The sequence below is a fragment of the Chaetodon trifascialis genome, chromosome 18 (assembly GCF_039877785.1).
Source record: "Chaetodon trifascialis isolate fChaTrf1 chromosome 18, fChaTrf1.hap1, whole genome shotgun sequence".
In the NCBI taxonomy this organism is placed as follows: Eukaryota; Metazoa; Chordata; class Actinopteri; order Chaetodontiformes; family Chaetodontidae; genus Chaetodon; species Chaetodon trifascialis.
Window position 1 is genome coordinate 4,802,825 of NC_092073.1, and position 144,179 is coordinate 4,947,003.

The 144,179-nt window shown below is 40.5% G+C and overlaps 2 protein-coding genes across 5 annotated transcripts in view; both read right to left on the minus strand.

Annotated features, from left to right (window-relative positions):
- stk17a (serine/threonine kinase 17a) overlaps nucleotides 1-14,285 on the minus strand; it is a 40,216-nt gene extending 25,931 nt beyond the window's left edge. The window contains exon 1 of the mRNA XM_070985684.1: nucleotides 13,839-14,285. Within this exon, the coding sequence (XP_070841785.1) occupies nucleotides 13,839-14,020 (182 nt within the window). The 5' untranslated portion in view covers nucleotides 14,021-14,285. The remainder of the gene's footprint in view (nucleotides 1-13,838) is intronic.
- Nucleotides 14,286-18,820: 4,535 nt separating this feature from the next.
- Nucleotides 18,821-109,304, minus strand: LOC139346558 (E3 ubiquitin-protein ligase HECW1). 4 transcript variants are annotated; one of them, XM_070985687.1, is made up of 30 exons: nucleotides 109,099-109,304; nucleotides 95,658-95,715; nucleotides 89,321-89,642; nucleotides 87,482-87,589; nucleotides 81,195-81,289; nucleotides 74,042-74,117; nucleotides 70,839-71,008; nucleotides 55,191-55,333; nucleotides 54,679-54,779; nucleotides 53,148-54,151; nucleotides 52,217-52,790; nucleotides 46,269-46,367; nucleotides 41,359-41,512; nucleotides 39,883-39,986; nucleotides 39,456-39,562; nucleotides 38,059-38,244; nucleotides 37,121-37,255; nucleotides 36,237-36,351; nucleotides 36,003-36,099; nucleotides 35,623-35,706; nucleotides 35,358-35,464; nucleotides 32,224-32,338; nucleotides 31,634-31,747; nucleotides 30,919-31,071; nucleotides 29,878-29,976; nucleotides 29,009-29,138; nucleotides 28,635-28,781; nucleotides 28,210-28,324; nucleotides 27,630-27,828; nucleotides 18,821-25,588 (listed from the first exon to the last, which is right to left on the minus strand). In XM_070985687.1, exons 2-30 carry the CDS (start codon nucleotides 95,682-95,684, stop codon nucleotides 25,477-25,479), a joined length of 4,992 nt encoding a protein of 1,663 aa, XP_070841788.1. In that variant the 5' UTR covers nucleotides 95,685-95,715; nucleotides 109,099-109,304; the 3' UTR covers nucleotides 18,821-25,476. The 4 variants fall into 4 exon arrangements, with proteins under 4 accessions (XP_070841788.1, XP_070841790.1, XP_070841787.1 ...); XM_070985689.1 differs by lacking the exon at nucleotides 46,269-46,367; XM_070985686.1 differs by lacking the exon at nucleotides 95,658-95,715 and having other exon boundaries at nucleotides 109,099-109,249.
- Nucleotides 109,305-144,179: the final 34,875 nt, after the last annotated feature.

The following is a 144,179-nucleotide window of genomic DNA, read 5'->3' on the forward strand; positions in this document are numbered from 1 at the left end:
TGGTTGGTGTCTGCTCCCGCTGGCTGCTGCATACTGGCTCAACAGAGGAAAATGAATCATGCTATTCCAAAGGATGCACAATATAACACTGGTTCAACGCTTAGCTAAGCTATTGCACACAGACATATTTGAGCATCGAGTATAGTTCAATATCCCTTCTCTCCTGAACATTAGAGTTCTTGTGATGATGAGAACAAGAAACATCATCAGGACAGAATAAGGTAATTTATAACTGAAAAACACACTTCCTCTGTCCTTAACATATCGACTTCAGTCTGACCTTGGTACAGTACAGTTACACAGTACAGTGAGACAATATCCAGGTTTTGATTTCAGTGCCAAGGTGGTCAAAAATAGGAACTGGTGACATCATTAAAATAAACTGAACTACACAAAGTGATCTTAAGATTTGCAGCCTGTGGTTCTCAGTCCTGCTCTGGAACCTCAAGCACTGCATCCTGATATGTGCCTGATCTACCTACATCTGATTTCCACCAGCTCTGAAGCTGAACATAACTGATTATGTCAGTCAGAGTATTATAGCCAAGTGAATGTACTGTTAAAGAAATTTTGTTTTAACTTAACCTACTTAAGTCAGCTAAAACATATTAAGTGAACGTTACTTTGTTTGTGTCTGGTAATATATGATGCTACTGATAAATTACAGAACACCTTTAGACTACAGTTACATTAAGTGTCAATCTAACAACACTAGTGCAACAGCATCACCCCACGTGCCCTGATTTCCTCTGGAACCTCCTCTTACAGTCACACGTCATCTCTCTGCCCGCACTCTGCTAACATGGCCAGGCTAAGGCCTATGAGTGATACGGCCTTTGGTGTTTCCCCTGTAATGTGTTGAATCGCTCAGTTGTTTTTCTGTCCTGAGATGGGAACTCAACTACTACCACTGCTACTACTATTTATATCAATAAACAAAGTTGAAGTTTTACAACTACAAGTACTACTGGTAGTCTAAATACTCCTATTGTGACAAATTATATGACTGCTAACTCTAGTACTGCTACATGTACTACTGCTGAAATGAGTACTGTTACAACTACTTTGAAAAATGTTACATAATGCTCAGTGTATTTAGAATTATTGAACTTCTGGGCGATAATTGAAATGCTTTTGCGCCGAGTAATCAAAATCTAACATTTATACTTTTTTTAATGAATAAAATGTTGCTTCTTTCAGAAAATTCCTTTTAAATTTTCTGTCTGAAGTAAGAACACAGAAGTTCTTCAGAAAATGAAACCCTTTGTATTTTTGAGTAATGTTTGTGCTGCTTATATTGTGATATTTTTATGCTATGCTGTTAACTTGATGAATGACATAAAATGAGTATGCCTTATTCTCTTATTTTTACTCTTTGACATGTTTAATTCCTGTTATATTTCCTGCTGTTATATATTAAAAATACTCTTAACCATTGAGTGACATGTTTATGTCCTCAAACAGTCTGCAGCACACAGGGGTTGAGTTTTTTTTTTTTTTTCTATACACGTGAGCTAATATCACAATGTCTAATCTCTATGCATTCATAGACTTGGCAGTACTGTTAAATCACAATATCAAGTGCTGATAAAGCTTTTTTAGGGATCTTGGTGTGTTGTCCCCTGTGCCACCTCCTTGCAGGAGACAGAATTGCTCAGTGCTGGGGCCACAAGAGCACCTGTTGCAAATAGAAAAGAAATTTAAGAGACATGCCATGAAATATGACTACGGTGAAGGGCAAAAATGATCCACGTCCTCGGCAATGGCTTTCAGCATAGGCTGCCTGTGTCGTTGTTCATAGTTAGATAACCTAGATAACTATACTACTATGTTTAGAATACTAATCAGTATGTTGGAGTGTGTGTGTGTCTGAATTTCCAGGGTAGAGGCACTTCAGCCTCAGATTTAGCTACTCTTTAAGATATAAACTTAAATCTAGAGTTGCTGCCTTGTTGTACAAATTTGCCAAACATTCAAACTGGATTTACCTGTTGTCTGTCCAGACTCATACATGTAGTGCAGACTTTGAAGGGATTTAATCAAAGGTATTAAGTGTATTTTCTGGTGAAATGGAAGTAATAACTATTGACATGTTTGATTCCAGTGAATAACTTCCAGTGACAAACATGCTGTCTTCAACTGGAAACGATTTGTGCAGAGAAATACAGACGACTGATGGAGAGCTTCATCACATGGAGCAGCGGTTCAGTCCAGAATTGAAGAAGCCTTTTGGGTGAGAGACAAAAAAACAAAATGTCTTCTGGAACCTCGAGCAAGTCCAGTTGCCTTTGTAAAGCACTTAGAGGTACTATGACCTGAGGTCAGTATCTCAGAATCTGCTCTCCACTGAGATCCTTTGCAGTATCTTGGAGGGGAGAAGTGTCTAAATCCCACTGCTTGTCCACAAGGACACAAGAACTGTCCTCAAGGGTCAGTGCTTGGACCCCTTCTCAATATACACCACCGCACTTGGTGTAGTCATCTGCTCACATGGCTTCTCAAACCATTCATATGCTGATGATACCCAGCTCCTCCTTTCGTTCCTGCCAGATGACCCCACTGTCTAGGCACGGATATCGGCATGCCTCGTCGATATCTTGGCTTTGATGAAGGAGCGACACCTTCAGCTTAACCTGTCAAAGACTGAGCTCCTTGTCATCCCGACCAGTCCCTCTATGCAACAACAGGTCAGTATCCAGCTTGACTCAGCTCTGATCACTCCCGCACAATCTGCTGGAAACTTGGGTGTCATGATCGATGACCAGGTAACTTTCAAAGAGCATGTGACCTCTGTTGCTCGGTCATGCCGATTTGTCCCGTACAACATCAGGAAGATCAGACCCTACCTGTCTGAGCATGCAAACCAACTCCTAGTACAAGCGCTGGTACTATCACACCTCCACGACTGAAATTCCTTATTAGCAGGGCTCCCAGCATAATCGTTAAAACCCTTGCAGATGATCCAGAATGCGGCGATTGATCTTTAGAAAATGACTAAAGACCAAGCTCTTTACTGAAAACCTTCTTTCCTTAACAAAAAAAAACAAACAAAAAAAACCCCACCTCTGTTGACTCTATGCACTCAATGCATTATTTTGTAGCGCTGTCTCATCGCACCTATGTCCAGTTGGACCAGAAAGTTGGGTTAGGGCACTTACTGTCTTCCACCATGCCTTCAGTGCATGCTGCTTATCTCGAGGAAAGGGGCCTTGCTGTGTGGAGTTTGCATGTTCTCCCTGTGTTCACCTGGGGTATCCTCCATAAAAATACCACCCATCCATCCATTTTCTATAGCGCCCATCCCTTTCGGGGTCGCGGGGGGGCTGGAGCCTATCCCAGCTGTCAACGGTACACCCTGAACCGGTCACCAGTCGATCACAGGGCAACACATACAGACAGACAACCATTCACACTCACACTCACACCTAAGGGCAATTTTAGAGTCACCAATGAATGTAATGAGCATGTTTTTGGTCTGTGGGAGGAAGCCGGAGTGCCCGGAGAGAACCCACGCATGCACGGGAAGAACATGCAAACTTCACACAGAAAGGCCCGACCCAGGAATCGAACCTGCGACCTTCTTGCTGTGAGGCACGCGCACTACCTGCTGCGCCACTGTGCAGCCTAAGTTGATCTATAGTTTCTTAACCCAAACTTCACACAGAAAGGCCCCATCTGGGGATCGAACCGGCAACCTACTTGCTGTGAGGCACACGCACTACCTGCCGTGCCACCGTGCAGCCTCCATAAAAATACCCCCACTAAAAACATGCAAGAAGATCACCACCTGACCAATGGTGACGAAAAGAACTGGGTCCCTGGGCGCTGCTGGCAGCCACTGCTCCTGGTCTGCCGCGGAGGAAGGACATTCCAGGATGGGTCAAATAATAATAATTTTTGAAATAAATAATTTCACAAAGAAGCAAGGCGTGTGCATGTAGTGTGTGCATTGTTGTGTTGTTGTTGTGTATGTCACTTTAGATAAAAGCATCTGCCAAATGACAAATTGTAAGTGTAATTGAATGAGAATCTGACCATAGCTACTCTCCAACAATGCAACTCAAACAACTAAACCAACTGAAATTAAACAGCACTTTTTTGTCTGCAAAGCACACATATATATAGTAATAGTAGAGTAATAGTTTATTCAGTCATGACAACACCAAATATTGTACACAGTATTGACATATCACACAAAATCACAAAATCAAGAATCATGTGTTGAATCTGTTCTATACATCACCAATCAAATGAAAGATTTAAAATAAACCAACAAAAACTTGAAGGTTCTCAGGACACAAAGAAGAGTACTATGATCAGTAGCAGTCAAAACATGAATTATAGTTAGACCTCCCTGGCATGCACGAGATGAAAGCAAAGAATAAGACTGTGACCTGCATCAGGCCCGGAGCATGACAAGCAGCTCCGGGCCTGAAGCGGAGGACCGGGCTACTTCATCCTCAGCTGCTCTCATGTGAGAGTCATGTGGCTGACGCTGCCGGGAGCTACAGATATGAAAATGAATACATGTTTTCTGACCATGAGAAAAGACTTCACAGCAGAGACTTGCTGTTCATCAATTTACTGGTGCAACTGAGGTATCCATCTTCTCAATTCATTTGGAAACTTCATTACAAATAGAAAGATTTCATCTACAACAATCACTAATTCAGGATTGATGCTCCAATTTGTTCAACAGCATCATAATTACTGAAAGGACAACCAGTTTCCAGTTTGGCACTGTGGCAACTTATTCCACAGACCTATTTTCATTTTAGAGCTGAGGTGATTGGTCAATCAATGGATCAGTGGTTCAACAGAAAACCCACTTTAATAATATGCTAAAATTCTAAAAGTTTTTTTGTTTTTTTTTAAGAAAAATGCCAAAAATTCTCTGGTTGTCACTTCAAAATGTAAATATTGTTTTGTATATGTTATTAAACTGAATATAAACTGTTCATTGGACAAATGTAATTGATGATGTCCACTCTGGGACATTGTGATTTTAATTAGATTTTTTTAATGGACCAAACGGTTGATCAATTAATTATGAGAATAATCACAGATAAATCACAAATGAAATAAACTCTTAGTCAGTTAGCATTATCCCTAATTAATATGATTCTCTCATCATCTCACCATCACCAAGCAGAATTTAGATGTGGATGAAACAAATGAAAGCTCTACTCTGTTAACTCAGTTCACAGATCACTGCCTTCAGAATGTGGCTGATTCTACAGGTAGAGAGTGATCATGAACTGAAGCTTTCACAAAGGAAACCAACATGATTGTGAGGCTTTAAACAAAGAAACGTGAGATTGGGTAAAATAATGGAGCAGCGCTCAACACTGCTTCATCGCTGTAGGATTGTGGGCGGTATTTCCGTCTCACATGCGGGAAGCCGGGGTTCGCCTCCCTGTAGCCCATAAAGTCCCCAAGGACTGGCAACTAAAATAAAAACTTGTTTGGTGGCACTGTGGTAACACTGTCGCCTCACAGCTAGAAGGTCCCGGTTCAATTCCCGTTGTGGGCCGGGGGCATATCCTCCACAATGCCTTCGGTGCCTGCTGCTTGAGGAAAAAGGGGCCTTTCTGTGTGGAGTTTGCATGTTCTCCCCATGTTTACTTGGGGTATCCTCCAAAAAAAAAAACCCACTAAAAACATGCAAGATCACCACCTGACAAATGGTGACGAAAGAAACTGGGTCCCCGGGTGCCGCTGTCGGCTGGCAGCCCACCGCTCCTGGTCTGCCACAGAGGAAGGACATTCCAGGATGGGTCAAATGCGGAGAAATAATTTCACAAAGCATGGTGTGTGCATGTAAAGTGTGGTATGTGATGTAGTGATAATAAAAAGTAAGTTTCTTCTTTCTTCTTCTTCATCCCATCATGTGACGACGACACTCCTAACAGCAACGACACAGGCAAGCCCCAGCCATTCCCTTCAATCTCATTAGCTCTGTAATTACCTCTGAGGTCACCTTTTACACACATGGACACTGTCAAAAACCAGCACATGTACTGCTCAGTGTGTGTACGTGTGCATGATACAACATGTACAACATGAACAGCCAAGTGTGTCCACAGAATTATGTCGAGTAAATATTGCTGCATTAGTTATTATGATATCGTTCAATGGTCAGTTCCTGTGGAAAGTTTAGTGGCTTATTTACACAGCCTCTAGTTCACACTTAGTGTGTGATACTGTGTAAACTGAGGCTGATAACAAGAAGGCTGAGGGTGGAAATGCTAATAATTATTCAGAACCATTATCTTGAGAAAACATCACATATCTTGACATTGAGATATCAAACAGGTACCTTCATTTTTTTCATGAAACTGGAAAAGCTGGACAATCCATAATGGCAAAGTGTATGTTGACGGCCCACTGCAGCTACACATCTCCTTTCATTCCTCACTTTGAAGGAGGCTATTTATGTTTCAATGACTCCTTCCTCAGGTCCAGCTCTCAAAGAGGCCTTTCTGTCCACTCAGCTGAGACCTGTGGCACTTCCTTTTCGTTTAGTCAATCATACATTTATTCAAACAAACTCTCATCATGCGCAGATGTTGTAGCAGAGGTGCCTGCTGAAGGACTTCTTATGGACACAATGAATGCTAACTGTGGAGTACTTTAGTAATAGGGTTATATTCCATCTATATTTTTTATTACATATACAAGAAAGATCCTTATCTGGGAGATGGTACCACTGTGAGTTGCTGCTTCTCTAAAGTCCAGGACTGGGACACACCAGTTATTCATTAATACAGTACAAGTTTTTGTGTAGTTCTTCTGAACTTCATAGGTACTTCTAGCTAATTTCAAACAAGACTTAGAAAATATGGTTGCATCAAATTTGAGGAATGTCTTAGCATGTAAAGACCAAAGGAAAGGGTAAACGCATGAAATGTTATATCATACAAGCATGCATGGGGAAATACATCTGTTCCAGAGGATATAGTGTGCAGTTTATAATGAGTGGATAATGTCAGATTATGCTCACCTAACAGACGCTATTTGGTCATTTGGTCTACCACTAACCTCATTAAATTTTGTCATTTCAGGTGTGTTGTTTTGGCAAAGGGGATTTAAAAATTCCAATATACATGATTATTAAACAGAATTTCATCTAGTGTGAGACGTGGTAAAGAGCATGTCTTTCTAGTTAATTTCCATACCACACTAAAATGCACATATGCACAAAAGTTACATAACACAGTGAAGGAAAGGGAAGACCCAGAAAGCATAATATGGCCTCTTTAAGTGGGTGCAACTGGCTGCACATTTTAACAACCATTTACACTCAGTGAGCAAATGAATTCAATTTGGCTGATAGTTTGGGAAATTTACAGATTAGAGTCCATGTTTTGGGGAATAAAAACTGGAAGTCCATACCACTGACAGCCCAGGGACTAGCATGTCAGTCTAATCAGGTGGAGAGAAGCTTCATGGTGATATCTGATGGAGGGATGAGGGAAGGGGGAGGATCAAATCCTTGACTTCTCCTGTCTGGAATATATCTTTTAAAATGAAAGAAAGAAGTGCAGGGGAGAGTGGAAAGGAGGGATAGAGTGAAAGAGAGAGATGGCTGCAGGCCTGTGTTTGATGCATGCAGCATTGGTCACCGGGGCACTCGAATAATACAGCCAGTGTAATCCAACAACATAATCCCTTGCAAAATCAATTTTTCCATTAACATTTTTCGACAAATCAATTTGTCTACAGATGTGTCTGAACAGCTCGTAGAACATGTAGTTCTGTGGTTTCTTGAAGCTAGGCTCATTCATTTGGGTCTTTGACGGGTTTCCTCGTTTTCAGTGAATTTTGGATTTTCTAAGTGTGGTGGTAGCACAGTTAGTTATCAAAAGACAATTAAGATAGGATTTTTATTTAGCATCCCTGTCTAAATCGCTTTGCTTCAAAGACCCCAGGAAGCAGTGTGTTTTGGTGTAGGTGTGGTCTTGCCTGGGAACAGCAGATAGATGCTGTTTGGTTTGGGAGTCTGGGCCTGCTCTTTAGAAACCATACTGGGCCACCACAGCCTTTTCTAAAGCAGCGTCAGCACATTTCCAAAGCCAGCAGCCTCATTCACAGACTACACCCTGAAAGAGATGGCTTTTGTGTGTGTGTGTGTGTGTGTGTGTGTGTGTGTGTGTGTGTGTGTGTGTGTGTGTGTGTTTGCATATGTATGTGTGTGTGTACACACAGACCAAGCCAGAGGCGATGGCACGGTTATTACTATAAAGAAGCAGGCTAATGGCCGCAGTGTTTGGCTTTGCGAGGTTACAGCCTTAAGCCAAGCAGCAGCACACAGCCTCACAGTGCTCTATGTGTATCAACACACTCGGGGCTCAACATGAACTTTTTGAAGTAACTGTTCTAAAATCCATCAACATGTACACTGATGAAGCACAATCTCTCCTCAGGGCCATGACGCCCGCACCAACAACTACAACAACAAATTCTTTTTCTGTAGACAAACACTTGCAGCCAGTGCCTACAGCTCATTATCACTTAGAAATATACAATCGCCTTTCTGTGAACATGACACACAGTATTTCTTTGTTTTTTTTTTGTTTCTGACTTTCAGCTTGTCCAGTGTGGCAAGGACATTTCTCTTCCAGCTGCCCTACAAAAAGCTCCTGGACAAGCAGATCTGCTTTCATGACCCCGACTCTGATGAGATTTGAACACAATACATTTAATGGTGAGCAGCAGGTTGCAGCAGCTGTTCATAGGTTCAACATGGCCTAGTTCCAGTCTAAGGGGTTACTATGCAAACTGGTTCTTATATGGAGCTTAATATAACTATAGAAATATTTTACCTGCAAGTCCATCCATCCATCCATCCATCCATCCATTTTCTATACTGCCTATCCCTTTCGGGGTTGTGGGAGGGCTGGAGCCTATCCCAGCTGTCAACGGGCGAGAGGGAGGGTACACCCTGAACCGGTCGCCAGTTGATTGCAGGGCAACATATACACAAACAACCATCCCCTAGTTCTACTGCCTTGAGCAATTCAATCATGCTCAGATATCTCTGAACTTGGAATTCCCAGGATCAAACCCTGCCCTGCTGAAGTGCCTTTGAGCTTTTGTACACTATAATGACTCCTCTCAGGACGCTCCTGTTTTTCATGCTGCTTCATGGCTAAAAAGTCCCGTGATCTGCCATGACCTCTGTGTTGTGGCCAGTTAGAGCATAGGTTTTAATTAAGTACAATTTATGCTGTAGTCAGTGACATGATGATTATGACCTTGTTAATTCTGCTTGATGACAGATGAAGGTATGACTGATATACGATGGAGGTTGGCTATAGGAAACCCTGCCTCATCTTCATCTTTGATGGACAACCTAATTACAAGGTATTAGCGATGAGTACTTTCAGTGCATCAGCTCTCTGAAACTGTGTGGTCTGGTCATGTGGACAGAGGAGGCTGTTTGCAGTCTCATGGCTGGGCCCTGTGACGGGCTGCCAGGCAGCCCTGGATGCATTTAATGAAATAAAGACTTTCTCTGGCTCTGGGCCAAACACTTCCACTGGCATCAACAGATTCCCCATGTGCACACCAGGACTGGCTCAAAGCCACGAACACATAGCCAGGATGACCCCTGAGATGCAATTCTGAAGGAAAAAATATGATCAACTGGTGACGCTGTGTTCCCACTCCCTCATGGTTTACTAGTTAAAGATCATCTAGTTAATAATGACAATATGTTTTTAACATAAAAGGAAGTGAAGCTATGAAGTTGTCACAAATGTATCTGAGGGTTCAGGTTCAGTTTTGTGCCTCCATATGAGCACAGCTGCCTTTCCAGCAGGAGTGAAACAACTGATCTCCTAAGTGATCAAAAGAAAATGATTATTTCACCTGGTTCCCGTGTGTTGTTCTTAAATATGAAGACACTCACCAGATATTGCTATTTCACATCATTACAATCTTTGATTACAGCAGCAAATTCATTTTGCATAGTTTTCAGTTGATTTATGGTCTACCTCCCTGAAAAGAACACAATTCTGTGTGGAAAATATAACAGAATTGTCACACAGCAAATTTAGTCTTGAAAAAAATCACTGCAACCATAACCACTACTGCTAGTGAGATATCCCAGCCAGACAACAAGGGTGGGCAGTTATGTGCAATCACTAAAGAGCTCTGCCCATGACCATATGGGCTAATAAGAGAGTGGCCATTTCTGTCACTAAGACCCGCGGTGGAAAAAGCTTTGGGTCTTAACCATATGGAATTCAATGACTGCTTCACCATTGTCGTAGTCACTAAAGGAGCTTGGCTGCTGGCCATCTGGGACTCCCACCGCAGAGATGGAATAGAGGGTATTACCTTAAACTCCCCCATCCTCAGCCTCCCTCAGCCCGTAAATGTGAAAAGTAGCCAGCTACCGTTTCACATTCTTTACATCCTTTTGCTGAAATGAAAAAATGTTCAAAGCGTTTAGTGTGTTTCTCTTTTCTCCTGACAGTCAGACTGCAGGTGGGAAACGTCTTCACTGATATGAGGAAGTGTCTTGTACAAGCTGAGGTTTGTCTGGAGCTGCAGCGTGCCCCTTTGACACACTGAGTGGGCCGCCTCATAAGCTGGAAAATCTGTGCTTCAGTCAACACGCAGGGAGTTTCCCCACAGAGCAGGAATGCTCGGAGGCCAACTGGGTGGAGAGACGTGAGCTGGGCGGCATCTATCCACATCTCAGTCCGGAAACTGCTCACCGTGCACATCACACTTCACACTTTCTACACACACACGCTGCTAGAACGCTGTGCGACAGGCAGAATGTTCTGCATGCTTGTTTCATGATCTTGCTTCAGTTTTAGGCCCTGCTATACAGCTGTTTGCTCCACCAGCAGTCAAACCACAGAGTGGAATAATGTGACGGAACCTTCCAAAGAAAGAGCGCAGAAAATAAAAATAAATAAAGAAATAAATAAAGCCGAACTTTCTAAAATGAATACTAAACTCAGAAAATGAATGCAATGCCCACGTTCCAGCTGGCACTAAAAGGCCAGGTAAAAACATGGCAGACAAAGTCCAATTTATGGCTGAGGCTTTAATCTGAAAAGGCCTCATGAATGGAATTCCAGCAGCGAGTTCAGAAGGCCCAACCGGTGAACTAGACAAGAGTCAGCCGGGGAATAAACACAAGTTGTACAGCTAAAGAACAGCAGCCCCTTCATCTGTTATTACATCGATTAACCACTAGAACAACGTCCCCGCTAAAAGCAGCAGTCAGCAAAACGTTGACTGAAGGGGAGAAAAAATAAATCAGCTCTGAGGTGGACTAGATCCAGAACAGGTTTGGTTTGATTTGACTCTGTGTTACTGCTCGGACAGGAAGAAGCTGCAGCTGCGGCAGCTGAAGCCAGTGGTCTTCCAGCCACGAGCATTCATTTGGAACACTGTTCACAACATCAGAGCCTTTATGCAAAGCTCACGTGAAAAGAAGGCAGGGCCACAGGCCAATAGGAATGAAGTATTCTCTGTGGTGACAAAACCAGTTATTTAGCTGAGAAATGATGCATGAGGAGATGCTGCTTTGGAAAAACACTGGCAAAAACATTCACTTTGTCCTGTTACAATTGGTTTCAAAGCAGTCAGTTGATTTATTAATGAATAAGAAATTATTTAAAAAAAAAATGATTGACTGCCAAAAAAGTAATCATCATTTTAATAATCAATTAATCATCATATGAGAAGCAAAATTTACTGACACACATAGCTGAAGTTCGTACAAACGATGATCGTGGTTTCAACTCATGCTGCCTTCATTTCAAAGTAAGACCGCACTGTTATTCAAGAGTAACTTGGCCCAAGATGAACAAATCAATCCTCAAACAGCATTCAAGGAATCAAATTAGCTGGATGAGAATTAACAGGATGATTTTAGCCTGATAACAGCATGTTAGCCTGGATTATAATATCAGTCAGGCATCTGTATGAAGACAGAGACAGGTCTTGCCTGCTGTAATTCCTCCTGTTCATGCTGGCTATTAATGCACTGCCAATGTAAATCTGAATCAATGGGAGACAAAATCCAGTCCTCATTTTGTGCCATAATTGATTTCAAAATGTGTCTGATGCTCATATGAGGAGCAGTCTAAATTAGACATTTCAAATTGCAGTCACATTATTGTTCAGTGCTAGACCTGGACTGCTTATGACCATTTATACCACAGCATCTTATCCACCACAGTTCTACCAAAGTAGACTGACACCAGTACCAATACAGGAAATGAAGGTGAGATGCAAAATCTTGAATCTTGTGCATTCCTCACCACTAAACAACACAAGAACGCTGAATGAAAAAGGTTGAAATAGATGGAATGAAAGTATGAGACCACTGAACGAAATCTGGGCGATCAATAAAATACGCAAATATGCACAAATGTAAAAGAGGGAGAGAGAAACAGAGAGACCTTTGCTAGCTCTACATTTATGAGCGTGCTTCCATCAAACAGTATGATAAGCCAACACGCTCGATGCAGTGTAACACTTTGGCGGACATGAACATGAACACATGAACTAATATGAGCTGATCTGCTGACCACAATGCTGCAGATCAGGGTGGTAGATGCAGATTAATGTAACCTTTCATGTTGATCTGTGGCAACTAATCTCAGTCACAATGTCAGGTCATGCGATGCAAAGCCACACACACACACACACACACACACACACACACACACACACACACACACACACACACACACACACACACACAGCCTTTGTTGTTGTGGCCCTCTACAACTCAGGCATTTATCGCTAATATAGCTGTATAACAGGAGACTGTTTGGCTGAAGTAACTCATTCAGCCAAGTCCAAACTCAGCTCTTATCTCTGGGTCAACACACTCACCCACAATACTGTTAGCTTTGTCAGAACGCTGACAGAGAACCAGTTCACACTTGACAGTGTGACTGGAGTGGTTCTGTGGGTGATTAGTCACAGTAAAAGCACATTCTAATCAAAAAGGGATTGGCCTTGTGACTGTTAGAGGCTAGATCCCAGATCAGTTTGGCCAACAGGATGGAGGGCTTTTCCTCTAATCATTAACCTTTCAGAAATCCTCTGAAACACTAGCTACTCAGAAGAGAAGGCTGCATAGCTGCCAGATCCCCGGTCCAACAATGGACTGGATTTGCCTCCCCAAGTGCCAAAGATAAATCGACTCATATGTTTTTGATCTGATGACAGTGCCTTCATTCACCTTCTAATGTGTAAATTGTATTCGACTATAATGATGCACCTTGAATAAAATCACCAAATGCCCATGATGAGCTAATATCAGTGATAAAAGTGCACCAATGCACTGGTCATATCAAAGCAATCCATCACTTCGGGCAGGCATACACTGCCTTTAAGTAACTAGGCAGGATAAGAGGAGCAACTTGGTTAAAGTAACAGAGGGTTTACATCTTTGCTTTTTAATTTAACATGGAACACATGACTCTACTCGTACTATGGAAAAGAAATAAAGTGAGAAAATAAACCCCAAACACCTCTGTTTGCTGCTCCAACCCAATGAAAGCAGTGAGGGAAGTTATGGATGCGGCAGCCAGAGCCAGTCCTCAAGTAACGTCACTTTAACCAACCAGAGACATTTCTACTGCTCCTGGGTCAGTCTACTACCCCGAAAACTATTCATTTACCCGAGAGCGAGTCAGTATGGGAGGCACAGATGTGCTGCATTTTCTAAGTGGAAGTACCGACAAAGCTGTTAAAAGTACAAATAAAATGACAATTACACATTTTTATTAAGTTTAGTGCAACATTCTGGCGTAACCCCCGCGAACAGGCGCTTTTCTGGTAGTAACCGTTCTTACCTTCCGAGCTCTTTGCCGGGAATGATGGTGTAGTGGTCAGTGAAGGGCTCGCTGTTGACGGTGCTTTGGATGTGAGACAACAAGCCGCTGGCGCCGCGGGCCTGGCTCGGTTCGGCTGCCGGGCTGTGCTGGTGGCGGCTCCGGCCTCGCGAGTCCCCGGCGCGTGGACATTCGGGGATCATGGCGTCGTTATATTGAAGCGGTTGGCTAGCCAAAAGTCCAGATGACAACTTCTACACACAGCAGCACACTGATATTAGACAACACGGCTGACTAAACGCTGAGAGACAACTTCAAAAAACATTCGAGCGACAGAAAAAAATCAGTGTTTGGCAGCAGAAGAGTCAAAAGCGTCCGGAAAGTTTGGGATTCTGTCAAATATCGCCGCTGACACGCTCATTTTGAAGATGTTCAGTCTGTGCTGCGCTTCTCGTCTGTGAGCGTCCTGAACTTGCTCCTCACTGACAAACCACTCTGGAGCTATGCTTTCAGTAACCATGGCAGCTCGTGTTGATTGACAGAACGACTGGCCAATTAGATGGAGCGATGCCGGAGCGAATTGGTCCGGCTTCAAATTCTGGAGCCCCAAAATGTCCAATATTTAATTACCAAAATCACATGAATACATTTTATAAAACTGCAGTGAACCAACATTTTCTTTTAATAATTAAAAAAAAAAATTATTCATTTCTTTTCTTTTCCTTTTTTTTTGTTTAATTACAGATATTTTATTCCAAATACTTTTAAGCTTGTTGTTATTTCATAATGGCATTTTTCCAAATGACAATTTTCATCTCCTAACATGGCCTTTTTCCAAGATAGTGGTGCTGTCAGCAACCACCACCCTGTATATGTTTAGCCCACACATCATCTGTCTCCTGTACTGCCACTAAATTTAAACAGTGAGCTCCTGTTATAGTGAGGGCAACAATAATGTCAAAATGTTCTAAAATCAACCAACTAGCCGGGGCTGTAAATAAACACACCAACAAACCAAACACAGTCACTAACCTCTCCTTTCACTGAGCTTAAGAAGGCTGCACATGCCAGACATGTTGGCTGGTTGAGATTGCTAAGACTTTTTCCACACCTGTTTCACAGAATGCAGAGCTGTGTGTAGCCGTGCTGTCAGGGAAGAGATTTCCTGTAGAGAATTCACTGATGCTGTTTATTACTATTGGGGACGATGGAACAACAGTTTTGGTGCAGTTAAATCATAACTATATTTAGCACTTAGCTGGAAAAACAGTAAAACAAACAAAAAAAACAAAACAAAAAAAACAGACCTGTATATATTTATATTGTTATATTTTTTACTTATTGTTATATTTTTTACTGTTGTTATATTTTTTACTTATTGTTAGATTTTTTACTATTGTTATATTTTTTACTTATTGTGATTTTTTTTTACTTTTTTAATAGCTTCGTTTTAGTAGATGTGTCATGCACCAGCCTCACCAGAGCAAATTCCTCGTGTGTGTAAAATCGTACTTGGCAATAAAGCTTTTCTGATTTCTGATTTTGGACTGTTTAACTTTTAAGTGTAAAACAATCAATTATAATACAACGATTATTATACAATACTATGTACCAATTATAATACACAGGCAACTACAAACGAATGAATTAAAAAGACCATCTCAGAGAATGTCCAGCAGTTTGCACTCCTGGAGTTGTTAAGTTGGATATGAAAGCATGAAAACTAATTTTCTACTTGAATAAATGACTTACCAATAAATGTGCAGAGAAGCCTTCATTGTGTGCTGTTTGTGCAGCTCCAGTCAATGCAGACATACACAGTAGAAAGCTGCAAACTGCTCAGCATGCACAGCACTGGAATTTATAGTAAGAAGACACAATAATTCTCTGTAACTTGATATCATTTATTATGCAAACATAATTAGCATTTACATTTTTTTCTGGTTCAGTGGTTTAGGTGCCACCTGCACATCATTTCATTTTAGATAATTAAGATACAAACATAAAAAAAGGCAACAAAGGAAACACAATACAGACAGAGAATTGTTTAAGTTATCAGTTGTTTTGTAGTGTTATTGTTATGCAATGAATATGAAATATCCATAAAATATGTCCCTTAGTAACGCAGGAGGTGTCAGTTTACTCAGTGATAGAAAGGGGTCCCTTAAGGAAAAAGATTTCAACCACTGCCTTAAGGGTACTGCACTTTCATTCACATGCACACGCAATCATTAATGCGTGCACCATCTAGGCATTTTGATCGGTGCAGTACAATAGTGGAAATCATACCATACTGTAGCTCTCAGGGTGATAAACATTCAAGTCATTAGACGCTTTCAGGGGATTTTACCAGACTCCCCTGTACGAGGATAGCAATAGCAAATTAAACACTCCCTTTGGGAGGAATTCCTTCTGCAACTCCCATTTGGGCTAAGTGCGCCAGAAATCTTCCATCAGAAAATAGCAGAAAGCTTACAGGGGCTGGAAGGAACAGTTCATGGAAGAAAGTGACAGACGTCTGGAGCACGTCCTGAAATCGATCGAGGCAATTGGGCTCAAATTGAACAGAACTAAATGCAAGTTGAAAATCTAAGTGAGGCCTGACCAGACAATGTGGAGAATTTTCCACAGCTTCAAAATGCATCAGAGCTTAATCACCTTCTTGGAATGGTCAGCTCCATGGCGACAGTCATCTCAGAGCTCTCTACTGCAAAATAACCACTTCACAAACTGCTGAAGATGATGATGAATCGGCTGTGGAGACCTGAAGACCAGGAGACCACTTTCCTGAGACTGAAATCTGCCTTAGCTTCTGCACCTGTACTGTCCTACTATGATGCTTTCAGCTTATGAAAGTGCTTGAGACAGTCAGAGACTTCTTCAAGGTGAGAGGAGAGTTGACAGAGGTAGATGGTAGCTGCATCGTGATTCCCACCTCTATGAGAGCAGAGACAGTAGAAAGAATTCATGATAGTGAAGTGCATAGAGAGAGCCAACCAGTCTGTGTGGTGGCCAAGAAATTCACAGGACAGAGAAACAAAAGTCATTCAGAGCGAGTTTTGTAGAGAGAACAGAAGCACACAGAGGAAAGAGGCACTAATGCCAACTGTGTTACCTTCCAGACGATGGCAAAAAGCCGGAAAATTCAGGCAATCTTATGCTTGTGCAGTCGCCAAAGCAGACACAAGCATTCAACACTGTTATTTGAGACACTGGTTTGGAGATTGTAGTTCAACCACTTTGCAAATGAAGGGGAAGGTCCAAAGAAAAGTATCAATATAACAACTACTGAGGATCTGTAAAGCAATCATCACTGATCCCACTGACCGTAAGTAATGAGTGAAGAGTTCGAGTCAGAGTGTGTGTGTGTGGGTGTGTGTGTGTTCACTGCAGATGTCCAGCAGCTGCTAGTGATTAAAGCGGACGTTCCCCATGATTTGAGCCCAGTCTGGACCAGGAGGATCCAGAGAGCCCACACATTAAAGAGAAACAGAAGAAACTCTGCACCAATCAGGAGGGAGAGCAGCTCCTGGGCCTGGAGGAGGCCCCATCCATCCTAAGTTCCCATCCATTCCTGTCCTGATGAAGAGCGAAGATAATGAGGAGGACTGTGGAAGATCAGAACCTGAAAGAGCCACACAGATTCACCTGTTGATCTAACTCCAGAGACACTGAGAGCAGCAACAGTAGCAGAACGCAACAAGTTGCTGGTTGAGCTCAACTAGTAGTGACCGCTCATAACTGCACTGTTCCATGCAGTTAGAGTGTACTGTTCAATCACTGGCCACTTCATTAGGAACACCTGAGCAAGGTTTTACTTTGACAAAGGTGAGAATTTGCCAGTTTTTGTTGACACTGTCACAAAGGTAATAATTCTACTCCATGTTAATCATTGAAGTCATAGTGGGTGGTTGCCCAAAATATTAGAAACACATCTCAATATAATGTAGTCCAGTCTCTGACGGTGTCTCAAAACAAAACCATTTTTATCTCTGCAAAGGCAGAATTTATGGCAGACCTCTTGTACAGGATCACATCAGATTGTACAAGTGTACCTAATGAGGTGGCCAGTGAGTTTTTTTTTTTCATTGTGAAATTAATTATTCTTTTTGAAATGTCCCTGTGTTGTTCCTCAGTGAAAAAGCAGGCAACGCCTTGTCTTCAGGTACAGGTACCTTACTGTAGATGACGGTTCTCAATTAAATTCTGCTTTTGATGCAAAATGACAACAAAGAGGCATGAACCAACCACAGAGAGATGCAAAACAACCACAAACAGATATAAAACCACGGCAAAGAGGGATAAAGTCAACACAAAGAAGCACAAAATGACCACAGAGACAGAAAAGAACCACAAATACATAAAAAATGACCACAGAGAGAAGTGAAAAGAGAATGACCAGGCACAAAATGAATGAAAAGAGTCAGAAAATAATTGCAATACAATGCAAAATGAGCACAAAGGGAAGCAAAAATAGATGCAAAATGTTACAAAGTCAAGTGACCACAAAGAGATGCAAGGGATCACAAAGAGATATAAAAACCATGAACAAGAAGCACAAAGATGGAAAAGTACAAAAAAAAAAGATGCAAAATGATCACACATGCAGAAGGAGATGCAAAATGCTGCAAAGTGACCACAAAGAGTCAAAAATGAGTACAAGGAAACACATAACCACTACAAAGATGAGCAAAACAAGCTGAAAGAGAAGTAAAACGACCACAAACAGACTCAACAGCAGACCCAAACGACCACAAAAAGAGAAAAAGTCCAGAATCCATGGCCTGTGTGGGTGGTGACGAATCTTCAGGTGTGTTTCTGTGGGCAGCTCTGCCCATCATTTCTGTCGAAGTGACGACTGAGATGTGGGGACACACACCTTCCTGACAACTGAGCACACACACGTCAGTTTGTCAAGGTCAAGAGTGAACCCTGAACTTTTGAATCGTCACACCTTTTCCAGTTTCAGTCTGTAAAAACAGCCACACAACAGCAGCGAAGTAACAAAGTGGCCTTTTTATTGAGATCCATAAACAGTACTGTGTGGTGGAGCGATAGCACAGCCTGAGTATTAGCAACCCGTTCTCAGACAAATCAGAACTGTACCTTTCAACATTATGTACACGTGTATAATCTACACACACAACACCAGAAACAAAAGCAAAGAATAAGCATGCTTCAGTGTCCCAGCAGAGCTGCTATCTGCTCACTCACACTCCCTCTGTCAAATTCCCTTTTTAAAATGAAAATAAATACAGAAATAAATAGCCTGAAAAGACACAAATAACAAACTGCTGCTACAATTTGCCACCATCTTACCGCTCTGTAGACATCCCATGATTCTATACTATTTCCAAAATATTCTTTAAATATTCTATAATAGCTGCTATCAATGCTCTTACATATCAGTGTTATGGGGGGGGGGGATATTTATTTTTTTCCAGAATAAATATCAGTGTTTAAGATCTACCATGTATGAAGTATATCAGACATATCAGGCCAAAAAAAAACAAGACAACAAATTACATACAAAAATCTCATTTGTTGTCTTAAACAGCCCAAAGCAGAGATTACTTGCTGAGTACATACAGCTCTGAAATTTATGACATAGAGAGACATCTGTGACATGAAACTAAGATTCCTGAAAACACTGACATAACCGCAATAATTAAAACCGAGTAGCACTGAGCGACAGATAACCAGCCAGCTTAATAGATAATAGAAAAGATATACATACATATCAAAACGCAAAGGCTTCAAAAGTGAAGGCAACCTCTTCGACTGATGCTTCTTATCACAACATCAAAAAACTGCAAACAAACAAAACATTCAAGGAAAGCTTCGGGACTTCCCTTTCCTTAGAAATACAAGAGAGTATAAATAACAGTACAAAAAACTGTAGAAAAGAAAGACAGGGAAGATGCAACTTAATCACAGCCTTGTCCTCTTGGTTGCAGAGATGAGTGGGTAAGGCCTCGCCACCGCCAACGATGAGTGCAGTACTGCTGATCGGATCATTTCTGTAGCTAGCAGGTGAATAAAGCACCGTTTAGGTGATATCACACGTCAGCTGAGATGTTTATCTCAGTTGTTTTTCCAGTGAAAATGACAAAAAAAGGGGACCCATGCATTCAGTAAAATAGCCTGGATCATGTCATGAAATGGTCAAAAGCTCAGCTGTGGTCAGATTCTCAGTTGTGGTTGTGTGTGTGTGTGTTGCATCTCTGTTCCTATCACCCGCTTTGTTCTACTGAGGGTTAGAGTCAGGGGGGCCGGAGCCTATCCCAGCGTGCCTTGGGTCAATGACAGGGATGGACAATGTGCAGGTTGCAAATCTCTCTCTGGACTAACAGACAACCTCTTGTAACCTCTGTATTCGAGGCCCCATTTACACTTGGTATTTCATCACATCTTAATTCCACTGCTTGACAAGACTGTCCATACTGGATGATTCTGTGAAAGCCCAGATAACGCTCAGTGCCAACAAGTTCAAATATTCTTGCTTTGTACAACATCATGACATGATGTATCACTTGAGGTTAGAGATAGATTGTCGTCATGGTAAATAGGGTTAGGGTTAGGGTTAAGGTGTGGTTGGGGCTAGACAACCAAAGCACTTGGTTCATTTTAGGGATAGACTGAGGTGAACAGTGATTGCAGGTCTGTGACAGGATGCAAACTGCGGTCTCTGCATGAAAGGTTGATGCATTATCATCCTTCCACCACCCTGACCTCTAAACCCTTACTTTGTGGCTCATTAAATAAATGGCACTGAATGTTGCCATTGGATGGAAATTGTGAGGTGCTGGATCATCGAATATGGACAGAAGTCTGAGGGATACGGGGCTGCAATCTGCATCACTGGATGAACTCCAGATGGGATGTGACGCATTTTCATTTATACTGAGCCACATGCAGCAACCGTGTCGTTTGATGCCTCGATTAAAATGAACTACAATTTAGCACTGCACTCATTTTTAAAAAAGTATCTAAATCAGTGCAGCCAGACCAGAGATAGTCTGTTTTTACTCCACACATTCTTTTTACTTGTCAAAACCACCTGCTATGGTACCCACAATGCAACTCGACAGCCTACAGTTCAGTCAGGAAATCGGGGGTTTCATGCTCGTAGTGACTGATGTGGCCAGAGCCTCCGGCCTGCAGCTGATCACGAGCAGGCTGCAGACTTCTGCTAAGCTCACACCCACAGGTTTCTTCCATTTTCAAATTTGTAGTCTTCAGGCCCAACCAATGCTGACTCAAGTGACATCACTTGAGGACATTTATCAGACTTCACACAGCTCCCTCTGGAGACACTAGAGGCTTTCTACAACTTTTATCACATATGCAGCAATACTACACCTGTAAACAGTCTTTGATGTGTAAAATCAGTGACGTTCATCTTTAACCATAAAGGTCATTCAGCAGATGCAATGACAAACCACATGGTTAAATGTTTAGACAAGTAAAGATAATGTATGTGAGAGGGCTGAATATTTCTTCTGAAAGAGAAACATTTTCTGTCCCCAGAGCAGAAGCACACCATACCAGGAACTGCACTTGTTTTTTAAAGTATAACTTCAGCTAAAGTCAAAACGCATTGGTCATATTTCAAGCAACCCCTGATGCAAAGAACAAATATGCTTAAACCTATAGTTCCCAACCTGGAGGATATTATTTTGTGTTAACGCCAAAGAACCCCATTCATGTTAATCAACATTACAATGAACAGAATATAAACTTTGCATGCAGCTTGAATTTGGCTGTAGCTACGAGGAAGATGAACTGTTCATTGCTTGTGATCTGTCTGCAGAGAAAAGCCTCATGGAAGTGATTTTTGACAATTCTTCAAGTCATTCTATCAAGATGAGACAGATCCCATCTCTGCTAGAGATTCTGGTGATCCTTCTGTGATAACCAAGCAACATGAAGACATACAGTAGTACTAAACTCACTACATCACTCAGTGACAAAGCTCTCACCCTCTTGGTGTGAGATTTCTGATGGACTTTTTAGGAGATGGTGGCCAGATAGGTGTATTTCACCATACTGTCGAATGTGTTTACTAAGTACAATAAGCTTTCAGTGCACACACGCACGCACGCACACACACACACGCACACACACACACACACACACACACACACACACACACACACACACACACACACACACACACACACACACTCACACACACACACACACACACACACGCACACAGCTGTTGCATATGTTTTAAGAAACTATAGATTGACTTAGGCTGCATGGTGGCGCAGCAGGTAGTGCGCGTGCCTCACAGCAAGAAGGTCACAGGTTCGATTCCCAGGCCGGGCCTTTCTGTGTGAAGTTTGCATGTTCTTCCCGTGCATGCGTGGGTTTTCTCCGGGCACTCCGGCTTCCTCCCACAGACCAAAAACATGCTCATTAGGTTGATTGGTGACTCTAAATTGCCCCTAGGTGTGAGTGTGAGTGTGAATGGTTGTGTGTTTGTGCCCTGCGATCGGCTGGCGACCGGTCCAGGGTGTACCCTGCCTCTCGCCCGCTGACAGCCGAGATAGGCTCCGGGCCCCCGCGACCCCGAAAGGGATAAGCGGCATAGAAAATGGATGGATGGATAGATCGACTTATTTTCAAAGCATTTTTCCCCTTCTGGTATTTCTTGGGAACCAGGAAATGATTTTGGATTAAAACTGCAGTATGCAGCTATGAGAGATGAAAGTTTTTTGTTACCTTTACAACATTTGGTGAAATTGTTGGATTTCAAGTCAGCTTTAATGCTTCTTGCAATTATACCTTATACTTTCTGATCTCTGATGTCTGACTGCCCAAAATGCATAAGGTGGCTAAGTGTAAATGGGGTCACAGAGTCTCCAACAAACCGGATTTTAGGAGAACACATGCAAAGTGTTTTCAAAAAAAAACAAAAAAAACAAAGCAAACATCTAAACTCAGGACTTTCCTTGTGTCAGGCTCAAGCACTCACTGCTTAGTGCCATGATCCCACTGGCCACACATGAGGCAGCAAGCAACTGAGGCACAGTTTCATTACTGGACTACAGATGTTGACAAGGGGCTGGGAATGCTGAGGGCACACTGCAGTCGATCACTGTCAGAAAGAACATGGCAGACTGTGGAATAGATTTGAGTAAAGGTCTTAACTATTGCATATATTACACTGGTTTGTCCAAGGGCCCCAGTACACATTATGAGTTTATACCAGAAAGGCCGGATCAGTTCAATCCAATGATCCTTGGAGACCTACATGCTGCGTTGCACCAGTCACATTGTTTGAGACGGTGAAGGTTCACATGTTGGAGCACCTGCTCCGTGCAAAGAGCAACACCATGGACATGGTACACAGTCAGAGAGAAGTTCATCAGTGGAGGACATGAAGAAGATTACAAGCAGCTCCCATTCATACAGCAGAACCAGAGACGCTGAGAGGTGAAGCACCACTCTGGCCAACAGGATTCATAGAGTGTCCCCTTTAGCCAGCTGGAGACACAATGTCCATGTGTGCATTCTTTGTTCTCAAGGAATCATGAACTGCCTGTTTGCTCGGTCGATGTGATCACGCTCAGTCTCCACACCGAGAATCCCAGAAGCCCTTGTGTTGGCATTGATGGCTACTTTGATAGAGGAGACGTGACATCGGTGTCTCTGCCTTTGAACGCATTGTGAGACTGTTGGAGTTCTTTGTTGCTGTCCTTTCAGAGAACATGAAAGGTCTGAGTCCAGCTGCTGTCATCACTTTGGATTGAGTCAGAGAATGGGAAGCCGTCCAGATCAAGGCCTTCCTCGACCATACCAGAGTATCAGACATGGACAAAGTATTGTAGGGGTTGTTCAGTCTGTAACTGCTCATTAGACCCTCTGTTTAAGGGTACTGTACCTGGACTTGCTGTCAGCGCAGTGGATCTGAATCAGACCAAAGCACCATTCTCTCACTACTTTTTCCCCAGTTTCAGTGTGCCAGACAATCTCTATTTCCAAGCAAGTTCTCTAATTCCTGAAAGACTTGAGCACTCCTCTTGTGTCTCTGCTCATGGCTGAGGAGCTCGCTGCAGATTTGAACAGCACTGGCTTTGATATTACTGACATTGCTTGAAAAAGAAACTTCATTGCTATAATTCACTGAGAGCATCACAAGAGAATGTGCATGGATGGCTTAACTATTCTTGACACTGATGTATCCCTTCAGTGGTTCGGCTCCTATTGTCCCATCAGATCATTTAAATCACTCATCATAATCCCCACCAGTTCCTCAGGGATCAGATTTGGAGCCTTCTTTCTTTGACCTTCTCTCTGTCATTAAAAAAAAGTGATCCTGATAGCCTAGCCTCTCTTCTTGCCATCATGTCTTCAACTTAAATCCAGATGCTAAGTGGTCTAGAAAAATAATCCATTCTTAATCAATCATCTCCCCCCGCTTTGCTAATTTGCTGTGGTTTCAGCTCTGAGTGGACAGAAAGATCAATATAATTCTTTACATTGGTTAGAATGTTAGATTTGATTCTAAGGCCTTGAAATACATAATGATCCTCGTAGACTCTTCAGATTAAAAACCAAACATGATTGTTCCTTTGGCATCAGGGCCACCAGACTTTGCATCCATCTGATGAGCTTTTAAACATCTGCAATATACTCTGGACCGCTCCGTTAAAGCCTCACAGATTATAGATTGGTCTGAATTTCTAAGAGCAGCAAACCACCTGAGAATCTGTTGACTGGAATTTGCCCACATCATTCGCATTCAATTTTGAAGTCACAGAAAAGATGCACAAATGTAAACATCAACATCTGAATGTGTTATAAGACACAAACCTGTTAACATGTTTAATCAAAGTTCTTATTTTTTCTTGAGTGTAGAACATTTTTGAAGGATAACATTTCCAATTCTCATTTGGTGAATGATGCATGGGGAACCTGAAGCTTTGTTACATTTGTATGTGCGCTGTTTGCATCATTTCTGCAGTGGTCATTTCTATTAAATACTTATATTTCTTAGATTTTTCTTTCTAGGTTTATTCTGCTTGTTTCTCTTTGTATTTACAGCATTGCGTAGGTTTTATCATCTTCTACTTTATCACTTAAATCTTTTCTGTGAATTCAACATTTCAACCCACCATAAATTCAAAGATAAATTCCAACAAATTCTCCCGTATGTAAATGCCATAATAATGTCTTAGATTTTAAGTAAAGTTCTTGTTTTCGGTGCTGTTGTGTATCACTTTACCTGTTGCTGTTAGTTTTTGTTAACATTTTCTCTTATTGTAAGTATTTCTATCACTGGATGAATGATGCATATTGCTACATGCAACTTTAAATGATCTTGATTTCTTCTGGACTTCATTTCACATACCTTTTTGTATGCATATATAGAAATCTTTTTTAAAAAAAGGCTGTTTTTGTGTTTCATATTTTCCAGTGATAAATATAAAAATAACCGTAGTCCTGCTGTGGCGCCATCATAAAGATCCTCATAGCTAAGTGAGTGACTCCAACACATAGTACCATAACAGTGACGTACATATATCCACATGACCAAAACAATCTTTACCACGTATTAAGCCCATGATTGCTGCTTGTTTTTTGCATGATAGCCCAGCCAGTGTTCCACAGAGAAAGATGCAGTGTCGATTTGTCTGTGTTGTCTGTCTCACTCCAGACCAAACGTGCTGGTTTCCTCCACTGCAATCAGCAATTTCTCATACAGCATGGTGTATGAAGGGTATGGAGGCAGGTCCAGACGGTTAAAACAGGTATGAGCCCTGAGAGAGAGAGAGAGAGAGAGAGAGAGAGAGAGAGAGAGAGACTGTTAGTATGGAGACACCAGCGACACCAGCACAAAGATGTATCTATGTTGGAAGTCTAAATATATCCATTTTTTGGTAGAAGCAGCTGGACTGATTATTCATAAACTTTTCATCATCAACATAATATGTGCATATAGTGTTTCCCTATTTAAACAACAGATGTTTCAAGGTTCAATGCTGCTTTTATTGTCTCTCAACAATTAAAGGAACGGCTCCATAAAAGCAGACATGACACAAAAAGACACTTGAAAGTATAGTTTGGGATTGCTGATACTTCAATTCTTTCTTGCTGAGAGTTTGATGAGAAGATTATCACCACTCTCATGTCTGCAAATTCACACTCCAACGTGAGTACAGAAACTACAAGTTCTGGACTTCAGATCACTGTCTATGTGGACGGCTTAACACTGATACATACAGACCTGACCTGAAACACTGGATCCAAACATAGCTTTTGTTTGTTCATAAGAAAATAATACAGGGCAACTTTAAAGTGAGTGTTTGCAACTCAGCTCAACAGCACCCACTCTGGCCTCAAGTGATCACTACAGCATGATAGTAAAATTCAAGATTCAAGATTCAAGATTCAAGATTCAAGATTCAAGAAGTTTTGTTTATCCCGAGGGAAATTGCTGTGCAGCAGTTGCGATACAAAGTGTAGAAGTAGTACGAGTAAGAGGATAGATAAAACACACAACTAAATGCAACAAAGTGCAAGGCACAATTAGAATAATATAGCATGAATAAGGTGAAGAATAACGGAGTAACTAAACACACTGAAATGCAACACTGAATGCAACAAAAGACAGTTAACGTAGGTATATATAATATACAACAATACGCACTGTGACGGTAGTTGCATGAATTGAAATATAAACTGAAATATGAGAATTGAATATAAATGAAATATAACAAGTACAGTCTAAAATAACAAGTACAGTCTAAATACAGTAGAATAAAATTAAGTGATAAAGTGATGTGATGAGCAAGAATTAAAGTGAGTGAGTGATTGTTTAAAGTGAAAAATGTAGCAGGAGCACAAGAAGGCAAGAATTACAGTCATCTATCTAAAACCTGTTAACATAAACTAACATTAGCCACCATAAGCTACTGGCCACACCAGAACAAGTCATGCCGGAGCAGCAAAAGCACTGAATGAACTGAACTGAGCCCGTTGTGACAGAACCTTCGATGCTTATGATTCAAAAGTTCCATACATACCTCCACTTTGTACCACCTCAACTGTATCACTGGCACAACCCCACTATCTCCAAACCTCATATTATTAGTAGACCTACAGCACACTTGCTGATGCTGAGGCTTTCACTGTCCACAAAGTCAAAGTCTGGCACTTTTCCCTGCCCTGCAGTGAAACCTGAGCCCTGCTCCCTGTTTCTGCTGAGCACGCTCACATTTTTACTGCTGTTTGCCAAATGAATGTCCTACTGTAAGGTCAGAGGAACACACCTTGCACAATATCAGATCTACCTGTACTACAGAGGAGGGAAAGCACCAAAATAGCTCTTGTGCTGAGCTGGTGCTTCACACTGAGCTGATGTCTGAGCATTTAAGCTGCATGTACAGCTTCAAGCATCTGTAATGTCATCTTTCTAAAATTAGCCTGCACCTAGATCGAGATCTTCACATACACACAGTGATGGACAATCGGGTGCCATGTCTTTCAGTCAAGTGCTTCATTAGTTCTCCATGTTTAGGTGGGTACCGGTTGTTTTTTATGTCCACACAGCCCATGACAAGTGTTAGTCCATCTCAGCTCCAAACCCACTGTTTCCTACTGTAGATGGAAATCTTAAGAAATTGGTACACTTTAAATTTTAAAAATACAACTTTAGTTTTCATCAAATGATACTCAAGCAGGAAGACATGGTGAATTAGTTGGGGCTATTTTCAGGCACGCAGGCATTTGACTTTAAGGAACAATGTAATAAGAGCAGAACAGTGTGAACATGGCTTTAGAGCAGACTGGGTTAGATACCTGGGAAGGGATGTCACTTTGCCCCACTTCTCAATGCAGAAGCGTCGCAGGCCATTGGATCCTCGCAGCGCAGCGAAGCCCTCATACGGCACGCTGGACGTCCCGGTGACAAACTGCAGCAGGCGGAGACGCTGCTCGTTGTTGAAGCGCTCCACAGCGGCCCAGAACCACCGCATCACGATGTGACCATCATGGTAACCTAGTGATTGGGAACACGTGACATCAGAGACAACTCAGGTTCAGGGCTTCACACAGACAAGTCTAGATCTGACCAGTTCTGGTATAAACACTGAATGTACTGTATGTACATCGACATGCACCTCTAAAGCTCACCAATGAAAATGTAATATTTTGTGTTTTTAATCTGGACAAATGTAAGTGTAATAATGAGAAGTTGCAGTTTTTTTCCTGTAACTCGCTGAGACTCCAGCAGGATGTGAGTCAGAGTACATGTTGATGTGGTCTGGCTGATCTGATAACCTCAGTTTTCCCTGATTTTATCCATGTACAGGTGTTCGTACGAGCTGTACATAAAAGAAGTCTATAAGGGTTGTAGACGTGGTTTTAGAAGCACACACACCTCCTCTGTACTCTGTGTTGCTCCTCCAGTCACTGAGGTCGATCTCCACTGTCCCGGCGATAACCAGCTCCAGCTCTCGTGCATCGAACACAGACACCAGCCTGGAGTCTACCACCTGGGAAGGAGAAAAACAGCAACACCCAAATGTTTCAGCTGCCTTTGGGTGTCTGTGGCGGCATTAATAAGCATGTGTGTGTTTATTAGGGTGTATTCACATTTATGGGCATTGCAGTCTAAACTAAGTGAATTATTTTAGATTTCAAAGAAATCACTTGATGATGTTGACATTATGTTAGTGTTTCAAAGTGGATTATGACATAGGGCTTAATAAACAATGAAAATTGGTTCCCAATTAGTGTTAACCTTCTAATAATGTTGGTGGTGGTGGTCATGTGCCACTTGAGAACTGAAAGAGTATCATTTACCTCGTAGAAGCCTCTGACCAGCGCCTCGGTCTGCTGCACCACTCCTCTCTCCACCCTCCACTTGGCCATGCGCTCGATATAATCCTTCTTATTCTTCTCTGTCACCTGGAGGTGGGAGCCACCCGACTTCAGCTCCCGCTCCGTCACCTGGACACATCCAAACACAGGAAGTACTGGGACTAGTTAACAGTGTAAGTCATCACAGCACATTAAAAGCTGATACATGTTATAGTTGAACAAGGCAATGTTTATCATTAAAAAACAATGAGATTAAATGCACAACAGATCATATGCATGTGATTTTGATTGAAATATTTAGACGTAAACGTCTAGCTTATTGCGTCATGCACACATGCAGACACACTCACGCTGACCTGGCCAAACACCTCCTCATTGACGGTGAAGGTAAGGTCCAGGATGTCAGTAATGTCGTTGTCTTTCATCCACTGCAGAGACTGGTGGAACTCCTCGTCCAGATACTCCAGATCAGACAGGTCTGTTGGCCTGAAGGACACACAGAGCTCATACACACAGCCCATATCCAGCCCATAAAGCTACACAGAGCCACTCTGCTCATCAGTTAGCTCCAGTTTCATGTCAGCTTTCCTTCCACTGTAGGAAAGACAAAGACCATAACGTTAGAGCTTCTGCAAAGGAAGCTAAGTGTTTAGTAGTTTGGCCCTAGTGCACCAATTCAATAGTAAAGACACACAAATGTGAACTGAAGTGTAATTGCTAAATGTTTAACATTAAGAAGAAGAGTATGTTCATTCTTTTTAACACAACCAATCCTTTTCTTGACCTCGCCTTTCAAAGCAGACACAGGTGAACCGTAACAGTCAGCTTAATCGCTGAATGGAAGAAGCAGCCGCTTCTGGAAGTATTTTGCAACTTCCCATTTTCATTTTGTTTAAAAACGATATCCTAATGTTCCTCAAACAGTCTACTGGGTAATAATCCTTCAAGTTTATGTTATGGCTATCAGTTTTAATCATTTCAGCTTTGCAGAGAACTTTTAGTATGATGAGTCTGTGTGAACACCACAGCACCTGCGATGGCTTGCACACTGCAAGCATACGTGCACAAAAACAGTCATTGGAAGCATACAGAAAATCAAACAGACCCCACATGATTAGATTTATATGAAGCACTTTGGAATAAATGCCTTTCCCTCTGTTGTTTCACCCTCTGAAAGGAGACCCATGATAAATGCTGTGGTATGCGCGAGTGTGTGTGTACTGACTGTCGGAGCAGCGCCTTGTAGAAGGGTCTGGTGAAGAAAGCATCCAGCAGGTACTGATGGATCAGAGCCAGGCCCAGGATACGACCGCTGAAACGGAACCTGGACACGCACACACAGGAAGATTAGAAGCAACGCCAGAATCGGTTAAACCGAACTTTTACACTTTGACACATGAGCACGAAAAATGAGCCAACTGGCCTGATACGATTCAGACTGCCGTGGTTGCAGCACCGAAGTTAGACTACACAGAGAAGTAATGATCAATATCAGTTATTATTGTTATTATGTGGATTTGTTTTTTGTGTTATACTGTATTTCTTTATCTATGTTGTATAATTTCGTATAAAAATGCTGTTTGTTCAGGCTATTCTTTCATGAAATTGAGACCACTGTTACACCTTGTGTTAAAATGCATCTTGGGTAATTGGAATGCAATCGGAGAGAGCTTGAACACATGAAAACACAGGTGGAAATGCACCAAAGAGGTGGGTATCAAATGGTCACTGTGACCCTCCTCTCCAACTGTGAGGCCAATTGCAAGTGCATGTCTCTTCTGCAAATAAAATCAAACTTTGACAGCACATATATAGGTCTGACATGCAGTCTTCATCTGTAAAGGTCCCATCACTATCTTCTCCCTCCAGTCTTGAATGCGTTCCAGCATCCAAATGGTCCTCTGCACAGTGATGATATGAAAAACTAATTCTGCTTTTGCTTCTGTATTCCAGTTGTCAAAAAGGGCTTCTTCCCCCCCTCTTAGAAAAGCAACACAAGTCCATACATTAGTGTAGCTTCATGGATGGCAGCCACATTTATTTTTTTGGACCAGCGCAAACAGGAGGAGGGTGTAAAAACAAGACAGAGAGATGCTCATTGGATCTCACTGGAGAAACAAATGAATACCAGGTGTAAATGTGATGCGGTTAAATCATATCTGAGATGCATTCCAACACACGGTGTGAAGGGGTGGAAGGCTCTGTGCGGCATGACGACAGTAAACAACGAAAGTGTACAGGCTCTGGGTGTTATCGCACAGCTTACCATTCCAGATGGTTCTCAACAAATGCTGACATGGGGCTGATCTGAACGGTGTACGTATCGTTAGCGGAGTATTCAAACAGACCATAGTACGGATTGAACAACTCCTGAGACAAGAGGAAGAAGAACTCTCTGGATGGACCACTGTAGTCCAGCCTGAGACAAGAAGACAGAGAGGACACACACATTTTACACATTTGGTTCAAACTGATAATAAATGGTTTCTACACCTGACCAGAAAAGTTTAAAAGAAGCAGCTTTCCTGAAATTGAACACTGATATACTGTCATCTGGTAAATGTGCTATGGTGAATGTGTTTACAGCTTTTTCCCTGAAAACAGCAGCCTGCTGCTGAAATCCACGCTCTCGAGAATGAACAATGAAAACAATGAACTTAGAGAGGCTGAAATGCTCTGCAGAGCAGAGAGGATCTACTGACTTGGGTAATAATTCTGTGTGGATACATCATTGTCAGTGAACCCTTTTCCTCAGTAATCTCATCGTTTATATAAAAACACTGATTATTGCAGCTTTTATTGTGAACAGTACAACAAATATGGTGGCACTGTCAGTCACAATGTTTTGGGCTTCAAAAGCTTTTATTTTATTTAGCTTTTTTTTTGCACTGTAATGTAGCTGTGTTACATCACTGGTTTTGTGTGTGTGTGTGTGTGTGTGTGTGTGTGTGTGTGTGTGTGTCTGTGTGTGCGTGCCTTACCCCTCCTCTCCCAGGAAGGTGACGTAGAGTTTGTTCCTCTGCAGCTCTTTGCGGGAGTACGCCATCACCTGGTTAAAGGTTCCCTCCAGCAAGTGTTCTCTCCTGATCAGCAGCCTGCAACGACCAGGACAGCTCACTCATCACACTGGAAGCACCCCCTGCACTCCCTCCAAACATTTTACCAAGAACCAAAAGAAAAGTCTTAGGCTTAGTCCCACAATGTTCTCTACTCCGGAACAGAATGACCTCACAGTGGTAGCTCTGGTACTGTTAAAGCACGGTGAACATATCCTGAAGTATTATGTAGTCTATATTCTACTATAAAATACATAGTTAGACATTAAGTCAAATATCAGAAATACGATGATGCAGATCGATGATTGTAACTATCTATAAATGTTTCTGAGGGAAGAAAACAGTGTGAGCTGTGTCACAGCTGTCAGGATATTTATTAATACATCTACTGCACATGCGACAAGCTAATGGAAGCACATAACAATACTGTATTAGCGGTCAGTCTCTCACTCTTATTTTGAAGTTTTCATGGCACAATAAGACGTTTCCTGTGCGTAGTATGCTTTGAGTCTTACTTGATCTTGCCTGGTCCCTGGCCGTAGCCCTTGGCTTCTAATTTCCTGTAGAAGTTTCTTAATTTGGCCTCAAAGTCTCTCCGGTAAGGAGCTGGAGCCCTGGCCCTCTGCAGGCCTACACACACACACACACACACACACACACACACACACACACACACACACACACACACACACACAGAAAGAACAGAAACAAACACAAAAATATATATATAAGTTCAAACAAAACACTGTTTTATTTAAAATGTTGTGGGAGTGGGCAGTCAAAAAATAAACTGGGGGTTTTAATCCAGAACTGGATTATTTAAACTGATAAGTTAACATTTTAGAAGCATTTTAATGTTGCAGTTTGTCAAGCTGTAGATAACTGACACTACTTTATACTCTGTATTTCACAATAAAGCATTAGATTTTATAAGCTGGTATGTTTTGTATTACAGTAAGTAAGTAAAGTCAGAAATCAGAAATGTAGCAGAGCATAAAGTGGCATAAAGCACAATATATGAAAAGATGAATTGAATTATGTGTTACACTGGTGATGATGACGAGTACATTTGATTCAAAGTTTCATTTTAACCAAAACCAAATCAAATCATATTTCATAGTAGCTGGAAGCAGGACATTGCTCTCTGACTAAGATGAAATGACTGGAGAGGACGAGCGAGTCCTGCGATGGACAGCTGGAAACATGACGCACCATCAGCCACCTGACGATCAAACTGTCTCACCAATGCAACTGACATTTTTAACGGCAGACACTTCGACACATCACAGCAGGAAAAGCAGAGGGGCAATTAACATCATTAACAACGGCTGCATTCCATTTAGGTCCACCAGTTTCAGGGCCCCACGGTTGTTGATACTGCAGTTTATACTGGCACGCTGACAGGGTTAACTGGGTCATGGAGATGGAAAACAGCCTTCAGTAAGCAAGCTGGTATGTGTTTACCTTGAGCTGAGCGAGAAATGACCTGACATGCTGCTGTTATCAATGGCACTGCTATTCAGAATTTACTATAAAAATAAAATGGAAAGTGTAGAGCAGTGAGTACTGATGCTCAGTGGACATCAGCTTCATAATGTCTATGACAGTGAGGAGATGACCTCACTCCCCTGGAAGATTAAAAATCACATTTCAAGAGTCAATAAGAAAGGAGTGACGGCTGCAGGCTCTTACAGTGACACTGATGTGGAGCCGTTCAGATGAGTTCCCAACTTTTCTTGTTTTCCAGTTCAGGTTTTCACAGAGACAATAGCACAGTTAATGAATGAAGCACCATTACAAGCCAGGACTCCCCGCTGTGACCCAATTTCTCTTTCTACTCGTGGCCTGCTTGAGGTCTAGTGCAGCTCATTAAGATAACATTAGTTCACCCTAACACAGCACAGCAGGCTCTGTCAAACAGCAGTGATTACTGTTACTGTTTGGGCTTTCTGTGTGTGTGTGTGTGTGTGTGTGTGTGTGTGTGTGTGTGTGTGTGTGTCTAACAGAATCCACACAATGCTTCAGATACTTTGCCAGATTAGTGCCATCTTCACTGTCAACAGGGCTCAGAGTGCATCCACTTCACTTGCATATGTGAGTAACTATGTGCCCGCTGATTACTGTGATTACACACACGGTGGCCTCGATGAGAGGCAGATAACACACATCTGTAGGTGGTGGATGAGTTTGGATCCAGAGGGCAAAAAGTTGAATAAATCTCTACATCTACTACATCGTCCTGTTACCATTTAGTTTTTCTGTCCCAGCTACCTCACAGCTGCTCACTGACTGAACGTGTTATGTTACAAAGTCATCTAAGGTTTGCTGCTTGTACATGCGGCTCAATCATTTCGCCTGTCCAGAATGTGGTTAAGAATGACACATGTGACATTAAACAGCACTGCTCCAGCTGATTCAGACAGCATTACCAACCATCAGTGACTGCAGGGCTTCTGCAGCATTTACCAAGTTCAACTAAATACTTTTTAATACCAAACTCTTTCACGTTAAGAATGAATGTGAAAGGGAGCCAACACAGTGTTAACTGTACAACCAAATGAACTTACTGTTTTAGTAAAACTCATTTGCATTTGTTCCACTTCCCAAAAATACTGATTTAGCTGCTTGAGCTGCTGCATTACATTTAATAAGAAGCATCTTGCATTCAGGAACGTTCTGCCTCTGTCAGTGATGATATCTGATGTTCTTGGAGGACACAGATTTATGGACTCAATTCTTCTAAAATCCTCTGAGAACTAGACCGGACAGAAAGCAGCAAGCAAACAGCTGCAGTGCTGTGGAGGTAACGCTAACAGCTCCAGGATTCATGATGACCAACCACCTAAATCTTCCTCTAATATTCACCACAGAACTATCGCTACATTACCTTATGTTCTAGCTTCAGCTCAAGCTAAACCCAGACAGTGAACAGTGGATTAGTGAGTGAGCGTCTGACCGATCGGCTGCTCTCTGGTAAAGCTAGCTGAGCAGGAACAACAGAGACGGAGCAGCTCTGCTCAAACATGATGACATGATGATGATACCTGGATTTACCGAGGAGAATCAACCTGTTGTACGACTGCACAGCACAGTCACATGGACACGGTGACACTGCGCCTATGAACACCTGTAACCATGGTAACTGTGCACAACAAAGACGGCAACAGCTGGAGCCTCAAAATGTTATGATGACTTCAAAATGTATGACGAAAACATCACTAGTGAAAACTGGACAATCATATTTTTTTTACTATGTGTTACCAAATCAAGATAGAATGAAATGTTCTAAATGGTCACTTTACTTTAAAATATGTAGTGTATTTCACTGTTTTTCTTTATTTTAATTAAGGCATTTCAAATGTTTCATTAAACAGCAACAACTTCCAGGTCCCATTCACATTTCTAGATCATTTCACAGAAAGATGTGGAAGAGACCATTTCCTGTTCTAAGATTTGTTTTTGGTTTGTTCATTAATTGTCTGTTTAAGTTAAAGAAAATAGTTTTGTAATTGTGTGCTTAAAAGCCATCATCTTCCTGCAATAACAAGGATTATCACATTATCAAGTCCAGGAATGCTCCATGTTACCCATGTTCACGTTCAGGTAAAGGAACAGTGAACACTTGTGATTGGCCGGCTGGAGGACCTACCAGGAGAGTTCTGTGGTGAGGAGGCAGGTGAGCAGCGAGGAGAGAAGCTGAAGCCGGGGTGGATGGGGTGAGGCGGAACATAAGACATGATTTCCTCTTCATATAAACTGGAAGAACAGGACACAGAGAAGCACAGAAGACATTATTTCTCTGCTCTACAGCCAGTCCAAGCATTAGCTGTGTGTGTGAATTCCCCAATCAGAGTGCGTCCCTGTAAAAGAGAGATGCTGTTACCCAACATGGGTCTACTGGGTTTCATCTGTACCTTAAAAGGATGACGAGGTCTGCATCACACGACAGCTTCTCCACCCCCTGAGTACCCTCTGTCCGGATGTAGTGGATCTTCTCCCTGGAGAAGACAAAGTTATTCCTGTTATGTATTTGAATTAAAATAGTAAAGACAAGTAAATATTTGGCTTTATAAATGAGACACATTCTCCCTGACTCAGGGAGCACAGCACCAGAAAAAAAGTAGTAAAAATCTTAAAAAAAAACAACAAAACACTTAGAGGGTCAAAAATCCAACTGTTTAAGCAGTCACATTAGCTTCAGATGAAAATGTTTTTGAATGGCACGAGCACTGTGGAAGAGGACATCTCACAACAAGCAGACTTCAATGTTTCTAAGTGAAAGGAAGAAGCACACCTCAGAGCGTGGTTTCTGCTCAGGCTGGGCTGTCGCTCCTGCAACATGTCAAATATGTTCGGCTGCCGAAGGAACGCCACTATCTTGTCATTGTAAGCTAGTGAGACAGAAGCAGTCAGACATTCACACAGAGTCTGAGAAAACGTCCTCAGGAAGAACTGCTGAGAGTTAACACAGTATATTGTATTAGGCTGTGGCTTCAAATGAATGATGGGATGTTAAGACAGCGCCTACATGGAGCGGTCAGTTGCTGTGAGTCAGCGTGGTGCTGGCTTCGTATGGCAGCTACCAGGCTGTTTCCAGGCCTGGCCATCAGAGAAGCTCCACGACTCCTGGACACATCAGAGGCCTGGGAACAAACACCAGCAGGACACAGTTTCACCGAGAGACAGCTGTTCAAAGAAGTCACAGTCTGACACGGCACCCTCCGCCATCTCTCTGGCACCATTTCAACCACTTGTTTGTGTGGATATATTTGCCTGTTTGCCGAATATTACTGGATTACTCGCACACTGAAAAAAACTTAAAAAACTGATGATTCTCGGGCAAGTTCTGAAATGTCTTTTCTCTATGATTTCAAAGCGAATTTATAGAAGTTTGTTCATAATTGATATGAGAGCTAAATAAAGAAATCCTCCACACTGATGGTTCAAGTTCCCTCTTTTTTTAGACTTAATTTGTGCATTAAGGTAATTATTCTTACCTGCTCAACAAGAGCACAGTTTTATCATGCTGAATGCAAAATCATAATTATAATGATGAATAATTACAAGGGTTTCCTCCTGATTTAATACTCCGTTGAGTAACAGGCCCATTGTTTTAACTTCTGACAGCTGTTGTCCACTGATCATTTTACCTCTGATTAATCTGATCTACTGTGATTCTAGATAATGTTAGCAAATTAGCAGGTGCACACCTAATCACCAAATGTGGGCTTTTTAATCTGATCTGCACAGCATGTAGCATTGCTAGTGTCACTGCACTTTAGCATTCAAGGTAAAATTCTGCAAACCCTGAAACTTTTTTATGTTCTTCAGCTGAACTGATGTTGAAACTTAAAAAAAAAAATTGACTCCACAACTCCACTGTCACTCGATGGTCCAGGTGTGTGTGAGTACCTCCCCTGCGCTGTAGCTGCGTAGTCTCTGCAGATGCTGCCTGTGGGCGAGGTGGCCGGGCAGCCGGCCATTCTGCAGAGGGATGCGAGGGTCAATGAAGGTTGTGGCACGACTGTTGTGGTCCACGAAGAAAGACTGAGACAGAAAAAGCGGACGGAAATTATACAGTATGAATTGTGAAATATTGATTTAAAATCTTCTGTCAAATCAGAAATTGGAAAGAGATCCTGGAACAAGTTAAGCTCTAATCTATCTTGGATTAATTTGATTCCTATTTATTTTTCTTCATGATTTCTTTCATATGTTTTCTTTGTCTCTTTTCCATCCAGACATTCGTGAAAATGAAAGGGTAATCTTCCACAGAGCCCTCATGTTTTTCATGAGTTTCATAGCCACCATAGGTCTCTCCTCCTGCTTGGTAAGTCTGCAACCTCACCACTAGATGCCACTCAGTCCTGCACACTGGTCCAATTCTCTTACTCTAGACGGTCTGCTCTCCCCACAGGGGAAAAACACACTTGTTTCACCTACAAATCGTAACGCCTTCAGTTGAATGGACTTACGCTAAATATGATCGAGAACAACTAAAATCAATGTTTAACGAAAGCAGACAATACAAAATTAATATTCTGCTCACCGTATCATCATCCTCATGGCTGCCAGTTTACAGGGAGGTTTTTCTTTTCATGATTTTATTTGCATATTCTGACACAGCAACTTCTACAGTTCAGCTGCAAAAAATGGGACAGCTGCCTCACAGCTGTTATGCAGGTCTCTGTCCAGTATCATCCTCTGCGGCACCAACTGTAACATCACCAACTGCAGGCTACAACAGTCTCTCATCTCCTATCATAGATTGCCATGTGACCTCCTCTCATTCATCCTCTGCATGAACAGGTGTCAGGTGACTAGTGACAGGCTCACTCTGCATCACCTACCTTGCCCTGGGGGTCAGTCTTGATCTCCCAGCCTCGTGGCAGCTCCAGCTGAGTGTCTGCAAACTTGTTGAGGAAAACCACCAGGTCCCGGTTATGCTGGTAGCGCTCAAAGTTCCTGGCATCGCGACGCACCTTCAGGATCATGTGTTTGACACAGCTGCTGCCGGTGAACATCCGGTAGGCTGCCTGGAGAGAGAACAATGGCGAGTTCACTTTTCCATCTCTAAAAGCTAAACAAAGTACTGTGGCCGTTTGTCTATGCATTTGTGACTAAATGTGCGTGTGTGTGAATAAAGGTGTGTGTACTGTATCTAAAACAGATGTGTTCCTCCATGTTGCACTGAATGTTTACTTTGCTGTGTTATCCGAGTCTTTGCATTGAACAAATTGGAGTTATATTTGTTGTCACATCATTCCCAGAGTAAATATTCTTCAGGTGCTTTTAACTGTCTATTACACACTAGCTGGACACAATATTTAACCAACCAAATCACAGAAACAGCAGCATACAGAAAATGGTTACATTGCTTCAATTTATTATTTTATTATGAGACTCTCGTCTATTGTTGCCTTGAAGCAGGCACACTATCTGTGCACACTGTGTCCTCTTTAAATGATCACCATATGGTACTGGAGCTGCAAACAAAGACACTTTTTAAACTCTTCCATTTGGATTCATTTTTGACATTCACTGTGACATCTGAGATCTCAAAGCTGGCAGCCAAACAGTAACTTTTCAATGAGAAGGAAATGACAACATTCATGTGAACATTCCATATTTGTCTGACTTCTTTACCCTGTCAGTAGCTCTCAGTACCTCCTTAAATCTTCCTTAATCCTCAAATGCACAGCTCACAAATACATAGTTTCATTTTTAAAAAAGGTTCAGTAATGTCCTAAAACAGCTGCAGAGAACAGTGCATTTGTGTGTGATTATTTTCAGCAGTGAATTCAGCAGGACGCTGAACGTGGGACAGAATGGAAACAAACTACTCTGTGTGTGTGTTCACATTAATGATGGAACATGTCACACAGTCCAACAGTGAGGCTGACTGATCGTAGTCATTTTTGGACAACGGCGCTGTATGGCACAGAGGAAGAATATAGTGGACTGTTTATTGTATTTTGTAGTCAACTAAAACATGCAGAAGCAGAGATAAGGCTCTACTAAAAGCGGGACTGTAAACTGTTTGTTGAAGAACTTATCATCTTTACACTGGCTCTTTATAGGAAGCCGTAAACCTGAACTGAGTTTAATAACTATAAAGCTCCAAGTTAGCACAATATTCTGTATATGGGCAATGTTTTGTGAGTGTGTGTGTGTGTGTGTGTGTGTGTGTGTGTGTGTGTGTGTGTGTGTGTGTGTGTGTGTGTGTGTGTGTGTGTGTGGTACGCACATAGTTACTGTGCAACACAGTGAAGAATTCTGGGTGTGTGATGAACTTGACAGCAGGTGACTGGAGGAGATGGCTGATCTTCTGGTGATTGACAGGGGAGGCGGGGCCTGCAGACAACAGGTGAATTATTTCTCTGTGTAAGATTTTGAGGCAGTTCAGTAGGTTTTGAGCGGGGTGTCATACTGTATCGGTGAATAAATACCTTATAACATAAATGACATCACAGTGCATCACAACATAAACAACTGCAAATGACAGCGATACAAAACCCAACCAGTGTTTATGACTTCAGTTAATGAAAACAGAGCAGCAGTCCCACCAATGAGCAAAACCACAATCCAGACCACTGCAGGAATGCTCCTTTAGTTTGCTCTTTAGTCGGCACAAACAAGCAGAGATCAAACTGTCAGCAGGCTGAGCACTGCACCTGTCTGAGGAGCCTCTGAATCCGCCTCTGTGCTGCCGCTCCGCTCTAACCTCTGACTCCCACCGTCCTCCTCTGTGGCCATGGTCCTCTGGATGTTCTGGTACCTGCAGAAACAACAAGTATGAAGTATGAAGACGGAACATGTTTATTTCTTTGGCTTGTACAATTGGCTTCATAAAGGCATCATCTACCCTTCTCAAAAAAGACACTGTTCACTGTTTTCAAGACCAACCCAGTGGACTGCTACTACTGAGGTTTTCTATGATGTCATTATATATTTCTGATGTGCATATTTTTGGATCTGCATTGCACTGAACTTCTCTGCACAATGTTGATGGTTTGAATTTTCTTTCCAGACACCAGATGTCAGCCTAACTCCATGCCTGCAGCAGCTACCGCCAGTGAGTGTCTGGTTGACAAAAACAACTAAAACCAATAATCTGATGTACATTGAATGATACGTTTTCAACCCGCGGTGTTTATTTTAGTATATAGTACATAAAACCAGACATTTTAATCAGCTGTGGACAGTTAAATCCATCGTGTGATGCCAGAAAAAGTCACTGTGCAATAAAGCTTTAACAGTGAAACATCCACTGCACCGACACGTGATAAGTCATTTATATTACAGCTTAAAATACACATACTCAGGGAAGTTACTGCATTACCCATTTAATATTTATTCCAAAACCTATTTATAGTCACTGTATATTGTTGTCCATTACACTGACTTATTTGTTCATAAATAGTTAAATGTTTTTGTTTGTTTATCTTTGTTCAGCTCTGTCGTCCTTGTTTTGGTTATACTGAATGTGTGTGTGTGTGTGTGTGTGTGTGTTGTTCTTGCAACTGTGTAGAAGTAGATCGAGAGCAATAAACAAAGTCAAATCCTTTGTAAGTGAAAACATACGTGGGTGATAGACGTGACTCTGCTCTATGTTTTCATACATGACACAGTGAAATTTAATGTAGCAATTCCAAACTAAACCCAAAATGACAGCGTTGTTCTGATCTCACTCACTTAAATTGTGTTTTTATGTTTTAAGTATTCTAAAATTATATTCATTTCATTTGAATTCATTCGATGTTATTTTGTACAGCAGCGTGCTGCTGCATCATTAAATAAAGCACCGCAACTCATTAAAGCAAGAATGTTTCCCGCTATGACATGATTAATTGGCACGTTGTTTTAACAAGATAACAACATGCTTAAGTAAGAAAAAGACTCATTTAGTACTTCAGGAGAAACAAATATGGACTGGTTTTGTCAGATAACGGTGGTGGTCCAGTATGGCTCCGCATGTCACATGACTGATCGAGCCTACCGTATTAAACAAGTGCCACAGACCAATGAAGACATACAGTTCTCCAACAAACGTTCTCAGTTTAGTTGCAATTGCTGCTGACGACTGGTTGACACACGAGTGCCTGACAATCATTACAGCTGGAGCGCTCTCTCTGTACTTCCAGTCTGACCTCCTGTTGAGTTGCTCCATCTGCTGGGTGGATCCTGAGCGGGGGATGCCGTGGTTACACTTGCTGCTGTGGCTCGGCCTCTGCCAGGTCGTGGTCCGGTTGACATGGTCCACGTAGAAAACTCTGCCGTGGCTGTCGATTCGAGCTTCCCAATCTGTGGCAACAGAGACAATTAGACAAGTTATTAGCCAGGTGAAGCAGCCCACTGTGTCAGTCGTATTTCACTCAGGTAGATGAAGCTGAAGACCTGGTTTGAATTGGCTGGTCCCTGTTATTTTCTGCAGATGAGTTTTAAAAAATCCTAATTACGAGATCTAACACTTCCTGTCGACTGTATCTACAAAAATCTTCTTCTTCAAGGTGACACACTGTTCTCTTGCTATATTTGAAGGTTTTTTCATTTGGTTTATTTCAATTCACAATATACTTTCTCATATAGTTACAGTACTGAGACACATACACACAGTGTTTTGTTCCAGATCTTACTGATTTAGCTTCCATCCGCTAACAAGGACTGAGTTTCTACTTTAAAGAGAAATAGGGAGGCAGGGCATTTTCCCACTTCTTTGATGCTGTACATCATAAAGCCAAAACTGAGAGGAAGACTAATCCCTTCGTGCATGGTCTGATGCCTGCCTTGAAGATCACCAAGCCTTTCAGGTCTTTTCTGACAAGATGATTGGTGGTCTGATCCAAGCCTATGGAACACATGGCTGGAGAAAATAAGTTTATCTCTACATTATGTATAAAGAAAAGTTGACTACAGGAACACAACAGCAGCAAGCGTGAGAGTGCCTGAAACACTGTTGGTGTCCACCACTGATGAACACAGCAAACTGACGGATGAGACCAATTTAGGGTCAATTCTACTATAACAGAAGACCCTCTTTAGGAAAACAAAATATGTCAAAAACAAGTCAATCTTGGATCACTGGATAGAAATCTCTTTCTTCTCAAGTCATTCTGCAATGAGCACTAACTTGTTGTCACTTCGTTAAGCCGTCATTGCAAATTTGTAACATTTGCTTATTTACACATCCAGCAATATTTTACCTAACCTTAAAGCAGCATGAATTGATGTATTTTATCCACTTAGGGGCAGCAAAACAAGCTGTAAACACATTGACATATTATCACCTCATGAATTTATCAAAGGTCTGAATGAACAGTTGCATACAGTATTTACACAGACCAACATTAGCATTCATTAGGTTGTGTCTGTGCCAGTTTATTATTATTATTGTTGTTGTTGTCACGGCTCAAACTGCCATGTTCTGGAATGAGACAGAATCATGCAACTCGGCCCATGACATGCATGAGTTTACCAGTCAGCCAGATGGTGTAATTAAGGCCCAGAAATTTGATACTGGAAAGGCCAATCCTGACACTGTGTCCAACTCAATGTGCTCCACAAAAAGGCCTCTAAAATGAATGGAACTTGTTGGATTTTGACTGTATCAATGCCAAAATGGGTGTCATAGCATTGCAGGACTGAGATACACCTTTCTGTTACAAATGATCAAGATCTGTCGAAACACATCACGAAAAAGCTTCGCGAGGGTGGAGGCTCAGCGGAAAGGTGGTCGTAAGGAATTGTCCAGCCATCATAAGTCTGGGCACATACCTTCAGGACTCATTTGGAAATATGGCCGCCAAAGCATTTTGACCCCAACCCATGGGGGGTGCCAAAAACTAAATCTGAAGGGCCATACTGATTGGTGCATATGGGTGTGGACAATCACTTATTTGCTTGTACCTCAAGATACCTTTAAGAAATCCTGGTTTAAGTCACTGGAGACATCCTGTGATACCCCCTGAAGTCTCCCAACAAGTTTTGTTCAAATTAGATGTAGGAGGGACAAATGGCAGAACTCTGAGAGCGTAGTTATTGAAATGCTGCAGACTCTGTGTTGAGGAAAGTGTGTGATTGGTCTCACTCCTTGTTTAAACAGAACTGCTGATGTGACTCAGTTCACCTTTGTGAGGACAGTGATTGTGATCAGGCTTTGTTCTCCTGCTCAAACACAAAGTGTCACTTGATGTAAGTGTAGTCATCAGTCTGTTTGTGCTGTAAGTGGATCCAGTTCATGGTGTCATATGACTGAACACACTGCTTACTGAATCTGCTGGAAAGTGACAGTGCTGCGATTGACCTCCACATATCAGTGTCATGGAGGAGTGAACGTGAATGAGCTTGATGCTGCTCGATGCTTTAGGTTCAAGTGGACTTGAACATGCAGCCTTTCCAAAATTGGAAACATATTATATATTTGTGCTGCAATTATTTATCTTAACTACAGCGCCACCATCTGGCCAACTGGGCTCCTATTTCTTGGGAAGTAGTTGCACATCATTTCCCAGTATGGGGTCAAGTCTCATGTTTTTAGCCCATTCCATTCCTTGATTGTAGTTAACGACCTGCTTTGATAATTGATTAATGAAGGCTTCTGTTGGTCAAAGCTGTGCGTCATTTCTATCATTTTTGTCAAGTTTTCTCCCTTGAGTGTTTTGGGGGGATTTAAATTCTTGTCATGAAATGTGTTCTGCAGAGGGCAGAGACAGAGGCAGGTTGGAATTGGAACAGGAAAGCTGTAGTTGTTGTTGTTGTTGTTGTTGTGGCTATCTGATATGTCACAATGAGAATTTCATTTGGCTCAAAAATACCCGCAGTGTGAATGTGTGAAACAAGGACCGTAGCAGCTTTTCCCAGCTCTGACTAACTGCTAAAGGAGGAGGAGGAGGAGGAGGAGGAGGAAGATGAAGACTGCCTCCTCAGGACAGAAAAACCCTCTGTTGGTTGTCACGACTCCTCTGCCCACACACACACACACACACACACACACACACACACACACACACACACACACACACACACACACACACACACACACACACACACAGCCTCTTCCTGTCAGTCCTGCTGCATTTCATGAGGCTGAAGGTGGTTTGGGTCAGGTTTTAGGTGATCTAACAATGACACTGTTTCCTCTCTCCATAGAAATGAGACAGTGACTGTGATCAGGCTTGTTCTCCAGCTCACACAAAGTGTCACTTAATATAAATGTAGTCATGTGTCTGCTTGTGCTGTAAGTGGATCCAGTTCATGGTGTCAGATGATTGAACACTGCTTACTGTATCTGCTGCAAAGTGACTAAATTGTGCTGCGATTGACCTCCACAGACTTCATGTCAGGGAGGAATGAACTTCAGTGAACACTGTGTCTTATGATATTGTGTAGGAGATGATTACTGCTATCAACAAAGGCTGTCGCATTTCTTAATTGTGCAATGAAAGAAAAATAATACTGTTGAAGTAATTTGTCAGGAATCTAAAACATGTTGGTCTGTTTGTCTATTTCATATCCTTTTACACTAAAAACATTTGGACTTCTATGACTGTTGGTCTGACAAAATAATTATTTTGAATTCATCACTTTGGGCAGTAATAACTTCTCTGTACCCACAGCACAGTGCAGGGTTCTGATCAGACTGGCTGTCCAGTGCTGTTAGTAGAATTCCCACTTCATATGTACCTGTAGGATTAAACAGTATGTCCACTGAGGCAGGGGTTTTAAAGTCTCAGAGTGCAGCCACCCCCTTTGACAAATTCGAGACAACTCCAGTAACAAGCGCTTTCAGTTTCTCTTCAAAACTTTCCACTTTCCTGTTGCTTACTGTACCTTATGTCACATCCTGATATACTGCCCAATTAACATGGGCTCCAGGTGATAGCCAAAACACCCCTCAACGTGTAGTTAAAAGCTAGCAACTGAAATGATCCAAAGTTTAACTGTTAAGAAGAGGACTTCACTTTACAGTCCATCCTAAGTGTTTGTGCACTGGAAGCTTCAAGTTGCCACATCTCACTCATGTAAGTTGAATATTGGACCAGGATTGTCTTCCAAACTAGTTGTGGTGTCACAAATCAAGCTTGTGGGCTCGTTAAAACTGGATTTTCAGCGACCACAGAGAGAATTTAGACTTTCAGTAGATGAATGTGACAACAGCCTTCGTCAAACTCTGGAAATACATCATTCTGCACAGAGAAGCAGAAACATTCAACTGTAGGAAGAAGAACAAAACAGATTTGAGTGACACATACAGACAGAGGTGTTGACAGGCATATTTTTAAGGGTCATAAACTGATGCGACGTTGCCAGCTGTCTGGACGGAAAAGAAGCACCGCCTGTCTTTTGACCACGATGCGATGATGATGATGATGGTGGAGCAAAACCGAGAACAAGAGGAAGCTTCCAGCAACAATCCTTGGCTACATCTGGCCACACCTTTAATACCCAAATCTAAAATCATGATTTGATCATGGCTTATTATTATTTGGTTATGATCATGGTAACTTATGTTGCAGCTAGCGGTCTGTTGGGCTTTTAAATTGGGGTGCTTTAGACAGCAGTCACCCTAATGTAGCGCCAACATCAACATTAATGTTATGTCATAGGTTTCAGTAGTTTTACCCACAAGAGATGTTTTTTCATTATTTTGCACTGGCCTGCAGACCTGTAAAAATATCACAACGGGTCATTTTTTATGGGAGTGATTATACTTGGGTATACATTTTCAGTCCTCTACCCAAGTGGAGTTTGAGCCTTCCAGCAGCTGACCTTTCTGCTGTAAATCAGTGAAGACCAGCCATCCAATACTGAGTGCAGAACCAACAATGCACCAAGCAGCACAGAGCAGTATAAAGATGAATATCCTTAAACCTAAAAATGGGGTGCAAGTGGGGAGGATGAGATGATGAGGGCAAACACAGAGGAGATGGAATATGTTTGCAATGCAAACATACATGGCAGCATGCACTTGAAACACACACACAAACAGCCACACTCAGCAAAGCAAACCAAGCTGTAGGGATGTGACTCCAGAGTAAGACTGGGAGGTGTTGGTTCTTACTTGGAGGTAAGGCTTGGTCAGTGGCAGCAGGAAAATGGTTTAGGTCATGGCTGGGTCGCAGGACTGGAAGATGGCCAACAGGAGGGGAGAAGCCTGAGCCTACAGGACATCAGAGAGACAGTACGGTATGAATTACCAAAAGGCTGGGGATACACTATACCACCTGTCAGACTAGGAAAGGACCAGATGCTTGGGATGTGGAAACTCCTTATTTTGTCACACTTGACTGTGTAATTCCAGCCATAGTATCCCAAGCTATTATTTTCATATTGGGCAATTTTGCAGCACGTGATTGTGAAGCTGTATAGATCACTGAGTGCCAATGCAGGCATTAGTGTGCCCTTTATGTTAGCAAGGTGGGAGGTAATTGTGGAGGTCGGGGTGGTGGACAAGGCATGTAGCACCAACAGCTTTATTGAGTTAATATCTGCTATAACTATAACCACAACCTTTCCCGAAACTTTCCCTAAGCGTTTTATTTTTTTCTGTGTTTTGCCTAACCATAACCATAGTTTATGCTGCAGAACCACAGCATTTATCCAACCTTGAGGCAGTTCAAAATTGATTTATTTTAGCAACAAGGGGGGCAGCAGAACAAGCTGTAAACACACTGACATAGTACCTTACCATAGCACCTCATAAAGCTGATAGAATGTTTTGGCAAACAGTTGCATAGTCCCACCTGCAGCAGACTCAGAGCAACATAATCATTCATTTGGAGTTATGTTTGTGTCCACCTGATGAATGTTCTAATATTCACCCTCCTTTGAGCTGCTAAAAGCTCCACAATGTCCGCAAACTAGTCTCTGACTGTGTCTGTCTGCTGTTTGCTGCTTAGCAGGTAGTGTATGGTGGGTTTTTTAACCTTTTCACTGAAGCACAGCTGCATCCTGCTGTTACAAATGAGGCTGGTGTGAGCAATGAGACTGAAACAAAAGAGTGAAGTTGTGGGCTGAAAATCAAAACAATGAACTGAAAGAGGCGAACACACTTTGCAAAACTGAGGGGAACTGCAGAATTTAATTATAATTCTCTGTGTTCATCACTACAAGTGACATTTTTCATGTGTAAAGTCATTGTTGCATGTGCAGATATTGTCGAAAGAAATAATTCTGAAAACATCGGTACAGAACAGAGTTTTGCAGAAATGTCGCATATGAACATTCTTTCTTGTGATGGAATTGCTAATTCAGATGGATCGGCTGTCTCCTGCATGCCACTAACATGAGAACCAATGATGTCAAACACGAAACAATCTTCAACTTATTCCCCATCACATCATTATAAGATGCATGCTCACTGGCTATTCGCACTCTCTTTGCAACATTTCCATCTGCTATTAAAACGTTAATTGTGCCGGATGAGGGAAAATGTGTTTTAATGTTAAATGAAACGATGCACAACATGCTTTGAAATGGGACTGTGCTAAAATCAAGTGGAGTCAGCCTGGTGCAGATGTAATCCATACAGCGCTATCACATTAATGAGGAAGCATTCCCCCACTGGGTACAAACATTACCACCAAGGACACTGTTGTAGCAACTGAAAAATGAGCAGACATAAATCTACCCATGACTTGATACATCACTGTAATCACAGCGGGTAGAAATGTGAAGTCAAACCACATTAGGCAGAAACACTAGGTGGAGAAAAGTCTTTAACACGCTCTGCTCGCGACAACACAGTGGACCAGAATTTCATGATTTAAGCCACAAAAGCTGAAGCAATGTTCAACAGCAATGGTGGTTTCACATCAGCTACAGTACAACATGACTTCAGCCTCATACCAAAGAGTTGTAGAAGCAAAAGGAAAAAATAAGTGCAGGCTGTGCACTAACATCAGCAGCATAATATCATCATCTGTTTCTCAAAGGTGTAAGTCACCTACAGAAGAGGACCATCAGGTGCTGTTTATACCAAACACATGTGCTGAGCTCAGTCCAGGTGTCACCATCCACCTTCACATACTTCTGACAGACAGCCTTACCCTGAAAGTTGTGCATGGCTATGCCACTGTCTTTTTAAAGACTCAATATTATATATTTAAATGTACTTAAAAAATTAAAATTGATCAAATCTACAGTGCAATGAGTGGAATTATGATGATACTACCCACATTACTATTGAATACCACTATTTCTTAGTATTGATTTGGCAAAATTAAACAAATGGCTTCTTCACCAGCTGAATGATTTCCTCTGTGACAGCAGTGTGTTTGAAACATTCCAGTCTGGTTTTAGGGCCCAGCACAGTACAGAAACAGCTCTAGAGCGTGATGAGAAAAAGCTGTTTGTGCTGGTTCTGTTAGATCTCTGTCAGACACTGCAGATCATGATATTCTGCTGGACAGACTGAGCACTGGGTTGGTCTCTCTGACACAGTTCTTCAATGGTTCAGGTCTTATCTAACTGGTCGACAGTTCTTCGTGGCCATAGATGATCACTCCTCTCAGACCTGACGTGGTATTCCACAGGGCTCTATCTTAGGTACATTTCTTTTCAGTCTCTATATGTTACCACAAAATTATTAGAATTTGTAACATGGATTTCCATAATTATGCAGATGATAGTTTCATATATCTGAAAGCTGGAATGACTACAGTTCTATCAATAGCTAGTGTAACACTCTGTCTGATGTGTTTAAGAAAGCTATTGGTCAGTTACAGCTCGTATGGCAGCACCTGTTCTGAGAGAGCCCACATTACTCCAGCCTTAAAATCTTTACATTGATTATCTGTCTGTTACAGAATTCATTTTAAAATGCTTGTATTGGTTTTTAAATCACTGAATGGCTTTGCCCCCTCTGATCTGTCTGCCATGGTTAAATCATATGTGCGTGCCAGGTCGCTTAGATCCTCTGACTCACACCTCTTGATTGTTCCTGAGGCCAGAGCCAAAAGGTACAGAGAGGCAGCCTTTGTTAATTATGCTCCACAACTCTGGAACAGCCTCCCTGAAGGTTTTGAGAGCTCTAAATTTGTTGATGCCTTTAAATGAAATCTTAAGACACATCTTTTTAACATTGCTTTCTCCTTAAGTGTCATTTCTTTTTACTTTTATTTTTTATCTTCCTTGTTTTTATTGTTTTATCACGCGACATTATTTGATTTTGTGTTAAGCACTTTTTGTTGCATTTTATGCATGATTTGTGCTGTAAAAATAAAGTTTATTATTACTATTATAATAATAAGTTCATCAACATTGCTGATAGCAGACAAGCCAAAAGAATATCACATTGGGATGAACAACAAATGGACCCTGGATAACAGACATGAATGATGTTGTAAACATGGGTTTGATGATCAATTCTTAACATTTTATATATCTACCAATGATGTTTCTTAATATTAAATATTGTTTGGAAACTTAAGAATGTGAGAACTGTGAGAAATCAAGGTTGGACACTTACTGTGAATTTAAATATGAGTATTTTACTGAAAACTATGTTTTTAGAATTGCTCAAAGAAAAAGAACCAGACTGGAGCGAGCACTCTACCTCTGCATATTTCAATGTTTCAGTACGCTACGAAGGAAGGAGACAGTTTAATTTGTCCAGTGTGTGATCAGGGGCGATCTGGAAATGAAATGATTTTGTTATTTATTGCCCTTTGTACAGCAGATCTTGTGATTTTTTGCTTTAGTGACATGAAGGATTTGGATGAGCTGATAAATATAAATAACTGGTAATGGCTTAAATGAATGGAGGTCAGGAAATGTTTGACATAATGACAGACTGTCCTGCAAGCGTATGCTGACACTGGAGCACAGAGCTCTTATCACTCCTGTTTTCCAGCAGAGCTGCTGTCCAGTACACGCCCACAGGGCCAACACAGACTCCAACAATTTCAACCAAAAATAACACTTACCCAATGACGCTCACTCTGCAGATATCTTGAAATAGCTTCAACTGAGAACATACCACAGCATTACTCACTCGCTTCCTTGTTTATTCTGCTGCATTTTGGTCTTCTACCACGTTTACATCATACTAAAGCAGACAGAAGACCCAAATCTGATCTTCCCTAGACCAATATTCATAATAGTTGCCATTTATGATTTACGGGAGTCTTACTGTACACTCAGCACAGCAGATAGATTGTGAAACTACTTTACAATACAGAGGTCTAAACAAACTCCAGGATTGAGAGGTAGTTGAAATTGGGAGTAGAATCAACTCTCAAAGTTGCACAAATGATGTCTTGTATATGAATGTATATTTGGTTGAAAATACCAAATACATTAAGTGCTTCCCACAAACATGCAAGGTAGTCATCTAAAATACATAATCAATCAAGAATCACATCAATAATATCTGAAATGAATACAGTAAGACTGAACCAGATTAGATTTATAATGAAGCAAAATAAATGCGTGGCAATTCTGAGAATAAGCATAACGTTGAGGTGTGAAAATGGAAAAAACCTTTAGTTTGTATGTTCTGGTGTGTTTTGATGGGAGCAGGAAGGGAAAAAGAAAAGAAAAGCATTTGAAAGAATAAACCTGGCAAGGAGTCTGGCAGTGTGCTGATTGCATTTCAGAGAAAGGAAATTTCATTTTTTTCTGCAGGACTGTGTGTGTGTGTGTGTGTGTGTGTGTGTGTGTGTGTGTGTGTGTGTGTGTGTGTGTGTGTGTGTGTGTGTGTGTGTGTGTGTGTGTGTGTGTGTGTTTGTATGTGACCTACTTTTCTATCACAGTCTATAACAGTCTTCATGTAAAAATGTACAAATACAGTCTAAAACCTGATGCCATATCTGGTGAAAGGCCAGTCAAACATTTATTTCCATTTATTTTTAGAAACGTTACTGGTATTCCATCTGTAACTTGTGTGTAATTAGGAATAAGAATCAAATGCGTCAATATGTATGATCATATGTTTGTCAGCATGAGCTTACCTCCTATTAGGCCATTTTAACATGTGAAATATGTAACATTTCTGGCCTCATTTATCTGTTAAATGTTAAAGGCTTGAGGGCTTTGGAACATAGGTTTCCATTAATTAATGACCTTTGCTTGTACAAGGGATGCTCTCCCAACATCTCATCTCATAGTGAATTCCCTGATACATTTTTCATCTCTGTCATTATTTATTAATTTGAATAAAAAAAACTGCTGCCTCTTTTAGAGTTTGACAGCACCCAGGCACAGATAAAAACAGCAGGATATGTGGTTGTGACGGTCACTTATGGGACGCTCTCAAATAAAGCTGTGGATAAAGGCAGGTGGAATTACTGTACCTGTACTAGGGCTATTCAAATTCGTCAAAAATGACATTTGATTATTCCTTCCAAAAAAACCCCTAAAGGTTTGAACCATTAGAGTATTGATTTTTGCGCGTTATGTCCATAACCAATACAATGAGAGACACACTACTTGTATAGGTGTATCTATTTCAACATAGTCATGTCTTTTAAAAATCGACATACCTACACACTACAAAATAGAAAAATAAAATAATGGGCTGCAGTGTAATCCATTCAGTGTAGCAGCCTAGATTCACACAACAGCCATGTTAGCGCTGCTTTTGTTTTTCCATTATCAAATATGAATTTTTACAATCGAATGTCTTTTTTTTTAACATTTCAATTATACATTCAAATTTAGAATATTCGTTGACAGCCAAGACTGAAACGGGTGGCAGAGAAAACTGCATATTGAAAGTGAAGCTTACGACATTGGTATCATTATTCTACAGCCACTACATTATGCATTCAACATTAATTCATAATGATATGTGAAAGCCAAAAACTTGCCTACTGCCAGTTTAAGTTTGCCAGTTAATAATGCGGCTTCCTCAAATTGTGGATTATTAACTGCACTTCATCATCATTCAATATTCCAATCATTTCATTTGAAAACATGTCGGCCTATCACATTCCATCTCAAATACATTCAAATTCTGAAGCTGAGACTCCAGCAAACAAGCAATAAGAAAGTAATATTCTGTCTTACCGAAGCTGGTCCTATCGCTGGGCCCCGCCACAGCTGGCTCCCCCTGCTCTCCTCTCCTGGCCTCCTTCCACCTTGCCGTCCTCCTCTCTCCTCCAGCCCCGACCACCTCCTGGCCCTCTGGCGAGTGGCCGACATCGGGTACCGACTCAAAGGCGCTCTCCTCATCTTCATCTTCATCCTGGGAGGAGAACACGGTGCTGCCAGAGAGTCTGTTGCTGTCCACTGAGGAGAGGCGGGTGTGGCTGCAGAAGCGGTTCCTCCCCTCGTAGCCTGAGTTGCTGTAGCATGACGTGCTGTAACAGGAAGTGCTGTAGCAGGAGGTGCTGTAGCAGGACGTGTCGCAAAACTCACACTCGTTTTCACCTGGAGCTCTATGGGTGCTTCCCCCAACTCTTCTTCCTCCTCCATTACTGGAATCCCCCTCCTCGCTCTCCAGACAGGAGGGAGAGATCCTTCTGATCGCTGCATGTCCTACTCCCTCACCTTCCAGGAGTTGGTTCAGCTCAGAGAGCCGTTCAATGGAAAGGCTGCGGGGCAGGGAGCGACGGCAGCAGGGGCCTGGACACTCTGGAACCTGCAGGAATACACAGACAAATGGGCAAAATGTCCACAATCTTGGTTAAGCATGTTAACATATGCTAATTAGCACAAAACACAAGTCCAGCTGAGGCTGATGGGAATGCCTGCAAAACTAATTTGCAGGTATTTGGTCAAAATAAAAGTGAAATTAAATTTAGACCCAATGATGGCTAGAGGAAATGTGGGATCACTAAAGTCAGTGGGCTTCATCCTGAGAGGAGCTTGAATGTCAGTACCAAATTTCATGGAAATCGATCATGTAGGCATTAGATAAGTATTTTAACAACTAATTTTAACTCTGTGTTTGCTGGCGCTATTCTACCCATCTCTGCAAGTCCATTATTGGTTGTACCTGAGAGGGAGACTGGGTTGTATCCTCCTCTTCCTCATCTTCCTGTCCCTCATCCGCCTTAGAGGTTTTAAGTGTTGGTGATGAGGAGCTGGTATCTTGAGTGATACTTATATTCTCTCCCTCCCCGGGCTCCTCCTCGTCCTGGCTGGGAGCTCTGTGTTGGGCTGACGGGAGACTGTGGAGGAGGTGGTGAATCCGGATGTAGTGGGATCGGGGTGTCTCTGGCTCGCCGCAGGCCGACGCGATCACAGTCTCCAGCTCTGACACCGGAAGGGAACAAGGGCGGTTTTTGCGCCGTGAGGGAGCATGGGAGTTGTAGTTTGAGAAGAGGGATTGGCAGGTGCAGGGGACACAGCTTCTTTCACCTCCCTCTGTCACCTCCTGTGGGGCCCCCTCCGCTGGTTCTACAGGGGCCCCCTGGGATGTGATGTCTCCCTCTGTGGGTGCTTCCATAGTTGGAGCCTCATTGTTTGTTGTTGCTGCTGCAGGACTGTCAGAGTCTGGCTTTGGCTGTGTTTCCTCCCCAAACTCCTTTTCTACTTCTGTCACCTCCTCCTCAGGTTGTGTTAGAGACTCTGCTCTCTGCTCCTCCTCTTCATTCACCTGCTGCCTCTCCTCTCTTTCTCCCTCCTCCACCTCTGGTCTACTGTTCTCCTCCTGCTGTTCAGCCAAGGCCCCCTCCTCCTGCTGCACTGGGGGCTCTGTGGCCGGGGGCTCCTCCCTCACTGTACTCTCCTCCTCCACGTTTCCTTGCTCCACCTCTGGCGTTGTCTCAGCCTCCTCCTTCTCAGCAGGTTGGACCTCTTCAGGTGTGGAGGCTTCTGCTCTGGAGGCCGGTGGCGCAGAGGTCTCAGGGTCCGGAGGAGCATCCAGGGGGAGTTCAGGCATGTCCGGTCCCACACTTAGCGTGTCATCGTCAGGTGCACCGGCAGTATGGTTGTCATTTGCTGCATTCTCCCCCTCAGGACAGGCTGCCTCTATGACCAGAGAGATCTCCTCATCATCTAAGAAAAGAACACACATAGATGTTATAAATATCCACCAAACTCACTTTTCAAAGTTGGTGCCTTCAAATATGGTTTTGTTAACTTTCTTGACATGAGTTGACAAATTTAGAATTGCACTCCTAACATTTTTGGACTCACAAGGGACAGTTAAAAAAAGATCAAAATTGAAGAGTAGAGACATTTTTTATTCCAAATATTCATCTTCTTGTTAGTCTATACTAAAGGAACCAATCTCAATGGCAAAAAGTTTATGCAATTTTCCTACAGAGCAGTGATTCTCAACTGGTCTTTAAAAAGAAAAGCTTAAAAAAAACCCCCAAAACCTGTGCTTTTATTTTGAAGGGGATTTTTTATGCTGTCTATTCTTGGGTCATGGCTTGTCATGATGGGGTGATGATGGGTCCCGAAGAAAGACCAGTTAAGAACCACTGCTAGACAGAGAGATAACTTGAGAGGTAGCAGGATTGATAACATCTGTCCCATATGTCTGTCCATGCTGCTCAGTGGCATGACACCTTATGTACCTGGGTGAATAGAAGAGGTCAGCTCAAAGCGGAATTGCAGCTGGCCACAGACATGATCTGTTGGCAACCTGCGACCCAGTGAATAACTCACTACTCGATCCCTGCAGACGAAAGACAGTGACAGACAGAAAAAAGAGAAGAGTGTGTAAACTAGAAGTGCAGGGAGAGATAGGGGGACAATGGGACAGACTGAAAAATGCAGAATTTGCTATGATATCTATTTTGACAAGCAAGAACCTGCATGAAAGGAAATGCAAGGTGCCTGTGCAGATAGCTAATGATATCATAGCAGGTGGTCACATTAGATTTAACTGGCTACATCCACCGACATCCTTCATCTCATCAATTCTCTGTGGGGGATTGTGTATGGGGACAAACTTCCACAGCTCTATGGACGTGAAACATCAAGCATGAGAGTGATATTTGGACTGATGACAAACACAGTCCCACTGCACTCAACTTCAAATGACAAAAAAACCTCTGCATTAATGTGTATGATCTGTGTGTTTTACCCAATGGCATGCTTTTCCAGCAGCCTCTGGACCGGGACAGAGAGTTTCCCCAGGAAGCGCTTGATGATTGGCCGACTCTTGGCAAACTTATCCTTCACCTCGATCTCCAGGACGTCAGTGGGCAGAGACACAAAGTTAAATCTCTGGAGGAACAGACACAGAGGAAAGAGCATCGTAAGGATTATCCACTCAGTGTTGTTGGATTTGGATGATGTTTGATATTTGTGTATGCACTACAGCTGGACCATAATATCTGTTTCAAACTATTACCAACTACAACACCAATGTATCTGGAAACATTCAACCAATGATAAAATACTCTACACTCCTGTATGCATTTCAGTTGGTTTTCTGACAATATCCAATAAGATTAATAAGTAAAGAAAGATTCCTATATTTATGAATGTGTTTGAGCAACTCAAAGCACTTGGTTAATGTTTGGGAAAGTTTTGGTCTTGGTTACATATTTTCCAACAAGTGTCAGTCTACACTGTACAGTCATGCTAGCGACTTAGTGAGGCTGTACTTCTGTAAATAAGTGCTTTGAGCTACTGTAACTGCTAATGCCAGCAGGCTAACATGCTAACAATGACAATAATAACAGTAATTTTCAGCAGGTAATGCCACGTGACTGACCATGTTCAGGACAACTTTAACCATGTTTGAAAAAACCCAGCCCCTCATTCACTTGAAGGAGGCCAGTTTGTGGATGCAGCAGAGTAACTGACAGAGGGCTCTAGAAAAAAACCTGCTGGGTCACTGAGCAAAGAAATTCAACCTGACTTTTGCCACAATGCAATGCACTGCCATCTGGCTTCCAGGTAGATTACTTTGTAACTTAAACAGTGCATTTTGTTTGTTTACTCGTGTGCAGTGACATCTGACAAATATCCAAACCCATGGATTGTTTTGTCTAACTGGTCTTCCAAATAAGAACAACTGAAATGCAACAGATGTGCATTATTACCACCAGCTGTCATGCTCAATCCTGCTACCCAAAGCATGTGACCTTGTGAGGCAGCTGGATTATTTCATCACAATGGCCACCCCAAATATATAGCCTATAGAATACATATCACTCACTGTGTAGCAGGGTAGCAGTGCATACACTGTGAATGACAGTGTGTAAATATGGCTGAAGGGATAAGCCCACGGGGGAAAGCGTAAGGCCATATCTCTACATTTCTATATACTGTCATATCGCCCAACCCTAACCTCATTCCATACAACTTTTTGAAACGAGGCTAAATATTGCTGAGGCAGCTCACTGTTACTCAGTGAACACTGGAACAGACACACTGATAGCGGAAACACCAATTGAATTATCATAATGCTGAAGAACCTTTACTGTGGACTACATATCAAATAATGTGGTGGTCACATGTGGTTGATTCCTAATCCACTTAATAAGGTCAGTATTGCTAAAAGTCAGTGAACTGAAATATGAACTTGATGGTGGCACTAAATGAAAAGTTAAGACAGCACTGTGATGATGAAAATTCATCACGATGACAACATGAATGTCTGAACCTGATTTCAATGGCAATCCATTCAAATAATTTGAAAGCTACCACTGCCATTCATAGAGTCATGCTCCCTCTGGCTAAAGAATCAGTGCTGACTTAGGCTGAGACATGTTTTAATACACAAAAATGCTAAAGTTGAATCCTTGTTAAAAATCACATCTCATCCTTCTCACTCATTGAAAAATCCAGAATCTCTGAACAGTGCTGGATACAAAACATCTCCTACTTGCTCAGTGCATGTAGACTGGAAGTGTCACGTTTCCACATCGTGCTTGTGTAAAGTGCATACTGGACTATGTCTGTGATGGCTTCAATGTAGCTGTGATGTGACATAAAGTGAGATTTAAGGTGAGTGCAGAGAAACTTTCCCCTTCAGCAGATGACTGTGGAAAATCAGCTCTTACATCCTTCAGCACCTAACAGTCAAGATGAACACGATGAGACCAATACTGACCAAATAGACACTCCTGTACACAATAATGCAAACAAATGCATTATTCTAAATCTCTTTGCGTCTGGAAGCTTCCATCATGAATTCACCACATATTTCACTTTACTTACTGTCACTTGTAAAATGTGACCCTCACATCTCTTCTTCCTGCCACCTGATGGTTTCTTTTATTGAAGCTACAGTGTTATGCTGGATTAAAATATCTCTCTATGATTGGACCTGCTTAATTTCGGGTTTATTCTTCTTTCTCCAAGCTAATTAGAGATGTCTGTGCTTTTAGTTTGGATTAAATAAATTATCTCCTCCCATTCCCTGTCCCCGTCTCTCTCGCTCTATCTGTCTCCGTCAGCTTCGGTCTGATCACTGTCCAAGCCTCTTAAACATTGCTTCAGGATAGAACTTTAACTGTCCAATCCTCCAAAGTTTCCACTATCACCAAAATATAATTCAGACAGAAACACGGTAAAGTCCATGAAGTAAAGCGTTCTACATTTCTGCCATTCAAATTCTCAATGGTCAAATGAATATTGGCACTAATTATAAGATGAACTGCATCTTTAATCCAATCATATGCATATTGGTACAACCTTTCAAAAATATACGCAGAACGCATATCACTGCAAAGCACAGTCTGCTAGTCACTGGCTTTGATAAGTGACTGCTGGATGCTTAGAGTGGTTTATCCATATTATCCCTAGCCCCATGATACCTTGTGAATTATTGGTGTGACCCTGGCTTATGGCTACCTTTGACAAACCTTTAAAGGCAAACCCTTAATGGGATACTGACTGTACCTTCCACTACCAAGGGATGTGAAGACGACCTGAAAAAGTGGCCTCTGTCAGCAAGAACAGACTAATTAGCAAAGTGTTGGCTAAAATGTCACAATCTTCAGGGAGAAGCTCTGCAGTTTGTGGCTTCACTAACAATCAACCTTAACTAAGCTGGCAGCTTAAACAAAACTATGTTGAATACAAACTGAAAATTATTCCTGCCAGCGACGGTAGCTTCCATCTCCTTGTACAAGAGGGCAAATCCAAAAGAGCCGACTTGGTCCGATGTCTGAATTCAGATAGACAAGGTTGTGTCATATCTCCTTTAATAAAACATGCCTGACCTTTACTGTGGAAGCAATGATGAGCTTCAGAACATTGTGCATTCAGTTCACCATCGCTAGAATCAATAACATAGCTAAATATGCTACTGTACGTTATCAGAAAGCAGTTCCTTAGGTCATCCTCCCATCCCTTTGCAGCAGAAACCAGAGGTATGATAACATTATCCCACTTAGAGTGTGACAGGTTAAATTCACATATCATTCATTTACAAAAAATCAAAAAGACAACGGAAGACACCTGCACCTGTAGCATACTGCAGACCCTTGCTGATGGCAGCTCAGTGAAAGACATACTGTAACTGGAAGTTGCACGTTATTGGTATAACGTGGAGAATAATATGCTTACACTGGGTGTAAAAAGCAAAACCAACTAGACCAAGCATTGGCATTAAAAAAAAGGAAGAAAATCCAGCAAGTGTCCTGCTGTTCTACTTCAAGAGGTGCAGCCAGCAGTGTCTTTCCTCAGGCTATGAGACTCCTTAATTCATCCTCCACACTCCACCATAAATAACAGTTTTTGGTTTTTGTGTGCAGCGTAAAGGGAATACATCATGTTGAGCAGCCATGTGTTGTAGAATAAAAAATAAATAAACCTTAAAACGTCAACTGTATACAAGATAAAAATTTCTGTAGGATAGAATCTTAAAAATTAGGTGAACAGTATATTCTAGATGTAGATGTAGATGTGAAAATGTAATATATCAGATTATATTAATTGCTTTTATTTGAAAGTAAGAAGAAATATGGTATATTTGTCTATATTTTACAGTCATGGTTTGTCATAGTAATGCTACTGTCTATGGCAATGTTAGCTGGCCTCATGACATGAGATATGTTTCTTTATCAGAAGCGTTTTTTCCTCTTCACATGTCTCACGCAACACACACACTCTCTCTATGCAGCTGTGTGCTCGGCTCTGTGCTGCCTCGCATTTCAGCTGTGTCTCACAGGCGCAACCGTGACCTGAAGCATTTATTTATACTCAAGTCTATTTTCTCAACAATATGCATGTAAATGGAAGGTTGTTGGCCAAAAAAGGCACTAAATAAACAGATTTATCTATATTTTGCAACCTAGGCAGAGCAGAATGTGCTGCTCTCTCGACAGAGCCAGCTTCACACAAATTGTCATTTTTGTGATGGTTTCTAGTTTCACCCATTAATGCAGTGGCCACCCCAAAAAAAATTCAATACAATGCAAATGTACATGGAACAAACACACACTGTCCAAAAAAGGTTACCTAAGCTAAAGATAAATAAAGAAATCCTCTTCGCCTGATTCTAAAATGACTCAAAAACGTGCATGCCTCAGTGAACTTGAAATTCGGCTGATGTGGTTCAGTCTAAGTGTCAATTTGCTCTGCCTCAGATTCCCCTCGTTCCTCTTCTACAGTGGCTGCCTGCTCTGATTCCTCATCCTAACTGTTTTGATTTGGCCCTTCCTCCCTGACATCCGTCCAAGCATCAACCGCTGCCTGCTGCATATCGTACTGAGAAAAAAAAAAAGGAACTCTACAGTGCTTTGTACTTTGAAGTGTATGATGTACCTTGTAAATTATCACAGTATTTAGTAGTAAGAGTGTATTACTTTTTCTCAAATATGGACATTTCACCTCTAAACATCTACAGGCAAGGCTGATTCATCTTTTGTTAATGGTAACATTAACGTTCTTCAGTTGTTTGTGTTTCGTCATATTTTAGGGCAGTGATACTGGATAAGGGATGCACCGATCCGATACTGGTATGGTATCGGTCCCGATATTGAAGAAAATTCTAGACTGGGATTCGGTGACATTGGGCCCGATACATAGGGGCCAATCTATTCAGCCTAATGCTATGCTATAGGGGCTGTGAGGGGCTTCATGCGCAGGCAACACGCAGTGCTGAAGCACACATGATGTGGACCGCATGTTTTCAAAATGAAGCAAGTGAAAGGATTGGCTATCAGGAACTTTTTCAAACTACCTAAGCCTACAAACTCGACGGCTACTTGCAATACCTGCGCAGTAAATGTTCCAAGGGGTTATCCAAGTTATAGCACAACCACAAAGCTCTGAAGCCTCACGCATTGCAACCCGTTCACATGCTCACACGCCACACCTTGTATTTCTCATGCAGGGAAATTAGCAGGATAACGCCCACCAAGTTGCGCCGCTATTTTTTATAACAGTGGAACAGGTAAAGGAATTAGTGATGCGTCGGTCGTGGATGAAACTGCTCTTAGAGCTGCTCTTTGAAGTGAACGATCGAAGCCGTCTCCTGCCCGGGAGCCGGAGCTTTGTTTTTTATTTATTTATTTATTTTTTTTCTCGACTTTTTTTCTGTTCAAGTCGCACGTTACTGGTCCACTACATGATGTGTGGTGGCTTCAGTGTGTATGCACTGAGCAGGAGGGGAAGGGGCAGGGGTTACAGACACAACGCACGCACACGTACACACACACACGTACACACACACACACACACACACACACACACACACACACACACACACACACACTTGCACTAAGAAATGCTAAATTAAATAAATGTTTTTATTTGTATGAATGTATGTGTCATTTATGAGATCAGACCCTCGTCCCCATTTAAAAAATAGGAAAGAAATGTTTAAGTTAAGTCTGATGCACAAAAGAATGATCCCAGTCTTTTCCACACAATGAGAAATACCATTTGTTAGGTAATTCAGCGCTGTTTTTCTGTATCGGTATCGGATTGGTATTGGCCAATGACTAAACCTCAGATATCGGTATCAATATCGGAGGTGAAAAAAGCGGATCGGTGCATCCCTATACTGGATATGGATGTCGCTGGGCTGACTGATATGCACTGGTGCTTTCTACAGTAGATGTGATATTGGCATTGTTCCACTGACATGGATGTATTTTCATTTGTTGACTCTACAGTAGCCTTGTCTATGCCTATGTGATGCACCATTCTGCCAATTTTTTTTCCAGCCGTAATGATCTACTCTGACCTCAGACCAATGCCTTCATTACATTTCTTAAAATCTCATATGTTGAAGACCATTTAAAAAATGTTTTCATGCAGTTACTGATAGCTGCTGAACACTCAACAGCTGACGATTACGCATTAGGTGATAATGTAATTGTAAGAATATTACAGAAAGATAATTAGTAACATGTTATATTACATTGTTACTGTAAAAAAGTAAATTATTACTGTAACATGCTACTTTTGTAATGCGTTACCTGACTGACTACTATTGGTTGATAATTGCCTCATGCAAAACTAATGCATTTTAGCATTTAGCTTAAATGCTAAGCTATTGAACCAGTAGCACACATGATGAAGATAAAGTCAGCAAACTGACTCCGTATCTATGGGTATCTGTTATACGGCAAAATTTAGAAACTCTCTACATCAACACTTGCATTATTATTATGAAATTGATATATTGATGTAAATATAATGAAGAATTTACCATTACCGACTTGGACCATTTCATATGTACCTGGAGGGCTTTCTTTACACTGATTTTGTTTGGTTGAGAACATTTCTAACACATGGTGTTGCAAAGACCTTTATGGAAGGTATTTTTATGGCTTCATAAATGTATAAACATCTGAGCATTGTGCTTTAGTGAACCTCCTGAAACAATTCTTTACAGCACCAGATGGGCTCTGCTGTGGTACAGAGCAAGCCTGAAGCTGAGGCAACATCCCAGTATGGCCCTTATATAAAAACACATGACTTTTACTTTTTACTCAAGAGTAAAAACTATTCAATACATCATTTTTCTCTGGGCTAAAAAATGCTTGCCTTTGAGAGATCTCATGAGGTCTCTTAGCCTGGTCCAAAGAAGTTAGGCTGCTAAAAGACAGCAGCCATGTTTTGGAATGATGGCAGCCGTGGTCATAGTGACTTGCTTTATTTGCTTTAGCTGCTATAGTAGATTTTAGTTGCTGTCCTCTGATAACCTTGAAACTGAGTTGTCCATTAACCAGCATTGCAGTCAGTGACTTATTGGCTGTGTTTGGTTTTCTGATGTGTTTGTTCTTGTGATATTTAATTTCAATTTTAATTTCTAGAGCTCAAGGACAGATGAATAGAGATAAAAGGAGGCATGAATGGGGGAATAACGGTGCAAGAAAAGGGAGTGAAATGAGGGAAAGAGCGCATTGGAATTTCAAAAGTGCAGCTGGTTGCATGGACTGAAATGAAATGACATTGTGTTGCTAAGATAGAAAAATGAGCAGAGGAGAGGAAGAAAGGCTGGGCTGGGGGAATCAGTGTGCAGGGTGATAAAGGAGGAGGATGAAAAGGAGTTGGAGTGAATAATTTACAAGATGAGCCAGAAGGGAGCAGACGGAGCAAAAGTGTGTGTTTGTGAGAGGAGGATGCGGGACAAACTCAATAAAGACGGTGAAATTGTACAGGAGCGAGAGAGAAGAGAGGCTGGGAGGAGGAAGGAGTGTGCGCTGTTGAGAAGCACAATACAATGATAAACTGTAAGAAGAGGAGTGAAATGAAGCTGTGCAGGAGGAGCAGAGGACAGGAGGAATGGGAATAGGGATAGGATGAGTAGATGAGAAATGGGAGGAATAAGGGAAGTTGAGTCTGAATTTGTCATATGGAAGTGAGAAGAGATTTATTCTTAAGAAGGCTATTAGGAGGCAGTTTAGGAGTAAAAAAGTTGCTTGCTAATAAAAAAATAAGACAAATTTATCAAACAACTGACACCAAAGTAAAGGAGAAACATTTAAAAGCTGCTCATGGGATCATGTACCAGTCAGAGGCAAGGTTTAAAGAGAACCTCCACCAACATAGCACTGCCATTAAGTTTTCTGACCAAAAACAGTGGATCCTTTATTTCCCATTATGCAACCTGACAGATGAACTTGACAAACCTGTCTCTTCATTAGACCCTCACTCTCTGGTAAAGGCCACATCTTTCAGACTCCATGCTCCTTGTTTCTAAGACAGGCTTACTGTTCAAAAATTTGTAGTCCCAAATTCCAAGATGAGATAACCCTGATGACCTCACTATGACATCACCAGGGTAAAAGTAATTTCTATGACTTTCATTTACATAAAAATGCATAGCTCTCCTGTAGCGCCACTGGAGCTGCAAAGTTCCATCTTTAGCTAGCCAGCCAGCTTCACAGTCAGCATCTCACAAGCTAAGTTCTTGTTGCAAGATGTTTTGAAAATATCTACTGGTCCTTTGAGAATAAATTTAGCTGAGGAGCTGGAAGCCACATTGATTTCAAAAATCAATGCAACAGAACCAGAGATACTGTCTGTTTTACTCCACACATTCAGCAGTTCTACAATGCAACTTAACGGTTGACAGTTCGGGGGTTGATTGAGGTGTGTTTTTATAGTAGCATCTAATGTAGCCTGAAGCTGCTAGCCTCAAGCAGAAATGAGGAGGGGGCCACAGAGGTCTGGTAAGCTCACTTCTTTCTAACTCCACACACCCAGATGATCCTCAACTGATGATGACCCAAGTGACATCACTTGAGGACATTTATCAGACTGCACACAGCCCTCTCTGGAGACACAAATACTATACAACTTTTTTTCCCACATGCATCAATACTCCCCTACACCAGGAAACAGTCTTTGATGTGTAAAACTGATGGGAGTTCCCTTAAGCTGGGGAAAGAACAGCATCAGCCACAAAAACTGTACTGTATTATATGCCTGGGGATACAGAGCACCATTTCATTAGCAGGACAACATATGGATGTAAAGCCAGCAGCTGTCATGGTGTTACAGGTCCTTTGCTTCTAGTTCTTCCTGACCTCCTGACATTACAGGAGACCTGATTTCATTCAAATGTCCATGTTCCTGAGCAAGAGATACTAAAGAGAGAGATACTGGGGAGTAAAAGAGAAGACCAGGTGAGATGAGAAAATCATTCACGCATAAGAGTTTCTACAGCCGTGGTCACAGCTATAGCAACTGGCTTCTGAATTATTATATGGTGCACAGACAGTATGATCAGTTCACCATGGGGGCCCAGTGACATTAACGCTGCAATACTGTGATTGGCCAAGCAAGAGTCTGTAAAAGATACTGCGTCTCTCACATGTAAAAAGGTAGACAGTGTCAGTTTTCATGCCTCTCTCCACATCAAAGGTATTGATCTTTACACAGTCATAAAGGTCATTTTCACTGAGCTGTACTTTGTACTGATATTATTATGCCTCCATTACATTCATAAGCTGAGTGTTGAGGTCTGATTTGGCCAAAAAAGGACACGTCATTTGGACTCCTGATTGGGCTGCAATATGGCAACCACCATTTACATCTACTATCAAATTTCAACATTTTATTGTTTATAAAATGTCCACAATGTCTTTAGACCTCCATTTAAAATCACACTTTTCTTCTGTTATGTTTTTCTTCTGTTACACCTTGTACATTATGCATATCTCAAACAGTGAATATCGGCATTTTCTGTCACATCGGCTCTAATTACCATGAGCTGGAAAGAGCTCAACACGTGAAACTGAAAATGATGTGCGTGTGCTTCCTAAGAAATATGAGCCCAATCAGCCAGATGATGGTGGTCCAAAAAGCAATTTTGTAAAGGCCACGGCCCTCACACTGAGTGAGTCTGGCTGATTGGAAATTCAGTTCAAGTTCAGCTTAATGTGCTTAACAAAAAAGCCTCTTGGACCATCAAAGTCCACCATGATGGACAACAGTAACAACCGTGGGTATCCAGCACTGCAGGACTGAGATACACCATTCTATTACAAGTGAGCAAATCAGTCACAAAACATGGCTGCCATCAACTGAAGAGCTTTTCAAAATGCAAGGTGCAAGAGGAACATGGCTGTAACTCATAAATTAGTTATCATCATCATCATCATCATCATCATCATATCTTCCGGCCATGTTTGGGAATAGACCTTCTGAAGCATTTTAAGGCCGACCTATAGTGGGAGGCACAAACACCAAAAACATGTAGCTCAAAATCCAGTGAACAGAATTTTACTAATTTAGGTGTGCATGCTCTGGTGGCAAGTAACCAAAATATGTAGAGCCGTGTTTTTATTTATTTGGTTATAACTCCAGATGCCTTGAGGCAATCCTGATTTAAGCCACTGGAGAGATCCTGTGCTACCTCCTGTACTTTCCCAACGACAAATGGCTCAACTTTGAGTGCACAATTTATTGAAATGCTGCAGGTTTCATGGTGATGAAACAAGTGTGCGATTGGTCTCACTCCTTGTGTATACAGAACTAGCTGAAGTGACCTTGCTGCTCACCACTTTAATCTTGGCCGATTCCTTCTGTTGCAACCTTGAATTTTCAATCATATTCTTCTTTTTCATTGCCATCTTATTTCTTCATTCTGCTATACTGAAACCTGAAGTCTGATTTAGATTTGGATTGTCTAATCTTGATGTCATTTTCTTGGCTAAACATCACAACAGTCTTGAGATTTTATTGTCGAAGTTATGCTTATTGTTACAGACACCATTGCTGCTCAGGTCACTGGTGTGAAAGTTAAGCTAAGTACTGATGACTTTACTTAATTACAGTGCCAGATATTCACTAAAAAACTTGCTAGGATGAAATTCAGGCGTCCACTGATGAATCATTTTTGACCTGTGTGTGGGGTAGCTGCTCCTGCTGTTATCACCATCCTTACTGCCAGTCACACACTGGCTATTCTCCCTGCACCAATTTCCAAGATGTCCACATTCGCAGAAAAATCTAATTGCAAATATGACAATTAGGCCAGAACGTTGTACCCTGAGGCAAAGGAGCACACTGTACAAAAGTCACATAGAAAGTGATGTGATTGCTGACAGAAAACTCAAATCCAATCTAGCTGTCACTGGGACAACTGGTGGAGGGTCACCAACCTCCAACCATCCAGCACAGCTTCTCTGATACAGACTAAATTTACACATGGGACACAATCATAAGGGGGCCCTCTGGGGCTTATCCACAACTCCTTGACTTTATCAGCATTGCAGTGTCCAAATTAAAAAACTTATTAGACATCTGTCAGATGACAGAAGAGTAGAACTCTACTGCTCATTATCATCAACAAACTATCAATCACACCATATCAGAGCCTGCACACTAGGAATCCAGTAAATGGCATTAATGAAGGTCAACATTGATCTAATATCCTGGCAAATAAGGATAAATATAACCCTACATTCATTATTCAAAACACTTTATAGGATCACTATTTATAGAATATATCTGCATAACGTATTCAGTTCCATGGAAAGTACTTTCCAGTATTATACCAGATTTTTATTGTGCTAAAAATATGTCATCATTTTATTTCATTACATACTGATCCAGAATCATCTCTTAAATCTGCACTGTACTGCTGCAGTGTGGGAAGGATGCTGACTGTGCTAGCATGGTATGGAGACCCATTAGAATTATACAGCACATTACTGCCAAGCAAACTGAGCGGCACTCAACATGGGAGCCGTTTGGAAAAGGAAAGTGGCTTTTGAGCCTGAGTGGATGCTGCCAAGAGGGACTCGGCATTAAATCAGTGTATGGAGTCTCCTGAGGGACATAATAAAGGGAAAAGACTGCACAGTACAACATTCTAAGACCGACACCGCATTCAGACAGAAAACAGTTCCACATGATCCCAAGCACAAAGCACTGGGTCATTTCTGGTGATGGTCCAACATGTCCATCTCACCTGTCCCTACCCAGACAGGTTCTCCCTCAATTGCAAATAAGGCAAAATTATAGAATAATGTTGTTCACTTTAATGCTTTAAATAGGAGAAAACAAACTTAGTAGTAACTCCAAGACCACAAAGATGAGAGCAGTGACTGACTGCAGCAGATCCTGAGAAAACACACTATCAGCCAGAGTAAATGGGGCTTATCTGAGCCAATGGCTGGTTGAGCCAGGTTCCTTCAATTAAAAGCTTTTTCTGTATCTTCTCAAACTGAGTGAACTAGGAATGGCAAGGTAATGATTTACATTGACTGCTGAGTTGATGTTCTGGACAAATCTTCAATATCAGTAAAAGAAACTACAAAGAAATACAGATGGACTGTTGTATACAGTTAGAACTAACAGTTCCAAGTTTTAACTCTGAAGCAAAACACTAGAGTACACGTAATATGAAAAGCATCACACAAAATGATAAACCCACAGAGAATTAGAACCCAGCCTTTGGAGCTCTATGGAGCTTTTATGGTTTTTATGTTTTTGTTTTTTTCTGTGCTCTACGTGGCAAATAGCAACAACACAGACACAGTTAGCAACTAGGTGGAGAACAGAGAATAAAGAGGATAATCTAGCAGCTAAAGATGCTAATATTGCTCTGTGTCTGTTTGAGGTGTAAATGGATGTCTGCTTGCTGACAGATTAGCCAAAGCTTCTTTATACAGTGATAATATGGAAGTGCCTATAATCTAATCTGTGCTGTGATGGACTGACAGACTTGGCTCACTATCCCACTCTGATTCACAGAGGCAGACATCTTGGTGACATCTCTGACTGCAATCATAACCTCAAACAGATACATCTAATCAGCAGTTCAGGTGTTTTTCTATCAGCTCAACAACTGAATAGAAAAGAAATCCTGTCAACAACCTGCTCAGGGTTCAGCCGCTGGGGTTTTAATGGACAATGAAACATCACCCTCATATCTCCACACTGAGTTACACTGCTGTGCTGCTGGCCCTCTAGAAATGGTTCTGGGATGAAGAAAAATTCAAATGTCTTTTTATCAAGTTAATTCGTTAGGACATTTTTTAGGACTCAAAAAGACCAAATTTCTTTTATGTACAGAGATTTTTTGCAGTGCAAATTTGGTTTATGATTAGTCTGCTGATTATTTTCTTGATTAGTTGATAATTTTGTCAGTAAAATGTCGGAAAACAAAAAACAAAAATTCCTATTATAAGTGTTGGATGTCAGGAAATCCTGACATTTGAATGAAACAACTAACATTATATTAAAACATGATGTCAATAATACATGCATAATATTCTGTCCATCAATAATTGACTAATCAACTAATTGTGTCATCTCTAATCTAAATATGACCACAGCTAAAAGGACAATGTCACTGACATATTATGTACTTTTGGTATTTATCTTTCGCTTGCAGTGTTTGTATTTCATGACACAACTAATAGAGCATGACATACAATCATCAATCTGTCCAGAGGTTTCTGGTGAAGGGACACAAGGTCTTGCAGTAACTAATGTCCAATACAGATTTTTAATCATATGGATATTTATTAACATTTATGAACAATCTTCAATCTTTTTCGTGATTTGTTCTAATAGCGCACACTCAGAGGCATGAATGACAGTGGCCCTCAGTGACACTGATTGTGATGTAGTGGCGGGTCTGGAGGAACACATTATTAGGTTACATGACAGGAGCTGACATTAGTGATATTACTCACCTCAAATGCCATTCTTATGAGGCTCAGCATCAAACTAAGAGCCATTAGCTTTAAGTAGAAAGATCATTAAGGACTGGTGGAAATGAACCAAGATGATTGAAATAAAGTGGCCCTGACACAAGAGTACAGGACATTGTAATAAATCCATGGAATAAATGAATCCTTATAATGATGCCTACAGGAAAACTGATCACGCCTGTCATGTGTGTTTGCTTACAAAGAAAATGACAGGTTCCAACAATTAAAGAATCTTTTTTTCACCCTGCCTCTGAGCTGGGCTGTGAAAGTGACTCCTCAGGCTAGCTCAGGTCATTTTTTTGTTCTGTTGAAAATAATCTGTGAATTTATCCACATTTATTTCCACCGAAAGATTTTCTGAGCTGTAATCGCAGGATGACCTTGTTCACTGCAGACTTTGGTGATCAAGGTCCTCTCGCAGCAGGAAACACGTCATATTTTGGCTGAGTAGGGAAATAAAATTAGGTTGAAAATGAGTAAACTCAGACTTTTTTTTAGCGCCGACCTATTTGAAATGCACAGCTCTTCATACATGCATTGCATCGAATTTCATGTATTTATGAAATAAGTTATTCCTTTGGCAAAGCTTTAGTTTATGCTGAATTTGTATTTGTTAAGTAATTCCTCTGTATGGCATATGCAGTGTTACATATTTAAACATTACTTAAGCCTATTTGCTCACGTCACAAATCTGCAGCATCAACAGCAGGTCTGACTGGCTTAAACTTTCCACAAACGAATGGTTTTCCTAGAAAAAGTCCTAAATGAGAAAATCAATTGGCTGATCTTGTTTTCCACACAGCAAACATGATTTTCATGGATTACATTGATCCTATTACTCTACAGCTGAAACAAAAGGAGCACCCCATCATCCCTTTTGTGTGTTCTGTTGTACAGCGTTTATATTGGAAATTTTAGGATTTTCTTTGTCTTTCAAAAATCCTTTAAATAACAATTCAATACTAAGACAAAATATCCTGCACAAAATTCTACTATATTGTTAAGAAACACTGCTTGTTTTCCATCCACACACAGAAAAACATCTTTGATTTGTACTCCTACATTTATCTTACATTACACATCGTGGAATCGCACATAAACATTCCAGTATGAGTGGAAACTATGTAAAAAAATAATTTGACATATTACAATTTACTGTTTAAAAGTAAAAGTAAAGTCTTTTTCAGTGCATTATTCACCTGCATCTGCAGAATCACCAATTGTATAGACAGGAAGTGGCCTGTTGGACTAATACGCTGTACCTTGTACAGTATTTCAGTGAAGTTATGTCTCTGTCAGTCTGCCATTAATGTTATCTAACAATACAAGTTCTTGGAGGGAACACACATCAACACATCAAATGATATAACTAAACTAAACTAAAACAGGTGCAGTGACATGTTCTGTTACCATCTTTAAAAACCACCAAGTAATGCAGTCCATACCCAGACAGACATGAAAAACTAGTATCCAAAGATTCAAGTCATTGGCCACTACTAGGATCTATGGGCAGAACTGAAGCTCTTGATTTCCTCCTCGTGGGCTCTTTTAAGGGTTTTGGTTGATCATTTGAAAATACTGCTTCATTTTCTCATGTCATCTAGCTCAACTCTCCTCCACATACTCAGTAGATGCTGCATCTGGCTTTGAGGGGCGTCCCTTCTGCCACCATATTGCAGCAGGTTCTGACCCTTTCAAACAGCAGAAAAAGTCAGACTTTTGTGCTTTTGGATGTTCTCATGAAAGAAATGCCAAAACCAAGCGACAGGGAATAACATTTCACTGGTGCAAAGTTATTGTGCAATATTTTACTATTGCAAATGTGTGTAACTTCATAGATCAGGATAAACTATCCTTATTTCAAGCTAAGGTAATATTAAGCAAAGGTCTGTGAGACTTTAAGTTGACATTTGGCACAGTCAACAACCCTGAAGGCACAAGACACAGTGCGAACACAGATTCATGGAGCTGAAACAATTTAAGTGTCTAAACATAGTGTGGAAGTACATCAACACGTGTGCAAGAAAGCGTGGTGCTGAGTGTGTGTGTGTGTGTGTGTGTGTGTGTGTGTGTGTGTGTGTGTGTGTGTGTGTGTGTGTGTGTGTGTGTGTGTGTGTGTGTGTGTGTGTGTGTCTGTGTATGTGTACCTCTGTGCTCCATTGTGGGTTGACTGTGTTGCAGACCACTCCAGAGCGTTTCTCCTGGCCGTGGTGTGGCAGCGAGGGGAAGATGCTGTGCTTTCCAGGCTGGATGGAGAGCTTCAGGTAGGGGTCGGGATTGAAGAACATCCCCTTCTTCAAACCAACTGCCTGGAGGTCTGAAAGAGGGGGACAAGGAAGCAAAGAAGGAGCAGGGAATGACACAAAAATGTTTCTCCAGGATTTTCATTTGTGACTTGTAGCTGAAAATCTGTAATTTCACTTTTTCTTATAATTATTTTTATGTAAAGCAGTACTTTGCTTCATTTCAAGCCACATCCATTACAGAGTAACAACATGAGCAACATGAATAAGTCCTGATAAACTGTGTCAGAATGGAGCAGAAGAGATGAAGCTGCTGGTGTGTCTGCAGCCACAGGATGGCCGAGCTCCACAGAGGAGAAGCTGCAGTCAGCTGACACTGTGGGAAACAGCCCTCATACCTCCTGACACCGGCTGAGTGACAGGAGGTAGGAAGGATGCCGTCGCCCGCAGGCTAGCAGGTAATAAAAGCAATAAAAGGAAAGATCACGTCATTATTGGAATGGTTATACTTAGCATTTTTATGCACTGGCATAGTTAGAAAGAGGTTGCATTCACGTTACTTAATCGCTGATTTAATGCACCATCAGGAGAACATGCTGAATGGTGGACCCTCCAGCAAAGGCATTCAGTGAGATGTGTGAGGTCTTACTGCTGTTGTTGACAATGATCCGCACTGAGAATGAGTGAGCAGTGAAGTTAAACCTGGACTACTTCACGGGGCACAAAGCTCTGAGAATGACATTCAGACAGGTGAGTAAACAACAAACTCACTGATGGATGAACTCTACAGAGGAGAACGTCAACAACCACTGAGGGACTCATGACCTCAGAACAGTCATTCTAAAATCTTGGCTACAGCCCGTTTTGATTTTGAGTGAGCCAGTTACACTCAATTTGATCCCTAATCATTCTTCCAGAAAGATGAATCCAGCTCCTTCGTCCAGCCCAGGGCTGCCTTCAGCTGGAGAGAGGTGGTTGTGAATGAAAAGTGCATTACATGAGACCACTGACACAGACAGCAGGTAAGAGCTGGGATAAGAAAGGCCCTTGTGTGTGGTGGCATGTACTTGTCATATAGATGTTTTTGGAAGAATACTATGGGCTTCTATTAATACTGGAAAAATACTATAACAAGTGAAGGACATCCTCATGGGTTTCCAGGTGCTGTTGCCATTGAGATCTGCATGTAATTTATTTATTTTTTAACTCTGTCAAGGTTGTTTTGTCTTTGGTTGATTGGGACTGAGGCTGAATTCTAAGTGGTGTGTGCATAATCTGACTTGTAAAGGCAGCCAGAGGAGGATCCTTTCCCTGAATCTGTGGTGATATATGATGTAAGAGTGATGTAAGATTCAACATGGAAAAAACTGCACACACTGCACTCAAGCACTCCATCTGAGCGAGTCAATGAGTCAATGTAGCTTGATTTCACTTCACACAAACAGTTACGTAAACTGCAAGTGAACAAAAATGGAACTAATGAGAAGCGTGCAAATGTTTCTGCTACAATCAAGAAACAGTGTTTTTTTTTTTAGAAAGTAATGAAAAAATATCTCCACTGACTGAAAGACATGACAGCTTAACACCATGAACAATTAAAAGAGAGTGTAATCTGATATCATAGCTAACCCCTCTGTCAATGTCTACGACCATTTGTGCTTTGTAACAGTTTTAAAAACATATGTGTGGAAGGAAACAATCAGCTGATTCTAAAAGTCTAAAAGAAGACTTTTTTCAAAACATGTAGTTAATGAGTTCTATCCTTGCTGTGCACACAGGGATCGTGATTTTGCCAAAATGTAATAGTTGAGAAATCACAAGTAGATTCACACGTAAGCACGTGTTTAATGAGCTGACAGTCAGGTCTGAGGAAGCTTGAAGGACTAACATGTTCTGTATGAGGATGCTGATGATTTATATATGAACAGCTCTGATGGAGAGAATAACAGAACGCTCCAGTGAGAGAGAATGGAGAATTCTGCCAAGACCAAATTATTTCAAAGCTATTTTTGCTTTCAGGAAAAATACAGTGAAGGTGGTCTTAAGCTGCGTCTGTGTCTCTCAGACTGCATTAAACATGCATACTCAAAACCTTGACCTAAGCTTTCAACTACGATCAGCTTGTATCCAGCATTCATGTCTAGATTCCCCAAACCAAGGCCAGTCCCATGCTCTCCATCACTTTCATCATCAAGTAGAGAACTACGGTTCTTTAAATCCTGGATGAATGTTGGAGACGGTATATCTGGATTTCCAATATCTGTGGTGGTCAGGAGAAATGAAGCAGAACTCTTGACACCATTGAAGTAAACATGACGTTGTTTTCACGAGTGTGTACTAGACTGTTGTTCTTGTGGTTGTTTTGTCTATAGCAGGGGTTTTCAAACTATGAAGCGTGTCTCCCCAAGGGTTGAGGGGAGGGATGTGAGGTGAAGATACTGTGTGAGGTGCATGTCACTCACTTACTACAGTCTGGCAGCTGTTTTGGCCGTGCATCAGCACAGTCAGCACATGCAGCAGCTGTGACACACAGCCCATGGAGGCAATCACGGTACTTTAAGCTACTTTTTCTTTGGTTCTGACTTACACTTTGCTGAGAATATCATTACTTCCAATGTTCATCATAAACAAATGTCCATAAATCAGCTTAGAAACCTGACAAAAAAGATGATCCTTAAAACTTCAGAATGGGGTGAGAACTACTCAACATTCTCTTTTAAAAGGCAAAGAACTGCTGCTGCAACAAACGCTACAGACTTCAAAAGAATAAACTGTTAATAAAGTGACAATGCAAATACAATCAGAAATATAATCATTAAAAAAATAATAATCCAACTGAAACAGGTGGAGTGATATGTTACTCATTTTCAATTTCAGTGTTGATCCAGTAGGTAAGTCATTGTTAATCAGCTGGGCCGGCAATGATTTGAGCATACCCTGTGTTTGGAGAGACAACACTAAAATGACAGGCAGTGACAGACAGAGCTGCAGTTCTAAGGAAGGGTCAGATGAGCACAATGTGTGTCAACGCATTAATTAAGAAGCTTTGAATGTTGGCGTAAAGCAATGCAGGATTGAGATCAGTATGACAGATGTCGGCATCCTACCTGACAGGGAAAAGTTAATGAGTCTCCTGTTGCCCAGTCCATGGTTGACTTCAGGACTAACCACTGGCTTTAATACCTGAGGACACAGACATACGAAGAGTTAAGAAATGTCCTTAAATGAAAAGAACAAGAAAACACACTCAATCCTTCCCTCTCTTCTACACCAGCATCTTCCTTTCTCTGCTGTAAGATGAAACTTTAATGATGCCCACAAGGAAAATGGGTCACTGCAGCCAAATAATGATATACAAGAAACACATAACAGAACACAAGTCAAGAGAGAACACAGAAAAGTACAAGTAAAAACTGAATCGCAAAAATTAACAGCAATTAAATACACTATGAACACATTTATGATTGATTTAAGAGTATAACACTGACAATGTCCAAACTGTTCATCATCTCTCCAAAACACATAGATATCAGATAACCTGAGTCTAGACACGAATGCTTCGGCAGGGCCAAAACATCCAATCTCATTTCAACACGGCCTTTTTAAAGCTCCATTTTCAGTCAGCCTGTCAGTGTCCTGCGATCAATACTCTGTCTTCATTATCCTGACATTGATTGTACAGCCAGTAAGAGGTGGAACATGGGTGGAGGGGGGATACACAGAAGAGCCGGTGGAGAGAGGAAGAAGTGGAGGAGAGTGTAAACATTGCTGTGCAAAGCTCCACCACACAGTGAAAATATCTTGCTGGACGTCCCTTACACAGTGAACCCAGTCAAATATGACTTATGACTTGTGAATATTGGACCACATTCAGGAGCAATTTCTTATTTTCTTCCGTAATCATCCTCATCTTTGCTGAGCATGTTAGCATTCTAACATTTGCTAATTAGCATAAAACACAAAATACAGCTTACACTTCATTAGTTTTGCAGGCACCTGGTCATAATCCTGAGGGGATAAATAATAACATATAATCCTGCATTAGAGCAGGAATCATTAGTGCCCTGTGCAAGCATCTCAATGAGACTAACTTTTGTAGTTTTGAATGAAAGTCTCGAATGTCTGATGGACTATCTGATGGACTGCCATTGAATTTGAAAGAGATATTCAAGGTTCCCAGAGGATGGATCTTCTAGACTTTGGTGGTCTCCTGACTCTTCCTCGAGCACCACAGGAAGGCTGATATTTTTGCTTCTGAATGAAATGTCTCAACTAGCAGATGGACTGTCAGGTAATTTGCTACAAACGTTCATGTTCCCCTGAAGGTGAGTTATCATTAATTTGGTGATCCCTCAACTGATCAAATACCTGCAAAATGAATGGCATTCCCATCAGCCACAGCTCTACTTTGTGACCAGCGATAATTAGCAAATGCTAGCATGCTACATGCTGAACTAAGATGGTGAACATGTTAAACATTATATCTCCTAAACATCAACAAGACATGACTGTTGGGAGCATGTTAGCATGCTGGAGTTGGCATGTAGCTCACAGCAGCGTCTCAGAGCTGCTGGCTTGGCAACAGAATTTTAGTCTTGTCAAGATACCTTGACATGGAACAAAACGCTATCAGCAGGAAATTTTGATATGACAGTGGTGCTACAAAGAGTATTAGAGGTATTAGAAATCACGTTCTGAGAAAACGAATTATCCTACAAACATGAGTAAGTGATTTTGCTATTAATGTGACAAATGTATTCATTTTTAGTGTCCAAAAAAATTACTTTTTCATTTCATAGTGACAAGGAATAAACTGTCATCTTATACACTCACTAATTTGCTTAACCATTGATGTAAAAGCAGTCCAACATGACAGGATGTTAAGCAGTGAAATGGAGGCAGTATAGAACATGCAAACAGCCAGTGTGTGAGAGTCTTAAAAAAAGCTGCAGTATGTCCTCAAATCTCTAACTCTATATAAGCTCTGAATGCTTATGCAACTGGCTGGGGAAAATAAATAAATAAATAAATAAATAAAATGGTGGTGGAAACAACAAGATAAAGGGATAAAGGAAATGACAGATGTTTGGACCAATTCATTTTAATGAGATGCTAATCTGCCTTGCGGAGTACAGTCAGAAAGAAAAGTGCCAGCACAGGTCTCCTCAGTGATTCTAATCTCACAGATAAACCAAATGACAACTTCAGGCATCTGTAACGCACTTTATATAATCCACCATCCTGCTGCAGAAAGTAGAGGAAGACCAAATGCTCAGGCGCTTTAAAAATCCAAAAGGAACAGTATGTACAATTCATCAGCATCTCTTAAGTGTGGCAAGAATCTTAAATGATGGAGGAAGAGAGCGATTTTACACAATAAAAGCACCCCTCCCCCCAACCATGACAAGCCTGAAAGAGACAGCCTGCATTCACAAAGTGGATCCACATCTGATTACAGGTCAGATAGACCAAGACTCCAACCTCTGTGTGAGTGGGTATAAGATATTTTAATACATTCCAGTGCCTTTTAAGACAGACAGGCTGAGTGGTCTAACTCAGTTAGAGTGGCTGGACAGAGACGCAGGGTAGAGGAGGTTGTGTCAGCTCAGAGTTGAGAGTGAGCCTGGTGGGGGGTGGTTTGTCAGATGTCTTCATTTGATGTTGATCAGTCAGCAGCAGTCATGGGCCTGGTGCTGCACGCCTTTCACTGGAGAAAACCATGAACTGGTTCTGACACTAGAGGCAAAAGCTGGAGTTAGGATCATCCAGGACGTCTGCCATAGACACTATACTATAAACTGAGCCTTTGTTAGAGCCCATATACATAGCACCGTATGTGCATGTGCAGTTCTGAAAAACAAAACAATAACCTTGCTGTAAACACTTTCTATTTTTTACCCTTATACATTTGAATGCCAAGTCTGATCATAGCAGGATGACCCAGGCAAACGATAAAAGCCATCACATGCTGGTGAATGACAGGAGAACAGAGTTGTGTTCTTTGTTAATATTAACCAGTGCACAATTCTGTTTCAGATCCAGTGACTTTTACGTTAGATTTTCTGTTTAATTAATGTTTTATTTATAATGACTACATTTCTATTACAAATATCCTGTCATCTAATATCAACTGGAATTATTATCTCTGAGGTTTTGGTGAACAAGAGTTCATCTATCTGCCCAGTATTCTGTACAATACCTTCACCTATTCTCAGATACAGACGATTTGATGAGCAGAAGTTTCAGTGTCAGTCTGTCGACCTCACTCATGACAGGAGATCCAGTCAGTGCACCCAGCTGCTGTTTGTCAAGGAAAAGTTTCTGCATGTAACCACAAATGGTCATTTTTACATTTGCTAGGATACGGATTAAACAAATGACACACAGCTTGTCAATTAGGGAGATTCAGAGGTGTTGGTAGGTATTTTTTTTCACTTTGAACAGACCCAGACTGTTTCCCTCCGCTTACAGTCTTTAAGCTAAGCTAAGCTAATCACACCCTGACTCACATGTAACATATAAACTTCTCATCTTGCTCTAGGAGAAACAGCTAAAATCAAGGCAAAATGTTGAACTACTCCTTTAATGTTAAGTCTGGTCATTTTTTTATGAATGAATCTACACTGGCAAACAGATTTAAGACACTGATCAACAATATAGAACAAGTTACACAACACACTAAATTAGACACTTGAGAATAAAAACTGCACACCACTGATATCTAATAAATATTATATTTTATAACATTATGCTTCAATAGTGTTTTATCATGTGTCATATCATACTTGAAAAGTTCAGCTAGACAGTTAACACGCTCTGAATGTGACGCTGATCAACCTCATGAGCCAAACAATCGAACATATGTGTCTCTCAAGATGCTGCAAGAAAACAAAGGAAAAGGTGGCTGAATGAACGAGCTGTCACATGTGAGGAAAGAGGAAGACGTGGACAGAGTGAATCTTTATCGTTACCCAGGCTATCCAGCTGAGCCTCATCCTCCTCCCGCTCCTTCTCTCAGGATGACTGGGAGACAGAAGTCCCAGCTGGAGACACATGCCGTCCATCACACATATCCAAAAACAAATGCTGTGTCTTCTGTCTCTGCAGCGGCTGACAGTTCTGACTGATTAGAGTAAACAGGCAAAGCGGACAAATCTCCCTCCACTGCTTTCCTGTCTGTCCATCTCCTTCCGTCTCCTCCTCGTCCCCCTTTGTTGTGTCTGCCTCCTGAAGTTTGACCTGGCCCTTTCCATCCCTCGCCTCCAAAAACCTGAATGACTTACCTGGAGTGGACTCTCCTCTGCTATCTCTACTCCTCCCACCCTCTCTGTCTCTCTTCCTATGGTGGTTATTTTTATTCCTTTGTCCTCAGGAAGCAAGTACAGATCAAGTTCTGGGCCCATCAGCATTTCCAGGGGCCCACAGCAGCAGAATGGGAAGGCGAACGCTGAAATCCAATCCCTCAGCTGGACACCCTCTTGATAACAGGGTCTGACTGATACAGGTTTTCGAAGGGCAATGGCAATATTGATATGCTGATAAGTAATGTGGTGGTGCTGCTGCTGCTGCAAAAATCCACTTGAAGATTTTCACATGGCAATTCATCATGTGACCACGAGCCAATTTTCACTGGGACCGCTGGTTTTCCAATGGCCTGGCACTATCTGGCAGGATGGGAGAGTTATAGATATAGAGGCCATGGTTTGGATACTAGAGGAAGTGAAAGAGTCAGATGCCTCAAGCTCAGAGAGGGATACTGGACAGACAACCTCAAAGGCTGGCACAGATCCCCAGGCTACACCTCTGATACCTTTAAACGCAAAGCCCACCTCTTTAGTGTGGCTTGTGATTAGAAAGTTTTATGGCCAATAAATACTGCATTTAATAATTTATCTTGTATTATCTTTGCTTCCTTCTATCTATGTTGTTATTGTTGGTTATCTTTGATTAGTTTATCTAGTTAATTGCTTTTATTATCACATTTTTGATCATTTTCATGTCTCATGTGCATTAGTCCCAATTACTGTTTATATTCGTACTTCTTTGAGTCGCACTTACTTTACAAAAGGCACTATAAAAATAAAGTTTGATTGATCAATTCTATGTCACTATGATAAGTGCACTAGATTTTCTATCCACAGCCACTCCGCTCCAATAGGGAGGCCTGTATGCAGTCGATCTCTCCAAACTCTACTGTGACTTTTTCATGTTTCTCTGGAGTTGGAATGCTCAATTCCCCCTGCTGTCCAGCCCTGGTCATGGCTGAATTAAGTGCAGTCAAAACTTTCAAATTCTCAGAAATTCTTGTCTGCTTATGTTGTGGAGCAACGCTCAGTGTCCCAGCAATACTGGTTTAACTGTGTTCCCTGCACAACTGGGACAGTGTAGTTTCAAATCCATGTCTCCAGCAGCAGGCTATGTTTTTCACCATGTAGTGGGATAGGAGGACATTGTGATGTCTTACTTTCTCTAGAGGATAAAAAGCTCAGGAATGATTGCGCTCTGCCACATATTTTGAGAAACAATTAAAGGACAAGCTCGATTTAATTATGTTGCATCTTTTTTGTTTTTCTTCCAATTCAATATATTCATGTTGCTTTAAACAGCAAAGGTGATTATCATGATGGTTTGTATGCGGTATGTCAAACTGTTAAAATAGGTGCAAATGTTTGACAAGCACTGCATTAAGTGATGGCGATTAACACCACAACACTACATCACATTTAGATGTGGGAATTAACATGGATAATGACATCCCACAGCAGCCAGGATGGTTGAGACCAAACCCACAACTGGAAATAACAACAGCCATCATATGGTACACTGCAATTTTCATTTTCATGGAAAAGGTTATTCATGTCACTTGTTAGAGGTGGACACAACATTTTCTTCACTTTCCTTCAGGGTCAGTTCACCCAAAGCCCTAAAAGGTCAATGAAAAACTGACTGATGGCAACCTTCATGTGTCTTGACAAGTGAGAACGCATTTGCACCTGTGTGATATTTCTCAATGCAATATGTTAGTACACAGTTAGTAACATGTAGTTGTTTCTGCAATTTTGTTTTCTATGTTTAAAATACTGTATAATGATCCTGCTCTGACAAACAGTCACATGGTGCTCAGCTGGTTATATAAGGAGGTGACATGATGCATAGGTTCGCTGAGCATTGCCACCCTGAAACAGTTCAGAGGCATTTATGTTCAGAAACCTTTATTTTGACATTTCATTTGGAAAAGTGGGTTTGTTTCTGCGTCCTCCTCTTTCTATGTGTTTCTTCTGTCATCATTACAGTGTCTTCTGGTGCAGAAGTCACTGTTTATGTAAATTTTAATATTACTGCTGTAAGGTTCATGTCACGCAATAACTTGATTATCTCTTTGTATTGCATGATGTTGCACTGTCTAGTCGATGTTAAGTGTATTTACTCTACAGGTGCATTGATAAAGACTCATTTCAGTAATTATCCTGTTACAAAGTATTAAGCTGACTGACAAGCCTAGCTTTCCTGCCCTGCATTACAGTGAACACACCTGACGGTTTCAACATGGTATTATACCAATGGTGGTTACTGAAGCCGTTGATGTTTAGCATTTCCACAGTCACACAGAGAGCATGCCAATCTCAGTCTACAGTCCTTACTGCTTTTAGTCAACGCTGACGGTCAGTAACGACTCACAGACATGCATGCATTTGTTTCTTCGTGCTTTATTTCAGAAGATAGAGAATTATGCCTCACTATGGAGATTATTCTGTGGTGAGAGGCTACTTTTTCTCTTTTTTGTGGTCATTGGCATGTTGGACTTTGAGAATGCATTTTGTTTTGTTGCCTACTCTTTAATTTAATACTGCGATATGCTCACGTCCTTGTATATGTGCATTACCTCTGAATTTTACTTAAGTAGACCTTTACACAAGCAATGTTGACTCTCAGCAGAATGCTCCTTGCTATTCGGAGCAGAGCCTTTTTCTGCCAAATCAAAATGTACAACCATGTGGAATTCTGACATACACTCTGTGGATTCTAGTAAAGTGCTGCACTTTCATCAGAGTTGTAGCTGCAGCATAGTTCAGGAGTAGCGTGTAGCCTAGCAAGCTGCAACTACAAATTAGCTTCCTCACCACTAAGGTTGACTGACATGACTGACTGACGTGAACAGGAATGCAGACGCTGGGCTACTAAGTGACCAATTAATCCCACAAATCTCAAAAAGTTCCATGCACATGTTAAACTAAAGCTGTGAGGTGTGGTGAGACTCACAGGTGCTGCGCCGTTCTTGACGGTCACACTGGGTGTGGTTGCTCTCAGTGCTCCGGTGACACCGTGATAGTACCTGAAGCAGACCTGGGTCTCAGCTGAGGAGGACACACAAATGGAGAGAAAATCAAACAAGAGTTAATTCCCTTCCACCAACACTGAATCTGCCCCCACATTACTGTGGAGTGCCTGTTACACAACAAAACTGATGGTTGATGGTGATGACTTCATTATAGTTTTTTAAATGTTTTTGTAGATTTGTTTACATTCAGATTCAGCAATGACTTCCTGCTTTATGTCCCGTGTGATCGTGCTCATTGGAACTGCACTGTTGATAGTATAGGAATAATCTGTACATGCAGTTATGTACATGTATGTAAAAAGTCAACAGGAAAAAAAGAAAAAAGAAATAGAAATGTACAAGTATGGAGTATATGCACTGTATGTGTGAATATGGAATTAACAATTAAATATGTAATAAACAAAACACTATCGTCAGTTCTGAATGATTGACAGAACTAAATACAAATTTTAAATGGTAAACTATCATTTCTTCACGATGAATATAAAACATTACATGTCTTCAGTTTTTAATACATTGATAAGTTCAAGCAAAAAAAAAAAAAAATCAAGAAATTAGAGGTAAAGGGAAAATGTAAACCTTTTTTTTTTATCATTAAGTGACTTCACTTACTTATGAAGGCCTCAGTGATAGCTGATTTTCAGGTTTCTGGTTCTCCATAGTCTTTTGGAAAACAGGGGCAGTAGGGCAAATAAGCAAACCGCTTGGGGGACAGGAGGAGATTAAGGTCATAGTAAAACTCCATGTTTTTCTGCTTGCTTGGCAGGCAGACTCAGAAAAAGGGGAACACATCGAAACACTGCATTCAAGTGATCGAATGTACACAAGTATGCCCGCAGTCAGACCAAAGCATCTAACAAAGAGGGAGGCAAAAAGGTAGTCACTATGAAAACAGCTAAAGTCGTTTCATTTGAGTACCCTTAAATGAGAATAAGCAACATGTACATAGAAAACCTCATTAGACAACAATGAGAAGGGCAACACAGACAATTAATGTACATGCTGGTGACACAATGAGGTAAATAAGTGTAGAAAAGATTCTCAGTTGGTGTGAGATGTAACTGTAGTTTGGTTAGCTGCTTTTAGTCATTAAAGGTAATCATCATTGTAACAACTAGAGCATGGGGCAACCCTGTCTCCTAGAAATGACCTTTAGAAATTATTTAATCGTTTTCCCAATTATGTTGCTGACAAATATAGCTGCTGCCTGGATTATGTTTGGAGTGAATGAAGTGCTACTGTGCATTTATGTACCGCACAAAAGTTGTCAGGCAGTGGTCAGATGGATGGTGAACATGCAAGACTTGGAACATAAAATTGAAATGTAACTACGAGTTGATATTGTATTAGCAGATATTTTGGTGAAAAACAAATGAAATACTTTGTCAGTGAACATTTTACTGATGTGGTGAGTGTCGACATTTTGTGCGATGCCAGATGTATCAGTTCACAACATCTCCTGGCATTTTCTGGGTTGTACACTATTCTGCTGGGGTGAAAATCTTGTATTCTCAAGATGCCATCTTCATGGAAACTAAGGATTTGGTCTTAGCTAAGTGACAATGCATTCTGCCATCACTTAAAGGGTTCTAAAAGGGCTTTCATAAATCAAAGGTAGAGGACAACAGTCTCAGCCAGAGAGAGGAAAGTGATATCTTGCACATGTCTTTCTTCCTTCATGGAACATTATAAAAGACAACTGTACTGTTGTCCTGTACACATTAGTAGTATATATACACCTATATACAGTTTTGCATGGCCAACTAGAATTACTGTGTTGTGGTTGTATGCCTCTGTCAACCAGTCGAGTTGCATTTATATCCAGTGAAGACTTTGAATCAAAGATCAAAGATATGAAGTGTATTTTTTGGTGAATGTATCACTATAAAGACATGTGTAACTGCAGTGAGACACATGCTGTCATCACTTAGCAACTTTTTTTTTTTTTTTTCAGAGGAGTCCAGAGGACGGATAGAGAGCTTCACATACAGTGATGCTGACTTTGACCTTTTGAATATAAAATCATCACCTCATCATGTTATCTTATGAGAATTTGTGTGAAATTAAATTGCATGAATTCTAGAGTTATGGTGGTTGTCACAGTGACCTTTGCCCATCAATCAATTGATACTTGAGTCCAAGTGTGTGCCAAATTTGAAGAAATTCCCTCAAGGCATTCCTGAGACATCCCATTCATGAGAATGGGATGGACGGACAGACACACAGATGGACAACCTGAAAGCATAACGCCTCTGTCCATGGCTGTCGCTAGTGCAGAGGCATAAAAACCTCCTGTGACTGTGACAGGTGTTCTTTCATTCTATTATGGACTGTGTCTGGCAGGTCAGTATCTGCTACATATCTTTAAATGGAAGACCAACGTGAGATACAAGCTTTCTTATCTGACAGTGATGTTGCGGCCTACTGGAGGGCCTTAACCTCAACTGATTTGAATGTTTGTTCAATCAGATTTCATGCACATTGACAAGCTGATGTATTTGCATTAGTAAAAATAGCAGCAGCACTGTATAGACTGTTTCATTGGTGATGGTGTAGTTGTAACAGTGAAAGCAGCTGTATTATTTGTATTAGTTTAAATATTGTATGGTTTAATTGCTGTTTGAAAAGAGACTTTTCCATGCTGACAAGAGTAAATGTTTGGGGGAAGAATAAATACTTTAGTTTAGCATAACAGCTCCTGTCCTATAAACCTGAAAGCTTCTGGAAAGCCACCTCCACCTACAGAGGAAGCACCTGGGCGGCTTTACACTGATAAATGTATTCTGTTTTATGTGTGGATCCACTTAGTCCCACTCATACACACACAATTCGCTGTGTTCCTAATCACAGAGATTGCTGAACATTTGTGAGTGCCTCCCTGTACCCATTCTCTTCCTCTCCCTCCTTGTAATGATGTGAGCTACCAAGTTACTTTTCCAGAGGCTGGTGCTTGCAGCTACAGCAGTGTGCGGGTTTGTAGGCTCAATCCACTTTGTTCTTTGAGACAGAATATGAAAACACCACAGTGACGATGACTAGGCACTAAAGTGGAGACAAGTTGTGACTGTACCGTCATTATGACCAGGGTTTGTCCTGCCTTATCTAACTCAGTGGTCATTAAGTGGTGGTCATTGCCTTTGTTGGAAATTCTGACAAAGACACAAAGGCATTTTTAGGGCCCTCTAAAATCCATTAAATTTTTTTTCAATTAGGTTTTTCTGAACTCTGTGTTTTATGATTTAAGCACATTTTGTCACCAGAAAGACTGTCTAATGGTGTGGTGGATGGACAAAATTTCAAAAATCTAACAGCAAATAATTCAAAATTTAACAAACACCCATAGGTTTCATGTAACACAACATTTCACTATTTTTTTTACCAAACAATCTTCAGTAAGACAGCCTCCATCTGCAGCTCAAACACACCAGGCTGCCCTCACATTTGGCCAAAATTCCTCCTTGTTTACAATGTTCCAACAGAACACCTGACTCTGCACATACAGCCCCAAAGTTTTCAACGCATGTAAGACATCATCATTGGATGTAAAAAATGTACATGTACAGGCTCAGTAAGTGCATCTGTCCATGGACACACAGCGTGCAATACTGCTTTAAACCAAATTGTGAAATGGTCTAGCAAGCTGATTGGAGAGTCTCAGCTTCACCCAGAACCCCTGTATGCCAAACAGCTACAGAGGATAGCCAACTCTATTGTAAGAGATGACTCCCACCCTCTTAATGGTGAGTTTCAGCTGCTCCCATCAGGTCGGAGGTTCATGGTACCTGCTTGTAAATCCAGACGCTACAAAAACAGCGTTGTACCGGCAGCCATCAGTGCTATCAATAAGTGAGAGAAACTGCAACATTATTTATGTTTTTTTTTTTTTGTTTGTTTGTTTTTTATCTTGGGGCCGTCCTCTTTGTTCTTTTAGCCTAAGCACTGTCGTCACTTTGTCTTGTCTTGTGTTGTTCTGTGTGTTTACAATACGAGGCGACTCACTCACTGTAAACCAAATTTACCCAAGGGTACAATAAATATTCTGAATCTGAATCTGAAATCTGTTCGTCTGTCAGGTTCACAAAGTGTAACCCTGTCTTACTTGTAGATGACTAAACTGTTAGTATATTACTTAATTGTGGTTGATACGGTTCAGAGAAAATGTTTCTTTGATTGAATGAAACACATTTATGTACTGCACTAGAGTCACATGGAGGTAGTCGTGATGGATGGTGGACATACAAACAGTAGTGAAAGAAGTATTCAGATCCTTAAGCAGATTACTGAAGTAAGAGTACATATTACCAGACAAATTTACATGGTGTATCAAAAGCAAAAGTACTCATTACATGTCATTTTAACTATTTTATATATGCTACTGTTGGATAGTTATACAGTATTATTAGAGTATATGAAATGTAATAGATCATCATATGGTTGTAGCGTTGCTGTCCTGTGACTACCACATATCTCAAAAGTCAACCTTTCATGAGCTCAGAATGACAGCACTGTTTTCATCTTTGTGACAACGCATTTTCCAGCTCATCCAAGAGAGTTTTGAAATGTTTTTTTAGCTTCAGAGGCAAGAGACTTCTCTCAAGCCATAAAGGAACACTTCATCCACCCAGTAGTCAAACTATGTTATTACTGAATCTAAAATAATGACACTTTGCCTCTTCGTGTGGTGCGTTTCTTCACAGAGATTAGCATGGCTATTAAGAAGACCATAAGCAATCTGGTTGTCTTTATGACAGTAGCAGCAAAAGTGCTGGAGGGTTGAAAAGCTTCCACTTTAAGTAACAGAAACAATGAGCACTATTGAACACTATTGAAAGTGGTCTTTTTGACAAATCAGGTCAGCAGAAAGTTCTCTGCAGTGAAGTCAGTTTTAAGTTGTATAGTCGACAAACATTCAGTCCAAATCAGCAGCATCTTCTTACTCAGCTTGAATCAAAAATAGCAACTGCATTTTTTTCAGTAGTTTCCCAGTGACTCCAAATCAATACTGAATTGAATTAATACACTGGACAAACAGGACACACCTTTCTATTGGATTTTTTTTGTAATTTATTTATTTATTTATTTATTTATTTATTTATTTATTTATTTATTTATTTATTTATTTATTTATTCATTAAAATTTTGCCTTTTTTCAGTAGCTTCCACATCATGTGACCCATCTGTTGATATGTGTTCACTGGTCATTGGAAAGCTCTTTTCCCTCATCATTCATGTCATCCATCAGGCTCCTTGTCCATTTGTCCTTTTCAGTCCCCTCAAGCTGGCACTCAAAAGAGATTTTGTAATATTTTCACTTTCAGCACAGAGCACTCTAAAGGTGTGCACAAACTGTGCATGCCATGCATGTTCTCCAGAACCTGTCATCTTTTTCTCAAAAACAATCCAACAAAAAGCCTGTTTCACCACTTATTTTTGACCACATGCTGTGTACAACTGAGCCATTGGCAGCTTTGTCTCCAAAAAGTCCAGGGAAAACCTGGTCTGAGCACTAATATTTAACCACATACTGAGTGTAACTGCGGGTTTCACCCATAACCTGCTGTTCAAACAGACACTGGTGTGTCAACCTGTGTGGTTTGCTTAGGCTAGTCGGAGAGCTGTCAGTGAAACTTTGTTTACTCCTCACCACTTATTTCCTGGTGTGCTCTTTATGACACAAGCTAACATACAGTACATTACCACATCAGGCAAAGTAAAGTGCAGGTTGACTGTCCATCACCAGAATTATCAGATTTCTCTCTGTGGGTCCAAGTAGCACTGATGATGCAGGACCACCGACTGTCAACTCAATCCATTACCTGTCCATGTAGCATTGTATTTACTCCTCTTGGTTTGCTTGTAATAAATCAGCCAAGGGAACCAAACTACAGTATATTTTAGTGCTGCGTCTTACATCTCATTGCTGTTCTTTAGCTGCACTGTGCCAGGGTCCACAGAGTACCTTTAAGCAGAGTTACTAAATATCTGCATGTTTCAGGGGACAATATGACTGTAATTGATAAGAACAATGCACAAACAGTTTGATTTTGACGGTTTAAGAATAAGCATACGCTGATTTGACAGGCTACATACAAGTGGTTGAAGCGGGTAAAACATTCACTGTAAAACAGCTTGCATGAAGAGGCACAATTGATTTAACAGTTTCTTGCTCAAAGACAATACAGAATAAGAGAGAGTTTTCTTTACTTACAGTCACTGAAGTGGGAGTTGGAGTCAATTTTCCAAACAATCTGTCCTTTGTGAGATCCGTTGATGCCGCGGTTCTTATAGTCCAGAAAGTTCTCAGACAAAGCCTCATCTGGGAAGAGAGATTGCATTGATGGTACTCCAACAGTGCTACTCCCATTATACTTTACATTAGAGAAATATACAATTGAGTCTCCATGTGAAAATGTAATCCCTACTAATTATCATATCATAATCGGTCTGAATCTTAGTGCGAAATTGTGACATATCGCCATGTCTATATTGACAACACTGTGACATGTTGATGTATCTGTATAATGACTATGTGCCATTATGACTGTATGTCTGACAGTGAATGTCACGTTGCTGCTGGCTCTGCTGTGGAGGAGTTTCAACGATGGAACAAATTCAGTGGTGTAGACTTGCTTCGATAACAAGAACCTTCAGACAAAAAGAGCAGAGGCACTAAGCGCAATGTACTCGGTTGGAGTAGAAGCAACAAATGAGCGCTCCTGCTACTTTTAACTTTTTCACTTTTGCACCCTTTATTTCTGCTATTATCCACTTATGCCTCAAGATGGCCTGAAACACCGGCACATTCGGGAAAAAAAAACAGTGTCCACACTAACTTAACAGCGGAGGTTATTTCCGTGCTACAGGACCAAACCTGAGACTTTCTGACACTTCTTTTAGCTTGCTGATCACTACATACAACCAAATCTGGTTCACAGTGGAGAATCAAGGTCAACTGATTAATTCATTCATTTTATACATTTTTTAAGTTCCACCAGCCTTCATTCATAAATCCTCTGTTGACTCACTATACATTCAGTTATATTGTCTCACAAATGGAAAGGCATGTGAAATAAAGTCTTAAAATATCTAGAAGTGATGAAGATATTTCGCCTTTATTTTTGGGCAGCTAACATACGTTGAATTTTGGTCATTCAGAACCAAGGCTTTCCATTCCAGCACTGCTTGGATCACTAATAAATTGATTGATAATCGATTATCAGGCATACTACGAGAGTGTATGCTCAGTCAAGAAGACACTTCGGTTTCCATGGTTTTCCCTCTCAAGTCCTTTTTTATTCAACAATTTCTTACAAACCTCTGAACTTGCTTGTGTATTCCACGAATGGTATCAAAGAGGAATTAAGCATTGTAAAGATCTTTTTGTTGAGTTTGGCATCAACTGGACAATTTTCTGAACAGTTCAACCAACTAAACACCCATTCTTTCATATATCTGCAAACCAGACACATTCTCTGCTAGATAAATACAGAATTTCCCTGAGGTACCTGATGGAGCACCACTGGTGTGTTTCTCAGTTTATACCCATCACACGAAGGTTTAATTCCTGCTATCTATGGCAAGGTGGCAGGTATAAGCCATGCCCCTCTCCACAAAATTAAAATGCCTGGGAGCAGGATTTAAACCCTTCCTTGTCAGAAGATATATGGAGTTCAATTACTTTAAGATGGTTAATTAAACATCCCTCTGTGCCCATCACTATGTGTTACGATTTAAGGTCCTCCACGGGGCCCGTATTTCTAAAGCCAAACTATCTTGTATCTTCCCAGATGTGAATCCCCGCAGTGGAAAATGTAAGGGAGGTGAGACTTCATTTTCTGGCTGTGTTCTAGCCTAGAAGAATACTGGAGGGATGTTTTCCAAACCTTAACCTTAATCCTTAGTTTTGACCGAGAACCCAACTGCTTGTTTTAACGTTGCATGTATGCTATAATGTTTGGGGCTAAAGTCATTAAATATCTATATGATTATCATTCATCTGGTATTAATTAAACTAACATTCAGTGTCATATTGTCATGTCTCACTTACCAACAAGATACATTCCGATCCAGTCTCCAGCATCCACTTCCTCCTTGATGTCCCATGTGATCACCAGATCTTCAGATTGGCCTATGATGTAGTGGGAGGAGCTAATGGTGAGGGTGGAGCGAGCGTCTGGAGAGACCAGATCAGTGTCGCTTGTGGATCGTGACAGCCCCAGCATGAAGGCCTCCTGGTTCAGGCCATTGACAGCGTAGCTCTCTGGCCCGTAGCTGTGACGAACCGCATCCTTACAGCGCTGGCGGGTCTGGCTGCTGCGGGTCGGAGAGGCCATGGCCGCCAGGCCCAAGAACCGATTCTGGTACAAGTTCTACAACAGAAAACAAAGCAAGAAGCTTTCAGCCAAACAAAGAGTTGAAAGATTTTGTTCTGAACACAAAGAAAATCAAAAGGAGAATGCATTAAATTGTGTTTATGTTGGATTTCATCTCTAATTAGCAGACTTTCTTCTGGTAAACAGTGAAAGTGTTTGTATAATGTGTTTGTTTCAGGCCACTGTAGCTTAATGAGTAACTTAACACTAAATGCACTTTTTGGAATCAGTAGATTACATGTACGCTAACTTTAGTACACTACCTACTGATCCTGGTTCAACTGTACATTTCAACAATTATTTTCCTTTTTCCAGAGAAAATCCAGTGAATTTGCTCCCTTGACACCCCCTGCGCCTCCACGCTGTAAAGCAGCTGCCTTTCAGCATATGCCACATATAGGTTGCTATGCAATGACTGTCTATTCAGGTTTACCTAATCGATCTAAATGTCCATGTCCATTAGAGTCTATAACAAGATTAAATTCAAATTACTTTCCCTTCTTCTATGTTTGAGTTTCCTGATAAAAGCAGAGCAGCTTCTGTTGGCCATGTTGTCTTTGACTTTACTCACTTGGTGGCTGAGAAACAAAGGGCCAGTGTGTGAATCTAAATGATGCTTATTTTTTAGTTGCTTGAAAGGCAAACAGCTACTGTAAATCCTGTGTCACTGGAATGATACACAATCCCTCTGTTTTCTCCCAACACTGATTTGATACTTCAACACAGGTTAGTGGTGTTTATCAGAAAGCTCCAATAACCAATGCTGGAGTTGTACCAGCAAAGTTCCGTGAATAATGAAGCAAAGTTGGACCTGACTGAGGATTGTTTGCTTTATCTGGTGACTTAAGCGGCATGCTGGTTAGCTTAGTATGCTGTTAGCATGCAAATTAGCTTAGCATAGTATTTTGGATGATTGTTGGGCTGTTGCTTGGTTTCAAGTTCTTAACTTTCATATGCACAACAATACTTACAGTTAAGTAGTGACTGGCAATGAAATTCTCTGTTCTCTGACTCCACCAACAATGCTCAAAAAGTGCGTATGACAGATTTATGGACCCACATCAATGTGCATAAAGATCAAAAACACCAACAGATATCACCATTGGCCTAGCCCTCCACACCAGTCCCACCTGGACCAGGGCTATGTGAGAATGCTGACTATAGTTCAGCATTCACTATCATTGTGCCCTCCAGGTTTGTTAGCAAGCTCAGAGATCTGGGACTCAACACTGCCCTGTGTGACTGGATCCTGAACTTCCTGACAGACAGTCCTCAGGCTGTGTGGGTAGTAGCATCATTCCTTCACCTTGACTCTTGGTTGAATTGCTAATAACATTATGAAAGTTAGATTGTCAAGTTCTTACATGTTGCTAGGGTGGCTCTGGGATGCTGGAACACACTATGGCACTTGTCAGTGGAGTGGGCCCAACTTGGTGCCCTCCTGATGATCCTGTAGACCACAGGTCATCAACTACATTTGTACAAGGGCCAGAATTTTTCTACATAGACACTGTGGTCACGAGACTTTTAGTTGAAAAAAGATAAAATTCAATTTAAAATCAAACAGACATGGGAAATCCATGATAACTAGATACTTAACTAGAAAATGCTCCCAGACCTCTGTCAAGAAGGTAGTCAGTGCTCAATACAAAATCCACAGTTCAACTACCAATGAATGAGTTCTTATCTCAACCAAAAAAAACTCCTCTTCGGGATCCCAAGAAGCAAACAAAAATACTGAGACTGGGAGTTAATAGAACGTCCGGCTAAAGAAAATAACACAAATGATGCTTCTTGTGTCTAATAGACAAGCTTAATGATTCTCTGGAGCTGCCTCATGCAGCCCAGACAGTGTGCTGCTGCTGTCAGCTCCAGGGTATGGCCAGCCTGGAAGCCGGACAGTTTGATGGTGGGTGAGAGGATGGAGTTGGAGAATAATCCGATTCTGTATAATGGCTGAACTATGAATTATGGACTTTTTGGTTTGCTGCCAGGGGTTGGAAAGCTAATGAAGAATCACTCTCAGGACAGACTGGGCCTCTTTCACTGCTGAGTAATGTTACATGCATGCTTTTTCTAAATTCATTTATATTCTGTGGACTGGATATGGCCTGCAGGCCACCATTTTACAATTACTGCTGTAGACTGACTGCAATCACACAAATTTCACTCTGAAACCATGTTATTTTCAAGGTAAATGGTTTCTCATAGCAGTGGAGTTGCTAACTGGTTGCTATCAGCAAGTCTAGTGGAACCAGATACACACTAACATGAGTTGGACAACTGAGCTGTCTATGGCATTCAGATAAAACTGCCTATAGAGCAAGTTGGACCAGCCACTGTAGCTTGAGCAGATACAATGTAGATACAAGGTCAGGTTCAGCTGTTGAGTATCTGCTGTTTGCTTGGAACTGTAGGACTTAAAGGCAGCTTAAAGGTACGTTAGGTCAGAGTTAGAGAATGACATCACCTGTCAGAGGGCTCCGTAGATCTATGATGGCACAACCTGACAACAGGACCTACATCAGAACATCACTAAATACGAATACTGTGCTTTTGGTATATTTTACTATGTATTGATAGCTGACAGCTATTAGTAGTTCCTATGTACCTATGGATGTATACAGAACTATCACTGGATTACTTTGATACTGAAGAATACTTGTTAGTCATGTAAAAATGTAAGTATGGCGTTATAAGGTGGACCTTATATAATAATTTATAAGCAGATTTATGGACATTTATTTACTGTGGACAGAGATAATAATAGTATCCACAGAAATGTAAATCACAGTGAATCTAAACATGTATGCATCATGTCTGTGTTCACTTTTAGTTGCATTAATAACTGTGTTTAGTTGCAATCGTGCAATTTTTAACAAAAATTGCAGCAATCAGGCACCAAGTACGTCAATTATGTCAGTCTGTCGATGAATATTCTCAAATGAAATATATAATCAAATTGTACAAACACTCAGACAAAATGAATATTCAATTGCGAATAAAAAGGGTTAGGGTTAGTGTGGGCTGGGGCTGCTGCACTGACTGTACTGCATGACAGAAAGGAGTCACACAACCATTTCTGTTGGTAATTACCACTTTTTTAAGCAGGGAAATCTGTTTAAGTCAGGCGTATTTAAATCTCTGCAGTCATAATGTCTGGTGAAAATTACAGCATGGTTAGATGTGAAACTATTCTGGCTCTACATGCTGTTTTCCTCTGCTACTACTCTGACATGTATTGTTTAAGTCACAACTCGTCCTCAAGCAGTCCTACTGAATGACATACCACATATCTGACTGTCTTCAGAAAATATAACTGGCATAATGAATAAATGATGTAATGCTTACGCTTGTTTTTCTATAGACATGGACTTAAATAAGCCACTTTTAAACAATGATACAAACTTTCTATTCAATTCCTCTATTGTTACACTGGATATATGCCAACATAATGTTCTACTTTGACATTCATAGTCTTGTTTCAAAGTGTTTACTTCCATTAAGCTGATACCGTGGGCTGATACAAAAAGGAAATCTTTGTCATTGTATGTGTTACGATCTGCTAAACCTTAACAGTATGCTTTCTCTTTTGATGGAAACATCTAATATCAAACAGCAGTATCACTTCCAGTCACTCAAAATGACACTGGCTGGTGATATTTGACACTTTGAGGGTAAAAGGTATGAAAAGCTTAAAAGTAAGCAAATAAAAAAGGAAATAAAGATGCTACAATGTTAACAGCTCAGTCTACAGAACGATAAAATAATCATATCTGGTATCAGATCTAGAATAGAAAACACTTTTCAAGATGGATTCATAGATCAAACCATGTTAACATGATGAAAACTGTTCACACCAACGGTCAGAGAAATCATCTGGACAATCACACTGAATGTACAAACACAAAAGGAACACGGATGAATCAACACATCCTTTGTACCAATACACACAAAAGCAATCAAACAGGCAGAAGGCCTAAGGTAGTTTAGAGAAGTGGTGGTAATGAGTCTGACACTGACCGGAATTTTCATATGGAGGGAAGAGATGGAGATTTCAACAACTTTAAGCACAACTCTGAATCAATTTTGTGGCCCATGGCATTTTTTTCCATGAAAGGTTTAAATAAGTATTTTAAATAAAACATAAAAGTCCAGGTCTGTTTGTATGGCCATTAAAGTGGATGTATGTCGCAGGGGATTGAACAGAAATCCAAATAATGCATTTGTTCATTATAGGTCGTTGATTTTTTTTCATTTTGAATGTTTCACTTTTGTTTGTGTCATCTCTTGCACTGAGAAATATTATAAATTTTCCTCTGCTATAGCCATCCATTAGCTGTCTAACTTTGTGAATAGTTTCTCGAATTGTGTATTTCTTTTGGACATTTGAATGGCCTGTCTCAAAAGTTGAACAGTAATTGCCCAAACAACAGTAACTACGTATTGCAGGTCAACATTACAGGACAACATAAACAGCTGGATCAATACAATTCACTGAAGAAGTAGTCTCGTGCTATTTCAATAGCCACGAGTGTAATAGAGTGTATGCATTTTTGTGATGAAAGGTTAAATTAGAATCTTTGGTCATGACTGGAAAATGCACTGGGAGAGCCAAGATGCTTCTGTATCTATCCTGCTTTTCATTGACTTTGGGGACATTTACACTTCACCGTCAAGCCTGTCATCTAGGATACCATTAAATTAGCATGACACATCTTATAGTCCTCATTCTCAAACCGATGGAAAATTTGGGACATGTATCTTACCCTTTTATCATTGCGTCACAGCCATCGTACACATATTTGAGACCCTTACTGAACTCGCTGAACAAGCAACAGCTAAAAAAATCATGTCAGCTGACATGCGGTCGTCAACTAGAAATGAGAAGCCTACTTTTGTTTACTGTCACTCTTTCTCTGTGAAACCAACAAGCCATTGTTTGAGAATTAGTGCAGGATGAATTGTGTAACCACCCATTTTGTTGAGGCTGTGTCAGAGTAATTGTCGGGTGTTTCTCTTAGTTTCTTCATAATGGACAGAATAATAAAAATGCCGTAAAATCAGGGATGGACTGATTCATTTTTTCAGTTTCAACCTGAGTGCTATACCTGAATTTGGATATTTGCAATTGTTTTAATTCACCTATGCTTGGAGGGGTTGCAACTGTTTCTGAAAACTGTTTTAGCGGTTGTATGCTACCTGCAATGTCCTGTCAGAGCTTTGAAAGAGAAGTTCAGGTCTTCCAGTATAGTGTTCAAAAAAGGAGAAAATGAATATATAAATAAATAACACACTTCCCTGTAGTTGGGCTTCTTGGTTGGTAATCTTATTTAGAATATACTGTGCCAGGATTCAGTTATGAATATACAAGCCTGTGAATGTCAACCCTTGAACCTCTCAGCACCTGTAAACATGGTTCAAGGACTAAGAGTTCAGTGTCTGTCAGCATAGAAGCTGTGATTACTGCAAGATGCAGCATCATTACCAGCAAGTCTAAATGTGAGGCAGAGTTTTCCATCCTGGGATCTCAGATCAGATCAGAGAATGCTCCAGTTAGAAAGGAGCTCCAGGGCACGACTCTGCCAGCCTTGATGGACTGGTTAAAATGTTGAAGCACTTTGTGCGTGCAGTTGGTGATGAAAAAGGTTATCTGCATACACACTGTCATTTCTACATTGATACGAATATTAATGGAATATTAATGAAAAACTGACATAACCATCGATTAATCCTAGGGTTATACCAAAATATATTTTTTTATATATTGATCTGACAGATGCTCTTTGTTAAAAACAGGATACAGTGCTTCCAGCATTTGGCATGAACATGATCATGTGCAAATGTGCCAAATGTCAGAACAAAATATATTAAAATGTACCGTACATAAATATGTATTGGTATTGGTTCCGGCCTTCAAAATCCCATATTCTTAAACTGGGTGATGGGTGGTGGTAAACAAGCAAATGGAGAAGGCAGTGGGTGGTCATGGTGGCGGGTGGGGGCACTGACCTTGATACTACAGAGCTGCATCAGCATAATGACCAGTCAACCCAAAGCAGACCAAAACCTGCGGGAAGTGGGAGGAGAAGGGTGGTGTGTTACAAACCATAGAAACAAAAAGCAGAGGCAGTGAATGTAGCAGGTGGAAGTCAAGTATGGCGTTTGGGCACTCATGTTGGAAGAAACAAAAACATCATCATACTTTCATACTTCATCTTTGTCAGATAAAAATATGAATAATTGAGAAGCAGAAGCACAGACGGACAAACAGAGAGACAGACACTGACCACATAGAAACATGGAGAACAGTGAGATACAGCAATAAATAGACATAACATCAGAGCGTCTAATGATGCTCAACTTAAAAGAAATTCAACACAGCAACAAAAACAACGTTTGATCAGTTTTTATGTGCATCTATGGATGATCACATGGTTTGTTCTGCTGCAGGGGAGAGGCAAGCCTGCAAAGGAAGGAAATGCAAGTAGTAATATGGAGTAATGTCCTTTCAGTGAATGTGGTTAACTCTCATAGAAGGATTAGAAGCAGGGATATGATTCATGGGCTGTTTACACTGTAGTGTTAACTGATATTACACCGGTTGTTTTTCAGAGGCCCTAAACCTAACCTTATTTGATTAAAAGCAGCAATCATCAATATTTTTAGAACAGCAATGTATCAAATGATATAAAAAAAAAAATGAGACAATGTGAAAGGGGTCTCTTGTGATAATCGAATTTCACATGAATCTGCAGCTCCCCCCAGTTTTCCGAACTTCATAGTGAGTTTCAGCTCATTGTTTAGCTGTCTGACCCATAACTTAACGGTTACTGTTACTGGTAGCTATGATTGTACATTTTAGAGATTGTACAATCTCTAAAAGAGATTTTCATGAAAGCAAACTAAATACTCTGCATCTTTCTGCAATTTACAACTTTAACATTTATTGCATTTTTGAGTGTCAAGGTGAACATGCAACATGCAATGTGCAAATGGTTCGTGGCCATGTTGAAGCAATCAAAGATTAAACACTTGTCTAAATTCTGAAGGAACGTAATGGCCATAAATGACTGTTCTCCTTTGGCTTTTGGCAATTTAGACATTAGAATGGAGAAGCAAAACAGCTGTCATCTAAAAACTGAGAATCAGTTTGTAGAGAGGTGAGATTGCAGCGTGAAATCATCCACTACCTTCTTTCCTCCTACTCTTAATATATTTTTTTAGATTTTCATAGTACCAAATCTACATGGATTCACACTACAGTCTGACAGATACTCCAGTTTCTGAAGCAGACACAGATGATGATATTTATATATCTGATAATATAACCACATAGCCATTTTTGTAAGGATCCCTTAAACTGAAGAATTGTGTTTTTAACAGATATAACAATTAAAATGAAAACCTTCCCTTAACAGATATAATAAAGCTAACAGGAGAGTCAGGCAGCTGTCAATCAAGCAAGTACAGTCCGTACATACACACAGGCCTGAGAAGGCCTCTGATCAGGTAGAAAAATTAAAAACCCTGTGCTTGTGGACCATGAATGACTAAGGACTTGAAAAGAGACTGTCCAGAGAGAGGAAGCAGTGGTGTCAGGTTGGCTACCCCACACAGTGTGTTGATTTAAGACTAAAGTACTTTAGTACAGAGTTAGCATCTTGCTAATTTTTCTTCATATGAAAAGGGGATGCAACAATATGCACGATACAATATGAATAACATGTTCCCAGAAATATAATGTCTTCTGCGGTCCCTATATGGGTGGGCTGTCCCCAATGTCAACCAAGGTCCCTTGGAAAACCTCACAATTTTTGTTTCTTCCATCTAATCTGATTTATATGTGCTATCAGAAGAGCAACTAAGCTACAATTAATAAAGAACACAACACTTCCAACTGCTGCTTCACATTTAAAGCTGTACACCATGCAAACCACTGGAAGGATTTTACTGTGAAGTACTAACAGGAAGTGCAATCATAGGGATGAGCTACACTATATTTCCAGAAGTCAGTGGACAGCCCTATCAATTCCTGAGTTTGGGTGTTTCAGGTGCATTCAAAGACACAAGCAATCCATCTTCAACATCAGCAAGATGATTAAACTGTTTGAGCCACGCAGCATGTGAAGAGGGGATTCTCACATGTCAACACAGTAAAAACCAATTACAGATCTTGACTGTCACTCATCTCTGTGCCCTGATGCACATTCACCCATCAAAGATGGCTACATAGACCTTTGACCCAAAGTCAGCTGTTGACCTGTGGATGGGGACAGATAATCAGAGGCTCAACAAGGGACTTGGAGGTGCATCTTCATCATCTACCATATAGGACACTGAAGCAGAGGATAGTGAGGAAGACACAGAGGAAGATTGTAATTATTAAGACCACCCTATGTATGGGATGTGTTCCAAACAATCTCCTGGCACTCACTTGAGTACGTGTTTAAAAAAGTGCACACCTGGTTATAGCTATAAATGAGGGTCCAACCCCCTTTTATTGGACATGGTTTTAGAGTTGGATGTCCAACAAGCCCACACAACTGTGGTGGTCTGGTGTCCACTGACTGTTAGCCATATTGTGAAACAGGCTAAGTTGCTATGCTATGGTCTGTATCACCATGTAGAAAGTTTTTCTGTGCTTTTAGGTCATCTTATTAGCGTTTATTGTTGGGATGAATGGGAGAGAAATCAGGAGCAGTTTAGGTGAGCCTCAAACATACCATGGGTGCATGATGAGCTGCACTCTTTACCACAGGGTTTTTGTTATTGCTGTTGATAAAAATAAAATGCAGAAAAATGAATTAAACATGACTTAAAAACAATTATCCTCCCAAAGCAAATGCAACACTGTAACCCAGTTCCAATAATTTTAACCTTTAATAGAAAGCAAACAGCAGTGTTCCGAGCTCTGTTTATTGGGATAAAATATCTGACCGTAATATTACAGCCTTGTAAGAAAGCAGTCCATAATGATGTGTTTACTCTGTGCACAGCGTATTATCCATCCAGCAGATATCCAATACCACTCATATCAGAAACTGAAAAGGAAACACTGCTTCTCTTCATCTTCCCAAAATGCACAAGGTGTTTTTGTTGTTGTTGTTGTTTTTTTTAAGATAAGTACACATGATGTGTAAATCACTAAATCATGTGGTCGGCCATACGTAGGGAGAGGCATCAAACGTGTTGATCACAACTGCAACAGGAAATAGCAATACTGCCCTGGCCTGCTTTACAGGAAAAACCTTTCAGAAATTGGTGCTTCAACTTGAAAACCTCTGGATAGCTTTGGTTGATTTTTTTTAAGTTCTTAACTGAGGATAGAAGGTGGTCTAAATCTACATTTTGAGGTTCACTTATTCACCCAATCAGTTTTATGGCAGTAAACAGTCTCCACAGGAAATACAACAAACTCTTTTGTTGTTGGTGTATTGAAGGACAGTGTGACATGTAAGATTTGAGAGTCAGCTGATCAACAGCCATGGTTAAATCCCAGAAACAATCAAATTTATGAGATTCTTTCCCTGATATTTCTGTTCCTTCTGTATTACTGCAACAGAATGACTAACAATTCATTTTATTATGAATACATCTCTTCAGCTATCTTGTGGCAGACTCCAGCAGTGGTCCTGTTGTTGCTGTAACTAAAAAGGGAGGTGGGAATTCAAATGTGTAGACACAGCAGTGTGCACAATGTGACACTCTATTCAAATATTTAAGAGCACAGGCACAAACAAAAACTATACCAACTCAGGGTTCCCAGTCATGCTCAATCCCTACAGGCCTCATTAGTCATGTGGTGCCATATTAGTATGGTGCCCTAGCTAGCTACATTAACAGACATGCATAGTAATCTCCAGGGAAATATCCCCACTTGTCCTTCCTACTTGTTCTGACACCCGCATAATTAACCACTATAATTGTGTTCAAGGCGACATGATTATTAATTCAGCACACATGTAGAGCAGGCAGAATGGTAGAGACGGCAAAGCCTCTGCTGGAAATGAAATGATCCGGTATCATGGCTCAGTAATGATCTCCTGACCACTCTAATGTAGCCCTCCTTTGGCTTATTGTTCACCTAAGGATAACTTAGAGTACGGCTAACTATAGTTATGATCTAATCATTGCTTTCCTCATGAGCCTTTGTCTCTGTGGTTGCTCTACTTTCCACTTCAACTGAAAGCTGATATGCACTCTATGTGCTGATGCTGCTGAGGATTCATGAAAGATACTGAAAAAAAAGAAAATGCTGCCAATGGCAGCTCTTAACTTGAACATATTCTGCTGAGATAATTGGATTAGATTTTGGTACTATCACTATTATATAGTGACTGATGGTATCATACAATTCTCATGATTGTATAGGAAGACATTCTGAACATATATATAGCCTTTCTGAATTTTGTGTTTTATGACCTTATGAACACATTTTGTCAACAGACACAGTCTAATGTGTGTAATCATATTATATGGTGGATAGAGGTGGGTAGTTTCATCACCTGCATCACGTTTTGCCACAATTTAGATTTTGTGATTGTCACATTACCACGATAAATTTATAGAATTCTGAAGTGCTTAACTGTGGCCAGGAAAAATGAGGGTTATGCACACACTCACAGAACTGGAGTTACATCGACAATCTACGATTTCCTCTGTATAATGCCGACTCGAGCAACAGAAAGATGTGGAAGGTGACATTCCAAGCAACCCATGCTAATTTCTCTGGTGTTTGCTTCAAGAACTAACACAAAAGTCTTCATCTACTCCCACCATCCATGGAAAAGAAGACCCAGTGGATTCATTTCATAGAAATTTCCCCACAATGACAAAAACTGGAAAACTCTTAAGCTATGTATGTGCTGCTCATTTCACTTCATGCAAAGCAGGATTCACTTCAAAACTGAAGCTCAAGCACGGGTTGATGCTGACTTCAAACTTTGAGCCTGTAAGCTTTGCTAGTTTTATGTGGCTTTATGTATTTCACGTTACATTTTGTGTTGTCTCACATAGCCAAGCCTAATGTTATCTCCACGTCATACAGCAGCACAAGCTAAGCTGGTTTTGGGGCTGTCAATGAATTTTCTAAATTTGAATATGTAATCAAATTGTAAAAAACAAGAAATTAATATTTGAAAATGCAGCACTATCACAGTGACGGCCCTCAAGTGGGCCTGGGCTGTTTCACTGAAGGCAATGCATGATGATGATGAGCTTAGAAAACAGACGAGCCAAAACTAAGCACTGCCCAACGCGCATTAAGTTATCCCTCAACCAGAGTTTTCAGTCATCAGATGCGTCCTCACCGAATTCTGCGTGTCTGTACTTAAACAGTAAAGTACCTTGATCGTCTCCATGAGGCGTGTGTCACTGCCATTGCTACAACATCATCAAATCAAAGGGCAAAACTACAGTAATTAAGAGTTGTTTTGAGAACATGTAGCGGTCCCTTTCACCTCATGCAGTATCTCATACCTCATGCAAAAATTGCCTCAGGTCACTCCCTCTGTTCATGCCATTCCACTGATCCTGAGCCCCTTTTAGGGATGTGCAAGTCATCATTATAAACATCTGATCCATTGTCACTCAATTCCGACCACGCATGCCAGAACAGGGTTAAGTGAAGAACATGAAGTGCACCTCTTTACTGTATTTGTATCAGTTATTATGCACCATGTGAGCAGTGGACAAAATAATACTCCTTACCAGAGCTGCAAGGATAAATTGATTAGCTGTCAACTATTAAATTTATCAACAACTATTTTGACATCCAATGACTTCCTGTGAGTAATAGTTTATGAAAAAAGTCGAAATTTTCTGATTTCAGTTTTTAAATGTGAATATTTTCTGTTTTTTCATTACTCTGTCACAGCAATCCAAATATCTTCGTTTTGAGGACAAAACAAGACATTTGAGGACGTCATCTTGGGCTTTGCCAAACACTAATTGACATTATTCATCATTCTCTAACATTATATAATCCAAACAGCTGATCTGACAACTGATCCACAATAATCAATAAATTAGCAATGAAAACAATGGCTAGTTGCACTTCTACTGCTTTCACATTTGAATGTAGGCCTTTGCAGTGAGATGAAGCACTGCTTTTAAAGAGATTTCTTTACGGGTCAGCTTTTTTCAAAGATGGTGTGTCAGGGGCTTGTTAGCTAGACATATAGCCTCCAGCATGACATGAAACCTTAGTGCACAGAAGACGGATACTTTCATGAAAAGAAATGTGGTTGCATATAAAAAGCTAAACGAGTTCATCTGCCAAAATGCACCCCTCTCCCTGAAACTGTCATCAAGCTTCTTGTCTTCACAGTGCTCAGTCTGGTTTTGTGCAGCCACTTCTAAGAACATCAGGTCATCATTGTTTACAACCAAGCAGAAACCACCAGAGCTGTGTGAAGTCAATGCAGAAGAGCCTTATGGCCATCAACTGCTGACAGCAAAAAACTATTCAGTTCATATAATATATTGCTGAAAACCATGACAGCTGACAGTAAAAACATCTTTCATGTGAAGTTAAATTGTTTGAAAGACTTACAGACTCATATTTTCTGTGTTTATGGTCAGCATCTTGCTAGCCACAAAATCACCTTGTGCTAACAAATAAGCTTTAGTGGTAGGATAACTGCTTATCTTGGTGGGCTAATCCTAAGCCTCCATAACCTACACAGAGACTGTGATTTACAAGAAGCCATTATGTCAATGAGCCTCTACTTCTGCACTCCATGAGACTGATTAATACACAGACTTAAAGACTGAAGCCTGGACATTGACAGATAATACCAATGCAATTTTACTTTGCTACAAATGTGTCCTAACTCCTGAAAATCAAATACTTTGCTTCCAACAAAACTAAAACCCTGCTAACAAGCTCCTTGATGACCATTACATGCCATGGTATGAAAATGCTGAAACAAGCAACATAGTGATGATCCTGTTATTCTTACAGTCTCAACTAGTGGGGATAAAAATGTACTATATACACATGGGGGGTTCAATACAATTAAAGGTGTGTGCTGCAATAACCTTTCTGACTACCATTCACAGCAATATTCAAATGGTAATTACCACAGCGAATCTTGCATTTTTTAGAAAGTTCCGATCTTCACTTAGCATTGAGCATACAAATACAGAATCTTAATGTCGGCCCGATTCTTTATTTTAAGTAAATAATCCTAATTAGTGCTATTTTGACCATGCATAATTAAGTGCTCTACTTCATGAAACCTGCATATTGCAGTCCAGGGCACCCTGCTCAGTATGTTGGGGACATGCCAAATGCAGTTTTGGTATCTTCATGGCCAGGCTCACCTGGCGCACCTGTGGCACACTTTGATACAAGGTAGGATAAGACAGAAGACATTATCAGACATTATAGCAGGGTGTGTTAGACGCTGTGACAACCATTGTCAATCACATTCACTAGTTCCATCCCCCTTTAACACAGGGCTCTTCCCATCATGTTGCATGTAGTTTTACAGATGAATACAGCAGCTGAAATATTCTGCCAGGAGCAGATGACTCTTTACAAGTTGAATTCATGTTACTGGAAAGGCTGAAGATCATACCATGTGATAGTTTTATTTGCCATTGCAATGATTCAATCCATACAATAACCATCTGTAGTTGGAAAAAAGAACTGAAAAAGAAAGGTCAAGGAGTCAATAAAACTATTAGGATTCAATATTTGGGACTGAATGCAACCATGTCTCTATGTGTTGAAATACCTCACTTTGAACTGGTTTTGCCATCCTTAGGGACCATAGTGGGGCAAAAGACATCATCAGCTAATGGCAGAACCAAGGGGTGACCATGGCCAGAGTCAGCTAAAGCTGAGCCACCAAACACAGCAATCCCTTCCAGATCACTCATTTGTTTTCTTGTGTGAACCCATTCCTCACAAAAGCTAAGTTAGCTAGTCAACTTCTTTTATGCATTCTTAAGATGTAACATTAACTTTGATGAGTTTCAATCGACTCCGGCTTCCTCCCACAGACCAAAAACATGCTCATTAGGTTAATTGATGACTCTAAATTGTCCGTAGGTGTGAATGTGAGTGTGATAGTTTGTTTGTCCTTACATGTGGCCCTGCAATCGACTGGCGACCGGTTCAGGGTGTACCCCGCCTCTCGCCCATTGTAGCTGGGATAGGCTCCAGCCCCCCGCAACCCCGAAAGGGATAGGCGGTATAGATAATGGATGGATGGATGGATGGAGTTTCAATCGAGGCACACGGTTTTCGCAAGTGCACATTGTTGACACTGAATTCTTCATGGTCCAGTGTCATTCTTCAAACTGAATTATTCAAAATTATTTCTCAAGAGTTAGTACTGTCTAAAACACAGGCTGCTATCATGCTATGCCAAAACATAAAAATAAATAAATAAAATAAAAAGTCTCAGCAGGTGTCATTTCCCATTGTGGAACTGTTAACACCTTTGGACAACTTCATCGGCAGAGACATAGGTACTAGGGAAGTTCACAATCGACTGGTTGATTAAACGCTGCAGACTAGTCAGCACTAAAAATACTAAATTTATTATCCTTATTGTATTCATGTACAGATTTAAATTACCAGATAATGTGTTAGTGTTTAGTTAAATTGGTGAAATTCTAAACATCATTCCACACTGCGCATTATTACTTCAGCATGTGTGCAATGTAAGGCTGGAACAACATACACTGTCCATCAAACCATCAAAACCCTACATATATTGAATTTACGGTCAGACAAATACGGCATGTCTTTTCACTGAAGATGGAACCAGTGAGTGTTTGGCCTATTTGCTTAATAAAAATTGAAAAATTATCAACAAATTAAAATAGTGGCCAATTAATTTTCTCTTGACTGACTAATCAATTAATTGATCATCTCAGCTCTAGCCATTTTGTCAACACATACTCTACATTCACATTTTATGATATCTACATGGTTTTCTCTGGCTTGATGAGAAATGGAAAACAGCATATGAACAGTGCAGGCTGCTGCTTAACATGATTTTCTGTGTTGGAGCTTTGATCCTCACCTAAACTGCAGTAGGTACCTGCAGGGCTTCTACCAGTATAAAACATTTCACTGCCGAAAAGGAGGGAAGAAATGGGTGAATTCAGACGTCTAACCTTGGTGAAAACTCAACTAACATTCACTAAGCTGACTACCACTTGCTTCTCAGAGAAAACATTCACAGAAGCATCTTTGGTTTTGCACTAACAACATACTACAAAGACAGCTGCTGTCTCTGACACTCCAGCAGCGCTTTGTTTTTGTTTTTCTTGTTTCTTCCGACTGGTTCTGAATCTGCGTGTGGTTTAACTCTGAGCATTTGTCAGGTGTCATTAGCTGTGTTTCCATCCAAGTGTATCAATTTTTTTTTTCTAATTTGAGAAAATCAGCAAAAGAAAATATGCACATGTTTCCATCTACTACTGTTAAGTGATTATTTGGAGTTGGTTCATTGAGACGAGCAGTGGGTGGTGCCAGCTCTCCAGTTGGAAAACCATTATACCATTGTAGATGAAGAGGGCGCAACAAGATGATGTAATTAAAAAAGCACAAAATGAGTCTAAAACAGTGAAAAAAAATGCAGAGCAATGAAGAGACATTTCTACTTCTACCTCTTCTTCTCCTCTTGGGGCAGAAACATCAGATCAGTCATGTGAGTTGAATGTTCGCTTCTTCAGAACATATTCGAAAACGTGTGTTTCCATGTCCCATTAAGCACATTAACTGCCTCGATCGAGTGTAAAAACTTTTCTTTTTCCTTTTCAAATTATGTTGTTTCCATCAACCGTTTCTAATGTGATACTTTAAAATATGAGTGAAGATATATTGATGGAAACATGGCTACTGATGCTCTTGATCTGGAAGACACAGCTGCTAGCTGCCCAGCTCATCAGCACATTAAAAATGCTCCTCTATCAATTGTTTAAGCAAGAAATGTAGAGCTAATCAAAAAAGGAAAGAAGAACACTGAAAATCAAAAGGTTTCACCAATGATGAAGACATCAGAAACTATCGCTCTTGTATCACACCATTCTGTCTTGTAATCACAACACTAAAACATAGTTTACTGCTGAAAACGGGCTGTATTTTTTACTTTCTCAAAAGTAAGAATTTGCTGGTTTTCTCTGTTTTACATCATACTAGATTGAACATGTTTGAGGGTTTTTTTTTTTGAGAATGTCACATGGGAAATGGTGATGGCCATTTTTTCAGTTTTAGGATATTCAACAGACTTAATAATCCAAAGATACAGGCAAATATACAGATACATCAGTAATGAAAATAATCACTAGCTGCAGCTCTAGTCTCTATATGAATCTAATCTTGCTTCAAAAGTGCCATGCTTCACAGCACAATATCTGTTTTGGCGAATGTCACAGGTAAGTTTCACTGCATCCCTCTGATTCTGTCACACTTCAAACTCTGATTAACACAGAAAAACAGCACTGTCAGTTTGGTCTACATCTGTCTGATCAGGGCCAGCGTGGCAGAGGCATCACAGTCGAATCTTCTGTTCAAGAGGCTGAGTCACTCAAAGAAAATAGTCTCTGTCAATGTCACATTTCTGCTCATTTTAATTCTCACAATGCACAGAGAAAGGCAGCGCTAGCACGAAAATCTAATCTACAGAGCTCAGGACAGAATGATTTAGTTAAATTGATTCAGCTGAATGTCTAAGAGATCTGCGATTGCCAAAACTTTCTATTTCACAAACACTGTAATGTAAACAATGTCAATAAACCTCTGTTTATGGTTGTGTGGGAGATAAATGGTAACTTGCTTATGGGGGTTACATGAATAGCAGAGGAATAAAGATGCTCTGGGCCTTTAGTATTGTCATAAGACTAGGGCTGGGCGATAAATCGATAGCGATATGTCTCGCGATAGACACGTCATCAATATCAATAAAAAATGCGTTCGATAAAACATTAGATAATTTTTTTTCTTCGTCGGAAGAAACCTGAAGTTGCAAAGCGAGGTTGGTTGCATGAACAAAGGCTCTCGCTCTCAGGTAACTGAGCAACGTAGGGAGTAATCGCTGATCAGTGAGAGAGACACGCTAACACACCAATCATGTAACATTATCAAGTTCGGTTGCGGCATCTCGTCTCGTGTTTGATGCTTCGCGAGGAGTGAGATGAGAGATAGAAAGTGAGTGCTGCAGCGAGCGAAGAAATTGCGAGAATTTTTTGGGATTTTATAAGTAAGATAAATAAGATTTTATAAGTCGGACTGTAGTCAGACCAATGTGGTCTGTAACTTATGCAAGACTGTCGTCCCCACCAAGACCAGTAACACCACAAACTTATTCAACCACCTTAGCCGCGCTCACTCTTTGGAGCACAGCCGTATTCGCCAACGTCCGCCAACCACAGCTCCACCGCACAAGCAGCTGACCACCATGCAGAGGTGCCTGATGACAAATCATCTAAAAGGCACGAAGACGTAACGGAGGCAGCAGCATATCATATAGCTAAAGACATGCTTCACTGAGCACTGTGGAGAAGCCAGGTTATAAACATCTCTTACACATACTTTTTTTTTCTTAAACACACTTGCAATAAAAATATAATTGAATAGTTCATGTATGTTTAGAGTAAGAAGAGTGACTAAAGTTGTTCATATGTCTAGGCTGGTTTTATAGTTCAGTCAATCTTACTGTCTATCATGTTTGTTTGTTTGTTTGTATGTTACAGATGTCAAGTCTACCTCAGTTTCTGCTATGTTTCCAAAACACTGCACATATCTGAAAACATTTTATTCAGCAGAAGGTGAATCAGCTTGTGAACTTTCTGCACTAAACCTGCAGAAAAAAAGTTCTCAGGTTTCTCTCTGTTTACATTTTTACACTTTTTTTACATTTATTATTTGAGTGTTTTCCATGGTTGTGTTGACATTTCCTTTCCTTTCTGCCTTGATAGCTGAGGGGATTATAATCAGAGGAAGGTTCAGTGTAAAATAAAAATGTTTAAATTGAATGTATTTTTCTCCCGGTCCTTATTTTAAATAGGTCATAAAAAATATCAATAATTATAGATATCGACCGATATAAAACACTTACATCGCAATAGAGTTTTCAGCCATATCGCCCAGCCCTACATAAGACTATTCGTCATGGATTAGTTCACCTCAGGGACGTCAACCAACCACTGCAGAATTTCATTCATTCAAGTGGCTTCACAAAAAAGACCAACTTTATGTCAACAAAAACCCTAAAATCATCTTTAACCAGCACCAAAGATAACCAAAGACAATATGCATATTTATGATAGAGTAAAAAATTACTGCCATCCAGTCATGGAGTGGAAGACAAACTACCAAAAGCCAATTTATCCTCCTTACTGTGTGTGGAACTGAGTTTATGCTCATAAAGATTTTTGTGGGTCTACTGAATGAAAAACAATACAGTCTGAATTAAGAGCCAGGGACATAAAAATGGAATTTAAAGGAAAAACTGCATATCTGAAACACATTTGTATCATTCGGTGTACTGACTGTGGTTTGTGACTTGATGATGATCACCAGCTGAAGGACATTATGACTTACTCATCTTCTTGACAACCACATTCACTGGTCATATTTAACCCCAAAGTAAACAAAACAAAACAAAACAAAATAAAACAAAAAACATGCTTTTAACTTTCTCATATTACAATTCCATCTAGCTTAGTACTTGTTGTATTATGTGCTATTGATTTGCATGACAACAAAACAAAGACGTAAACAGAAGGGAAATGCAGCGTCTTGCTCCAGAGGATTTTAAGAGGATTTTGAGTTTGGGAACCCCCACACAAAGAGGGAGGGGAAGCCTGTCCTTTCATTAGGACTCGTGCATCCCAGATCAAGAGTAACTAGGGCGAAGCTGTACGGCCCTGACATCTCCAGCGCCCATACATCACGCCAAACGCCATTCAGAAAATTAACTACCTTAATGTTGCGGCGCTTACTGGCAAATATGGAATTTTTTAGGCAAGATGACTCATAATTTTCTCAGATTCGTATCGACTCTTCGTTTCGGCACACATCCAATAGCTTACAATAACTCAATTTGCCCTTTTTATTTGATACAGCTACTGCCAACTTTTAAGAATGATGTGGTTAGCAACGATAGAAGATGAAGCTACGGGAGAACCGTGTGTGGCCGCAAGGTGAACCACCTCTAAAAAAACAATTTGACTGAAGTGTTGCTTGAGAGATATGTGCTCCACGTTGAAGAAAGAAACTAAGTCAAGCATATGTTCTTAAGTAATTTCCTGGTATGTGCTGTTACCGATAAATACTACTTAATCATTCTGTTTTGAACAGAATTCAGCGTATCGTTACCTCTACACGGGAGAGAATGACACAAGCGAGCTACAGAGCGCTGGGCCGCTGCTGGAGACTGATATGATAGGCTACATCACTTCCACAGCAACAATGGACACGACCTACCTGGGATAAAATAACCTGCCGGTGGATCATTCTCCAAAGTAAAGGATGAGAACTCGAAGATGTACACGCCCGCTAATTTCCACTAAGCTCCATTTCGACGGTGAAGGCTGTGGGAACCCAAACAAACAGCAACCGTGCAAAGGGCCGATGAGGCACGCGAGAGAGAGGCTCGAGTCACATCCTTTCCTCTTTCTCTGGACCAAAGTAAAGTTTGCCAAAACACAGCATTCACTTTCCGGCCGCAGACAATATTGAACATTACAATCCGTGACATGTGAAGTTTTTGTGGCTTTTAGTCATCATTAATAATTTGCTACTATTACTATGTGATAAATACGCCTGTAAGGGCGATCTTTATCAGCAATGCTGTTTTCCTTTTAATGTAGGCAGTTTCAACTTTGAATATGCTTTTATTTTGAAGGTTTCACTTCTGGTCATTGTCGAGATAAATCTGTCGTACTTGACACAGCTGGGTACCAATGCCTCACGGCCAATCAGAAAACGCGTTTTTCTCCTCGCGTGCGCTACCTCCTCTTCTCTGCCCCCTCCACCAACTAACGTACACATACACGTGTAGCCTATAAACGCGCACGCCGTGTCACGCGCGCAGTAATTCACATGACGTCGTCCCCTCGTGCATCGTTTTCCTTCAACGAGCTGCAGCTGACGTGAGAAGGCAGAACGCGGCGGATGCTTGAAAACACCATTCACTTCATGTTGTGGCTGGAAACATACATGGAAACACGGTTCATCTCAGCATTCAGGAGGTAAATGGCCAATTGGAGAACACTTTTCATTACCATTTGGGTAGTAAATAAGCACACTATCCTGGGCGATACTGTCCATTACTTTTTAGGTGGTGATGGACCATACAGTTACCTCAGTTTGGTAAGTACAAGCTGTTAAAAATACTGTTCATTCCAGGTTTGAGGTAGTAAACAGGCCACCCTTACGACCGGAAGTAATTTTTCAGGTAAGTTTTTAGATGGTGAATGCAATAAGAAAGTATATCCTTCTGTTCAGCATCAGATGGTAAATAGTGCTTTTTTATTTTTAATTACACTACGTTTTTTTGTAAATTGTATACTTACCATGTATTTAATTTCTCTGTGCCAGTTGGCAACAATCAGTCGCATAACCGGTTTTGCCTTCTTAGTCTTGGTTGACAGAATTTGTATACATAGAACATTAAGCTGAATTTACAATGTAATTGGATTATTCCTCAGTTTCTTGATTATATAAGCATTTTCTTTATTTATTCATAGGGTCATTTAATAATGTCCTGTTTATTTAATATTGGTTGTCAGAATATAATTGATCAGGGCAACCAGTATCTACAGAAACCTCAGCTGTTTGAATGACAAAAGCTAATTTCTCAAAATAAATACTCACCAAATACTTTTTTCCAAATGTTTTATGTGTGAAAAAACCAAAACATCCCACACACTGTTAACAAGAAAATTCATCCAAGTCAAATATTTTTTCTCAAAATGTTTATCTTGAATTAATGGCATCCAGTATTATTTAGCCAAAAAATGTGACTCATGGCTTAAACAAACAAGTTAGTCATATAAAGTTATGTGTAGCATAACCCTATTCATTAAAAGACAACCTGTAAAATGCTAATTATGTTCAGAATTGGTAACAGTTATGGAAACAAATAAGATATAAAATAATAATATATTTGAAGAGTTGAATCAATTTTGAAATCATTTATTGGTTTACAAGAACAATGTGTCATTTTAGATCTGTGTTACTAAAAAATTAATAGTGTCACCACAAACATGAAAAAAGAGTCATAGTTAAATTAGTGAATGCATTTTGTGGTTGTGGTAAGTGCAGCATTAGTTTAATATTGTACTAGTCATATCAGTATAGGCATCATGTTAAGCAATAAATAAGACAGAGAAAGGTGGGGACATGGGTATGTTAAGGAGAGGTGGAGAACCAAAGAGGTGGTGTGATATAAAGATGAAGGAGGGATGAGCCAAGGAAAAGGGACGGAGGGTAGGGACGTTTCTAGGAGTTGACCAGGTCTGGGGCTCAGCCCAGACTGTCTGGGGCTGAGGACAGGGAGGACGGGAGGTGGTCCCTGCTGGTCTTCCTGGAACACTACTGCCTAAATTTCATTAGTTTTACTGCATTGTTTGACTACTACAAAAATTACAGTTCCATTGAAGTGTAATTTCTAATAATAATGTTAGGGTTAGGGGTCAGGGGTCAGGGGGGTCAGGGGGTTAGGGGGTTAGGGTTAGGGTTAGGGTTTCATCCAGACCAGTTGGGAAACTGGTCTGGATGAAATGGACATCTGCAGGACAGCTGAGAAGTCTCACACCTGTGCCACCCGTGTTTAATTGTAACCAGGGTTGGGTAATGTGTAGTGTTGGAACTGCCGCTGTGCAGCCCTGTTCCCCAGAGATTACTTTATATTCAACTAATTAGCAACAGCAAATACATTTTGAAGAAAACATCATGATGTTTTCTACGAACTTAATGAGGAAATTCTGTTAATCAACATACCTGGTGAGTTGCAAAAATGTTGAAACTGATTGTATCAGTAAAATGTTCACTGACAACACATTTAATTTTTTCCACCAAAATAGAAAATCTTGCAATGCACTATCCACTAACTACAGCTTTATCAACTACTTTATGGTTGTGTTTAGACACTGGCTTGCAAAGCACTTTGGTTGAGATCACAGTCTGTTTTAATTCAGAAAACGATCAGATCAGCAGTGACTGGAGACACATGGTTGATTTATTTTATCTTTCCCTAACCTTAACCAAAGGACTTTAGTGGACTTAATCTAACCACAGACAGGAGTCTGGATATGATCCCTGGATTCTGGTGTCACAGTCCTACACATGCAGTAGTGGAATCTAACTGATACTTTTACTCAAGTATTGTACTTTAAAATTCAAGGTACTCACTTGAGTGTTTCCATTTTATGCATTTATACTTTAATTCCACTACATCTCAGAGGAAAGGTTTGGACTTCTTACTCCTCTACGTTTGTCAGACGACTTTAGTTACTAGTTACTTTTCACATTACAATTTTCCATGTGCTTCCTGTCCAGTGAAAATCATCTAGACTGTCTCTGAAGGATGAAGTGTTCCGTTATGGCTTCTTCAGCTAATAAAACATTTAAAAACCCTCTTCAGGTTTAGCTGGAAAATGCGTTGTCACAAAGTAGAAAACAGGGCTGTTGATAACGATGATAATATTTAAAACACTGTAATAATACTGTATAACCACCCAACAGTAGCATATATAAAACATTTAAGATTAGCTCAGCCTTGAACATCTATAGCAGTAAAATACAAATACACATTATTGTAGCAATAATATTAATCCAAAAACATCATAGTAAGGGAATACTTTTCTGTATAAAGAGTACTTTTACATTTGATACTCTAAATCCAGAATATAAAAAGTGGTGCTTCTAGATAAATTGTGGCTCCTTTAATGAAAATATAATTTCCAGAGGAAATGCGATGGTCACCTTCCTCTGGCACATTGCTGTACTCATGGTCATTGTGTCATCACTGTTGGTGGTGGTAATGAATTGCACTCGTTGTGGATTGTGTTTTGAGGGGAGATGCTGATCCAAGAAGCAGCAACTTGAAGACACATATAGGACAAAGATGTTCCAGTTTGGTGGTTACACGGGGGTATGCAACCCTGGTCAACCCTGATTATTTTTGTTTCATACACAGATATTGTAGCTTACCTGCTCTGCAAATAGAAAACAAGTTTTAAAAGAGGACAAACATTTGGCATTCTTTTATTTTATGACAGCACAGTGGAGACAGATAAGAGTGTAAGAGCAAAAGAGATGATGTGAAAACTAAACATACGGACTTAAACTGACCCAGGTTATTGTGTATGATAGACAGCTTCAGCTTTTGTTTCAGCACTGTTTCTCTAATGAGGCTTCAAGTGGTTATCAGCTATTAAGTATTTTATAGAGGATTTCAATTCTTAGAGGATTTGAAATTATGTTTGGCCCATTGGATCCTAAAAGTAACTTGCAACAAAAGACAATGTGACTGGAAATATTATATGTCACATTTATTTTGAATTTTTTTTTTCTTTTCATCTCATCATGAACATGAAAGTGGTTTTCAAGCAACTTGAAACATACACCCATGAAAGACTCACATACAATGTATGAAAACACAGAAAACTTCCATAGGAGCAGGTGTGCAAAGCTGCATTAAAAAGTAGTGGCCATCGATTTGGCCTCTTTCAAAATGGACGCAGCAGTGGGAAGGAAAGTGTTGGTCAGTTGTCTTTGGCCAGAGGTGCTCTGAAGCAGCTGCTTGGTGAGAGTAGCTGAAAGGAGTGCTAAAGAGGGTGTGAAGGGTCCTCAGTGATGCAGTCTGCCTTTCTGTTGACTGTGTGACTGTGAAGGTCTCATTGTTGGGTTTCAGTGATGTGGCTGATGGGGAAGTTGTGCCTCAAATTAGTCCATCCATCCATTATCTATACCGCCTATCCCTTTCGGGGTTGCGGGGGGCTGGAGCCTATCCCAGCTACAATGGGCGAGAGGCGGGGTACACCCTGAACCGGTCGCCAGCCGATTGCAGGGCCACATGCAAAGACAGACAAACATTCATGCTCACACTCACACCTACGGACAATTTTGAGTCATCAATTAACCTAATGAGCATGTTTTTGGTCTGTGGGAGGAAGCCGGAGTACCCGGAGAGAACCCACGCATGCACGGGAAGAACATGCAAACTTCACACAGAAAGGCCCCGTCTGACCCGGGGATCGAACCGGCAACCTTCTTGCTGTGAGGCACGCGCACTACCTGCTGCGCCACCGTGCAGCCTCAAATTAGTCTTGATTGTTAAAAGCTTGTGTGTCTGTCTAGTGTTAGAATTTGAGAATTTGCTCATCATATTTTTAAGGTGTCTTGTTTAATTTGTCTCGTGCAGAAAGAATGTTCTTTCTATGGTTCTGTTACATTTTACTGCTGTTTCTAACTGGATTATTTATGTATTATCATCATGACAATTAAGGGACGGAGATTGTTTTTGTTTTAAAAAGCCATTTTGAAATGAGGTGAGGGTATGTGCTTGTTTGTGTGTGAGGTGAATCGATGGCACATTGCGACTCAGCTTGGTAGTTGTAGTTTAGTTTAGTCATGCACTTGAAAGTCATGAGTAGAGTCCATACATCCAACACCAATTACCACAATTCCTTGGGAATGGTACAGGGAAGCACGTACTAAGTCTCTCAAGGCAGGAGATCAAAATTCAGCTTTTCAAGCATTATGGTCATATCAAAATGCTTTATCTTATGTAGACAATACCAGTAACATTTAGATTAACTAACCCAATATATTTAGTTTTAGGATTTTATATTCCTGCACGCAAACTGCTTGCCTTGATGTAATTTTGTTTATAATTTTTGACTTAATTCAGATAAAGATAAAAGTGAATTTCTGGTAGACATCACAATTCAGTTTTAATTACATTTGTAGTGGGATATTCTTATTTTGCCCATTTCCATTCTAAGGCAGATGTTATGTAAAAGATACATTCGGTATATCCAATGTTTCAGCAGAGTTGTAGTGCAACAGTTGCACACTGATAAAATAACCTTACAGTTTTAAATAAACAACTTAGGGCTCATGTACTCATGTGCTCATGTACTCATGTTTATACAGTAGAGATGAATCATAACATTTAGCTCTAATCTCATAGATGTATAAAAATACAGAGGATCAGCTCTGCAGCTGTTGCTGGTGCAGGGATGTTCCAGAAAAGAGTTGACCCTTAAACAATGAGTTTCTTTAGACATGTCTGCTCAGAGGCCAATGAATTGAGTCTGTTACATTCTGTTCAAGAACAAAGAAATCTTTTGGATTCTAGTTTTCAGTTGTTATACTGCTCCCCATGTTTGTTTAAGTAAAATGTATACTGTTTGATCAAACTGAATTTAATATAAATAATGATGATGACCATAGATTGGATGGTTCCCTGTATTCAACGTTAATGTTAAAGTGATGAACTGCACTACTTGTAGAGTATGCTAACAGATGTTCTATACTCATGCTACAATTTTGTAGCCTGTGCTACAAAACTTTCAACCTCTGTAGCACCAGCGCTATGTGAAAGAAAATTAGCGTTCAGCCCTGTAACTGTCTTTGTATGGTGTGTGCAAGTTAGCTGCTGAGTGCTGCATAATGATACCAAACAAATTAATTTCTGCAGTTTTAGCGTTTGTTTTTCCACATGTAGCTGTATCATTACCTGCAAAGCATGTCTTTGTGGTATCAGCCCATAGTAATCCATCCTTGAACGTGTACTGTTTGAGGCCCTCATTGAAAAAGTAGTCCAACGGAGTAATGTCAAAATGCACACACAGTTATCCAGCCATTATGCGGATATTTCTGTCACATTTACATCAAAAATATAATTAATCCACTGGACCTTAACATCCTCAGATGGTGGGAGTTGATCAAGGCTTTTGTGACTGTTCTTGCACCCAACAATATATGACCTCTTTAAGGTCCCAAATATAGGCCTGTCCCAAATAAAGGCCTGATCCTGAGATAAGGGTCGCTATTTGAGAATTTACAGTAGTTAATACCAAAAAATTTAAATCAAATGGGCTAAAAGAGAAAAATTTAATTGAACTACTCGCAACTTATAAAGCCTGTAATTAGACATGACTCACCACAAGGGATTATAAGCAAAAAAGGTTGGGAACCACAGCCTCAAATTTACTGTAGTGATATATTTTATCACTGTGGTGATATGCTGCAGGGATCAGAGAGAGTGGACTGTTCCTCTAGTGGCATCTGCTGGACAGAGGCTGTTAGTGCCATGGTATGACATCACTGAGTATCTGTTCTTTCATTGATTTCACAGGAATCAGTTCATAACACTGTTCCTTGAACTCTAAATATAAAGACAGTGTTCTATGATTAACTTAGTTATGCTGCCTTACTCCAAGTGTAAGGCAGCATGGGATTACTGTGCAAGGACTCAGTGTACATTCTGGCTGTGCTTTTGTGTAGGAGGGAAAGGGAGATCGAGGGGAGGTTAGAGTGGGAGAGAGAGAAATTGCCCATATGAATGTAAATGAGAAACCAACATTTACATCTTTCCTGGTTGGCTATGCTTGTTGTTCTGATATCTCCACGTCTCCCTGTCATTCCACCCCCTCCCATTATCTTCTCTTCCCTTTCATTCCTCTTCACTTCCACTCACTCACTGTCTTCTCACAGCCTTCTCTTCCCCAGGCTCACAATGTCACCTGCTCCTCCCCCTCCTCCCCCCTACTTCCAGTTCTTGGTTTCATTTTCCCGGCCCCTCTGTCAGCTCTTCTCCATTACGGTTGATTCATGGAAGTTCAAGGAGCAACAGCTGCCTATTCATCTTGTCACTGACTGAGACATGAAGGAGGAGGAGGGAGGGGAAGTCAGGATTGCTTTTTTCCTGATGTCCAATAGCCACACAATCACACTTACTGCCGCTATTGCTTGGCTATTTTTGATTTTTACAGAGGTTGGACTTTTGATACCTTTTAACAAATCATCCCCCAAGACACACACACACACACACGCACGCACGCACACACACACACACACACACACACACACAACACACACACACACACACACACACACACACACACACACACACACACACACACACACACACACACACACACACAAATCAGCACCTCTCAAACACCCAAAATGCAACAAAGTCCCACTTCAGCAGACACTGCAGCTCGAGCTTTGACCAGTTTGAGCAGCATTGATACAGATATTCTGGGATGGAGGATGTTGACTCTCAAATACTGTCCTGATTATTTTATTATGGTGTATAGCTTATTATCATTCATTTATGAGCTGCGTCAAGAGGTAATTTGTGTGACAGCCAGCAGGGTGTCATGGTGGTGAAAAACAACAACAAAAAAAAAAGTGTGAGGGATTTTTCCTGTGGAGTTCCTATCAAATGACTCATTTCATGCAGGGAAAAATAAATGTATATGAATAATTAACACTTTCAAATTATTGCATTTGTGGAGAGAAATGAGTGATTATTGTTATTTTAATCCATGACTCCATAAATACAGGCATCATCAGTGTCAAATTCTTTTATTTCAAAGTTTGAAGCTGTGATGTTGTTCCAGTCTTAATCTGATTCAGGATTTTCCTCAGATGAAGTTGTTTTTCTATATTATGGAATAGATCAAAGTTTGGAATCATTTTGCTGATTCAAAGACTTTTGTTCAGCTCGCTTCAGATTTAGATTCCTTGTCACTGACTATGTCAGTCATTCACTTTTTTCAAAGCTAGCTTCATCGTTTGCACTTCAATAACTCAGTGTATAAATGTTCATAACACTGGGACATTCTGTGCTCATTCTGACTCTTCAGTTCAGCAGTGCATTCATTGTGTTGGTGGTTCATGTTGTCATGCTTTGTTCAGTGCAAAACTATGTCTTTACAGCACTGTTTATAAGGCCATTAACCCAGCAGCCTCCTATCTGCAGTTATCCCATAATGATTGTTTCTGTGGCCTTCACGGCATTTCAGTGAGTTTTTAACCAGGAAGAAATGTTCTGAATGTCATGGCTGACCTGTCAGCGATGCTCTCAGTCACCAGTGATGGGCAGTGATGATTCTGTGGTCAGTCCATCTGTAAGGCTCAGTGTTAAACAGGCACTATATCAACAAATATTTTCTGCCAGTATCAAATGCACTGTGCTGTATTTCTGTTTACCCATTGTCAAACTAGTACATTCCACCAAATTCCAAGCACTTATCATTTCCCCCAGTGTTTTTCTTGTCAGGGCGGAATAATCAGTCAAACAGTACGTAGACCACCGCCAGCAACAACAATACATGAGTAAAACAAAGTCCAGCAAACCTCTTTCACTGTAATAGCTGTCACAATTGTTACTGTTGCAACTACTAGAATGATTAATGTGTCACTGCATTAAGAAAGACATGTTTCAGTCAATCCGCCTTCTCCAATTCAGCAATCTTAAGGTACATTCTTGGTAAATAACAATTACTGTTGCTATTACTGATAGTGCTGTGATTGATATTATGATGACCACCATCACTGCTGCTAATGACACTATGTCTAATAATAAACTAAACTGTAATGATAACACATTCATGCATATTTATGTGGAATCAGATGAGCTACTGGAGGATTGCCACTATAATGTTAAAGGAGAACTCAGTGTGGACTTCTATCGCTCATCAACATATTCACAGAGTTACTTTGTGATTAAGTGGGATAATTATTTGGTGTACCCACTTTGCCTCTTCCCTGCTTCATGCATCTGTTTTAGTAGGAGTGTGCCTTTCAACAGCCATCTACCATGATGTTTTACTACTGAAACATTTCCTGCTGTTAAATTTCATTTTATCTCCTGTTGGCCAGTTAGCCAGTGGAAGAAGAAAAATACACCAGACTGGTCCAAACATTTGCTAAACCTCTGGTTTACATCAGAGAATTGTAAGCACTGAACAACTGGAATTATTGTTTAAATTTGTGCAGAATAACCCTATGTTGGCACATATACTGCATGGAGTGTGAAAACGTATGAGAATGACATTATGCAGTATGCAGTAATGTTATCACAACCAGAATTTTAGACTCTGATGCAATACTAGCATATAAAAGATACTTGATACCTCTTTCAATACCCCGACAAAAAGAAAGGTCTTAGGCACACAAAATAGGGTGACTTTTTTCCTTGTTTAATTAACCTGCACACAGTGCACACAGTGCAGGTATAGAATAAGTCACTGAACACATACCATACTGTGTAGTTTTAGTATTATTCTTATTTCTCTGATGCTGGTTCACTTATAAACACAGTACATTGGTTGAATAACAGTGACAGGTAACTTGCCGGCTGGTGTGATATCCACTCATGTAGTGCTGCCTGCTTGTGTTTCTGCCTATAGTCATGTGGTGGGTACGTTACTGTTTTCTTTTAATTAGTTTTGATCATTTTGATACGATCAAATTTAACGTATAACAGGATTCATATACTTTTAAGCATGTATTGAAAAAGTATGACAACCTTAGTTTGCAGTACAGTCTCATTAAAAAGTTGTGAAGACACATTTCATTACTTTTATTGACAGTTAAATATTATTGCATTCTAATTAATTAAAATCCTGATTTAACAACAGTGAGGTGGAGAAGGTCTTTGATGTGAAGATTGTGGAGGTATTTTGGGTTTAATTACAGCAGTGACATTAATTTGACTGCAGCTAAAGCAGCCAGATCCCAGTCTGTTTACCTTTGAATTGACACTATCGTCTGTAAATTCTGCTTTGGGCTTGTGATGCAAAGCGCTGTGGAGAGTAATTAAAATGCATTCTCTCTTGCTTATTAGACAGGCAGTTCTCCAGAGAGTTTGTGGAACCATCAAGGGGCACCTGGGGATAGTGCTAAACCAAAAACTGATAAAAGATGTGGGCTTTAAAGTCAAAAACTTTGTATTTATTTTTAGGGGTTTCAAAAAGTTAAAAGCTGTGTGCTTTCAAGTAAAATCCCCACTAATGAGTAATAACAATATGCTATTCTGTGACACGTGTGTGCTATACAGTATTTACATATAAAATGGGACAAACACTGTTGGATGTGTAACACATGTACAAAATATTTCACATGTAAGTAGTAAATTTGTTTTCATTCTTGTATTGTTGTGATTATTTATTGTACTATTAATTGTACTGTGTTGTGTTGCTTTATTGTATTCACCGGCAGTTTTACCATACGACATAGGGAGGCAATTGCACAGCACCTCATTTGCCAAGCAGATTTTTTTTTCCCAAGGATGGTGATGGAATGAACCGCCCTACTCTGCCTCTGACTGGCAAGTGATTGTTGCCTTCGTTGGTTGGGTTGGTTAGGTTTAGACAAGAGGAGGTTAGGTTTAGGCATGACAACTGGTGATTGGTTAGGGTTAGGGTCACAATATCAGGGTTAGCCAATCAGAGTAGCATGGGTCATTCTGTTGCATCCATGTGAATCTCCCTTTTTTTTTTACTTATTTGACATTTTTCCTTTCTTATCACACGAAATGACTGATAATCTGTAATAGTTAAAACTGAATCTAAATACATGTGCATGTGGGTCCATCCCATTAAATCTATTTGCCCAAATTTCACTCACATTTTGCATTTAATAGACTATTCAACCTTGACCTTCAACCTTTGCATGCTGCATTTACACCAAATTAAATGTAGCAATTCAAGTTACCATCAGAGACAGTCTTCAGTGGCGTTGCAAGGGTCTCTTGGGGCTCCAAGTAAGCAAGAAATCCCTGGAGCTACCCCACCCATGCACACCACAAAAATTTGGGTTTTGCACACATAAATGCACAATTTCTGGGACATTTGAGATGATTACTGACAAGATAGATTAGTGGTTCTCAGAGTGAGGTCCAGGGACCAACAGAGGTCCCTGAAAGCCTAGGCCTATCAATAATTGTTGTTGTAAAGAAGTGGCCGGGGCCCCCTAATGGATCTGGGGCTCCAAGCAACTGCCTGGCTTGCCTGTCCACAAGCCCCTCCCCTGACAGTCTTTACCAATATGAAGCATTTCAAAGTAGATTTGAGTACAGAAAGATGAAGAAGGAAGATGCCCAGTTTAAAAAAGTTTGCCTAAATTGACTAATTCTTTTAATAAAACAACTAGAGACTCCACAATGGAGGAGCAGCAAGTAGCTGACATTACAACAGGAGTAACATTAGTTGAAGCTGAGCCAGCTAAGTGCAGCCTCAGCCTGTTGTGCATCTACCATACATCAGTGCATGCTAGGTTTGGCTAAATGCTAAAATGCTCATGGTAAGTCCTCCACCAGTGACTGGCTGTGTTCCTCTATGCTAATGGAAGTCCGGGTTTTGGACATTAGGGCTTGGTGGTGTGATGTGATGTTGTTCCACGAGTGTTGTTGGATTGACATTCAATGCAAATGCAGCCAAATTTTCTTTAATTTAACAGTACTACTCACCAGTAAGTCTGGGGAGTATGGGGACCTGCATTTTGTCCCCACAAGTACAGTGAGTTCCTACTATGTAATACATGCCCTCATAATCCTATAGAGCAGATTCCCATGAAAACAAAAATGATATGCAGCATATCAAGATGCATAACAGTATGAGCATAAAATAACAGTATGAGCTGCTAAGGGACTGAAAACAGTAGAAAATTAGTTCAAAGTCCAAAGCATTTAAATCTCCCCAGCTGCAAATGTGCTTGGCTGTCTTGCTGACAATAAATTGTTTCAGGAGGTTTCCTCCTGATAGCACAGACCCAGCCTGTTGGAATGCCCTCAATTATGTGTGAAAGCATGTAGTGGCTGTGTGGTGCTTAGTGGAGTTGTTCTGGAATGGGTGTGTACAATTTGTTGTGTGCAGTAAACTAGACCACCCCACTGCCAGTGGTGGACAAAGTATACAACTAATTTACTGGAGTCATAGTATAGATACTCCGTGTCAAGTGTTGCTCCAGTACAAGTGAAAGTTGTTCAATCATTTTTACATGAAAAGTACATTGTCAACACACTGTTGTATTGTTGCCACAATACATTTACAGAACCTAATACTCCAGCAACCTAGTGAATGCACTGACTAGCTTGTAGAACCTGTAGAAAAGAGGCTTGCTGTTCACTGACTCCACTCTTACACAGAGAGCAGGGAGACACTGCAGCACGATAATGAATTACACCGACACATTAAAAAGTACTGATAAAAGAAGCGCTAACATCGGAGCTTCAATAATTTTCCCCGTGGCCCATTTAATACCAGCTTCCAGAACCTGTGCCCACTAATTGTCCTGTTCTTATCTGACAAGCTTAAAATATATTTCTGAACTCAGATTTGCAATTAAATAAATGTTGACATACATCAACATGCTTTGTTAGGTTGGATGGCCAATTTTGTTGGCAGTAATGAATTTTGTGTGCACTAAACAGAGCAAACCTTTAAAACGATATGAATCTCTTAATTTCAGAAATCTTCAGATATAGCCATGGGTGCTCTGGTGAAGTGCCATCCAGTCAGCATATACCATAACAAGAGAGCCTGAAAAGGCTGCAAAACATCCTTTCATTCATCATTTGATCTTCTGGCGGTTTCTTTATTTGTGGTGCGTTCAAAGAAAAATTACCAGAGCAGCCTGTTAAACGTGGTCAGCTTATGCTGCATCCACAATGCCTGCAGGAAATGAAAGCTTAGCCTACAGAGTGCTTTAGGAATGAGTCCTACAAGCCAGACATGAGTTAACACTGTTGCACTTCCAGCTCCCTCCTGGTGAAGTCAATTGTTTTTTAAATAGATTTTTGGGTAGAGGCCTGAAATAAGGTCTGTGGTTGACACAAGCTTCAGAGATTTTCATACTACAGCAGAAAATACATTAGTAAATGTTGACGCTTTTATGTGTCTTTGAAAAAGTGGTTGCTAACAAGTGCCTGAGACTCCAGAGGTTTTCAGGGTCATTGAAAGTTTTCATGTCAAACATGAAAACTCACTTACTCACTAATCTTATTTTCTGCAATAATCCAAAATGGTTTTGTAGAGGGAACCAAGGCGATGCTAATTTCTGGTGTGGCTGACAGAAATACGTCATCCCCGCAGCCTCACCTCTGCCTTCACTGCAACTTTTGCTCACAATGAATATTTTAAATGCAGCTTCATTTAGTTGAAAAAGCAAATGAAACCATTTGAAACACAAACTACTTGTGTTCATTTGTCTCATGCCATGCTAATTACAATCTACTACATCCATGGTACTACCTCATACTAGTGATGACGAGATGAAGCTTCTTGAAGCCTTGAAGCCTTCCAGCCAAAAGGTTCACAATAAGGTTCATTTTTTGAGGCTTCATGTGCACACAAACCCCCCCTGCTGGCCAAAGACTTTTGTAATTTTAGCAATTTGCAAGGCACTCAAGACTGTCCTGCAACAGTGCGGCCATGGAAATGACTGCCAAGAAAAAGAAATCAGTAATCTTAATAAATGCATTTTATGTATCGTTCATGTATTCATTCATATAAATAAAATTTAGATTGTTGTTAGATTGTTTGGTGTATTATGGGTATCTTACATGACAATACAATGGAATTCAGTATTACTAGTCAAATGTTTATCAGTAGATCATTTTGTCGTTTGAATAGCTCATAATGACAGGGGAACAATTGTTTCCAAACTGTTGCTGTGTTTTAACAAGGTAAGGGGCGGTGGACGTGCTATTGAACATGAAGAGGGCAGTGAATCTGACTGTGCAAGTTAAGGACTTCATTAATTTTTATTCAGAGACAAAATATGCCTCATTCCCCTCATTATTTTCAAGCAAAGCACCAAAATGCCTCAGCATGGATGAGGTGTTTTTGTTGTACCCCAGGTCTTTAGTGCACAACAAACACTTCACCTTAGATTAAAAGAAAAGACGGTGAAAAATATAATACATTGCATAACAAACACAAACACGTGTAATAATGTTACTGAAAGTGAACTTATTTTTTTGGGAGACATCAGATCAAAATGTTCTCACATGGGGGAAAACTTTCTCTTTCTCACAGGCTCCATCAAAACGCACCTCTATGTCACACACAAACCAACAAATCGCCAACACTAACCCACGAAGTGTGAGCAGATCCATTGGGGTATAACGACACAAGCATCGATACGCGTTTCACTAAACACTTCCGGGATTTCTCGACACACGTTCCGAAGCATCGGCCCAGTACGACCCATCACTAACTAATACTACCTAATACTACTTAGCCAGATGTTTGGCTCGCTGCCACGAAACATTCTTAATACGATGAAACTTTTCATTTAGTCAGTCTTATGTTTGATTGCTTGGTCTTTTATAGTTAACGAATACATGTAAACTTTCCACCATGGGAACAGAAGGTACACACGTGTGCATGTGTCATGGGTTATTCTGGTGCTTCAGTAAATAGCACAACACGTCTGTGTGGCTCGGTATTTTGCTGTCTGCAGTATGTAGGAATAGGACATGCCCGTTCTTAATCCCTCCTACAAAGTCTGACTGTGTCTTCAACCGTGAAAATGAAAAGAACTCATTTTGCAGAACAAATCGGAGATATGGGTGGTGATTCAGAGATCTGGAACCAGATCAGAGCTTTTTCACTAAACTGCTGCCTGCTGCTGCTGCTGTTGGTGCTGCTAGTGGAATGAGGTTGATGAGAGTGGAGTTTGTATACTGGACAAGCAAAAGACTGATCCAAAACAAGCCAAAAAAGCTCAGTTAAGCGAATGAATCTCTGTGGGTTTGTATGCTTGCACTTTCCACATTACACATTTGATCCATTATTATGAAAAATCCCAGTGGACATATCACAGGTTTAAATAAGTGCAATATCTACAGGTGGATGACAGATTGAACAAAAAAGATGAATAAATGAACTGAGAAGCATATTGAAAGCAGATGCTCGAGTGATGCTGATGAAGGGCTCATTGTTTGATGAGTTTGAAAATATATGAATCACATGCCATGACCTTCATGGTCACCATCTCTCAACTGAATACCCATTACACTTCATTTGGCGTTTCACTTATCTGTACGTCCCTTTTCTATAGCACTTTACCTGCATGGCCGCACATCGCTCAAATAAAGCCATGTGGTAAATGAAGTATATAAAATTAACAGTCTGTGACACTTTTGTAGTGTGGATACAGAAACGCCTTCCTGGAAAGGCTATATCATGAAGCTCTGACCAACAATTGAACCATCCCTTTAAAGATGTCACACACTTAAACCCATAGAAGATAAGACTGGAAAGAGAGAGAGAGAACAAAGGCAGACAATATCATAGAGAGCAACCACTTGTTATCTTGTTGTAAGTAGGAGGGATGAAATCATCTGCAATGTTCCCAGAGTTATACCTTTTTCCAGCACTAGAGGGCAGTGTGGTCATTCTCCACAGCCAACACGCTGCAGTTTTTTTCTCTCACTGTTTTTGAAGTATTGAAAAGGCTCGCTGTATGCTTTCTGTAACATCATGTGGTTCTATCTATCTCTCTCTCACACCAGTGCACAATCTTGTATTTACATAAGAAGGAATGTGTGTGTGTGTGTGTGTGTGTGTGTGTGTGTGTGTGTGTGTGTGTGTGTGTGTGTGTGTGTGTGTGTATTTGCCTGTGTGTGTGTGAGAGTGTGACTAGTCACAGTATTGGTTTGCCTTGTCTGTACTGGCTAGCAGCAGCAAGGCTCAGCATCTGCTGCAATGAACAAAACATCTTCTAGCGCCACCAGCTTTGCCTCTCTCTCCTCCCTTTGCTCTCTCTTCTGTATTTGTCTTGTTCTTTCTCAAATCCTGCCTCACTGTGAAGGTGACACAATCAAACAGGCTTTCCACTGATAGCAGCTCTTAAAGGGAATACCAATATTTTTATACTGACACTTTGAATAGCCGACTACTACTGTCGCTGCCTCTCATACTGCTACTCCAATTGATGCAACTACTACTACTGCTGTAAGTACCACTACAACTAATGGTACAGCCACTAAAAGTGTGTTTCAAACCACGTACATGTAAATATTAAAAACACAAAAACAAAGCATGCGGTATCAACTCACAGAATCATAATCATTGTTATTTTATATTGAAAATCAGAATCGTATGACAGGAAGGAAGGAAATAGTTACGTTAAGTTCCAATTGAATTTTCCTCCAAACCCTTCACTACATTTTTAAATGCTATAATTTGGGATTAGCCTATCTAGCTGCAGATCTGTCTACAAGAGGTTCCACACTGCAGGGGCAGAGAGCATGATGGTCTGTTTGCCCATTTCAGTGCAAACCTTAGGGTCAGTGAGTGAGTGAGTGAGTGTATCATCTAAGCACAGTTGCTACTTTTAAGTGAGATTTACCCACAGAGATAAGGGGGAGCAGTCCAAGGATGGACTTATAAATAAATAATACTACCAGTGAGTGAGTCTATGGAAGGCCAATGAAGACCACTGAACTCTGGCATATAGGGTGCAAAGGTGAGAGAGAGCTTTGAAGCCTGTGGCAAACCTCAGAGCACTGTGGTACACCATATCCAACTGATGCAAACATTGGGCAGATGTGCGCATGTATAACAGATCACCATTGTCAAGCAAGGAAAGAAACGTAGCCTCAAAAAATTTTATCCTCAGAACAAAGGAGGAGTAGGTTCCTGCAGTTTTCAACTGTGGAGGTCGAAAAGTCAAACAATCATCAATTGAAATACCTGGATACTTGTACTGTGATAATAATTCAGCCTCACTGCCCTGCAAGGTTACAAAGTCAGACATCCGTGATTTAACAATACAAAAGACAGACTGCAAATACTCGAGACTGAGCAAGGGTGGCACCACAGTAGTAAATGATAGTATCATTAGGGGAAAAGGGAAACAGCATTAAGAGCATTTTGACCTAGGCTGTTAGTGTGGTAAACAAAAGCTGATGGGGTGGGGGGGCCCTGATGGAACATGTACTACACTGGAGGAAATGGAATCAAATTTGACACATTTTGTCCTTTCAGAGGGGTAATTTTCAATCCAGGCAACAGCCTGCTCAGACAACACAACAGTGAGGAGCTGTTTCACGATAAGATGGTGGTCAGCTGTATTGAAGACTATGAGAGATCAATGACAAGAGTGTGGCAGTTTTTTGTGACCCAGTGACTAAAATAAATCATTAACAACCTTTAGGGATGCTGTGAAGGTGCTTCATGTTTCCTGAAGCCAGACTGGTACAAGGAAAGAATATTATTTACACCCAGGATCAGCACTTCAGTTGATCGTTTACCAATTCTTCAAGGACGATCGACAAGGTTGTTCAGATGGACATAGGCCTATAGTTAACAAAGGGAGAACATGGTCAGAAGAGCTCTGTGAACTTTGTCGACAGCAAAAGGAACAAAATAAAAGGGCTGACCATCCAAAATACAATCAACAGTCATGTCTGAAGAAGGCAAGGTTTTTAAAGGTGGGGACTGATTGAACAGGCAGTATACCTGCTACGAGCAGCTCTGTCAGAAATGGATGTTGCGGACGTGGCTTTGTCTGATAAATGAGGTCAAACGGATGCTAAGTTGCCTGAGTTGGAGCCAGTCAACCTCAGTCCTCGTTTTTCTAGCCTTCGCCAAATCCAGAGTTCTCTTATGGAGTGACTGGAGTGCCAGGTCAGGGGAAAACCAAGCGTCTTCCTGTCCCTTCACTCTGAACCTCCTAACAGGAGCATGTTTATCCACAATAAGAACCAGTCATAAAAGAGTTTCCAAGCATGTTCAGTTTCACCAGTGAGATGAATGAATTCCCAGTTGTGGTTAAATAAATCATGTAGAAAACCTTGTTCAGAAAAATGGCTCCTATCCCATTTCATAACAAAACAAGGCTTAGACGAGGGATTTTTGGCATTTCTAACTGCACCAATTACACAGTGATCACTAACATCGTCTGGAAATCCACCAGTCTCAGAGTACTTGTGGGGGACGTTTTTTAAGAACTAATCAAATAAAGATGATTTCTCAGGGTATTTGGGGTTAGAATTTGTGGGGCCTCTGATAATTTACTACCACTACTGCTGCCATAAGTCCTACTTCTATTTCTACTGTTGCTGTTGTGACTACTATCACTAGTACTCCTGTACCTACAACCATCATTAGTAGGCTACTACTGTGGTAAATACTACTATTACTATTAATACCACTGTTTTCAGAATCAGAATCAGAAACTGCAACTGCTACTGTAAGTACTATGACTAGTATAGAGTCCAAATGAAAAAATTAATCAGGTCTTTAGAGCTTTTCACCACATCTCGTGGTCCTTATCAACAATCAGATAATCTGAAAGCTCTAGAAAGCTGGTAAGTGGACCTTAAGTTTAGTTACACACATTGATTCCAAAATGAAGAACAAACTTCCATGTTCAAGCACTACTACTCCTTTCAGTACTGCCAATGTGAATTTGGCAAATTTAACACTGTAAAATAACGCTGTAAAAATATGAATTGTCCTTGATCCGTGCAAAAAGCACTTGAATAAATATGAGACTCCAACAGTCTGAGATCAAGTGGGGATCTTCCAAAGTTGCAGCCTTTTTACTACGAAGTCCAAATCTGTGATTCTACAGAGTGGGACTGTGTTTCTTTACGGTGCTGTGGTGGAGGGACACTCACTGGAAGCCATATGTAGGTTTTGCTGGGACTAAACATAAGCCTAAATGCCAACACCAGTGACTGGTTGGACGTTGCTCAGATAAGACTCACATGGACAAGTCCTTGCAGGAGCTACACTTCATAAAGAGGATCTCTGACTGGCTGCAGTAGACAAACATAGAGGATAAAGGAGAGACTTTCCACCTCCCACCACACATATTATGCACCCACACTGCAGTGCACTTTGTGTATCCAGGACTGGAAAACATGTCAAGACCAACAAAAACTGTGGATGTTCATGATCTTGTCATTGTTACATCGAACATATTCAGGACAATCAGTTCATTACTGATCAACAGGCAGACCAGCAGAAAAGCAGTCAGTAATCCAGTCATCACTGCCGCCGAAGGACAGTGTAATATGAGTGTTATGAAAATTACTGTTTGAGATATTCTACTGATTTAATTAAGATCTTAGTGTACTTTTGCCGCTTTGGATGGCAAGATGTACAGATACAAACTGTACACATGTAAAGATTTTCTATGGTATGACCCAGTTTGCGGATTTAGTTGCAGTAGGGTTACGTCATAATACTGATATATCAGCAGTTTGGAAAGCAAACTGATGAGCTCCTGATAAAGATGGACTGATAAGATATGTGAAGTTAAATGTATTTTTAATACAGCTACCAGTCACATCAGAATGATGACTTACCACTGTACAGCAACACACTATACATCACACCGCCGCATCCGCCTGGACAACCAGTGGCAGTAAGTATTTCACCGTTGCTGTCCAGTTTAAAGCAGAGAGAGACTGTTATGACTGATAAATCAATATATTTTTAGCAAGATCCAAGAGGCAGATAATCAGCAAGAGAACCAAGGGAGCCGTTTAAACAAATGGTTTATTTAACAATAACAAAATAAACCAAAACACTACAACAACCCAATAAGCAAACCAATACAAAATCAGCCCAAGAAAACAAAAACAATCACTACACCATGGCGAGCAGGTAGGAAGAAAAACACACGACTAAAGGACAAAACCAAACCAAGGACTCAGTACTATGGAAAACAAAACAAAGACAAGATTCGCACGCAGGCAACTATGGAAACGAGGCTAGGCAACAAGGAAGCTATGGTAACAAGACAAATGGCTGGAAAGTCTCAGCAAGTTGTTGTGACAATCCGGCAGCGTGCTGAGTCTGACAAGCTGCTTAACACATGAGACAATCAGTGGAGATCAGCCTCAGGCTCGTCCCACCGCCAGGCCACACCTCCACTGCAGACAGGGAAAAAAGGGTTAACAAGAATACAAACAACCAACAAAGCCAAATCATCCTAACACAGACTCTAACAGAGATCAGGAAAAATGACATCAAACAAGAGTCTTAAACTCGACTGAAACCTCAATTTCCCACCCACGCATCTGCAAACACTTTCTGCCTGCAATATAATGACTTGTGAGAAAGGCCAGAGAATACCTTTTTTGGCAATGAGGCTGTAATCCTTTGACAACTGCACAGACATTGTGCACTGCCATGAATGTTGTTGGTCAAAATATAACTAAGTAAGTGTAAGACCCCGAGATACCTAGGCAAGTGCATTCAGTGGCATTCCTGCACCAACAGGAGGACGGGGATTTAATGCTAGCAATGTTACTGTTGACAAGAATCGAGCAGTTAATTTTGTGCTAGCTAGCTTCTAAGATAGCTCTGAGTCGATTATATCTTAAAATCTTCAAACTTGACTGACCAAGTAATGCTCAGATACACAAGATCCACAGTAAAGCGAAGCCAGAGGCTTTTGTATGAAAAGAATTATTCTGTTACCAAGAAGGCTCAGGAGGTGGCTTAAAAGCATGCCAAAAATGGTATTTGGCACTAAATGTATAGCCAAATTAATACACTGTCTCTAAATTACCTACTCAAGGCAACTCAGGTCACTCCATGAAGTGTGAATTCAAAATGACTCCACATCTCAGATCCCCCTTAATAAATACACATATAAATTATGGCCTACAGAATTCAATACAGAAGTAATGTATGCACTATTAACAAATGAAGAAAAGAAACCTGTTGGCTTTAGTAGCACTTTATGCTTGGCTCTTAGAAAATTTAATGAAACAGAAGCACAATAAAATACAAAAAGAAACATCACATCTTATACTGAACAAATTCTGTGAAATATAAAATAAATAAATGAACATCTACCTTGCTGGACTGCAATACATTTCTCACCCATTCAGAATCTGTATTGTAAAGGAACATAGATAAATGATGTACCAAGGGGGCTAAAAGTATATGTAAAAGGGACCAAGGCACTACAAACTTGTCATTGGAACCAGGTATTAATTCCCTGCGGTGGGCTCATACTGGAATGAGCTTTTACCATTTCTTCTGTTCCCTGCTTTACAACACTTTCCGTATCTTCCTCTTGGAAATTCAGCTAGAATTTAAGGTGTGTTTCCTGCAGCCATAACAGCCAATTAGTTGTATCAGTGCAGTGCCCACAGCCCACAACTTCAATTAGTGACATGTCAGTTATGCATCTGTAGATAAATGCGTGGAGGTGTGTGTCATTTGTAGATGGGCAAACAGTGATGTTGCTCAAAGATGATGAAAACAGTGGAGAGAGGTGCCTGCAGTCACTTCACCTCCTGTGCATAGGGACCATAATTCCTGTTTACTGCCTCAACTGCAGCAAAAATGATAATTATATCAAACGTGGCACAGCCTGCCAAATATACTGTCTGTGCAGTAAGGAAGTCAACACAATACCCATACGCATGCTATCCATGATCTATTCTTTGTGTGCTTCACTCAAAGAGTCACCTAAGAGAGGGAGGTAGATAGAGAAAGTGATATAGAACTCTAATACACATGAGATGTACTTGTTTTCGCAGCAGGAAGGAAGGGATAACACAACAGTTACCCTACATGATTGTTTGAAAGATGGCCAGATCCCAGTGGGACAAGAGCCAATGCACCATGGGAGAAAAATATAATATCCCACACCTTTAGAGTTCAGTTGATAGTGGATATTAGGTCAAAACTGGCTTTTTTTTTTTTTTTTGTCAAGGAAAACTCCACACTTTTTTCTGTTTACAACATAGATTATCACAAATGGATAAGAGGATCAGGGCATTCACCCATTTCTGTCAAAATAGCAAAAATCCAGCCAGACTACATAACTACTTTACATTACATGATTTGAGTCTGGAAACAACAACTTTAACATCGTTCTTTCAAACACGCTGCCCAACCTGCAAAGGTTTAGATGAACATGATTTGACAAGGTTGCCAGAGCTGAAGCCTATTTTCCACTTAAGGAGACACCACTATCTAATTGTAGAATTGGTGATGAGTCTGTCAACAGAAAAAACAAAAAAATCTAATTTCAGCACAATGTTAAAATATCCTGTGAGTCATTGGATTTGTACCAGTATTATGATGAGAGGACGATAATAGTGAGATGCTGGGGCCTCATCATTTCATGATTGGAGCAGGGTGGCTGCGTATGAACAGATGTCTTCAGAATGAATGATAAGATACAATATATTTGCGAATTAGTTAAATATTTCACATATTATTAGCTGAAATTACATCCTGCAGTTGATTTGTGCTATTGTATGTTGTGTGTGTTCATAAGGAAGTTCTAGTGGTTGATACTGAAAGGGTTGTTACGTCTGCTTACAATATACATTATAAACATTCATTAAAGGTTTATATACTGCCTGTAAATGCTAAATATGGGGACTTAAGGAAATTTTTACTGGTCCATAGAATGTATCTGACAGTATTAATGTGTTTGTGTTGTTGGGGTGTGGTTGTCCATACATCAGTGACACAGATAACTATAACAGAAAATATAAACCACAAACACAAACCACAAAATGAAAATTAAGCCAATACTGACATAATATAATTAATTAATGTGACACTGACATATATAATCATGCATATTCATGCCTGTGTTTGTCAGTAGGTGTATGCAGGTATGTATGTGGTTAGTATGGATATGTATGTATTGTTTTTAATCTTTTTCTATCTATTTTATATGTCTTAGTTCTAATTTATTAGGATACTGTGCACAATATTCTGTGTTTTTTTGCACTGAATGAAGATATATCTGCAGCCTTGAAAGAACATGCAGAGGAAGAACTGAACACAAAGGCTAGGTTCAGTAAACTGCAGGTCACAAACGTTTCCTCTACTTCTAATTGTGAAAAAACTTCTTATCTACTTCCATTGCACCTGGATTCTGTCTAAATTTGTTGAATGCTTCAGGCTAATATCACTGCATGCACTTATGAATATTGAGATGCACATGAGACCCTCATCCAGTGCCTGTGACATTATCCCTACAAGACTGTCCAGAGAGATAATAGAGGCCATAGGCTCTAATGTGATCTCTATTATTAATAGCTCTCTCTTCTGGATGTGTACCAGACCACTTTAAGACATTCTGCGTCCAACTGCTTCTCAGGGAGCCCTGGCCTGGAATCCACTGACATAAAGTATGTAGGAAATGTAAGACCAATTTCCTAAATATGCTTCACAGCCTGCAAGTTGCTCCAGAAGTAGATCTGAAAGCGGTTAGGTATAATAGCTAATCGAGGGGGGTATTTTTTGTGTTTATATTTGGTCGTATGTATTTGGATAGCTTCAGGAGGTACAGGACAACAGAGGTAGCAAGTGCAAAGTTAACATGACCCATCGTCACAATGGACACATTATGCCTGTGCCATTAAAGCAGCCTTGCATGTTGGGTACTTCACTCGGTTGATGTGTGATATCGCTTTAGTGGAACAATAGGAGATATTTACTAAGCCTGTTGAAAATTACCGTCAGGCGTACAATAGCTATTTTGCATAAGTGCAATTTTGCAATTTAGCTTTACTAAGACTACAGATGTAAATGAGGCCAGCCACGGTTCATTTGATTTGCATAGATTTCTGCTAAAGCAGATCTGATGCTGTCTTCGACTGTTTTGCACAAGCATGCAGAGTAATGGAGGGCAGAAAAAAGTATTTTCTGCTGTTGAACTGTTGCCGTTGAAGACAATTTTGGAACTGCAGGTGTGCGTTCATCCCACAAGACGGGGGCTGTATGTGAGGGAATGTAAAATAGCCTGTTGGTATCAGCTCAGCTAAAAGATTAGCTTTTAAACCCTGTTGACTAAATCATTTTTATAAAAAGACCATAAATGTAACAGCCTACTAAATTACTGGCTTCTTAAATCATGTTGCATAAGACTGGAGCTGCTGTGAAATGTCAAGAGTCAGGAAAAACAAGCAGGAGGCCACAGTTGGAAACAGATAGATGAAAGTGGTGTGAACAATCACGGCTATTCCATAGTTGCCCTTGTCGAATGAGGTGCTGTTTAGAGCTTCGGTAAAGTAACTTTTAGTTAAAGTAAGTTTTAATACATCTTTTCATTGGTGTGTCTCTGTCTCACCACATCTGTCTCTCTCACTCTCTGTTTCTCCCTGTTCTGTATAGTCCCTGTCCTGCTGTGTGTCCACTGACACAGGGCTGCAGATTTTACTTTTCCCAAATGTTAAGTTACAGTTTGCTGCTGTGGCGGAAAACATCTATCTTCTCTCCTCCTATATTTTGCACTGATCATGCCTTAAAATACTTACTGCACAAGATCAAACATACAGTTTCATGTAGTGCAGCTTTTCTTCCATTTTACCAGTGCAAAACCTCTGTGCAGTCCTTTAATAAATAAGGACAAACACAATTTGACAAGATCAAATATCACTACATTTGCATCCTGAGGACACGCTGTGCATGCCTGAAACACGATATTACATGAAATAGTAAAACAGTAAATATTGCACACAGTAAATGGTGTTTTGTCCTGAATCACTGTATACATTTTCACTCAAAAAATACCATGCTGCTTTGTACTAGTTGGAAATCATTTATGACTGTGACTAAGAGCCATATGCTGCTCCCTCAGTTGAATGATTTTGTATTCAGTCCATCTCTAGCACTTATACTGTATGTGAATCATGTGGGCGAGGGCTCTGTCCTGATGTACCTACATGTGATGTCTGCTGGGCAGAAATGGAAGGACATTTGGTCCTTTGCCATTTGGCTCTTGTCTTGGTGGCGCTCCCCGTGGGCTACTATCCTTATCAAGCATCCACATACCACAGGACTCCTACAGCTGCATGCCACAGGTTTCTAACTGACTTTGAGTTTAGGTCTAACTCCGAGCTGCATACCCTGACAGCCTAGAGGTGTCCCCTGGCCTCCATGTCCTGGCCTCCCTGTCCTGGCTTCACTCCCTAACCTGGTCTTTGTGCCTTTTACCAGGTTTGAATATATTTAACAGCAGTGTGCAAGAAGCTCTGAGGAATAACCCTGTGTCTGCTTTTTCTAACTCTAGTAAGTTTCACAGGAGGGTCCTTAACTGAGCCGTGCTAAATTGTGGAACATTTTTCCTCTGACAGAAAAAATGACTGAGGTTTATTGTCTTCGCTGAACCCCACTGCACAAACTGTTGTCCCACAATCAATAAAAGCTCCACAAATTGTCTCATCCCTTGCAAGAGGAAATAGAAAACGCATGTTGGTGAACAAGTTTTCAGAATCTACAGGTATTATTACACTGCGTGCACAACAACCCCTGGGCTTGATGTTGTTCCGTGCAGAATGCCACAACTTTATCTTTTACAAGTGGAAATTCTAAATCGTAGGCAGTATTTTTCTGCCATCTAGTGTACTGTCTTTTTCTTTAAATCCAAGTCCAAGAATTGTGTTACAGCAATGAACTCCCTTTATATTGCTTTATGCTGCTATGGTTTGAAACAGAACATTCACTGACAAGGACACTTGTTCAGAACAGATGTTCAGATCACACTTGAGTGTTTTGCTGCTGAATGTGGGATTATTAGGCTGTCTGGTTAAGCTTGGTGTGTGGTACTTTTTCCAATATTATGCACGAACAAAGCTTCAGACCCAACTCATGTTAAACTGACATGGTTTGGTCTACTTGAACCAGGTCCAGGTCATCTTTGATTAATGGTTAATTAATGGTATTATTAGGAATTATTGTTATACGCACTGGGAGCTACTCACACAAATTGCGATATACATGTCAAATGGATGATGTTGCTGCTAGGTTTCAATGACCTCTGTCACACTTTGGCTACTATGATCATGAAATAGGCATTGAACTACATACAAAGAGGTCTTAAAAGGCTTAAATTTAACTTGTTTAATCCTGCAGAAGCCTTGGTAAAAGCAAGGTGCTTTATTACATTTTGTAATATATATTTACCTGCAATTGTAAAGTTTGATTAGAGTTTATCACTCATGAAAAGGAATGCACTCTGTGATTTAACATTAATTTGACATTTTCATCTCCAGGTGTACCTTTTAGTATGAAGTATCAGATTGGTTAGTGAAGGAAAACTTCACTGATTTTAGACATCAAAGCAGATTTACAGGCATTGGGGAGAATGACTGCATATGTGTCTCCTGAAGCAGCTGCAAGAAGTCTGATAATGTCCTCAAGTGATGTCACTTGAGTCAGCATTAGTTGGATCTGGGATCTGTTAATATGGAATTAGAAAGTGATCTTACTAGACCTTTGCTGCCTGCTCCTCATCTCTACCACAGCCTAGTGGCTCCAGACTACATTAGAAGAAGAAGAAGAATGCGTGAAATAATGATAATTATATAATAAAAAACTTTATTTTCATAGCCCCTTTCATACAATGCAGAGCACAATGCTTTAAAGAAATCAGTGCTTCACATAAAAAAGACAGAATGAACATAAAAACAAAGATAGAAAATGAATGTAAAATAAGAAGAAGAATAAAACCCACTTGATAATAATAAAACTGAGGATGAGAATGCATTGTTTTAAGATGGAAAATAATAACTGAGTAATAATCACGATAAAATAAGGTTAAAAATACTGTACATCAGATGCATAAAATTTTTTAAGTGCCGCCGAGCATAGAAGTTCGATTCAAAGTTTCAGGCGTGTATCAGTGAAGGTAAGATAAAGTTATGAATCCATTTTTCAGCATCTGTTTGATTTTAAAATGGTTGTACTTTAGCTACTTTAGCTTTCTAAGGTGGAAAAAATAAGTTTTCATCGCCTTGTTGATGTGGGACTTGAATCTTTTATCTGAATCTAGTATAAAACCAAGACATATAACCTCAGACTTTATCTGGGGACTTAATTTCCCCAGATTACTGAACAATATTTCTGTTTTTGTTTTTGGGCCCGACCAGGAGAATTTCAGTTTTGTCCTCATTTAACTTCAAGAAATTATTGCTCATCCATTTATTCATTGTCAATGGACAGTTAGTAATGGAGTCTATAGCAGCAGCATCATTTGGTTCAGCAGAGATGTGCAGCTGTGTGTCATCTGCATAACTATGGAAACATGCATTGCACTAATGAAGTGGCAGCATGTATAATGAGAACAGTAACAGACCAAGACAGCCTTGCGCCACACCAAAAGAGATGTCGTGTTTCTCAGACACATGATCTCCAAGACTAACGTAAAACGTCCACCCTTTGATGCATGTTCTAACCCAGTTTGACACAGTCAGAAAAACCAACAATCGATTGAGATGTCACGGTCAATCAATCAATTAAATGCGACAATTAGGTGTGAGAGGACGTTTTTTTTATGTATGTTCTAAAGCGTGACTGAAATTTCTACAGGATATTATTTTTCTTTAAGAAAGGAAGAACTTTCCCAATATTTTGCTGATGAATGGAAGGTTAGGTGGGACGGTGGGACAGTGGTAACACTGTCGCCTCACAGCTAGAAGGTCCTGGGTTCGATTCCTGCCTGGGTGCCGGGGGCGTGTCCTCCACCATGCCTTCGGTGCCTGCTGCTCAAAAATGTGAATTATCCCTTAAAAACTGAACTGAGCTTTTATAAGCCATAACCCACGGGTGTGTATTCAGTTATAGAAAATGGAGTTTAGTGCAACTAATAATTATTTGACATTTTCTTACAGAACTCAAGGTGAGTTCTCACTTTGATTGACCAACAGTCCAAATGCCAAAAATATTGAATTTACAGAGATAAAAAGAAACAGAATGGCAGCAAACTTTTTATCCTCAGAGAGCTGAGCTGGAACCTAAGCTTCTTCTGAATTTTTCTCATAATTGCTTTTTATGATTAACTGGTCAGCAAATTTGTTGCAGATCAGTTTTCTGTTGATCAACTAATGGATGAATTGGATCTAAAAGTATTTCAGCTCTACTAGAGTTTAGATATAAGGTAAGAAATTGTTTTGTTCAGGTCTGAGGTTAGACTGTATTTTAGCTAAGTAAATGGATTCATTCAGTATTTCTGCATGTTTTAAAAATCCTCAAAGAAGGGTTAGGGATTTGGACTTGTGATGGCAGCAACTGCTGGCATGAATATCAGTTACCCTCCTACATGCATCTTAGTCTTCATTACATTTAATTATTCATTTAGTTGACTTCATGACCACATTGCACATACATATGGCAAACTTAAAGGATGACACATAGCTTTTGTTTTCATACAACATATACATATTTATTTAGCAGAAGTTGACAGTACATTAGTTTCTATTTGTAGCGTGCACATTTAGTTATCTTCTGTACTGTCAAGCTGCAGCTTGTTCGGCTGCTGCTGGAGGGACATCTTGCCAGGCCTGAGCAAAGGATGCGGCTGAGGGAACGGAGCTGGTAAATACAGGAAGTGACCAGTTGGACTTTAGCAAGTGCCTACAGCACTGGGGGTGATGAGGAAGGTTTAGGTTAGGATTTTCTTTATTTCTTTAAATTATAGTAGGGTTTTAGTGTTTTGGTTTAGTCTGAAGACTAGTTTTGGTTTATTTGTAGTCTAGTTGATAATGTTTGCTTTGCTATCCCCTTTGTTTTCCAAATGGTCTAATGGCCCTTTGTGTGCAGTAAGTCTCTTTTTGTTGAAATCCACCTGGACCCCTCATGCCTGTCTGCTTGGTCCCTCACAGAAAAATAACCATAGATAGAGATAAGGGGAGAAGTGTTTGAATTAATGGAAGCATGCTTATCGTCACAACTATGATTGAGGACTGGTCATATATTTCCCATTGCAGTGACAGCAGATTAAGTTTTATTCCTAAATACCAGAGTGAAATACAGTACATAGGATGTGCTGTTATAATAAATAAAATAATAATGAAATAAAGTTCACTCACAGAGAAGCAGCCAGCAGGTGATTACTGATATCATGCTTTTATCTCACTGCCGATGATTAATGTCACACACTCTATTGTGTGCCGTGCTCTTTGTTTAAACTGCTGCTTCCTCCTGCTGCAGAAAGACTCCTGCTCCATTTAAGAAACATGCTGCTTTTTAAAGTGCTTCATTTTGGCAGACATAAATCTGTGGACTGCAAGTGTCATCACAGACACTCCAACACACACTGTTTTATGAGCATGCTGTCTTTGTCCATTATATTAAACTATTTCATGAGAGGTGCAACGTTGCTTGACCACTGCTTAGTGCACGCCTTAAACAGAAACTGCAGTTTTCAAATATGTTTGGGACAAGACTCTATCACCTGGGTCCATGTTCATCACGTTATTTATTTTTCAGCTAAAGGCGTGTGCTCTATGTATTATACAACTTTTTATCAGGAAAGTATAAAACTGGGTTCAAGAACTACTTTTTTTTTCTAAACTAACTTCATAAAGGAACTGATGTAACCGATGGAAAATATGAAATCTGGATCACTTTCCAAGCAATAATATACACATAAAAAACAAACAGAAACAAATAAATGCATCCCATGCATCAGTCAGTGAAAAATTTACAATCAATACTTGCAACCTGTATACATATCAGCATATTATTATTCCACCTACTATTAATGTTTGTTTGAGATAACAAACATTCACTTCTATTGAAAGGATATGGCTTATAATAATATGTATTTGTCTTGCAGTCAGTAAATCTACGTAAAAAAGCCAAACCCACAATGCATCAGTACGGTACAGTTCAGTTCAGGTCTTTATTGTCCTGCTGGGGGAAACTGGCCTTGCAGCAGAGCACAGATAAACAATGGCAGTGCACAGATAACAGCACAACACTAAAATCTATAAAAAGATGTATTTTTATGGGATTGGATGAGATAAAGGGCTACGGTGTGAGGCAAAAGTGCATAGGTGCAAGGTGACAATTACCTTTCATGCAAGTTAAGCGTGTTGCGCTGGGGACAAAGGCAAATTGAAATCTATTGCACTTTGCCCTGTAGACTGTGCACCTCTGACCTGGAAGAAGAAGATAAAATCCCTCAAAGAGAGGATGATCTGCGCTGTCTAAAATCAATCCTGCCTTCCCTGAGACAAGTAACATCAGTCTTGCTGGCCACGTTTACAATGTAAGCCAGGTTTTTTTTTGTTTGTTTGTTTTTGTTTTGGACCTTTGGGTTGCCACGCAGGGATCCTAGTGAAAATGTTAAAATCGACTTAGTGTACAATGTATAAAATGGCACCATTATTTTACAGTCAACATCAAAGACATTAGCCTCTGTAGGAAACACAGTCTTCACTGGTCGTTCTTACAGATTGCTGCAGTGTTCAAAGTGAAGTTTCTTGTCAGTGAATGTACCAAGGCACAGTGAGCTCTCAACTACATCTACTCCCTGACCTTTGATAACAGAGGGTGGGTGTGATACTGATCTTCTAAAGTCAGTGGCCATGTCATCAACAACAGGCCCGTGAGCTGTATCTCCATCCTGGAGTAGACTGATCATGAGTGTTGTCAGCAAATATAAGGGTGTGTCTATCACTATGCAGACTCTACAATTGTTGGTATAGAGGATGTGCAGTAAGGCGGAAAGAACACATCCTTGCGGTGCTCAGTGGAAGATAGGCACTGCTGTGACAAGGCATCATTAACCCTGACCCTCTGGGGCCTATATGTCAGGAAATCCACCCAACAATGCCAACATCAAGATTCAAAAGAGACAACATTTTAGTGGTTAAAATAAGAGGCTGGATTTGTCATAAAAGCAGATGAAACATATAAAAAAAGTCTCGCATCAGTTTCTGTGCCTTCTAGGTGCTTCTACAAATGGTGACGTAAAGTGGCTGCTGTGTCATCAGTCTCTCTGGGGGATTTGTTCTTTGCAATGGGTGCTATGATGGACTCCTTCCAGAGTTGCTCTATGGATAGTCTGAACAGGCAGGAGAAATATCACACACTTGTTCTCAACAGTTTCCCTGTAATCCTGCATTTTCTAAATATTGTTCTTTCACTGTGGGTGTTTGCTGCGTATTCAGTCGACACAGTGTCCTCACTCCTCATATTTGACAGGCCTGTATTTGTTGTTTGTCCAAAATCAGAATTTGGACCATCAGCAAATCTCAAATAAAGCTGATTCAGTTTACCAGCTAGTTCAGAGTTTCTATTGAAACCACCAACAATAAATTACTATTTCCTGGTCAGCGACTGGTCACGGTTTCCTTGCCATCCCATTCTGCCTTCAGATTATAGAACTTTCCCTTAGTTTTGTCCTTGTACTGGAGCTTGGCTGTCTTAATTTCAAGCCTGGCTTCTTTTTTAATGTTTTGCCTTATCTGTATCATATCCATGTAGGAAAGTCATCATCATTTCTTGTGTCTTTCACTGAATTCAGCACCCACAGTTTGTTATTTGGAAACAGTTTTACATAGTTAGAATAATAAGGTCCTCACTGTGGCAAAAATAATTAGCCACAACATAAACCATCTCATGAATATCATCAGCAGAGTCCACAGAAGTGGTCCAGTTGAGACATCCCTATAATTCAGCAGAATCACTCTCAGTCCAGACCTTAACTTGTAGAGAAGACTTTCCCTCTCTTCAACAGAGTCTTCCATGTTGGCATGAAGTGGCTCATATAATCCTCAGTATGCTCTTTTACAGTATGCTCCTTTAACAGAACCACAGCAAAGGTCTAAAGTCTCTTCACATCTAGGAGGACATGTGATGTGTGATTTGTGATTTGAAGAACTCATATCAGAGACAGAAAGGGAAATGGACACTAATGGTAGCTGCATTAATGTGTATGTTGCATTTTACTGCTGCAGATGTTTAAGGTTTACCTAATTTTAACCACTTTGTACAATGTTGTGTTGTTTAATCTACATCAATTCATCATATTCTTTGTTATATTTATCTTTTAATAAAGTTCATGCCCTCAGTGTTGTGTCAATTTTTGCCCGTGGTATCAAAAAAGGTATTGAATATTGATGTTTTTCAAGGCATTGCATCAAAGGTAGAAATTCCAGTATTGTGACAACAGTGCTGTGGAAAGAAGAAAATGCTGTTTCCAGTGTTGGAGATTATAACATGCAAGACTGGTTTTGTTTCTTCTTCCTCTTCTTCTTTGAGGTTTCAAGAGAAGCCAAGACGGCTAATGGTTATTGTTTTAAATGTATGGTGATAGATTTAAAGTGATAGCTAGAAGCAACACAACTAACCCTTGTTAAATCAGCGTTAACATTTTCAACTAAGACAGGCAAACATGTTTGGAGATGATCCACATCTTTAGTGGCGTTTCACCAGACCTTTACCAGCGGTTAGCCGAGCAACAACCATAATGTAAATGTCGACATTCAGCACTGTGGCACTCTAACATGAAACGTTTCACATAAAACAGCTGAATTTAAATAATGTACCCTGTACCCTTGCGAGTGGTTAACCTGACAAACAACCGCAGGATAAATGTCAACATTCAGCTGTAGTTTGTTGGCAGGTTAATCCACAGTAAAATAAAAGCTAAACACCCTCACAAAAACAAAATGACTGTCATCCCAGAGCACTTTGGTATCGAGGTTGTGGACCCGGGAACAACAAAGTTGTTTGCCTCCGTACATTTTGTGTGCTTTCATTTGTTTTCTAGTGTAGAACGACATCTGAATGACCTGGTAGTTGGTTATATCGACTGCCTCAGCAACAAAACTTTCAGTTCAGTTGAAAAATCGCTCCTCTTCATAACATAAGGGTCACATCCAACATAAGTTCTGATTTTCTGTTTGCACCCTTCTTTCATAATTTCATATGAACTAGCCCAGTAAGAACTTTCCTTCATCTCTTCATCTCATCACTTTGGGCCTTCTGTCTGAATTTAATGTTGCGTGAATGCAGACAACCTGTCAGATGGAAGCACGACAAATGATTGTGAGGTTTACAGAATGAGTGTTTGCATATATTTGATCAACCAACAGTATCAAGTGATGCTGCTTTTATACAAAATAATGTTTTTTAAAGATTTGTTCTGTGGCAAAATTAGAGGCTGCTTCATCTTTTTACCATATAACTCTTTATTTATCATTGATATGATGTTTTCATGTTGGACCTGTTCTGTAGCAGCAGATTGGTAAGGAAGAGTGGACGAAGACAGGCAAACCTTTGGATGATCTATAAGAAGCAATCATATATGACACAGTCATAGTTTTTACCATATTTGTACCAATTCAAATAATTATCAATAATTCACCATTAATAAAGGATTATGCTTAGTTTTAATGATAATTAAACTTAACTGCTTAATGACGACTTTGAATTTCTTTTATAGTTTTCGCAATCTTTCCTCATGGTAATGGTGATAATGGAGACAGTCAGACAAGCCCCAAGTGAGTCAACTTTTGGGACAAAACAAAGGTGAACAGTCAAAATCATTGCCAAAATCTTAGAAGCATTCATCACATTTTACAGACCCTTGTGGAAATGGGACCAGTCATGTTGACACAGTTCTCCTGTGCAGCGAGGGATTATTAGTGACATTAAGGTGCACCCACTTTCAGTTTGACCTTCAAATAAAATGGTCTAGATAATCTGGATAAACTGACTGCTATGTCCTGTTGGATGCAGTGACAGCCCCATGTTTCCAGATCCCAGCACTCATGTTGGCACGTAGAATGTTACGATGGTTAAAACCAACATCATAAGTCCCCAAATGTAGCACACTGGCATTATCCTTTAAGTTTGGTTAAAGCCCCCATGTTATTTGAAGATTAATGACTTTAGAACTCTCTGCTGGTGTTTCCACCAAAAAGACACTGTGATGGGATTTCCTACAAACAGAAACTCATCTCTTGAAAGATGCTGGAATCACATAAAATACTCCCTCTGGATAGCATTGACTATGGTTGTGTATTCAGTTAGTGATGACGGACTATTACAGGGCACTATTACAATATCCATTCAGCTGTCAAATATTTTTTGATTCTGAAGCTCAGTGTCACATCTTCAAGTCATTTGTCTTGTTTTGTCCAAAAACCCAAAGATATTCAGCTCACAATGATGAAACACAGAACAGAGAAGCGAGCCCTCACACAGGAGAAGCTGGAACCTGAACTCATCATTTTTGTTTGATAACTGACTTGAACCATTAACCAGTTCTCAGAATTGACACAAACACAGATAGCATACTACACATGATACTGTATGTACTGAAAACTAGAACTCTTTTTAAAAGGCCAACAGTTCAATTGCTGCTTAAGGCAACACTCCTGCTCTCTTTGCTGCCGGTGCCCTTCTTCCTGTCTCTCTGTCTCCCTCCTCCCAGCCCTCACTCGAGGCCCTGCTCCTGTCATTGCTGCTCCATCAGCATCTCTGACTGGAAAAGAAATTGGAAGTTTGAAATAGTTCAATAGAAAAACCCACAGGCTGTGCAAAATACAGGAGTACATTGAAAGCAAGCTAGGTTTTAGATTGAAAGCATTCTGTTACCACCACCTGTGTTTTTGAGTGTATTGTATATATGCAAGCTGGAGCAGAATTATTGCTGTATTGACCCTGCTCTACTGCACAATCAAAGTCTATGATACTCAGAAGCCCTTATCACTTAGACATTATGATAGTTCATCCAAATCCACGAATAAGGAGGTCTCTGAATCACAGTCTAGTGTGAATCATGTACATGTGCAACCT

What these genes read in the sequence shown, in the direction of transcription:
- LOC139346558 (XM_070985686.1), bottom strand. Translation starts at nt 109,128, where the DNA reads ATGATCCACCGGCAGGTTATTTTATCCCAG. An exon ending in CAACCCAGTCTCCCTCTCAG is followed by an intron (nt 52,791 to 53,147) that starts GTACAACCAATA and finishes GTATTCCTGCAG; the next exon opens with GTTCCAGAGTGTCCAGGCCC. An exon ending in TTCAGAGGCTCCTCAGACAG is followed by an intron (nt 39,563 to 39,882) that starts GTGCAGTGCTCA and finishes TGTTGTCTGCAG; the next exon opens with GCCCCGCCTCCCCTGTCAAT.